Genomic DNA, 144,179 nt, shown 5'->3' on the forward strand with positions numbered 1-144,179 from the left:
TAGCATTATAGAGAGTAATTCTAAGACCCCAAGTGGTTATTGTAAATTTCTGAAATTAATTACTTTTAAACAAAAACCTTAAAATGCAAGGCTCTAAGAACACAATGAAGGCCTGACTTTTTCTTCACAGAATATAAAAATTCCTCCAAGCCTATTCGTATATTTTATGGCATTAACTGCATAAATATTCTGAAATTACCATTTTTCTTACATCTTGATAACGAAAAAAACCAAGATGTCTTAGAGTTTTGATTAAAGCCAGGTCAATATCAAAGTGTTTTTATGAAAATAGATGCTTCACTAAAAGAATCTGAAGGCATGACTTAGTTTGAAGTCTTTCAGAATTTGGAACATTATATGTGTATACACATGCTATGGTACCAGGGAAGGAGAATGGGTAGAAAGTTTTAAAGTTTCATAAACCTTACTAGTGCTTGAAAACATTTATAATTGTACAAAAATGAAAGCATAGTATTCAGTTGCTAATGCTCTCTGAAAAGAAAAATAAGTAAAGGAAATAAAATTAGGTCAATTTACTTTAGTCTCTAAGCACAGAGTAGAAGAAAAAAAAGAAAGCCTCTGTATCTTTTCAAGTACTATAACTCAGAAGATCAAATCTAGAGCTTTCACAGTCCACTCTCTTTGTACTTGAAACATTTGCAAATGAATTTTTTTTCCAACAAAAACGCATTTCATTTTGAAACAAACACATACTCCATGATTAAAATAAAGTAGTTCAAAAGATTCAGTTAAACAAGTTTAGTCCTTAATATCGATTTCCATTAGTCTTCCTGCTACAGTTTGTTTTCTGCAGAGCAGGGGTTAGAGGCAGATGGTAAGGAGTTGTGTTTAGGTATGACTGAAGTTTCCTGAGCAGAATATGAAAATAATTTCTGTAGATTTTCCTTTCCAGTGGGACTCAAGAACAAGATCGAGTTCAGCCTTGATTCAGCAAAGACACTTTTTTTTTTTTTTCCTATGGCAAGTACCTCTGAACTGTAATCAAATCTTGTTCTGATGCATATGTTTAATTTTCTTCCCAGGTAATGTGCTCGAAGACCAGGCATCATTCTGTTTCCAGCCTCTGATCAGACCAGGCCATCTTTTAAACTGGTTTTGTTTCATCCTCTTTCTCAAAAAGCTTTGCAGAATCAGCTTCACTTGTACAGAGTTTATCACAGAGTTCAACTGGTACTTTCAAAGGACATCCTTACATTTTCTTGCCTTACCTTCACATGGCTTGGTCCTGCAGAAAAATGCATAGTCCATCTTAAAAGCCAATAACTGATTCCTGAATCCTATCACTTGAGACTCTTGGGCATATTTTTGCTCTGGTATACATAAGTGTAACTGCACACTTCAATTAAGAGAAACGTGGCTCAGTACATAAGCGTAAGTCTGCGGGTATGTTCTGCCCAAAGAGAGAAGAGGTTTATCCTGGAACCAATCAGGTATCAAAGCAGGATGATACAGTTTTTTACCTAATCTCTACACGCAAGTAACACTTACTATAGAAAATCTCCTTCAAGGCAGGGAAATCCTTCCATTGCCGGGTGAAACAAAACATTGTGTCATTTCCTTACTGAAATGAGAAATGCAAGTCAAATGGGATTTCAACTAGCTGGGCTCACAGCTCCGCACTCCTGTCAAACCAGCCTGCAGATTCTGAGAGGCAGGAAAGCCAGTCAGAGTGCACACTTAGATCCAAATAAATAATGTACCCACAGGACACTCGTGGTGGCCCCAGCTACATTTACACTTAGCAAATGTGCACAGAGCCTCGGTTTGGCAGGCTATTCACTTATTCATGCATGTTTCCCTCTTTCTCAAAGCCTATTTCAATAACATCGTAGGTTACAAGTCAAAGACTACAGATCAGGTGCTTAAGTAGCTGCTAAGAGATGGTAATGAAGAATGGTTGCTTCTCACACTCGAGAGTGGGAAGTCTCATGCCAGAAGCAAGCACAACTGTGAAACCATCAAAGGATCCAAGACTCCTTTGCAAGATTTTTCTTCCTCATTGTTACTAGTATTTTTGACAAAACAACCTTAGACGAACAGAATTTCCTTTCAGTTTCCTCACTAGAAAAGAAAAAATAAAAGAAAACCAAAACAGAACCCCACAAAACACACAATGATCTCCCACAAGTAAGGGGGAGATTTCATTTTTATACAAAAAAATAATGAAGACACTGCTCCTCAGAAAAAGGCATTCTTTTGAATACCATGGCTCAGTAACATATTTTGGTGCTTATCAGAAACAAATCATGTTCCTGAAGTCAAACACATCAAAAGCAGCCCAAGCAATTAGGATACATTTGACTGTCTCAAAACACTTAAAGAACAAAAAGGAACTCTCTCAGAAGTACCTCGTTGCCATCTTTTCCACAGTATTATTGTAGCAATTCGTGAAACTTGATCAAAGAGTTTAGAAACTCTTCTTGGGCTGTTGCAGCCTCCAAGGAAAAGGGAGAAGCTTTGGGCTAATTTCTTCAGTGCAGGCAGGCTGAAGAGACAGTGTTTTCAAAGCAGTTTTGACAAGAGCTCAGCATCTGATGGAAGTGGGCACTTAGAGTACTTGGCACTTCCACATGGCTTTAGAAATCCCATCTGGCTAGAATCGGGGTCTAGCAATGCTTCCTGCCCAGAATAACAAAATAGTTGAACCCAGTGCATCTTAAATCCTATCTCACAAAAAAAGGTGCCATAATGTTACAGTGCCTACTATGATACACCTTCCCTTTGCGAAACTTCCTTCAGTGTCTTACTGGCCAGAAACAGGCACGAGTTACTAAATCATTTCCTCTGAAAGGCTATGAAGGATTTTCCATTCCAACATCTAATTAGCTTTAGAAAAATTCATGGTGCTGTAGCACGTGCAGAAATTTGAGCGAAAGGTAAGAATAACATCCTGTCTCTGATGAAAAAATAAGGTTCACTATTTTCATCTATCATCACCTAATACCACCTCCAAAACAGATTGGTATTCAGTGTTTTCATGATAAACAAATCTTGAGATTGCCCCTAGATCAACCCACAGTGCTGCCCAGTGAATGTTAGAGGAGACTGGAGAGCATAGGAAAGAAAAACCTTTAGTCCATGAGAAATAAGGAAGGTGAGTGAAGACAACTTTTAATCACAATTAGTGAAAATAAAGCAAATGAGAGAAAGGATGGAGTAAGTGAAGTGTGTGAGCAAAGCAAGGCAGTAAATATGTGCATGGGGAATGAAGAAGAGTCTGTTCTGCAAGGCAGACTTTCCGCATGAGCCCGTGGAGGCAATTCTGGCCTTGGGAACCACTTTTTTAGGCATGAGACCAACTACATTCCTCATGCATTTGTCTTGTTTTGGCAGAGGTCAGCTGAGGCATCAATGCAACCCGCCTGGGTATCTCTAAACTACAAAGCCATTTCAGAAGGAAGCGCAAATGTCACCGAAAAAGGGGAATCCCACTGGAAATGTTAGGGTGGTGATAAGCAGTAACAAACATCAGCAGCATGCTTGTCAGGTGTGCCAGCTCCAGATGGAGAGGAAAATCTTTCATCCCAGAAGAGACAGGCCGTCACAGCAGGGGCTTCTGTGGGTCTGTCAGCAGTAACAGTGCTGTACTGGCTAACACCAGCCAAGGGCAGCAGACCAGGACTGCCTGCAGGACAGCAGAGCTGGCCCTTGGGTTGTGTGGGAGGCAGGGCTAAATGGCATCCAGTCCATCTGAGTTCATCTTGCTGGATGGCACAGCCACCAGGAAAATGAACACTTGGATTAGTGCTCCATTGCATAAAGGAACAGGAGCTGCAGCTACAGAAGCTGCAGTGATAAATACCAGTTTCTTCTTTTTCAGCCATGAATGTTTCCTCCTCAGCTGCTCCTCAGGCTATAAGCCATTTTCTGGAGAACTGCTGGTCAGCTGTTAGGACAAGATGGCACCACTGACTGCACAAGTGATAGTGCTGCTCAGTCAGTTGTTTGCAAAAAGCAGCATGCAAACAGATGACTTGGATAACCCTGGCAGTGACAATTTGAATGAGATGGAGGTGCTAGGTAGTATGCTCTTCTACATTCCTTTCTCTCAGATTTAAGAGAGAAAACAGAGACAAAATGGGACAAGCAGAGCACAAATGTACTTTTTCACACACACTCCTTTTTGACAGTTTATAGGGACCTCTTCAAATTGTGCCTTTAAAAGACAGCATTAAGATGACTGCAACAGAAAATGGTAAAATGCCTTTTTTTTTTTATGTTTGCTTCATACATTCGACAACATAAGCTCAGGAGAGCAATCTATAAATAGCTGACAAGAACTTGTGTTCATTGCATTATGGATCAGTATCAATTAATGTCAGTCAGTTACTGATGAAAACAGACTTAGCTTGTCCATACATGTTTTCTCTCCATTCAAACTGTATCACTTGCAATGATCAAAAATTAATAGATACGCTACTGATACCTTACAACTGCTTTGCAATTTACAAATACCATTAAAGCCTTATCCTAAATTAGGAGGTCTCCAACTCTTGAGGGAAATACATAACTTGAACTTGGCCTTCATATAATTAAAAAAAATTGCCTTTGATAGGCAGAAATAACTCTGAAGTCTGCTGGCATTATAATTTATATGTAATTGTAATGTCTTCTGAAGTTACTCTCAAGTTTTTTTAATCTCCTACTGATTATCTTCACACTAAAAAAAACTACAATCCCTGAATTACAGGACCCCTAGCACACATCTGACAATTCTTCAAGAATCTAACACTAAATTTGTTTCATATGGGTATATATAAAATACTTGTTCTATAGAAGTCTAAACAGTTATTAGCATTGCAGTCATATATTCTAAAGCACCAATACTTCTCAGGGCTCCTAAATTGCCAGTTACTTTCCTGGCCTCCACCCAAACAGGAAGTTAAAGCAGAGATTAATCAGTGAATTAGCGCAGCCAACTGAATATGAGGGTCCTCTCAAAGGTTAAAGATCTTCTCTTACGCTTTTATCTCTAGCTCAAAGTCCAAATATAAGCAGCCTCCCCACTAGTTAATTTACAAGGATTAATAACTGGACGATTTTATAATTCCCTTCCGTAAGACTGGGGAAAGAGGTCGATAAATCATGTCTTTCATCGGCCTGCTTGGGCTTGTTGTGAAGTCTGTTCTGTGTTTATGAATTATCTGCAGCAGGTGTGAAATAGCTCCCCAAAGGTTGCTACTGGCAAGTCCCATTCACTCCTGGATCCTCCTGACAACAGCTCATTAATTCCCCAGGATTTCAGACCTGAGTCGTGACATCCAAGTTAAGGGTACGTCACATCTGCTTCCATTAAGAGACCTTAGATGACCTCAGCCAGTAATTCAAATCTTCAGTGGCTTTACCAACTATCCAGGACCTTTTTTCATAAAAGACCACTAAGGAAAGAACCATGTACCATTAGCCTTTTTTTCTCTTTAAAAAGGCAAATTTTATTTTTTTTTTCTTTTTTAATAGCAGTCCTCCTGGAAAAGTATTGAGAATTGAAATATTGCAGCATTTTGAGATCCTGTGGCCCAGGGGACCTAAATTTATATCACTAATGCAAGTTATACTCCGCTTTGCAAACAAGTGACTGTACCTCCTCTGATATTACATTAGAAAAGAATGTAGTTATTAAAATCATCATGTGCATCTCAAACCACTGAAAAATAGAAGTATATTTGATGAACTAGATGAAATGAAGTGGAAGGGAGGAAATTGAGAATGTCATCAACATAATTCAATGTTTGCTCAGTCAGAGCTAGCATCTAGATTCATGTCGTAAAAATAGGCTCGCTTCACTCGGTAAGTGTCCAGTGTCCAAATCCTGTAGCTGTCTCACTTGAATCAGACCTTTGCAACTGCACTGTCTTTAGATACAGCAATTAGGCCCAATTCAACATTGCAACTGAGGCTGATGAGAGTCCAGGAAGAGACATTAGCAAACAGCAGAGGAGTATCTGAGCATCAGTGTGAAATACAGGATCTGAGATTACTCTTACTTAAAGACACAGCTTGATCTTATAGTTGTTTCCAGAATAAGAAAAAAAAACATCTGTAGGCAAGCCTCTGAGAAAATAAGTATTTGTACTTTTTTCCTGTCAGTCAGTTAGTCTTGTACTCAAGGTCTAGTGGGGCATTAAAGACAAATGCTGCACATCTATTAAAAATGCAGATTGCATCCAGGATTCTTTAGGCAACAAGACAATCTTAACCATGTTTGGTAGCAGGAGCACAAAAAGGAGCATTTGCAATGCTGCTGTCTGCTTTCAGTTATCTTGGTCATCTTGATCAGGTATTAACTTTCAGTAACACACAATGGAGTGGGAAGAACAGACATCAGCTGAGGAGCATGTACCTTTGGAAAGGTTATTTTAACAGTAATTATTGCTACAGTATATGAAACGGAGCTCCCTCTTCTTATCATCAGATGCCAGACTAGGTTATTGGTTTAATCATAGCGTCCATCAAGAGGACTGCATAGGAGACCTTAGGCAGTGAGCGAAAGGGTTTATGGACTGCTTCTTCCCTCCCTTCCCCTAATAAATTATATGCCTTTCCAGGCATTCCAGATAGTTAAGCTGCCAGTGACAAAGATTGCCTGAGGCGTCAGAGATGGGCACAAACTAGGAGCACCTCATACTTGCAATATTTATTATAGGTTCTAGACAGCAACATTTCTAAGCAATGAGACCAAGTCTTTTGATGTGACAGTAATGTATGTGATGTAAACAGACCAGAAAAGCTGCAGGAATAGCTATTTCTCATATGCATGGAGATGCAAGCATGAGGACAACTTTTTTGAGCCTCTTTCTTTGTTAGTGAAGTGTAAACCATTTCCTTATTTGGGTAGTAGGATTGCTTTTCATTCATATCTAAATTCATACAGATTGTATCGATCTTCCAGTATCAGTTAGGTAGTTACAACTTACTTATGCTTTTAATTTCTTTTTTACTTTTGAACCAGGAAAACTATGGTACATAAGCACAGATTAAGCTTTACAAGCATTCATTACTGATAATGAGGTAAAATCAGTCCAAAATTTGATGGCCTGTGCATGTGATGGAGCATTAAGTGAAGCTACCACTACAGCCCTGTTGATCATTCATACACCATTAATAGAATCCCTTTTGTGGATCAACAGTGATCAGTAAATATCTTTTGTTAAGCTCTGCCAAGGGAAAACAGCCTCTTTGTCCTACTATACCTAGAACAATGATGTCTCTCCCCATAAGATCTTCCTGGGACACTGCTGATACTACAATTTTAATACCTGCTTATTAGTCTAGGCATCCTTAATTACACTGATCCAGAGCAGATAAAAAGAAGACATAGAACAGCACAGAGCAAAGAAAGAAAATACTTTAGTAGAAAGAATATCACTTACAACTGCTATCTGCTTTTATTCTCAAAACCTGTGATGGCTTCATGCAGTCAGTCACAATCTGATGAACTATCATAATCAGAGAAACTGAAAAATGACCCATCTGGAAAACATGCAACAGAACATCATTATTTGAGTCCTTACTATAAATGATCCTGGTTTTAAGTCTGTCTCAATATTAAGTCCAGAAAAAAAATGGTCCATTTATCCAGTTTAACAGAATACAGACCACACAAACTCATCCCAGAATTTCTTTGACAAATACACAACTGAATATGAAGACAGGAAGGCACAAAAACTTCCTAGCTTCAGTTATGCACTAAGCTGATGATAAAGAGCTGAACCTTCCTCTTCTTTGAAGGAAAATATTGCTTGTGTTGTACAGTATTTTATTTGTGTCCACTTGTGTGGACTCATCTGTAACACTCTGCATACAACATTCTCTCCACTATCTTCACTGTGGATAAGTCTAAAGTACTAAAAAGGAATATGATATGTCAAATCTGTCCTGATATTTTCTGTTACTAAGAGCACAGTATGATATATCCTATAAAAAACAGACTACTTTGGGGTTGAGTGCCATAGCAATAGCAAGGAGTTTGAGTCATTTGACATTCTAAACAAAGCGCCAATTGTGAAATGTAAAGAAAAGACAAAAGGATTTCTCAAGTTGCTAAATATATTCTTGTTCCTACTTCATCTGTAAATGAAGTACTAGGGCAGAACTATGGTTTCCAAATAACTTGACTATTGAGAACAGAGATCTTAGAGATAAGAGCAGTGACTGAGAATTTATCCTTGATGAAAAAGACTCAGTTTTTAAGTAGTAATGATCAACACTGAGTATTTACTGGTATTTAATGTCTAGCACAGGACATCTTTTTGGTGTCAGCTGGTATATTGAGAACTTTTACAGAGGATGAGTGAGTCATTTAAAAACTTGTTCACTTGCTTGGACAATCTCTTGAAGTTGCTTTCCACTTCAGATGGATTGTGCTGCCGTGTCATGGGTAGGATGAGTGACCTCTGTGGTTCCATTTCTGTCCTTACCCACTACACAGATGACTGCACTTCTAAACATGCTTAGTTCTGGTCAAGTTCATCAGTTACATGACTTTATCTGAACCACAGTTTCAGCCTCACTGAGTTTTCCCTTCCACGTAGTTGTCTGTACCTGCATTTTTCAGATTCTTGCTGTTCATAAGTAGCACCTGCCACAACAGCTGCTTTTAAAAACAAAATGGTTAATTTTCTATGTGTAGAAGTCTATTTGTTTGACATAGAGTACTTGTCATACTCTGGGCCCACGACTGATAAACAAGATCAAGCACTTGAAAGAATGTACTTTAATTTGTGTGAAGAAATTGCACAAGGCATTTTAAAACCCTTATATGTAATAAGTATTGAGAGATATTAATACAAATACTTACAAGACAATTGTTCATTGTTCTTGTATTCCCTTTTTGCTCTTGAAGAGCTGTAAGAGCAGCTTGAAAGAAGAGGAATCTGGTGAACCTGGAGTTGAATTAAACTTATAGTTCAGAAATATGAAGGATGAAATGCAGAATATTCCTTGAAGGAACAGTTTTAGCATAAACACAGAGTGGTTGTTTTAAGTTTCATTTTATAAATGCTAGCAGCAAACCTTGCAGAAACTCCCTTTGAACGGCAGGGAAAGATTGTTTCATTTCCTCTGGTGTATTCAGAAGTTAGAGAGCTATACTTCTAGAACTTATGGCTGTATACAACAGAGTTTTATAATATTAGTTAGTATTCTGCTATACCAAATGAAAAGTCAATTGACATTCACTCCCTAGTCAGAAAATAGCTCAGAACAGAATGACCAAGTAACAACAGAGAACAGAAAACATGAAACAGAAACACAGTCTTTAATTGCATGGGAAGACATTTGTTCTCATCTTTAACTTGGAAGACTGTGTGCAAAGAGCAGGTTATTAAGAATAAGCTTCTATTGTTATGTTTTTATATTAAATGAGAAATCCTGAAAAGGAATACTTAAATTTCCATTTGGACAGTGTTGTCCACAAACAGGTAGGATTTCAAACATGCGCAATCAAAAGATTTTCATAAGTTATAAAGTTATTGTGACTTGTATCTCCCTTATTCAAAGGAATTTAGATGAAGGTCAGTATTAGGAACACCTCAGCAATAGTTATTTTAGAAGAGGATCAGCAATGGTGTCAGGTGTGTTTTCTAGCATTAGTTTAGCTGATATGTTGAGAGCTCAAGTATTTCCACCTTCTGAAAAAGCACAGATTTCATAGATTCTGAAGTGCTATAGAGGAATGCAAATTTTCAGTTTCATATTCTATTTCAGAAATTAGAAACATTTAATTTTCATTTCACTTTCAGTGTCCTACATTTCCCCTCATCATCCAAAACTCTGTCATTTTCTCAGCTACATTTCTCCTAGAAAAACAGAGAACAGGATGAGCCAGGTTTTCTAAGCCATGCCCACAGATATATGAAAACTCTTCTAGAACATGAGAAGTACTTCATGCGGCCAAATATCAGCTGGAGGCAACAAACTGGAACAATCTCTTCTCACTAGATACTATACCAAGCCATAGAAGAGACAAGAATGTCTTTGTATTACCAAAAAAACCCCAGCCAACCAGCCAACCAACCAACCAACCAATCTGTGTAAATATGCAGTTCCAGCCAAACCCCATTTAAAGGTAATCGCAGCCTGGCTGACTTCAAGCATTGAGTTGCTTATATCTTCAGTACTGACTGAGCAGAAGCAAACGTTTCTTTCTCAGTTACAAAAGAATATATCTTCACATTTGAAAAAAAGATCACGATGTACAGAGTACCTAAGTGCTCAGAGAATGGATGCACACAACAGCACGTTCCCACCTCCCTGCTGTCACTAGAGCCTTGTGCTCACCAGCCCCAGTGCACCCCTGATACACGGGATGTATCCTGCCTGTGCCAAGAGCCTCATCTCTTCCACACCAGTGCCTGTGGGAGGGATGATTTTAGGCCCACTGGAGCATGGATTATTTCAGGCTCCTACCTGTGTCCCTTTCAAACCCACAGGCATAAAGGTGCTGTCACACACCACATATGTACTTTTAAATGGTGAAATGGAGGAATGGCTTTTTCTTTCACTGCAATTTAGTGTCAAGACCCTGAAAAGTTAGTTACCTCCACATTTTAAGAATGGAAATGTATGTGAGAGCAAGCAGTGTGAAAACTGTGGCTTTGACTGAAACTGAGCTGCAATGATTTGAGATTGTGGGTGTTTGCTATGTAGCATGACCTTTACCTTCATGTTTTCTTGAAAAGTATTTATAGCACATTTCTGCCACACCACATAGCCGAGATCTGTAAGCACTCCAGTGAGTCTCTTAGTATTACTAAGTATCTATGAGTAACTGAAACACTGTATTTCATTCTTACTTTCCAGAATCACTTCAATGGTCTCCCTTTCTTTGACTTTAATGTTTTCAGATTTATATCTTTGACTTGCCTTACTAAGAGCTAAAGTAAAATGCATTATGATCTACAACATCTAGTTTATGTTCCAACCAGTCAGTAGCCTTGGGCAGAACAAGATATCTGGAACAGCTGTTAACACTTAGTGGAAATTCACATTCATCTGCCATGGTTTAACCCCAGCCACCAACTAAGCACAACACAGCCACTCACTCACTCCCCCAGTGGGATGGGGTGGAGAATCAGAAGAGTAAAAGTGAGAAAACTTGTAGGTTGAGACAAAGACAGTTTAATAGGTAAAGCAAAAGCTGTGCACACAAGCAAAGCGAAACAAAGGATTCATTCACCACTCCCCATGGGCAGGCAGGTGTTCAGCCATCTCCAGGACAGCAGGGCTCCATCACACGTAGCGGTTAATTGGGCAGACAAAATGCCATAACTCCAAATGTCCCTTCATTCCTTCTTCTTCCCTCAGCTTTATATATAGAACATGATGCCATATGGTATGGAATATCCCTTTGGTCACTTGGGGTCAGCTGTCGGCGCTGCGTTCCCTCCCAGCCCCTGTGCACCTCCAGCCCACTCACTGGTGGGGTGGTGTGAGCAGCAGAAAAGGCCTTGACTCTGTGAAAATGCTGCTCTGCAGTAACTAAAACGCCCCCGTGTTATCATGGTGTTTTCAACACCAATCCAAAACACAGCCCCATACTAGCTACTGTGAAGAAAATTAACTCTATCCCAGCTAAAACCAGCATATCATCAAAAGATGTGCAGGCGTGTACATGAACTAGTTTTTATAACAACTATTACATCTGCCAGCTTCGTAAGGTGGAAAAAGACATTTAGGGAAAACCTTACATACATCTTCTACACAGTTTCGTCTCCAGCATACCAAGTTGCACACCAGGACTGCAGGGAATTTGAAGTTAATAGTTGTACAAGTACCCAAGGACTCCAGTCAAGATCATGGCCCTGGTCATCTTTGCAGAGCTGTACCGTCGAATGGAAAGGAAAACACAATGTGTTTAGTTACAATTCACATTCCCACCAAACTAGACAGAGGCAGCAACAGGAATCCATTCATGCTGATTTACACAGTGGCCTTTCATGGCTCACCCTACCATGGGTGATTAACAGCAGTTACCAACTATCCACTGCCTCAATATATGTGTTCCAGTACATTATATATTACATATGATTACCAAACCTTGGCAAGCATATTCTCAAACAGCCACTATTAGGTTAGCTCACAATAAATATATTGACGCTTTAAAGTTATGCCTAAGGCCATTGTGCCACTGAATTTGCCTGAAAGTACAAAGCAGATTGCACTGACAAAGCTCTGACAGTAGCAATGGACCTATAATTGTGCAATGTGTGTGTCTATCTAGACAGAAGTAGAACACAAAGCAGTTCAGCTATGCTCATGTAGTGTACTGAGCTGAAAACACTGTCTCAGCATTCCTGCAATGTCTGATTTCAGTCTCAATACAAGACATTTTGGGGAAAGGTTAAAAGCAAGCAGCATCTGACTGAAGATCAAGAACCATCCTTTGTTATCCTCTGTCATTTTTACACAAACAGTTCCCTGTTTTCTTGCCTATTAGAAAGAAAAGTAAAAAGGTTAAGTAAAGATTAGGTGCTTCTGAAATATTGTAATTGCTAAACATTTGACCCGATAATCGAAATGAAATACATACCCGTTCAAGTATTATAAACACGGTGCCAAACAAGTTTGACCCAGCCTGCGCTGATGTTATTAGGCTTGACGCAGATTTTGCATTATTTAAAGCACGATATCAGACTGCCTGTAAGAGCTTTATCTGCTGCTGTTACAAATGAAATCCAAGATGACTGAAAGGGAAAGTGATTAGAGAAAGTATTTCTTTTTTTTTTTCAGCTTGTTTACTTGGTGCACTTGACAATATTTTCTGTACAGTCAGATTCTTCATGCTGAAAAAGATGAGCTTGTACAGATATGCAATCATTATGATAAAGCTTCAGCCAGCACAGCTTAGGCTCTGTATACAACTCCTGCTCTCTCTTTATCTGCCTCCCACCTCACTTAAGGACATGATATGAAGTAGCCTGTATCCACAGTAACTTGCTCATACTCCAGTCCTGCATACTGAACTGTTGGAATCAATGCAGATTACTATATATGGGAAGAGAAAGCGTGATAGCTGTTACTCGCTGGGTGTCCGTAAGGCAATCTCACTACACGTTAAAGCCATGGCTGAACTGGGCTTCTCAAGCCAAAAGCTTGCCTGTAACAGCCTTTGGTCAAGTGCATGTGACCAGCTGGCTGTCAATAACAGGAAAAATTGAATTTGGGGGAAAAAAAAAAAAAAGCAAGCTCAAAAAATAAGCACAACTTCACCTCACCACACAAATGCCTCCAGAAGAACTTACAACAGAAACCATCGCACATGGCTCTGGCCAGAACGCATTCCTTTCACTTCAGGAGTTTTCCTGATGGGAACAGACAGGTCAGTGGCTTTGCACAGGCTGCCCCCGTTCTGGGTGGACAGCAACCTCTCCGTGCTCTGCCATGGGTTTCATTTCCAGCTCCACTCCAATTGCCACAAAGCAACTTGCTCTGACTTCAGACCTGGAGCTCTACTGCTCCGCTCGTGCCTGCCACCTTGCCAACCCACTTTGATTTGCTCTATTTACTCCCCAGATTTAAAATGTAGTTTTCTGGTAGTGAAGCCCTGTAGCCCACATATCCAGCCTAAATTCAGTTCACAAATAATTAAAGTGAAAACTTGGTCACATTTCATATTAATTTCCCTTGAAATCTGTATTATGCCACTTTGTTTCTTGGCAATATACCAGATGTCCGCTACCTGTGGGAGTAAAGGCAAAGTAACAGTTTTTTCAAATCACAAGCCTTTTCTCAGTTACACTAATAAAATCTAATAAAAATCTCATTAACTGTCAGCTCTGATGGTTAAATTATCAATAGGTCTGTGTAGATTTGTCTGAAATAAAGCATTGGGTTCTTTGATAACGGCTGGTTTTATAAGACACCAGTCCGGTCAGTGATATGTGGGAAAGGTTTATCCCACAGGGGTAAAAAGATGCTGGGACAGGAATTAGCAGGGCTCATTTGCAGGGCTTTAAACTAGATTCGAAGGGGGATGGGGTTGTAGCTGGGCTTGCATCAGTGGGGCAGCATGCTGGAATACATAAAGACCAGGAGGCCCCCCAGGCCCCTAGGGTGAAATTGGTGTACTCGGCTCGCTCCCTGAAGTGCCTGTACACCAATGCGCGCAGCATGGGGAATAAGCAGGAGGAGTTAGAAACCTGCATTCGGTCAGGAGATTATGATCTGGTGGCAATTACAGAGACATGGTGGGACAGCTCACATGACTGGAATGTGGTCATGGATGGCTATGCCCTTTTCAGGAAAGACAGGCCAGCCAAGCGTGGTGGTGGAGTTGCTCTTTACGTGAGAGAGCAACTACAATGTATAGAGTACTGTCCAGGTGCGGTTGAGGAGCAAGTTGAGAGTCTGTGGGTGAGAATTAAGGGGCAGGCTGGCAGGGGTGACACTGTTGTGGGAGTCTATTACAGGCCACCAGATCAGGGTGAGGAAGTTGATGAGGCCTTCTACGGGCAGCTGAGCATGGCCTCACAGTCACAGGCTCTGGTTGTTATGGGGGATTTTAACTACCCTGATGTTTGCTGGAAGGACTACTCAGCCAGCCAGCCTCAGTCTAGGAGGTTCCTCCAGTGCATTGACGATAACTTTCTGATGCAAATGGTGGAGGAGCCGACTAGGAGAGGTGCGCTGCTGGATCTCGTCCTCGCTAACAAGGAGGGTCTGGTTGAAGCAGTAAAGGTGGGGGGCTGCCTTGGTTGCAGTGACCATGAGATGGTGGAGTTCAGAATCTCCTGTGGTGGGAGCAGAATACCGAGCAGAATTGCAACCCTGGACTTCAGCAGGGCCAACTTTGGCCTGTTCAAACAGTTGCTGGAGGAAATCCCGTGGGCAAGGCTGCTTGAAGGTAAAGGCGCCCAAGATAGTTGGTTAACATTCAGGGACTGCTTCTACCAAGCTCAAGATCAGTGCATCCTGACGCGCAGGAAGTCAAGGAAGGGAGCCAGGAGACCTGCGTGGTTAAACAGGGAACTGCTGCGTAAGCTCAAGTGGAAGAGGAGGGTTTACAAATCATGGAAGGAGGGGCTGGCCACTTGGGAAGAATATAAGGCTGTTGTCAGAGGATGTAGGGAGGCAACTAGGAAAGCTAAGGCCTCCTTAGAGTTAAACCTGGCGAGAGGGGTCAAGGACAACAGGAAGAGGTTCTTCAAATACATGGCAGATAAAACTAACACCAGAGGCAATGTAGGCCCACTGATGAACGGGGTGGGTGCCCTGGTGACAGAAGATACAGAGAAGGCAGAATTACTGAATGCCTTCTTTGTCTCTGTCTACTCTGCCGGAGGCTGTCCTGAGGAGCCCCGTACCCCTGAGGCCCCAGAGGAAGGCAGGGCAATGGAGGAGTCTGCCTCAGTTGATGAGGACTGGGTTAGGGAGCAATTAAGCAATCTGGACATCCATAAATCCATGGGTCCAGATGGGATGCACCCGCGGGTGCTGAGGGAGCTGGCTGAAGTCATTGCTGGACCGCTCTCCATCATCTTTGCCAAGTCTTGGGAAACGGGAGAGGTACCTGAGGACTGGAGGAAAGCAAATGTCACTCCGGTCTTCAAAAAGGGCAAGAAGGAGGACCCGGGCAACTATAGACCAGTCAGCCTCACCTCCATCCCTGGGAAAGTGATGGAACACCTTATCCTTGGTGCCATCTTAAGACATATCAAGGATAAGAGGGTCATCAGGGACAGTCAACATGGCTTCACCAAGGGGAAGTCGTGTTTGACCAACCTCATAGCCTTTTATGAAGACGTAACAAGGTGGATTGACGATGGCAGAGCAGTGGATGTGGTCTACCTTGACTTCAGCAAAGCATTTGACACCGTCTCCCACAGCATCCTCACGGCTAAACTGAGGAAGTGTGGACTGGATGATCGGGTAGTGAGGTGGACTGCAAACTGGCTGAAGGAGAGAAGCCAGAGAGTTGTGATCAATGGGGCGGAGTCTGGTTGGAGGCCTGTATCTAGTGGAGTGCCTCAAGGGTCAGTTCTGGGACCAATACTGTTCAATATATTCATCAATGACTTGGATGAGGGAATTGAGTGTACTATCAGCAAGTTTGCTGATGACACCAAGCTGGGAGGAGTGGCTGACACGCCAGAGGGCTGTGCTGCCATCCAGTGAGATCTGGACAGGCTAGAGAGTTGGGCGGGGAAAAATTTAATGAAATATAACAAGGGGAAATGTAGAGTCTTGCATCTGGGCAGGAACAACCCCAGGTTCCAGTACAGGTTGGGGAATGACCTATTAGAGAGCAGTGTAGGGGAAAGGGACCTGGGGGTCCTGGTGGACAGCAGGATGACCATGAGCCAGCACTGTGCCCTTGTGGCCAAGAAGGCCAATGGCATCCTGGGGTGTATTAGAAGGGGAGTGGTTAGTAGGTCGAGAGAGGTTCTCCTTCCCCTCTACTCTGCCCTGGTGAGACCTCATCTGGAATATTGTGTCCAGTTCTGGGCCCCTCAGTTCAAGAAGGACAGGGAACTGCTGGAGAGAGTCCAGCGCAGGGCCACAAAGATGATTAAGGGAGTGGAGCATCTCCCTTATGAGGAAAGGCTGAGGGAGCTGGGTCTCTTTAGCTTGGAGAAGAGGAGACTGAGGGGTGACCTCATCAATGTTTATAAATATATAAAGGGTGGGTGTCACGAGGATGGAGCCAGGCTCTTCTCGGTGACAACCAACAGTAAGACAAGGGGTAATGGGTTCAAGCTGGAACACAAGAGGTTCCACTTAAATGTGAGAAGAAACTTCTTCTCAGTGAGGGTGACGGAACACTGGAACAGGCTGCCCAGGGGGATTGTGGATTCTCCTTCTCTGGAGACATTCAAAACCCGCCTGGACGCCTTCCTGTGTAACCTCATCTAGGTGTTCCTGCTCTGGCAGGGGGATTGGACTAGATGATCTTTCGAGGTCCCTTCCAATCCCTAACATTCTGTGATTCTGTGATTCTGTGATTGGAATTCTTTCCATCTTAATCAAAATATTAAGACTTAGAATCATACAAAGGAAAAAATACAGAGTTCGAATCACTATTTTTAAAAACAATGGGCAAGAAGAACCAGTTCTTGAGTTTTTAACTAAAATCTGACAAATGCTACAAGTATTTATAGAATGTGACTTCACAAAGAATAAGGTCCATGACAATCTGCAGTTTTGAATTTCTCAGCCTTTAGTCTGATTTTTTTTAAGACTGAAATGAAATTATTTATATCTCACAGGAGTTACTACTTTTAAAGCAAGAAACTTCTCCAGATAAAATACTTCAGTCCACATGATCTTAGAAATGAAGCATGGAAAAATAACATGATTATGATGGAACACTGACTCAGTAGTCTCATAATCACCAAGACATTTCCCAAAGCAGATTTAAGATTAAAAACATTGAAAACATTGAAAATCATTGAAAACAAACAAACAAGAAATGAAAAACCCCAAACAAACTAGAAGTCTTCATTACAGCACCAGAAAAAGTGTTTAGCTTTTGAAACTGCTCATTGCTGTTGTTAAACTTGGTAGAATAGGGTGGGAGGAAGCCAGCACAATCCCTTTGGCACTTCCCCTTCCAGAAGTTTCAGAGGTAGTAGTAGCGGTTTGGGATTCTGTATTTTACTAATATTAGCAACACTGAGGCACAGGACAACTCATTAGTGCAATCAGGTAGCTAGGAGTTTTTATAGAGACACCTCTATTGGGAAGCAAAAAAAAATTCTGTGGATTTTCAAAGCAAAAATCAATACATTGGCCAACTCTGACTCAGTCCACGAAGATACTTAAATTCAGAGCAGCTACTTATACATTAGTTGTGGCTCTGGGAGATAACATGGTCATCCCACAATAATTTAAACAATAGCACATCTGCCACATTGTCAACAGTAATGTAATCAATAACATTTCCTAAAAAGAGCCTATGGCCAAATTTTCCAGCTTTGGCACCATTAAAAAATGTTTGAAACACCACTAGATACTGAAATTATCTATATATGAGCAAAAGCTTACGATTTGGCACTGGGATTTTCTAGGAAGGCAATCAGGTTTTAAAACTGTGCTCTTCAGTGAAGTCCAGCGTGACATTACACTTATTTACATCAGCGAGTAATCTAACCAGCTTTTGTCAGTGACTATACTTTTAGTTAGAATTGTTATGCCATAAGGATTGGGTCTTCATTATAACTCAAGATTTGGCATTTGCTATACTTAAAAAGGAAAGGAATCCGATGAGCCAGTGCTATTTTTGCAATGAGAATTCTGCTATCACTCACCGTTGACGGTTTCATCAAGAAAGCAAATTCCATAGAAATAGTTTTTCCATTCCATCTACCTTTTTGGTACATTGCTGAAAAGATTTTCATCAGCATTCTTTGTAAAACTTCTCATTTCTATCAGAACTTGCTCATGATAAAACAAAGTTTTGCTTTTTATTCCTTTACACAGGGAATTCAGTACAAACACATGGGAAAGGATGACAAACGGCACTGGGTAGCCAAAACCAACATTCAAAGGGCAGGATCAGACAGACCATATAAACACAGTAAGAATACAAAGAGGGTCAGAAACAACTTGAAATATTAAAGTAGCTGCACATACTTTACTGTGTATACCCTTCAAACTAGGGGTTACCCTTTGATCACCTGGGAACAAGTACGTTGTAGATTGCTGGAAAAGGGATTGCTCCTGATTTTGTTCTATTCATTCATATATGAAAATCTCACATGAAGATGATTGCTTTGCTTTCTAACATAGCATTTTGTTTTGGCTTTTATGGCTCTTGCTTTTTTTTCATCCAAATTCACATGAAACGATTGTCTGTGTGGATAGGTAAGAAAACCAACAGTACACTTAACAAATATATACATCCAAAAGACTTCAAAGTAATGTTTAATCAGATAAATCTGAGCAGAGATGCGTTTCTTTCTCTTCCACACTTTCTGTTAAGGGAAAGGGCAATTTTACCAGTTTGTGACATTTATTGAGATAGTTCAGACTTACAGATAATATTCCTAATATTCTACTTATTGAGTTACTTTATGAACAATCTTCAATACCAGTCAGTTGCCAAATGAACATATACTACCCCACTTGAATGTGTGACCGTATATCTATATTACTGGTGTCACTTTTCACTCAACAGAAATCTTCCTGCAGCTTTGGGCTGTCTCAGGCCTTCCTTGTGCTCCTTAGAAACCTTTGCAGTTCCTCCAAAATTAAAGGCCTAGTATTAGATACAGACAATGATAACTGCAACGACAATGTTAGTAAATCACCAGCTACCTGACCCGCTCTCTCTGAAATAGCACTTTGCTATGTTTTTGAAAAACTACCTGTTTGTTACTAAAAAAGTGGGCTATTATTTCACTACAAAAGACATTGGCCAAAGGGTAGGATGCAAGAATGTGTCCCCTCTGAGTGAGAAGATATTTAGTAAACTAAAGGGATTTCTTCGGTTTTGCAGAATGACCTAGTTTTTCTACAAAAGTAGAGCATAAGAGCATACAGCTTTAGTATTAGTGACGATGGAGCAACACAGATCACCTTAAGCAAAGCGTTTGATCTTGATACAATTTGTGCATATTTTGAAAAAAAATTGCTTAAATATTCAAAAGGATTCATGCATAACTGTTGGAATTTAAGCCTCGAAGTAGACATTGCCTGAGATAAGGTGCTGAAGTGATATGCATTTCCATCACTAACTTGCTTTTTGTATTTGTCTCTTACAACATTTTACCTCCATTTAAGTCCAGCTTTTTCAATCTGCTCCAGGTTTGCTACCATTTTCCTAGGGAACAAATTAGTGGACCTGGCACACAAGTCATTCACATAATTAATTAATATTCCTACACACTTCACCACAGAAAAGGCCCCGTAGAAGAGGAAACTGTAAGAGCAAAAATGGGCGTTGCAATATCAGCTAGCCTACCTTCTGGCCCAGAGAGACAACTGCCATCCCTAATATCTCTTCAGTCTGTTTTTAAACCAGCCTCACAGATGGAAATGCTGTAATCTTATCACTGCCCAGCCAATATCAATGCTAAACTACCTTTTCTTTCTTTTTCTTGCCTAAGTCTGCTCGCTAGCATTTAAGTCCATTAGTACTTGCCCTACCTGCAGCACATGGAGGGGAATTTAATTATGTTTATTGCACCTTTTGATGTAATTGAAGAATTAGATCCCCTCAATTTTCTCATCATTAAATTTGAAGTTACTGTTCCCCCCAACCTGTATTCTGATCTCTGACTGGCCTCACCACTCTGGACCCTGACATTTGACGTACAACCTTCCTGATCTGCAGAATTCAGTGCTGAACAGAGTAGGAGACTCCTATTTCAAGACTGTTTCTGATGATGCATCCACTCTGGTGTGTCTCACTCCAACAGCGTGACACCACTGAGCCATATTTGGTTTGCAGTCCTCTATAATGTTTAAATCCTTTCCTGCAAGTGTGCTGTCCAGGCAGTCTTGTCCCTCTGTCCCTATGAAGTTGGCATTCATCTCAAGTGAATTGTTAAATAATTTCTCAAGAGTCTGAAAACGTGATCTTGTCTTCCAACGTGCTTGCAGCCTTTTGAATGAATATCATCTGCATAGTTAAAACATTATTCCTCCATCCAAATCACTGATGATTATACTAAACAGTACTAGACTCAAGAAAGGTCCTTGAAGAATCATGTTTGATACAGTCTTTTGGTTTGAGGCTAATGCACTGAGTAGATTTTTCTTACCAGTTCTGCAGTTCCTAATAGCCTCACCTACTGCATATTTTCCTAGTTGTTAGACACGGTGAGGGAGCGTAAAAATCTGTAAAAGTCAAATTATTTGACTCCTACTGCTTCTCCCTTATTCACCCTGTCAGAGAAGAAAATTAGATCAGCTTGACATGAGTTGTTAGTAGTACATCCATGCTGGCTGTTACTCATCTCCTTATCATTTTCTAGGTGACTACAAATTGCTTGTTTGAGTATATTCTGGTCTTTTTCCAGGATCTAAGTTGCAATGACAGTTGTATAATTCTTTGGCTGTTCTTCTTTTGCTGTCTTTTCCAAGGTAAGCTCAAAGTTTAGGGGAAGATTTTATGAAACAGTTTTCCAGACTACCAGATCACCACTAGCCATTGCGATGGCAGAAGCAATTTGCCTGTGTAACTGAGCTTATATTTCACCTGGTCCAACCAGAATATCTAGTGTAAATCATCTTTAACCTAATATTTCCCTACAGTAAGCTCAACTTTTATCCTTTTGTGAGTATCAGTGCAATGTCTGCTGTCTTTGGTTAATGAAATATACAGCCTCTCCTTTTTCCTCATGGTGTATACATTATATTAGATGCATGTTATACATATGATAGGAACTGGTCTGGTAGATACATTGAATAATTTCTTTAGTGATAAGTGATGGTCGTTTTTCTTTTCTCATTGATCTTCCCATGTCTGCTAACCTTGACACTTATTTACTTGGACTAAACAGACTAAATCTGTAAAGGAAAGTATTTTGCTCTAGCTTGGGGTAACAGCTGTAGTGCCTTCAGTGCTGACAAGGTTTTGTTTTCTTTTTTCAAAGAAGGATTGTCAGCTCTGACTGTTAGAATTATTTAAACCTAAACAGTTAAATATTTGTTAGCAGCACATATTCCCTTTTGAGAAAGCTGTGAAGCATGGGCAAGCTAAACAAAGTTATTACACACAGGAATACATGTACATCCACATTCATTAATATCTTAATCAGCATTTTTTTAAAGCCAAGGATGAAGGACTACATTTCAGTATAGTGTCCTTGTTAACTATCCTAGAGACTTCCTGCATATAAGCCTGCCTGATGCCTTATTCAGTATTTTCTTAACTTGCAAAATTTGGGAACGTATTCATTTGACAGTATGGTGAGCTGAAAATATAAATAAGGCAGCCATTAGTTCGTCAATATTTATTCCGAAGGGAAGACTTCTGGTTTCTTTATATTAGGGGACAGAATCAATGGAAGCATGAGGCATCACAAGAAGAAAAATTGTAAGCAAATAGGAAACCTCTAAGCTACTGAGATGGAAGTATTAGCAAATGCTTTCATGGGCATGATTCTTCTAACACTGTTCTCCAAAGGCAGTTTATGCCCCTAACCCTTCAAAGTCAGAGCATCTCCTATTTTTTTGACCTTCAGTATTTTCCACCAGTGGCTCACTCATAAAGTGGAGCGGGGGAGGGCATGACAGTGATTTCACCTGGTGCAGTTATTCCTACTCACTGAGCAGCACAGCAGACACAACACCAAGCACAAGTCCCACCTCACCAGCGCTGGCCACCACTGCAGGGGTCTCCCTCCATCAGGAGCTCAGTATCTGGCTCCAGACCAAGTGAGTCAGGTCCAGCTCAACTGTCCAGCTCAGTCATCACTGCTGCACACGGGAAGTGGTGACAACCACGGGGCAGGTTTATGTGCAAGGGGACAGATGCCCCAAAATGGGGCTGAGAGGAGAGGCTCTGGGAATAGCGAAGAGACAGGAACAAGGGACCAGACACCATGAGGCACAACTGATCTCAGGCAAAGCTCAACTGCAAAACAGTTCTGATGGATGTTAGTCCTGGTCTTGAGGACAGAACCTGCTACATTTCTTCCCCCCTCATGAGAGCTAACCAATAGCTTCTTAGAATTAAAGAACTCAGCACTGTGAGAATTAAGATGAGATGAAGCAGTTGGAGGAGCAGACCTGAAGAAAATAATCAATTCTGTATTTCACCTTTCTCCAAGGCAGATAGACTTCTGCAGTAAGAAAATAGTAAGTATGCAGGTAATTATGCTGCAGACTTTACTATTGTCTTCCTAGTGGTCATGTTCACCATATTCATATTTATTAATGCTGTCAACAACTGATTTACCTGCATTTTTCTTTCAGAAGACAGACATAAGAATTTAGCTGAGATGCTGCAGCAGAAGATTCTATCACGGACATACCAGAGAAGCTTTACAGATAACAAACATAAGCTTTCACTGACCCTTCCAACTCTGCTATTTCTAGAGCAAGTCCAAACTACAAAACACTCTGCAGTCTTTCTAAGTCTGCAGAAGAGAAATCAACTTCCCTTTAATACTTATTACAAACATCTCGTTGTTACCCTCTGCCTTGAAGCAACTGGTCTCAAAAACAACCAAATGTCTTACTTTGCACAAAGTTTAACCCTACTTATGGATTGCACAGCTCTTGTCATGCTATTTGCATTTTTATTACTACCTTGTGTACTACAGGGATGAGGCAGGAGTGTATATCAAATCTGACTTTTTTCCAAACTGTGGTTGAGTGTTGGACAATGTATGTGGACTGTTCCAAACATCTGATGGTTATGCTGAGGCTCCATTTGATGGACCAACAGTCACTGTATATGTCTAGCAATCAATGTAAAATTGGAATTTTAAATGCTATTTCATGCATCAAAAGACATTATATTATCTGCTCCATCCAAAGCTTTAAAAGCTCTGTTGGGTAAGTTAAGAAATACATTCTATTTGATTTCATACCTCCTATGATCACACAGCTGTGTGGTATGATACCACCAAAATAACTTTTCAAGAGGTGAAAGCACTCCACATGTTAAAACTCAGAAAGTGGTAATAAATCTTAAGGATTCAATTTGCTGCAGATGTTGGATATTACAGCAACACAGACCACAGCTCTGAATATTGTAAGAAAAACAGGACGTGACAAAAAAGTAATTTGTAGTTTTCTAAAAAGTTCCGATTAGCTTTTTTAAAAAGTGAAAAAGCTACACCTGTTAGCTTTAGACTTGTGTTTTATTTAATCATAACTTTCCTCCCTAGTATCTGAAACCTTTTTTTCAGATCCTGCTTCAGTCTTCAATAAATCTTACTGCTATTATAAATCAAGCAAATAATATGGAGGGTACATTATGTTCCAATTTAGCCAGCATAACCTATCCCCTTATATCTTCCTCTGACACATCAGATACTAGCCACTATTGCAAATGAGATACAGGACTTTGGACTTAATCTACCACTACAGTCCCTAGGTCTTGTTTAAATATTTTAGGGTTATCCCTCAAAACTGTCTGGTTGAGCAACCAGACAGTCCAACTGCACTCTTGCCACAGAACATATACTTACCTTCATAGACTGTCATTATCAACAGCTAGTGATGTATTCCCTGCATTATCCTCTGCATTTAGCAATTGTGGTGCTAAATTTGTGTTTAAGTGAAACAAAGGTGTCAGACAAGTATAACGAATTTGTGTAAACAAATAATGGCTTGATGGTCGAGTGCCAACTCAACCAGCTGAAGGAGAATGTTGTCCTTACATTAAGGTAATTACTTATTTATAAGCAATTAAATATGAAGGCATGAGCAAACTCAGTTTTTCATCTTGAAAGAACATGGTTCTGTCTACTTATGCTAAATAGCGTAACATTTCCTAAAGCCATTTTATACAGTCACTGTTTCAGGAAGGAGAGTTAAAATCAAAGCTGGTTAAATTATGAAAATCCTGGCCAGGTGGTGGACGAAAAAAAGGCAAGGGAAAAAGAAGAGTTTAAGAGGCCAGATATCTAACTCGAGATCTTCCTCAGATAAAACTCTACCCAGGATGGAAGTTTTGCCTAAATACCTAATCTTCACCATGACCTCTGTGTGTACCTGGATAAATGAGAACAGACGTTTCTTGGAACAGATATGAAGTATACACAGATTTAGACACACTGATATGCATGTATCTTCCTGTAAACCTAGGAAGTGCGTTGCTCAACTAGAATTGCTGAAACATCACTCAAATATCTGAGAAAGGAAGCACTCATAAGGTGCAGTTGGAAGCTGCAGTGAGGAAGCCACTAGAGGGGCCAGGATGGAGGATCATGTGCTGCACATCGGCTGTGAAAGAGGAGTTGAGTGCCTGAGCCCACCGTGCCTCTCTCAACAAGTCTGTGGTATTTATTCACACGCGCTCAGCAAGAAACATGGCAGCTGCTATCTGCAAAGCCTACAGAGCTGAGATGTGAGAGGGAGCTCTCCTCTGCTTCGCTTGTCTCTTCTCCTGTCTGGTATCTTTGCCTCACGGTGCACTCTGCTCTCTTTCTGCAAGAAGCAGTGACTAGAAGGCTGGGTGGCCACATACAGATTTAAGAAGATTCAGTTAAGTTTCCAAAACTCTTTTCTATTGGATGAAAGAAGATGTATCTATAATCTGGATATGCAGTTATAATAGATTATTTTAGTATACATTATCAGTATGCGTGTTTTGCTTAGTTACTAAAGGCTGAATATAGAACACTCAGCTAATGGTTTACAGCCAATTAAGCAACAAGTTACTTAACTCTAAACAACGCACATATTTTCAGTCCTAATTTCCTGGGAATCAATGTTACTTTTCCAAATTTCTATTTAAAGCTTTAAATAATTAGATTCTTATCTACCAATGGACAGTTCAATCTTTTTACACTTGGCACACGACAAAATAATTGTTTACATTGTTACAGAGAAGACACGGTAGTATGTATTTGAAACTACTACTCCTGTTCATTCCAGCCTTTATCCCAGAAACAAACACAGCATTAAACTTCCTGTGAACACAGAGTTAAGTAACCTGTGTCCAACAATGATAGTACAGAAGACAATTTATCAGGATGGAAGAAGTTCAGTCTCAGTGCGCAGTCAGGGTCTGAGCCCTTTACCAAAAACACGGCAAAACAATCCAGCCATCACAACAAACGCCCTAATGAGTATCTGGAAATCTCTCTGCAAGACACAAGTCTGAGGAAAACAAAACTCACTTTGCACGTACCACAGAGTGTTGCCCATATGATGAAATATAACCAAAAAGGATCTAGGCATTTAGAAATTAGTCCCTATAATATCTAATGTTCAGGCTCATGATTAATACAGTGGGGCTTGAAACCTGTATCAGACGCCTGGGTTCGGACACAATACCTAATGGTAAACTGATGCCTCACCCAGGGATTCGATATAGGCATCATGCCGAGCAAATTGTCATCTACAGACAAGGAAAACTACAGGTTACAGGAAATACAGTTTTTGTGCCCTCTCTAGCATGTCCTCATCTTCAACAACAGAGTTGCTGGAAGGTTGTGCCCGCTTGTGTAGCATTAAGTAAACACAGCAGGAGTACGAGGTGCTGCTAGGGAAAGCCTGGCCAGTATTCAGCCTGCTCCAGTCATACTCCCAGCACCCAGCGCTGTGGTACGGGTGTTGTCAGAGGGAACACCCCTGCCTGTGGTTTCAGAGAACTGGCAACTTCAGCATCACCTCCTGGAGTAGCAACTGCCAGTTTTGAGCTCAGCATCCCATACGCACAGATTGTTTTTCTCCAGAGGCATTATTTTGCTTTAACAGAGTAATCTATACTGACGACTATCTGCCTTTTTTTTTTTCCCCACTCAGATATGTGAGGTCCTTCTGGAGCTGCCTGCCATTAGTGCAGCATTTAACTACCCAATGGAGCCAAAAGACTTATTAACTAGAAAGAAAGTTTAGGACAGCATACCAGAAAAACGTTGAAGCTTAGTAGTTAGGACACGTACTAGGGTAAGACCTAATCTCTGTCTGGAATTCATTTTAAGTCCTTGAGTATCTGGTTGAATGCAGCCTGTTTCAAAACTTAAACAGAATTTGTAATAAAAATTTAGTCTTGTTATCAGCGCACTGAGCCATTTACTTACTCCCACACACAAGTCAGACACATGGCAAATCAGTTTGCAGAGATTATTTAATTACTCATGAGTGCACCTAGGGCCGTATATCCTAATTCTCAGAAGTGACCTGCAGTTTCAAGTGTTTATTCAGAAGAGAAGGATTTCAGAAGGTCAGAAGGGATCGTTCATCAAACGTTTAGAAATTGCTCCTCTGTCAGTTTTACATACAGTAAAAGGATACACAGTAATTTTCAGACTCGCATCAGGTTTCATTATTTTTCTGATAAAGAGCTTTTTTTTTCCCCCACAGAAAAAATAAATTCTCATTTAAAGGATTTCTTAACTAGTATATTCCTTCATATTGAATCTAGTATTGAACATTATTTTATGCAATCATCCTAGGACTATGAATAAGAATAATTTGTTATTTATCCTGGCTCCCAGAATTTGATTGCTTTTGTATGGCACATTTTATTACAAAGTACGAAAGTTGCCCCTCCCCCCAAACATAAGAAAGAAGACTAAGCTCCAATAAGTTTTGAACACTCATGAAGTATCACACTATTACCCTGAATACAAAGAGAATTTCATTTTCAATGTTTTAGTATAGGAAACTGAGACTCGTTCTATTTACAAGGCTAAAGATGTTTCCACATGAAAGATGAGGCAAATGCCTTTCCTTTGGCTCTTGCAGGCATGTCATGTATGATGGCAAGGCATGTGCTCACAGGACGTGCTGGGGAGCATCATCCAAATCCCCAACTACCTCAGTCCCCTGACACAAGGTGCAGTGACACAGGACATCGAGTCACTCTAGCAAAGGCAGATGAGGGGCAGCACCGCAGCCACAGGAAGACTTTGAGATGCTGCCCCTCTGTGAGCTTCTCCTCTGCCTCTGACTTCCCCGTCATGGCTCTGCAGAGCCCTGGGGAACACATGAAGTTCCCAGCCTGCCACAGAGGGGCTGGAGGCCACTTGATGGAAAAGGAAGAGGAGAGGGAACCACCATGGCTGCCCCACGTTCCAGCACTGTCTGCAGGAGAAAATTCGACTCTGTAACGGCTTAACAGAGGGCAAGTTTTCCCCAAACGTTTCATGTAACTGATGGGCATTGATTTTAATGTCATGCTTCATTTATTGTGGCTCCCTTTGTAACTAAAAGCAGCAATAAGGATGACTGCAGTCTGCTCAGCAGTCAACTTTAGAGATATGGTGTCCTGAAAGGCTGATACAGACGACGACTTCTTGGCTTGGAACACGTTTCAAATCTTCACACTTCTCGAGGAAACATTTATGACCTGCTTAACACACACTAGTGCAAATGCAAGTCTTCATAAAGACAGAATTCCAGATATAGATCAGGTATAACTGACTGTACCTCTACTTTCCTAGAGACAGCTTGAGAAATGACTGGGGTTGGAAATCTTCCTTTCTCAGTTAAAAAAAAAGTATTCTGAAGCCCAAGAAAACATGAATGCAAACATTAACTATTCAGATACCCATCATTTCAGTGGCTGATAACTGAAAAAAATGTGTGAAATATGAACTTCTGACAATAAAATGTATCTGGAAGAGAGATGATGAAGAGGAACAAAAAAATGAAACAGTAGAACCAAAACCGGGACAGAAGCCATTGCGGTTCTTCCCTGAACTCACTGTCACCTTGCATGATATAAATCATGACAAAGTGCTGAAGAATGAGCAGTGATGCAAGGCAAGACTCTATCTCAGTCTCACCTGCAGACATATCACTGCTCTCAGTAAAAATCTGACTTGGAACAGAGAACAGCACACACAGGTAATATTTCTTGGCTGTGAGCCAGAATATAAATTATTTGCAATGCATCATCTCTGCTGAAATACTTTGCATAACTTATGGCTGTGAGAGTGGGACCTCCAAAAACTTAATCAGGGAGTGGATAGGGAACCACAGCATTAACAACTCTGAGTGCAGCCTGAGTATCTGAATAGCTCCCACAACTCTGTGCCAGATGGCCTTTATGTGAAGCCCGTGAAAGCTCTGAGATGCAGCCTGCTCTATGGATTGCTTGTCAGTGCTGATCAGTACTGCTGAGCGCATACCTGCAGGTGCCAGGATATCAAATGACCTCAACCTAAGAGCAATGAGCTCTAATCCACAGATAAATGTAAAGAGCCCAATCCCCTGCTGATTTAAAACAGGATTGAAGAGTCTCTTCAGCTCCAGACATTGACTAGTAAGAAACCGCAGGGCAGAAAAATTAGGGAATATTCCTTCCAGTAAGCACAAGCTCACCAGTACCCTCAATCAGTCTGAAGATCCTGAGTAGCTTTAAACACCATATAGCAATTAGAAAGACAGATTTGTGGTAAAATTGGCATTTGCATTCGCACAAAACATACCTAACCAGCTAGGCTCCAGCATCTCAGATTCTGATTTGTTTTCCTCCTCTTCAAAAAATCCTAATAATGTAGATACTTTTTTCAAGGGTGGAAAATTTAAAGTTGCCCAATAGAAAGAGCTTTCCCATTGGTTTGTTTGTGGGTTTTTTGTTGTCGTGTTTTGTTGGGGGGTTTTTTGTTGTTTTTTGTTTGTTTGTTTTGTATTCTTACTCCCTCCCCTAGACTCAGATTCTTTACTAGTTCTACTACTGCAGTTTGAACAGTTAGTGAAAACAGCTTTCTGTAAAACTAATGACTGCACTCCCCCCCTTTAGTCTTGTTTTGTTTGACTGATTAGAAACAAATAGAGCATGAGCTACAAAGAAAGAACTTTTGCTCTTCATCAGCTGACAGAAGGCAAGATATTCTCAAACTCCCCAACAAAGACCTGCTGGTTTATAAATAACTTCCAGACCATCACATCTAAGCCTCCCTAAAAGAGAACTGAGGGGAAGAGACATGTTTGGACAGAATTCCTGTTCTGGACCATTTAACCATAAAATTGAACCAGGAACTAAATTATTTGGTTACACGGTATAGATATACTTGGGCAGATCTTCTCTATCAGAAAACTGGACACAATTATGCCTCTTGTATTTTTGTAACATGCACATTCTGGCAGGATTTTCTTGTAGGGATGATCACACAAATGAATAAGACACCTGGATACACATGAGTGGTCCAGATTTCTAGATTCTTTTTTTTCCCTAGTCTAGATTCTTGGGTTTCTCCTATTAGGTCATCCAGGTGACAACTGTTGATTATTTTAGCTAGAAATGACTACAGACGTGTTTTGAAGTTCACGTTACACTAAGTGGCATATAGCACCACTGTGTCTTTAAAGACTACAACTAAGAACAAAAAGATGGGAGCTAAATAACATCAAACATCTCATATAGTCTGACTAGTGAAGCTAACCTGAGCATCTATTTGCCTGCACTTTCACATGTGTAGGAACTGCGGTTTTGTAACTGCACGTGTTCCAGTATTTGGTATTTGTTTTAAAAGTACCATTTATATTTGTTTTCCTTTACTAGAGAGTCACAGTCAAACCCCCAGAACGGTGTTGTAAATGATTTGTATTTTATTTAAAAGAATACAACACATGTTGGAACCTAGCTGTTTGAAATTTCCTCCTGATGTCCACATTTCCCTGGAACAGCTTTTTAAAAGTAGCTGTTTTCATAGCTTTGGTGCTATTTTTAGGCATCTTTCTAGAGGTTAACTGGAAGAGAGGAACACGGACAAGTCAGGTGGTATGGCCTCTCCTATGACCTTGTATATTTATTGCTTTCAGTTCACCCAGACTGAAAATACCTTTAGTATTTTACTTGCACATTACCGGTGCCTTTAATTTCAAGAGAACAAGCCGCATAACAAGTAGAAAGGTGCCAGAAACGTATCTTTGTGCCCTTGGACAGCGACATCACGGATTCCCCTGTGCTGCGTTGAGAATTGCTATTTGTATTAATTTAGTTTCTGCTGCTTTAGCATAGATAATGCAAGCATTAAGAAGTGATTGTGCAGCCATATTCAAATAGGTACGTGTTATTTTATGCTGGGCTTCGGGACCAGTGACGGGCATGTAACTGTGTTCAGCTGAAGGCAGTGGGGTGACAGGCAGTGAGGTGATGACAAAGTCGAGAACGACAGGAATTTAGCTGACTTGAAGATGCTGGCAGAGACTGGCAGCTACTTCAACTGCTCTAGATGAAAAATATCCCCTAAATTGACGCCCTTAATGTCACGAAGTGATGCTCTAAGGTGCACTAAGTCTTGCTGGTTTCCACCTGAAACCTGACCTGCTCATTTTTTGCCACTGAATAGCTCCAATAATATGCAGGACGGGAAGGTGAGGGATACCTGGAAAAGTGCAGATTCTCAGTCTGGATCCCGGTGTTAACAAGGCATCATGTACACTGTCACCCCCATACCAAAGCTTCTTTACGTGGCAACACCATGTGCACGAACCACGCAGGGAAAACTGTCCATGCAATTATGACTGACACGATAAAACACTTAAAGCTTAATGTGCAGCTTCCAAGTTGCTTTGAAGAGCTAAAGGACAAAGGAGAGCCCACCAGAGATGCTGGTCTCCCCAGGGCTCTGCTCAGACTTTTCCCTGACGTGGCCCAAACTTCCCCTTTGGTAGCTGGGTCCATTTTGGAACTGAGACCCAGGACACATCTCCAGCAAAAATCCTGAGATTTCTCATTTCCTCACAGGATATTCCTGCTTTGTAAGTTATTCATTGGAGCAAAAAATAATTTCAAATGAGAACACTGTCTCTTGGGCCATGTTTTACCAACTACTTTACACAGATACACACAACTTCCCATGGTTGTGAAGATTTTCTAACCTTTTTGGTTTTAAAGCTCTATATTAAACAACACTTCACCAAGTGGGAATCCTACTTGCAAGTGACAGTGTTTCCAGGGCTCTGTGCTGTAATTTAATAGTGCCAAGTACTCGCTTGAATTTTAAAGCATGCTTTTAGCACTTTGAACTGCATTTTCCACGAGACTATTTCACTACAGATACTCTGAGCTTGCTGTTACACAGTTGAAGAACCACACTTTTGAGAACATTTAAACATCACAATCAAATCAAAAACCACCTGATATCATCACAGTTGCTGTGCCATGTCTAGCAAAAACAGATTATGAAATGTCATACAATTAGCAGAAATAATCTTACAATAATACTATTTTTGGAGAGCAGACATAAACATTCAGAGCCACTATCTATAGCTTCTCTAGCAAGCATAGGCAAGCCAAGTTTTCCCTGAGGCATTTTTTGGTTGAGGGGATAACTCCAACCAATCTTTTCTCAGCTGTGTTTAATCCATTTTCTGTCACCCACCTTTTTAATTATACTAACATTTTTATCTTAATCTTTTCTTCATGCTTTTGTTTGGGTACCAGAATTCAGCCTTCCTCCTACTTTTCCTATATGTTCATTTAATTGAAGCTTCATTTGTTGTTACATCTATTTTTCTTTTTAACTTATGTTATGAGCCTGGGAGGGCTCACCGTGAGATTTACTTCACCATATTTTGTTCCTAGCACTTCCCAGATATTTACCATGGATTGTCTGTCCCCTTCCCATCTATCTGCTTCCTTTTTTAAATACAGGAATCACACTAGAAGTGCAATGACTGAATAACAATGATGATGATGATGGTGTGTATTCAGGGGGAACACCACAGGAATCCTAGACTCATTGCTTTTCTGCAATAGTATATAAACATACATTTCCCATGAGGGAAACTTATGTAGAAATACCAGGCTGTTGCTAATTACAGCAGCCCAATATACAGCCCTAACGCTGGCAGAAGTGTCTAGCACAAAAGAATATAGATGGGAATGAACAGAAAGGACTTGTGACTTCCACTCCATTCTTTTCACTGGCACTGCCTACTCCACTCCTCAACAGCCCCTCCAATTAGCCTCCATTTCTCATCCCCTGTATACAGCACTGGCACCACCCCGGGTCATCACCCATCCAGATTTTCTCCTGTTCCTGGGACTCCCATACCACTCACATCAGGCAGGTCAGGAGCGATTAGGATCCACACCACAAAACCCCCACCAAGAAGAGTGAAACTCACAGTTAGACAAAACCTGAACACACAGCTGAAAAGTTCTCGTTACTTCTCAGTGCGCACAGCTGGGATGCTGCTCTGGGGGCTGCCACAGCTTGTCCTCATCATCCAAATATGCTTTCTAGAAACGACCTCCCCAGGTTCCTGTCCCTCATTTACTCCAGCTACTACTGAATGCAAATGACTTACAAAGCATGTCTCAGTAATCTCCCTTGTCTCTCTCTTTGTGCTGTTGCCAGGATCTAGCACTCTGTCACGGCCAGGTATCTGGCAGAGCACCTTTAAGGTCCCTTGGCCAGAGGGACTCACCAGGGTGATGCTGAGCATCAGCATGCTGACTCTTTCACTGGGCCTTCTCAGCAGTACACTGAATTCAGCTTTAGACTTTCCACATGCTGCTTTGCAAATCGCATATAACCTTGTGCGACGACCCCCCACTCCCCTGCCCAGCCCCTTGAAGAAGCAGTTTCAACCAGCTTTGTGTTTGCTAGCATTTTAGCAAGCAGGCTACCTTAATGCAAGAGATGAGCTATACCATATCACAACCCCATCAGACGCAGGAGTCAACATTTTGGACACACATCTAGAATATCCTCGGTATAGTAATGAAAGTGCAATCTTTAGTTTCCCTACCGTTTTCATCAAGTTTCTCTGCTATAAGAAGACTACAGCGAACCCAGTTTTTCCCATGAATCAATACGAAGCATGCATGAAGAAAAATAAGCGGTGCCTTGTGACCTACCCAAACTCATTAGCAAATACACGTGTTCGACCACATTCAGGGGAGCTTAAGCTTCCAAGTTCTAGCTGTATCAACACTCCTTCAGTAAAACATTGCCACTAACTGCTTTACGTGCCACAGCTGTCAAGCCCAAGTGCTGAACAGGAGTGAGAAGCGGGTCCCTGCGGGATCACGGATCGCGCGGGTGTGAGGAGACCTGCAGGGCAGGGCGATTCTTCACGCCCCAGGTGCAGGCATGGCTGAGTGGGATCCCTCCCGCCTGCTCTCTGGGGGCTGGTAATAGCCCATCCACGGCCTGTCCTTGCTACTACCATTTAACACATCCTCCCTCATTAGCGTGTAAAGCGAACCTCGGCTGAAAGTCGGCTTCCCACAGGCAGCGAAGGGCGCGCCGCAGCATTTAATCCAGGTTGTATGGCAACAAAAATAATTCATAAATACACAATTCCAAGGCTTTCCCTCTTAGAACCAAGCTATTTCAGCAGTTTCAGTCAAAACAGACGTTCCGCATCTATAATCGAATGCAAGAGTTGGGTTTACTGAGGTGCCCAGAGCGCTTTGTTCCTGCTGGGCCGAGCAGCCGGCGGCAGCGCTCAGCCCTGCCCGAGCCGCCGGGGAGAGCTGCCGACCCCGCCTGCCCCGCCAGCCCGGGCCTCTGGTCACGCAAGGTTTTGTGTGGCGGACCACGTGCAACACAAGTGAAATATTTACCATACTCATACTTGCAAAGGGTTCGGGCTCCCAGGAGAGGCTGAAAGCCTGAATACCGTATCGGAAATGAAACAAAGTGTAGTGTAGTTTGCTGGGTTTTGTTCGTTTTTTTTTTTTTTTTTCAGTTGCATTCAAAAAGTTTAGAGCCAGACAAAAAACCTCTTTTGTCGGGGTCAGTGGCCACAAGAAATACTCCAGCATTGCTGGTGCAAGTCAGGAAAGAAAATAACTGAGCAGAAGCAACACTTACCAGCAGAAATGCTCTCAGCTTGCAGCAGGCCCGGCCAGGCTCCGAGCTCTCGCTCCCTGCCACCACCTTGTTTGCTCCATCCCCGTCCCCGCGGTCCTGCCGCACTGGCAGCTGCAGGCTGTTGGCTCAGGGAGACAGCGGGGGGTGGTTATAAATGTATAATGAATGCTTTTACGGCTCCCCAGCAGGCAGGGTACGTGCTATTTGTGAGCTGGTGCCACGATGTTATGTCCGGGGCAAAATGCTGGCAGCCTAATGGAGAGAGGAAGGTGCTGCGGAGGGGTAGGAGTGGCGTGACATGGGGGACAAGGGGCAGGCCGGAGCACGGCTGGCAGCATGGTGGTGGCAGGGCACCCGGCAGCCCGAACCGCGAAAGCAGGAGGCCAAAAGGTTCTACTTCATCTGGAACTTACACCCTATAGAAAATGTGAAAATGGAATGTTTTTGCTAGAGCTCATGATCGGTGTGCAGCTCCGGAGGCAGGTTGGGTGCCAGTCATGGGAGGCACCCTGACAGCCACACCACAACAAGCGTGCTGGGATCATGCCTGTCGGTTTCATGTACCACCATCTTTAAACGCCCTATGTTCTTATGTATTTAGATGAAGGAGAAACTCAGCCTGTGACTCTTGGTCTGTAGCTGGTTACCTGTTTCCCAAAGCCACTTTAATACATACATTAACTCAAACTATTGGATAGCTCAACAGTCTTCTCTGGTTCTGTTCAGGTGCTTCCTATTCCTCGACCTTCCTCTCAAGTGTCAGTACGTCTCTGTCTAGCCAGCCATGCTGGTAACAGCCCATTGAAAGGAACAGCTTTGGGTTTTCTCTGCTTGCCTTGGGTAAGATTTGGCTCCAGCGCTTGCACTGCATGGAAATTCCCATGAACTGATCTTGTGAGCCACTGTAGAGCATGAAAGATACTGTTAGTGTCACCCTGGCTCACCTGGTGAATCTGCAGCACACTAAGTGCTAATGTCCAGGCACTGAATTTTCTCCTAGACATGAGCCACAATGGCTACTGACAACACTTCCAGAATTTGCGGCTTAGAGGATCTTTCAGGTCACGCTGGAGTGGCTGCTGACCTTTCCTCAATGCCTCTATGTAGCTCTTCAAAACCTCACAATATAAATATCTGAAATACAAGTTTCCATTCTCCTCAAGAACCAAAGACTGTGTGTGACGGGCAGGGGGAATGACGCAGTAAATTAGTCTGGCAGAACCTGAAGCCTTTACAATTATCTTTGCACAGTTAAAACTTTGTAAGAAAACCAGCAACATCTGCAGGAGAAAATGCAGGTCTTGGAATTAAGAAGTCGTGTTATCTGAGCTCTGATTTGGTTGTGACCTGAGGCTGAGTAACGTGGGGGATGACAACTCTAACCCGTTCCCACGGGACATTGGGAGGATCTCTTTAGTAATTACCTCGTGCATCAAATGTACCACACTGTCTACGAACAGTAAGTAATTTAGTCCAAGTATGGCTGGACATGAATACAAGTGAAATTGCTGGGAAGTTCAGATGCTTAACACCTACAAATCTTACTTTGTTTTACAGAGCTGGAGTTCAGGATTCATAAGGTGGACTGGATCTGTCCCTGAGCTGCTATGATTTTAACTGTGGCCACGACAACAATCTTTGCTTTTCCCCTTAAGTATTCTTTGGAGTATTCAAGGGCAACCTAGGCCTCACACAGGAGCAACGAAGATGTGTGTGCTAATTCTTGGCCGCATGTTCTGCTAAGGATGAGTAAGACTTATTGAGTGTTTTACTGTGGCAACAGATTAGCCATTTTTTAAGGAATAAATGTTTAAATTGATGAAAATAGAGTCTTGCCAGTCATGATTACAATACATGCTGCCCACAGCAAATCCTGTTCTGGCATGTGTGGGCAGAAGCTTGTTTAGAGGCATTTTCCCAAGCTCTGGCAGGTTGGAAAAAAGACATTCAGCCTGTAAGGAAGAAAGAAACCTGTACAAAAACCCACTGGCCAGTCTTGTCTTTGCTCTGTTTTACCCCATCAGTGGAGAGACAACGTACGAGCTCAGTACATCACCACAGCTCTGTGGCGTGACCCCTTGGGACACCTTTGTACAAACCTGATGGCAAAGGTGTGAAGAAAATCGTAGCTGGAAACTGAGTGCGGTGGCATCCAATGCAGAGGCTCTAAGCCCGAGCTGCAGGCTGGCAGCCTTCATTTCCCTCCCTCATGGCAGTAACTTCAAGTACTACAGCCTTGCCAGTTAATTGTTTTTAGCAACTTATGTTTTGCATCAATGCCCATTTTATAATTTTACTTCTACGTGTAGCTCATAGACTGACAGCAAGGACTGCAGATACAGGTAGAACTCTCCCTGCTCTTTCTCTTTAGACTGCTTTAACCACTGCACGGGATTATTTAAAACAAATATCTGCATGAGAAAAGGTGAAAATGAGTCATAGAATAGTGTAAAGGATATTTGACTTGCAAATCAGTAGACAGGCTTTGTGAAACAATGTGCACTTGCTTTGAGCTCTTAAACCTGTTGTTTCCACCTATCAATGCCCTGGTATTATTTGCTCATAACCTCTCTTTCTAGTGATACTTGGTAAGCCAGCATAGTTTGCCCTTCAAAATCAGGGGTCATTATGATGAGACCTTGCTTTGGATAGGTTACAAATGCGTAGCCATTTGCAAAAGAGTACTTCTCTAATGCAGTGTTCCTATGTTTTATTGATTCACACAAGGAATAGAAACTTCAAGCAGAATGTCATTTTTGCTGCAGTGAAATTTAACAGCTTGATGCACTACCATCTGTTTGAGGGAAAATAAGTATCGAGCTGATGTTAGGGTTTAATGCTGTAATAATACTTTAAATTGTACAGCAATACTGACGGCAGATTCATTCTTTGAGTAGACTGATCTCTTTTGGATGTGATGAATGACAGGAAGAATGGGCAGAATTATTTGGTATCTTAAGCAGGAAGGACAGGAAATTTGGTACATTAGAAAAAAGGAAGCCAGAGGATGCTTGACAACATAGCAGAAAAGTCAAGGGAAAAATGAGCACATTAGCTTTGTCTGCTGAAGGCAAGATAGCAGGCAAGGACAGTTAACTGGTGGACCATGAAATCAAACTGCCAGGAGCTGTTGATACAACAGTACCACAGCTTCAGTTCTGAAACTGCTGCTGCCTTCCCAAGACCATCCTCATTCTCCTTATGCTTTTGACTAAATCTCTCCTAAGCGTTTTCTGGGATGGGGAACCTTCCATGCCAAGTTGTCGTTCCGTTTTGCTTGTGCAGTATCCAGCACCATATTAAAAACCACTAATATTTCTGCAAATGACAGTACTGATTGCTTCTATTTTCTCACTGGTATCCTCTCTTTGAACGTGAGAGCCAAAAAAATGTTTAAATAAAAGTCTGAATGTTTTTGATTTGCTCTCTGAGCTTTTGCAATACAAATCTTTCCTGCTCCCATTTCAATCAAGGACAACGTTCTCCTTCAATGGTAGAAGACCTAAACAATAAAAATCATATCAACAAGGGTCTACTTAGACAAAAGGCATATCTGGGAAGTTCAGAAAGTCATCTGCAGTGGTCAGCTATTAGCAGAGTTAACTGCTGCTCATATTTTGCCTACAGTAGTCAGTGAAGAGATATTTCTGTTCTGGAGAGGGAAGAGTGGATACCAGCCCAGGTGTGTCAGGGAGCAGAACCTGCAGTCCCCAGGTCTCCCAGAAGCCCTCAGGATGGGAGCAGTTGTCCTGCCCACCTCCAGGGTTTCATGACCAACCCATTAGACCAGGTGCTAAATCATCTCTGCACATCCTCAGTACACTCCACTATTAGAAGTGCTAAGAAGTGTATGGGAATTCAGGGCAGCTAAGAAAGTTTTTTTTCCCAAAATGTCATTTATTCTAGATGATTCTGCAGATACTTCAAGAAAGTGAAATAGATTGAGGACAGCTTGAATAATTTCCCTTCCTCTTTTTTTTTTTTCTTAAATTTTTGGAAAGCAGCATATGGGGTTTGGTCCCCGGCGTAGTCCACCAGGTTAAAAGATGCAAAGTAAAATATGCGTCAACCGGGGTAGTATTGTAAATATCTATGCTACACCTGGGTACTGAAACAGTTAAACAGTGGAATGTCCTACTTCACTTGTTGAGAGCTAATGACGCTGAAAACAATGTTATCCTCCTATCATTTGTTATCATCAAGGACTGGACATTCCAGTTTATATTCATGAAAATGAATATATATTCATTTTATATTTCTATTAATGAAAAATGATTAACCTATAATGGAAGTTCTCACTTCTTTAAATGAAGAATTAATGAAAAAACTTTCAACTGTTCTAGTCCAAATCTGCCCAGAAATGAAAGCATCACAGAAAAAAAAGACTATTAATAAATGAAATAGTAGTAAAAAAGAAAAATATCTTCCAAAACCAAGGGTTTTTGTTAGTACATTTCTTCTTTTTTGAGTACAGATGCTAAAATTACATGCTATCTTGAAAATGTAACTGCCTGAATGCCGTCTGCTAATATGAGCAGACTTCTCCATGTGCAGGCTGAAATAACATGGTAAGAGTTTTGTAATCACTTTATTATCCATTATTGGAAAATCTAACCAAAAAATGTTATCACAATTTTAGAAATTGTTCTTTAGAAGCCAACAGTTCTGTAGAAGTCTGAACATGAAAGAAAAAGAAGCTATGACTGAGAACTGCGCACAATCTTTCTTACCCAGAATGAGAGAATTGGAATAGAAAATTATTTATCCTTAATGTAATCCTATCTCCTTGTTTAGTCGATTTATATAAACTTCCCTCTGCAGAGAGACAGTTCTGGGGGTGAGGCATTTTGTCATGTGCCTGCATTGTGGTTGGACAGCACCTGGTGGGTCAGCACTTCAGTTTTTGGCAGGTCTGCACATAGTACACACATTTTTTGAAATTTGTTTAACTGGGTCATCAACCTGTCCCTCTAGTGCACCAATGCAACAACTTAATGCCTGAATATGCCTAAAATACTGTGGATAAAATAAGACATACTTATCACCCTCCAGGTCATTACTTGGAAGCCCCCATGTTCCTTCAGCCTTTACTTACATTGGTGTGGCAGCAAGTATAATGCAGTGTCAGTGAGCTGGAGGAGAGAGCTGTAGTGCCAGAAGCTCTGACTTCAGTGGGACACAGATCCCTGTCTATGTGTCGTACTAACAATGATGAAAGATTAGCTTGTGCTTAGACACCACCTAGTTCATCTAAATGCACAGAAGCTTCAAATAAAGATCTGTATCCTTGGATCTGATGAAAACATTGAGGACATTATACTAAAATATACTTTATTAAATACCAAAATATTTTCCCTCTGTCATCAATAAACATATTAACAGGATTTACAGATACATGTCTATTTTTATAAATTAATGTACATATGTTCATATTTCTCAGCTCTATTTTTTCTACAACGTTTGCATCATGCTGTAAAATGTCCAAGTTTTTACAACGTAAAATCAGACAAAAGTCCCAAAATTCTATTACAGAAGTTAAACACACAGTTGTAGCAACTGTTTTTTCCATGTCCATGGCTCCTCATCATCTTTTTCTAATTGAAAAGTTGTGAATTTATGTGCTGGGTATATCACTCCTCTGGAAGATGTCACCAACATCTTCCCACTTCAGTCATCTGTCAAAAATGTTCTAAGCAATCATCGAAAGGCTTAAAGCGAGTAAGGATGCAGTACCCAGTTTAGGCACATGACGAAACCTTTTCCAGCTCTGCCACTACTTCTACCATCCTTTTCATTTGTATCCCTCAACTATAAGCCTGTTGGTGCAGGGACTTGCCTTAACTGCTCTAGCTGGACACTGCAAAAACAGTGATCCAGACGATTAGTTTCATACAGGCTGTGTGCTTTGCCTCAGACTCTCCTGATCATGACAACCATACAGCAAACTCTGCTGTCTGCTACATATTTCACCTTCCAATGATGTTATAGCTATAGTTTCTTGACACGCTAAACCTGAATTCAAGGCTTCAAGTGCTAGAAGCCTACCAGACAGATGATGCACATCATCGACAGAGCCTAAATGCTTGGATTCCTTCCATTATTTTTCCCCATAAAATTTTGATGGGTTAATTTTGAGTTGGCTGGTCTGTTGCATTCCGCCTGTGCTGTAATTCTGCTGCCTCTCTTCTGCTGGTATCTGCAATATTATCTTACCTCTCAGATTGCCCACTGAGGCAGCTCTTCTCAACTTCATTAAAGTTTCTGCTTTCTCTTTGGATATCAATGCTGTTGTTGTAATACCAGTACTGCTGGAAAAAATGCCTGACTTGCCATGAGGTAACGGCCAGAGCCAGACCCAGAGTTTATGAAAGACCTGTTTTCACTTATCTGCAGTATCTGTGCTAGAGCCTGGCTTAAGCCAGGTAACAATCTGGATTTGCTGGATCGGATCTCTCAAAAAAACCCAACATGCAGGATTCCGTAACAGAGAACTTCAGTGGTAACACAACCCACTGCAACACTGCAGTGCAGGAAGCTCAGCGTGGGCACTACTACAAAGACAGTCTACAAGAAAAACCACTAATGGCCTAGGAACACGGCTCTAGGAACAGAGGCTCTGCAAGAGCAGGCTGCAGCCCTCAAGGTGCTTCTGAAAGCTGCAGCCAGCATGCCACCGCCTCTCTCCCACCCTCTCCCCTTCCTGACCAATGTCTTCCTCCACCCAAATGAAAAACAGTAAGCTCAGCACGAACCTGTATGAATGCTGCCCTGCCCGGAATTTCAGTGTTTGAGTGACGACTATTTTACCACTATTCTGCCCTTGCAGTTTTTATGTAAGACTTTGTGTGAACTACAAAATATGTCTCCAAACCTGGTGTCTCCTGTAGGAAGCAGGAAATTTAGGGAATGTGTACAAAGATCTGAAATAGAATTAACAGCTAGAAACTGACTTAGTCCTGGATCATTTTACATTATATGGATTCCAGCTTAATTCTTTTGCACCATCACATGGCTGACTGGTTTTGGCCCCACGAAATCCTGTTTCTGCTTGATGCAGTTTTAATTCAAAAGCTATTTTTGTATTTCATAATGTAATATAACCTAAAATGATGTCCCTCTACCATTCTGCTCAGCCTTTTGTCTTCTATCACTACAAGATAGTGTTGGTCTCTTCTCCCAAGTAGCAAGTGATAGGACAGGAAGAAATGGCCTCAAGTTGCACCAGGGTAGGTTTAGATTCGATATGAGGAAAAAATTATTCACGGAAAGGGTTGTCAGGCATTGGAAGAGGCTGCCCAGGGAAGTGGTGGAGTCACAATCCCTGTAAGTGTTTAAAAGGTGTTTAGACAAGGTTCTTATGGAGTTAGGTTAGGTTATGGTTGGACTTGATGATCCTGAGGGTCTCTTCCAATCAAAATGATTCTATGATTCTAAGAGAGCCAACACCTGCTTACCCAGCATCCCCCCTTCACAAAGCATTTCTTCCAGACTTAACTCCTCAGCAGTGTGGCCTAGTAACTTCAAAATAACCATTCTGCTACTTACTAGGTGAAAAAAAATGCCAGAATCCAGCCTTCTGTATCTTGAATATACACTTTCACTAAAAAGGGACAAAGTAACACAGGATTTAGCAAAACTAAGTTAAATGTGGAATTATAAAACTTAGTCCATTTTCCTAAGCAATGGAAAGGGACAACTGATCTATTTAAACTCCAGAGAGAAAATAAAACAAAAAGAAAGGATGCAATATATCTCTTATGGATTCAGTGAAAATCAGCTGTTATTGAAATAGTGGTTAGTCATCATCAGAACTTTGTAGATCATCTTTTCTCACAGAAGGCAACAGGCTGCTCATTAATTCTTTGAATACGTGACTTTGCCAGGTGGACTCCAGGGAGAAGGCGCTTCATCCCCATGGACAGCCTGCATCTTCTTTGGCTTCTTATCAAGCTGCTCTCTCCTCTCTTTCTTCTCCTGAGGATAAAATGATGTGTCAAACAAAAAAACAAACACCAAAAAGCAAATAAACAAAAACCCCAAAAAACCAACTCCATCAACAGAAATGTTACAATTATGTTATACCTTTCTTGCGTAAAATGAAAAGTTAACATGCAATGGAGATTTGCCTTTTGGAGCTTAGTGCATCCCTCGAAGGGATTCAGCCACAAACATTGCACAGCACAACACAAGAGGTTGTACATTTGATGTCATTTACGATTAAGGTTCCTGTCTCTAGGATGGGCTGGTTTTGTGCACTAACTAAACAAAAAGATGAACAGAAAGCCAAGTGGATTAGGTACTATGTTTGTCTTGTATATAATTAGTCTCATCTTAATTACTTCTTTTTTTAAGAGGATATCTAAATCTCAATGCTAACTATGTTGTTCTCATTACGTGAGAACATTGATGCATCTTTGTAACTTTCTGTACTTATTAAATCACACTTGCCATATACTAGAACTGTGAATTAAACAATTTAATTATAAACAAATATCTAGCTTATAAATGCTGCAAGGTTCTGGGATTTTCTATTGTTTCAAACAGCAATGGGCAGTTAGGATGATGAAGGATAAGCAAGATACTTGCAATATTCTGTGCATGATTATCTAATGATTTTCAAGAGACTTGTCATTCAAAAATAATTGCAGAACTTACAGTGCCCCACTGGACAGCTGGATAAAAGGTCCTTGAGCAGCTGGCTTTCTGGCACATGAACAGTGACTTAATGCCTAGGACTAACAACTGGCATACACACCATTTGCAGTAAAGATGCAATGTGGATCTGCAGCCTTAAAACCACCATCAATTCTGCCAAATCCAGCCTTGGTCCTTTCCTCTTTTGCAGCCCATCGGCCAGAATTTTGAAGCACCAAAAAAGTTTCCTATTTTCACATGTATGGACTGCACTGCAGTGAAAGTACTGCTCCTTGAAGACAGCTGTCAGATAGCTGGCACTCTCAGACAACCCATGATTCTGTCCCTCTGAGGGACACTCTATATCCTGCAAATTCCCAATATCCTAGCAGTGCTTGCCTGTTATTTATGGGTGACAAGAGAAATATTGAGGTAACAGCAGCTAAGGGAGTAGGCTGGTAAATGGGGGTAGAAGTGTTATTGTAAAAAATGGAGCTCGAGTGGAAGTTTTGTTTTACATGTAGGCAGCAGCCAAACTGTCCTAATGCTAGCTATACCTGTGCTATGCACAAAATTTCAAACAAGCATAATGTGCACTGAAATATCAACCCTTTCAGTATGATTTTAGTCTGTGCCCTTTAGGTCTTTAACATAAATCTGAAGATCCAATTCAGTTCAGAATGTCTGGTCTTGCTAAATAAACACACAATTATTCCATGTTGTTACTAGCAAGGCTGATTAAAAGCAAGACAAGGTTTGCATGGAGAAATAATGCCCTTTATAAAACAAGTGATACGAAAGTTCATCACAGTTAGGATAATAAAAAAATATTATCTCTCTGTACAAACTGTATCTTTCTGGGTTATATGGAGTAATTGAGACAAAGTGGGCTTCTAGGACTGTAAGATTCTGACTCTTCACTGTCATCCTACACTTTTGCCTTCTTTCTCCCTCCATAGAGATCTTCCTCAGATGAACACAGCTAGGGGCTCTGGGTCTTTAGAACAACTTCAAGATTTTTTTTCAGGAATTTTTAAAAGGAACTGGTAAGTACCCTGAGGGGAAACAAGTCCGCATTATCAGTGGTATTTTTCAAAAAAAACAACAAGATACGTGCAAGCAATGCAGATAAGCTCGGGAAGAATGTGCTCTATAATGGAACACATAGATGATTCATGTTCCTGTTATGAAGTATTTGCACATACCCAGCCAACTTATTTTTACAAAAATTTAATCATATTCTACAAATCCTAGAATCTGTATTTGACATCCAAAGACACATCAGGACAAGTAATTGAAAACTCATTAAAAATAGGACTTATTGGACAATTACTTTGCAGTATTGGCAATTACTGGAGAAATCACATTACAAAGAAATGTGCATATTTTATATTTATAAAGCGCTCTTTACTCAATACATGTTGCACAACAGATTCATTTATGAAAAACCCAAACCAAAGCTAAAGCATACATCCACCTAGGAAGGAAATAAAAGTTGCTTTGGATTTTTTAATCACGTCTCAGTTTTGAGTATTTGGGTTTGAAGATCCAACTTTCATGAATGAATCCCAGTGCCAAGAAAAGAAGCTTGAGTTAATTTAACTGGTTTTTAAAAGATTAAATTTGACATGAAGACTTACTGACTTCTTCCCTGCCCTTATGTTCTAGTCCTAACTACAGTTCACATTCTCACAAGTCACAAGTGACATAAATCTTCCCTAAAATAATAGACAAGTTGTTATTTGCTCTAACAGAAGAGTAACAGAAATAGTGAAAGACGAAAACAGTAACTGTAGCTTGTCATACACTAGATCAACTCGACTGAACAGCTTGATTTCTCTGTGGAAGTTTCCTGCTCAACAGCCTAGTAAGATGAATACATTTTTCACTTACAAAATTTTAGGAAGATCACATTCTTTAGCAGTATGACTGCCACATAATAATTGAATTTTAGATAGCACAGAAGCCTTACAATGTTTAACAGGAATAACAAAACCAGCCCTATTTCTAATATATTGCAATGCCAGGAGATTAAAATTCCAATATAGAAAGTATTTTCAGATAGATCTTATTAAACCACATGAAATGAATAACCCATGTCAGCTGTTTCTAACTCACAAACCAACAAATCCATGAGACTCATCCAGTACATCATTTTCTCATGCTTTTAAACAGCTTTAGAATGCCAAAAATAGCTGTTAGGCATGCTCAACCTCAAGGTAAAATTTCAAACTTCTTCTAGGGCATTCAACCTTACTGTGTTGATCTTCAAGAATTATTTGAGAGCAGCCTCACTTCTCATCAACTTGTACTAGTTTAACGCTTAGCACATAAAATGAAGAACGTATCACATCTAGGATACTTGCTTTTCTCTACAGAAAACAGATATCAAGATCATGATCTCAAGAATAATGCAAACTAAACTGATTTGTTGTTATAAACTTTCTATGTGATTCTTTTCCATGTTCTACTCCTCAGAGTAGGTCCATGTTAATGACAAGTGTCAGACACTAGCAGTACGTATTAAGTAAAATATGATCATTTATCAAGCATAACATCTAGATTGGCTTGAAGAGTACCTGGTAAGTAGCAAGAGGCAAATACTATGAAAGAATCAAAAAAATCAGAAGCTTAAATTTCCTCAGCAATACTAAAGTATCTCAGCTCAAGATTATCCTTTTTATGTTAGTATTTTACAAGAGTTAATAGCCTTTTTCAAGGCATTTATTTCGATGATTAAAAAGTAATCTTCTCTATGCACTTATGTTATCAAACATTCACACAATAACCTCTAAAAGCATAAGTAACAGAATTTTTATTAACATAAAACCAGAACGTTTCTTATATTTTAGAAGAACTACAAGGAGATTTTTATGTCTGTTTTATTATGGTCAACACCTGGTTCACGAAAGCTGAGGATGAATTTATAATTTATTTCTGTTGAATGTTAACCAAAACATATTAGAATGCTACCCACTACATTACTCCTGTTGTATTGCCCTTCTAACAAAAATCCTCTTAGTTGAAATAACACACTTAAAAGACTTCCACAATTCTGCCCTTTGAGATTTGATGCCTGTTTATCTACCTGTAGGCAGATATCATCTCAGCTCCCGCGATAATAGATTGACAGCTTTCCGGGTGGTTTTGCCCTGCAGTTCACTGACGGTATTTTCTCTTTTACTAGACAAAGTGAGATAATATGCTGGGCAAATACGATGACAGAGCCACTACCTGATACGCTTTCTCAAACAAAAGGTGTGTTAGCTGCAAAAACCGACACAATTTCAGAAAGTAAAAATGTGAAGACTGGGGATGAGACACACCAGTCAACACTTGCACAGGGATACAGAAAATGAGGTAATGTCAGAGGTGCCTCTGCCAACCAACTCAGTACCTATCACATCCTCCAACACCTGCTTGTTTTTCAAACTGCTCCGCTCATGGAGGCACATGCATACCCATTTAGATCTGGTCATTCATCCAACTACTACAATTTGTTAATAATCCCACTGAAGTGATGACCTCGGGAATTTTTACGCAATTTGAACAGGGGAGCCTGTGCTAGGCAGCAGACTTCATTCCCCTTCGTACAGAGTACAAGACAGCAAGGAAGTCAAAGGTACAATGAGAGGTAACATTTATGCTTTGGTAAACTATGCTAATCGATGATAGTTTCAGTAAGTGGAGCTTACTGGGGCAGAGCATTAGCTGCTACTCAAAGTATAGTACTTCTTTCCTTTGGAACTAGGAACACTGATTATGCAAGAAACAATCTAAGATCAGACATTAATAATTTCACACAACTGAGCTGGACATCACTGGACAAAGGCGACCAGAGAAGACGCTTCTTACCAATGATTACAGAAATCAGAGGTATTCCAACAGCGGGCCAGACCAAATAAGATCTTAAAAGACTTAAACCTAAGACTAAAAAGGTTTGAAAAGAAAGTGAAGGGAAAACATGCAGGCTCTTGCTGTTTTATAGAGCTGCATATTTCTAAGATAGCCAAATAAAGGATGACTGTCCTTTTAAAATCTTTCCCACACCCATACATCTGCCTTCCTCAGTTCTCATCCACGCCCCTGCCCCCCGCCCCCCCCCCAAAAAAAGCCCACTTGAGACTCTGGAAAAGATTTTTTTAAGCTACTGACAGTACAAATGAATCCCTGTAAGGACCTTAACCCAGCTGAGTTGCAAGATCCCATTCTTATAAATGGCAACAGAGACCACATGTTCAGGATGCATGCCAGAAAGGAAGACAGACAACACAAGATACGGTCTCAAACTAAGAAAACCTTGAAAGTCAGTATGATGAATGAATGTATCACAGAGTAAGGATAAAGAGCACAGGTTTTTTCTTAAACTAGTAAGTCACACATCTTTAAGAAAATAATATATGCTAAGAATATTAGTGATCTCTCTTCTCTTTCCATAGCAAGACAAAAATAAAAACTGCCTTAGTATTGGAACTAGAGTACCAGATTAGTTTAATGCTCAATAACTGTGACTAAAGTACACTGTTGTAGGAAGAAATATAATTGTCACCATCAGAGTTCCACCCCTTCTAGTAAATTGAAATAATCTCAAACTCCACTACAAGTGCTTTTATCAATTTTAAGGTATGCAAGTCTCCACTTTAAATGCTTTCTTGAATGTATATGCACTCACAGTTGCAGCTGGAGATGCTCCTCGGCTTTGTACGTTTTGTGCTACGGTGAGTTGGCCCTTCAGAGATGGTTGCTCCTGACATGGAATGTCAAAAAACGAATACTAACTATGAAATTCAAAACTCTACAACATGCAGGTAGGGAGAATATATTTTCCATGATGCTAAATAATAAGTCCATCATATTTTATCATCATTTTGCTCAAGAGTTTTGAGGGAGTAGCAAGGTAATGCTGCCATCATCTGGCCTCTCATAATAGCATGAAAAACCATGAGTATTACAACACACACGATGAGTGTTCACACTCATTACTACATTGATCTTTTTGGTTTTGACAAAGTGTAAAAAAAAATAAAATACCAGCCATCTGTCATATTCTTCCACTGCCTTTTTATCTTTTTCTTCCTTCTCTGCCTGTTGTATTTCTTGCTTTCTTTTCTCTAGGATTTTTTCTACTTTCTTCTGTTTCATATATTCTTCATTTTTTTCATTCCTGTATAGTGAGAGGGAAGAACGGGAAATCATCATGTAAGAGACTAAATGCTGCATCTGTGACTGATGAACTAAATCGAGTCAAGAGATATTTTACGCATTTAATAATATACCTAGAATATATATTCAAGATCTTCAAAGGCCATCTTTATATATTATATCACCAGGATATAGATGAACCTACTACTCTATCTATTACGGCATCACCTTTTCTGTACTTCTTTTGTTCTTAATTGGTATCATTTAAGAAGTCAGATTCAAACCTTCTGTGGGTAATAGTAAGTCGGACACAGTCTGTGAAAACTCTCGGCTTGTAAACCTAACAAATAATTTCTCCAGCAGACACACCTCATTTGCTTCTGAATACATCTATGTTCATACATCGTATTCCACAAAACTTTAAGATAAAGATTTACCTTCCTTCCTATGGTTTAATAGTGAAACATGAGACTAATCACAGAAGACATTACACTACTCAATGAATTTTACTCCTTAGTTGCAGTATCTCTGCCTGGGCTTAGTCAGTAGCCTTTTGGGGAGGAAACATTGAAGTTACTAAGGTGAAAGAAGCTGTACAGCTGTTCCCATTGTCATATCTGCTCTCCTTCAGGACTGAAGAGCCTGATTGCTAGCATGCTATTATGTCTCAATTAGAAGCACATCAAGCACTCACAGACCACCTATTTCATTTATAAGCAAAGATTTGGGAAACTATGACATTCCAAAGCCCAGTGGAGTAGCACCATTTTTCAACTGCTGACACGCTGTCCCTCTTCTTCTCTGCAACCAGCTCCTCTTCTTTCTTCTTCCTGATTCTTTCAGACTGTTTTTCCTTTCTGCTTTGCTCTCTTAAATATTCTGCTTTTCTTTCTTTCCATTTTTCAAATGCCTAAAGAAAATCACAGATTCTTTAGAAATCTTAATCCTCAACTTTTTGTCAATACTTCACTTGCTTATTCTGTATTACTATTTTTTGTGATTTCTTTACATTCTAATTTTGGAATATCTGTTTGTAGCATTGCTCAGAAGTGGGTATCACTATACCTAAAAAGAATAAATTATTTTTGCCAATAAGTAATAGTTCGTTGCCAATGTATTTATATGCAGTTTATTTTACATTCAGTTAATAGAATCCAAATACAGAAAAATGCCTGTTTGTGTACAAATGTAAACATTACATACTTCAACAGAACAGAATCTAGTATGAACTTTCTTCAAAAATTAACCATGTTTAGATTTTAGAATCTAGTTTGTTTCAATCTCTTGCTGGATTATTCAAAATTATTCTCAATAATCTCCTACACCGTATCTAATACACATTTATGTACATATTTCACATCACCTTCTGTGCTGCTTCTGCTTTCTCCTCATTCTGTTCTGTTGCTTTCTTTTTCTTAAGTTCCTCAAGCCTCTTTTTTTCACTTAACTTCTTTGCTTCTATTGCTTTCTTTTTTTTCCAGGCTTCAAAAGCTGCATTTGCTTCCTCTCTTTTAACAGCTTCTTTCTAGATTGAAAATAACAGTGTATATTTAAATACACTTAAATACAAAACTATAATTGAAATAGTATGCTTTAAACTCATTGTCAAATGTAGGATTAGATGGAGCAATAAAGAAATGGAAATTTATTTGCAGACAACATTCCAAGTAACATCCAAAATTAAATTTGAACTATATAGAGTGGTTTTTTCTATGCTCATTTTTAATTTATCAAATGAGACAAACCACTCCTGCAAAATATGTGTAGAAAAATATGAAATACATGCTGAATGCTTAGAAGCAACACGTATTAAATACTTAAAAGCCAAATTTAAGAATTGTGTATGGTACTATTCAAAACACAGTCCTCTGCAGACAGGGATCTCTTGACATCTAACAGATGACAAATTAACACTTAAAATCTGAAGGGCTGAGCATTCCAGGGTCTTTGTGAAAAAACCTGAACATCAATCTAAGCAGCACACTTTTGACATACCTTACATAAATGTGTAGGGAAGCATCAGCCACGAACCCTTTACAGAAACCATAACAAGTGGGACAAGCTATTTATTGTTTCAAATCATCTTGTGCTATTTAGAGAAAACCAGACGCCTTTGAACAGCAGAGTGATGTATTTAGGTAGAAAGCACAGGTAAGCAAACTTCAGAGAATTATAGTTTGTCAATTTCTTTTTAAACAAGAACGTAAACAAACCTTTTCAATGTTGTTCCTTAGATTTTCAGCTTTCTCCTTTTCAATTCTCTTTGATTCCAGCAAAGCAGCCCTTTTCTTTTCCAACCAATTCTGTAAGAACCATTAGAAGACTTTTATACTTTTGAAGTCTTTTTAAGGTATAACAAAAAAAGTTCTGTTAAAACAACTAAATGTTATTAGACCAGCACCAATATAATGGACACCAAAATTACTCTTAATTCTTCCATGTGCTACTTAAATAACTACGCCATGTAGAAAACTAAGGTTCTAAAATCACAGCTACAAAATATGAAAAATCATCATGATCTTTAAAAAAAACACCAAAAAATGTAAGTATTACAGAAAATGGAAAAGAAGAATGGAATAAAGATTCTTATTACTTGGTATATAGCAATATTATTTACTTTTCTTGTCTCTCTTGCAAATACCTAGAATTAAACGGAATAAAATCCAACTGGGAAGAGCAAGACTTCAGGCATCCATAAAGTTTTATGAGCTATTTGCAGAATCAGGCTTAAATTTTCAAGGTTTAATTATATATTTGGTGTGCTGCCTAAAGATACAAGTATCATAAATGAAGTCTATTTTAACTTAAAAATTATGGAGACAATATAAATATTAATTTGAGGTCCTAAATTTTGTTCTAGAACCATAACAAGTATTAAAAACATATACCAATATGAACAGCATCTGTTAATGAAAGTTTTTCTCACAGAGATTAGTAGCAAAAATCTGTTGGAGCCCACAAACTAATCGTTACGAAATTCTACACAGAATCCAGAGATTATGCTTCTGGAGAAAATACTACACTTGCTTTCACTTAATGCCCACTGAATAAAACATACCAGGAAAAGAAACTTTAAACGACACCCTTATGTTAATGAAGAACTAGAAATAAAGGAAAATATTATACGTGTCTGAAAACAGTCTGATACAATAAATTATGAACCATGCTATCTGTCTCTCATCTAGCTTTTTAGTTCGTAATTTGATGAAAAGCCATAGCCAACAGAATAAAAGGATTACCACACCTGTAAGCACATGCAAGGAATATACTCAAAAATATTGACTTCAAGAAAAGAAGAGGTGTTGACTCCTGTAACAGGACTTTTATATGCATAGTTTTGTTTGTTGGTTATTTTGTTCATTTTTTATCTGTTTGTTTTTAAGATCTACCTGGAAAACAGCTGCTCGTAGACTATCTGCTTTGTCAAATTCTGTACTGTTCTTCCGCACACGTTTATTCTCCAACACCTTTAATGTTCCCAGATATTGAGATGAAACACTTGTAGCTGAAGCAACAGCTTTCACCTTTTTCTTTAAGTGCGCTGAAGACAGACACCTATAAAAACACCAAGACACAAACATAGTTATAACCTTTCCATTTATTGTAGCTGGTACCAAGTAGCGCTCCTTTTACTCCAGTGTATACTAAAATTACTGTGATTCTGGTTTTACATGTACTTGGCTGGGGATAAGGGAAAAGGAAAGGCGGAAGAAGCCCTTTTTCTTCTGAGGGCTTTACTATTGCCAAACAAGCCACCACTCAACATATTCAGAACAATAGAGTTTACAAATTCCTTATACTTTCACCTACAAAACAGCTTAAAACCTGTAAAGACATCATGGACTGGCTTCATTGGTGGCTCCAGCAGCACACACTCATAGACATTGGCAAAAGACTTGGAATCTGATCTGATCTAACCTGGAGCAAGGGTTCTAAGAACAGGCCACATCTACTAAACTGTTTTCCACAGATGGGCAGAGGTTGTCAGCAGTGAAGACAATGCTGACAGAAAATGAGAGTGAAACAGCATTGTCAGGGCATTTACACACATCTTACACTCTGCAGACTGTTACACATGGCATCTTTCTCTTACCTCTCAGATACGGAAACTTTCACATTTTGTAGAACTCTCTCCTTTGTTTCACTTGGTTTCTAAGAAACACAGAGGAAAAGTGAAAATACAGAGTCTCTCAAGCAACAGAACTAGATCAGGATGAAACAGATTTTTATAAGCTAACAAGGATGTTGGGAGTTGGACTCGGTGATCATTATGGGTCTCTTCCAACGTGAGATATTCTATGATTCTATGATGTCAGAAAAAAATGCAAGAAAGACACTCTAATATAGAAAGAGTAGAGTACAGGGTCAGAAAGTAAAAAAAACCAAAAACCAAACCACAGACAAAAAAACCCCACAAAAACCCCAAACAAAAACAAAACCAAAATTAAAAAAAACCCCAAAAAAACAAAAAAACCAAACACAAAACAAAACACAGCACACCAACCAACCAAGCTTTCAGAATGCCTCTATCTTTTTGGAATGGCAACTAGAAATGCTTCTTTATATTATGTAAAAATATAGCCTATAGTTTAGAAATACAAAGGAATAAAAATAACTCAGCTGGGCAGTGGGCTTCCCTGTTACTATATCAACACTTTTAAAACTGTTTTTAATATTAAGCTTTAAGAGTTACGTATATCTACATATTTTCTTTCTTATGATGAAGCATAAAGTGCTTTGTATCTTACCCATTATTCAAGTCACATCATGGATTCCATCCTCTGCCAGCATACATTGCCCACTCCAGTTCAGCTAACCTCACAACAGAGATTTGACATTTTCCCTTGGATAAAGGTAATTCCTTAAGATTGGAAAATGCACATTTCAACACCTCTATCTGCTTTAAATTATTTGTGTAAAAGGGATTCCCTACATCTTCTGTAAAACCATACCGAATTTGTAAGAGCCTCAGCTCTAGAAGCCAGAGATAAATTGTCAGCTTTACAAACAAGAGTTCTACACATTTAAGGTAACAACAGTAACTTTACAAAACTTTTCACAGTGCTTCAAGGACATTACTCTAAACAATGGTAAAACTGCACAAAAATAATACCTTGACAGAGTCCTTTGAAGTGTTCTTTGCCTCCCCATGCTCAGACTGATCATTCACTGATGCTTTCTGTGTTGTATCAGTTACTATTTGCCCTTCTACTATTTTCACCATTTCATCTGAACTGCCATCTGTTGACTTCTCTAATTCCTTTGTTTTCTCATATACTGTGGTCTTCATTACTTCTGTCACAGAAGGGGATTTTCCACTATTGTCCTCTACTTTCAAGTCACTGGTGCTGGTCTTCTTCTGATCTGGATCTAATGGGAGAAAAAGGATTGGGAGGACACATTAACAATACTAAGAAATTATGAAATTTTGTTATTTCTGTACTAAAAACATCTGTTTATGAAACATATTATTAAACCTGATAGAATTGTACTGTACTTACATGTAAGACTGGAGACTTACAGTACTTGTACTGTATTTACATGTAAGACTGGAGTATCAACTGGAGTTTTAACAAATGTTACAGAATGTGTGAGCATGGCAAAGGGAAAACTTCCCGTCTGCCTCACCACCCAAAACATGGTTCTAGTGCAGAAACCAAAAGCAAGAGCCATTGCGATGACAGCCAAGAGTCTTCTCTTCTGATATCTAGCAAACTAATGAAGTCTGTATGACAATTTGGGTAACAAAAACTACTTTCATTGTGTGGTGTTTTTCAGGGATGCAGGGCACATGAGGAAATAACGGAAAGATTTAAACAAAGCATCACCTCCATTTAAATGCATGCCTAGGTTGTGAAATTGTCATTTATGAAACACTTTATTAACAATACTTAAAAACATTTTATCAGATCTAACTGCCATTAATGCAGAGACCTAAATTTGCAAAACAATTCAGATACAAACCAAAAAAGGCCATGGTAAATTCCAAATTACAGTTTTCCACAATTTTCTGATACTTAAAAGAAGTATAAATTGTGCACGACAGATTAACTCCGAGTTACTTGAAGAAAGGAATATCATTGGTGACAATCTATGAAACTTAACCTAGATTTACAGTGACGAAGGTAAGTTTGAGGTCACAAGGAGAATTCTGAATGTATATGAACGATTTTCTATCCTCTGTTGATATGTAAACTTTCATATTTTACTTTATGCTTATGAGATAGTACAACTGTATTTAAACTGTAGGTATCAGATACTGCACAACTCTAATTAAGATGCAGCACTTAGTGCACAGGACGATGGAGCAGCAGATTTACTGCTGCTGATGAGCACTTTAGAGTATGAACTTCCCAGAACTTCATTTGCAAACCAGATTGGCTCTGTTTGCAAAATGGATACAAAATACTAACCTTCCCGTGGTGCGCTGAAAAATGTCACATAAAGCCTACGAGTATTATTATTGTGGTTCCTTTCTTGATGGTTCAAGCTATATAAGTTTGATTGGTCTGCTTGAAATTCTTACCCCTGCACACTTCAGGATCATATTTAAACACTATTTTCCAGTCTCTTTTCCTCCACTTTTGTTGCAGACTCCGTATCGTTGTTTCTACATCCTCCTTTGTCCTGACAACATCACCCTGATCATTCTCTTCATCTTATGCTGTCCCTGCACTTGGAGAATCTACCCATTCCAGTGCTCTGATGCTCATATCCTTTTCCCCATACAAACTCTCCTTAGACATTGTTTCATTAATGATGCCTAAACGCATCAAGCTATACCAAACAAGTTTTCTCATCCAAGGTATCAACAAACTATAAGAACTGAAATCAAACACAGATCTAAGCATATTTGTTATTTATTTCTCAGAACATTGCCAGAGTTTTCAACTTCTGTTCACACTTCTGCAAAATATTCAAGCCAAGTCGTATCTTTTATCTCACTAAGCTGCAGTGTAAGGACATTATATATGTCATACAGCATTTTTCTTGCTGCATCTGCCAGTCTATGTTACCTGTTACAGTCCCGCACACAGCAAATTACCCACCAGCATGATTCCCTTAGCAAATTTAAAAAGGTGTCTAACAGCCTATTCCAGTGCTTTTCAAGCTGGGGTCTGTACATTTTTTTGTAACCAGTCTTAGAAAGGGGACTCATAAAATAAAGTTCAATGGATACTGCTGAGAAGCCCATAGATTTGATATTTCATAACAGGTCTGCACATCCCCTAAGAACAGTTAAGGATTCACAAATACAAAAAAATATAGAAAAGTGCTACCTAGTTTGTATTAAACTTTGTGGAAAAGGTACAAGAAGAAGTGAAATCTACCCTAGTCACGTTGACTGTGTAAGAGGAAATGAAATTAAAATTACTTGTTTTAAGTCTCAAAGATGCTTAGACGATGCATTCACTTGACATAAGTCAAAGTACAAAAACCAAATTATCAAATTTTAATCTCTTCCTCTCCATTCCTAGGACGCCTCCAGGGCCAAATTTCTCAATACCTGGGATGATACTGTACTTGGACATAACCGCAAGAATGAGGCTGGGCCATTCTCAAAACCAGAACAGAAGGAGACACAAGGGCATGAGAAAGATACTAAAAGAGAGCAGAAAGGAAATTAAGGATGCCACTGATTTTTAAGAAGACTTGTACTGGACCATTAGATATTACTAAGGTATAAATTATAACATTTATCCGGTTGTGGGTAACTAAGTTCTACCTTTTGCAGGTGGTGCTTCTCCACACATCATTAAATTGGAGTCTCCAGATCTTTCATTGTGGGAAGTAAAATTAGTGGAAAATGGTGGTGAAGTACTTTCTAGCCATGGACCCTTAGATCAGAAAGTGACAAATAAACAAGTGAGCGATTAAGAATGAATCGGAATAATTTAACTTGACTTTATGATACTTCGATAGAATACTTGTTTGAAACTCTCTAGGAGAAATAAAATTCTTGTTTCACATTTGGAGAAATAAAATCCATCAGCACATAAAGCTGCAAACCATCACAAAATCCTGTTTCTACTTATGTTCTGTTATCTGCCTCTCATCATAAGAATGCTACTGGCAAAGACATTTCTTCACACTTTTTCTTCCAGAAAATTTTGTCAGCTAAATAAAAGTTAGTTTCAAAAATGTCTACTGTAGATGGGGGGGAAAAAAAAAAAAAAAAAAAAAAAATCACTCTCTTACTTCAGGACCAGGGCTTTCAGCAATCAATTTTTTCTTGGGCATGGCTTGTGTATTCAGAGTAGTTAGGGATGATGGTGCCGAAAACGAAGACAATCCTTTTCTAGACCTTGTCCTTCCTTCTGACCTTTTAAGCTCATTGTCTTCCACAGGACCACTTTTTCTCAAAATACTTCTTGGTTGAGGTAATGGTTTAGAACATCCATCTAACAAAAGAATGTGGATATTCTCAAATGAAAATAAATATTATAGTTTCAGTTATGCCTAGTTAAAGACATTCCAGTCTGGAATACCATTTTGTCAAGTTGGAGTCAACTAACTAACATCTCAGTTAAATGAGCTATTTAAATAACAGTACAGCTGTCTTCAATACAGAGAGTTATATAAAGAGTTACAGCCACTTTTTCAGGAAGTTCAATGAAAGTTTTAAAGCTTATAATTTAATCTCTAAATAGACAATTTATTATCTCTGTGTATATATTGAAACTACACTCAAGAGCTTATCTACAATTAGAGTTTTCATAAATATAGAAGAGAGCACATATCTAATACAGCACTGTTGTAAGAAAATCTTTTTGCTAATCTGCTTGTCCCTTTATCTACTAGAGAAGACACAGAGTGAAAACTGCTTTTCCCCACATGCTGCAGAATAGAACAGCCTTGGGTAGGAGGAGACACCATGAGAAATGCAGTCAGAGAGGAGGGCTTTCAGTATATTTCTAGCTTTTTCAGTGATGTCTCTGTTCCCTCCCCAGGGCCATCACTGGGCAGCAGAACCACCACACACCAGTTTCTTACAGATTCCTACCCTCTGGCTCCTCATCCTCCTCCTATTTGGTAATCCTGTCTTCTTCATGTTTTCACCCCCCTGCCCTGCCACGAACAAGATCAAGCCATACAACAGCTTTCTACCTGCCTTCATCTTTATGTATGCCAGTCCACACAGAAATATGTATCTAATTCTGCACGTTGCCATGGAAGCATTTCTTATCAAGTCCTAGTTCATACAAATCTGTTGCAGGAAACGGGAGAATGTCCAGGCCCATCCAGCACACTCAGCTGCACAAACTCTAATTATATCATTACTGTGAAGTTTAGAGAGCTACGAGGTCACAACAGTATTCCTAAAGTGCACTGACAGTTCTTCCATGCAGTAAATCACAAGAAAAAAATCAATGGAGCAGAAAAAGCTGATGAAGCTCTGGATAGTCACCTCCTCTGTTGGACAGAGATCAACTTGTCTAAGAAAAGAAAGTTTACAATGGCTGACTACTGAAGGCAATATGTCAGCATCACTGTACTACTTAGAGTCACACGAAGAAAAGGAGTACTTCGACTTTTTTCTGCCAGTTTAAAACTACATAGGCATACTGGCCATGAGAGGGAGGCATCTGCAATGCCCAGCTGCACAGTCACATATCTAGTACTTTGGTGCCATCACGTGGGAAGAAAAAAAGGAGCTGATATCGTTAATCATGCTCTACCAATTTCAAAGTTGTAATCTTCCATCACAGGTAATAACCAGTCATAAATTTATCTCAACATGAAACAGGACAAATCATTGTCCTATTAGGAAGTAGATAAAAAATATGAAGTCTTTTGACATTTTAAATTTGCAAAAGAAAAGTCAATTAGCAGAATTCCAAGTTCTGCTTTGCACATGAAAAATGAATTAGCTATAATTACAATGAAACATTAAAGTTCTTTTTTTACATGTTTTGACTATACATCCAAAACGGCTCAGAATCTTCGAAGCCAAAGATCATTTTAACTTTGTGATGATAAGAAGTCTACTGTTCATAAATGTTTTGGTTACAGCTCATTTTCTGACATTCTATTACACTACAGCATCACGACTCGAACAGGCTATTTGCGAACACTGTGGTCCAACTTCAGTGGTCAAAGAGAAAGGGTGCCTGTTTAAGGACCTTTCCATTACAAGGTACACGGATGTTGTGGACACTGTGTGCATATGGCTTTCTGCACTATACATTTGCAGAGGAGGCAACTCTGTAGCCCTACCACACCTTCCATGGACATGCACTGATAGACAGCTGGACTTTCAGTACCCAAACAGATGTTTTTCATCTCCTGAAAGGAAAAGGCAAATAGGAGCCTCCTGCTACTTGACCCACACTGGTTCAGTTCACCCCCGGCAGCCGGAGGTTATCAAAACGTGTCTTTTTAGAAGAATACTGAATAGGTTCCCTGCAAGCCAAAGCATCCGATACTTAACACAGAAAATAACCCAAATTACAACACTTTAAAATATTGTAATATGGCTGAGCAAGTAGGAGCAACAACATTCAAATGCTTTCTTTTCACCTGATGCTGAAGCATTTCTTGTTTTGCGCTCTCGTGGCTTTGGTATTGGTTTGTTTCTCTCTTGATTTCTTTTTTTCTGTAGTTCACAAATAGGTAAGTCATTACAGTGCTGACTTTCACCATTACCACATGGTGCTTCTTCAGCAGCTGAACACTCTTGATTATTTTTTCTGTTATCACCCTCATTTTGACTTTCCAAACACTCTTCTTCACCATCTTTTCTGTCATCCTGTATGTTTTCACTTTCTAAAAGCATCGTTTGGGGAAGCTTCTTTTCATGAAAGGATAAAGTCGAGTCATCAGCAGCTTCTTTTTCCAAATCTGCTGCTTTTTGCGAAGCATAATCATCTGAGGGAGGACTGTCAACAGCAACCGATTTCTTAGTGCTTTCAGCACCTGAATTCATTTCATTAAGTTCTTTTCCAGTACCTGAAAACAGCACATTATCAACTTCCATTTGAGAGAAGTAGAAAAAAGGGGTCAGAGAAACTACATCTTCTATTATTTAAAAGTATCTTTCGTATAACACTCTCCTGACTTAAAGCTTCTGAGCACTTCTCTTTCCACACCTCTGATCTATGCAAAGCCACCAAACTAGATCTTTATTCTACTTCCTTTCCTGTCATCTGTTTCCATGGACCAGATCCAAAGAAAATATTTCAAATATTCATGGTTAATTCTTATCTGCCATGCAATTTAAAACCCTTTTAAACACCTATGTTTCCAAGGCCATGAGAAGTGGAAGCAAGTCAACAAGAACAAAGCTAGGCACCTTTCCTTACCAGAATCCAACCTCCCCTTCTATTCTATTCATTTCTGTCCTATCTGAAATCTACTAGAAGATACTCAAGGGAGATACCTGCTCCAATGCTAAGGTTCACATGTTTAACAATCATAGTTTTATCTTCCTGTAGCCTGTTATTTCTAATTGATTTTATTTCAGAGTTCAAATGCTTCAGGAAGATGACAAAAGAATGTCATGGCAACTGAGTAGCATATTTAATGCAGGAGGAGCTTTTTTAAAAATCTTTTTGGAAAAGGGAAATTAAAGCATCCCATGAACTTTCAAAAGATGTTTCAGATTTGAATGAAAACCAGGACACAGAAGTCCTTTTAAAAATACATTATGAGATTTAAGATTCTTATTTCCCTTAACATGCAGCACCATATAAAGAGGAAGAAGAGCCATTCGGCCAATCTCGTTAAACTTAACGTAAACATTAGCAAATATCAAATGCATCCTGGCCCAAGAAAAAACAGCCAGATCAGACTTGCTCCTGGTTTGTGTACACTGCCAGGCAAGAACGCTCTGCAGTGTGTCCCGCAGCCCTTATTCGCTGATTGTCCAGACTGGGAAAACAGTAAGACGACAACAGCGCTTCCCTTCTGCCCGTGTCCACTTCCATTCACAGTACTGTGCGCTACTGTCTCAGCCAGGTGTAGAGAAGCAATACGGCCAAGGAGTAAAACTGGGCATCACAACTGTAGGAAACAGCACTGACTGTCTGGTCTGGCAGGTTGGCACCACCACTGATTCCACTGGGACTCTTGCTCCCAACTTGGAAGAGGAGGACCAAGTGATTTAGAAGTTGCTAAAACATGAAATCTTGGAACATTAAATCATATTGACTCACTAAGATTCTCTGTGATCTAGTAATGACTTTAAAAAGGGAAGAACCCTAAGAAAAATACTTAATTCTCTCTTACCGTTTAACGTGCCATCTTTGTCACTCTCAAAGTCATCTGAGTATTCGGCTGTTTGCTCCCTTGCTGCATGAGCAGAGAGTGCCTTTTGTCGCTCACCCTGAAACGGTTTCACAAATAACTTTTACACAGAAGATTCACTTCTTCAAGTCGAGCACCAATTCCTCCCTCCCACACGTACATCAGTAAAACTGAGCAACAGAGATTAATCCGTTTAACTGAAAATTATTGTGAAGGGTAAGTATCACCATGTGACACACTGTGTGACGCCTTCCCCCCCCCCGTTACATGTTCTGATGGGCAAGAGCACAGCAGAGGGGCCTGCGCAGTCACGGTGTCAGCGGGGACCAGGGGCTGCCGCTTCACCCACTGCTGTGGTACAAGAACCTGCAGCAGGTGGCGGGTCCGAAACAATGGAAGAACTCCACAGAAGCCACCACCGGTATTCTGGACTCTCTGCCGCACAGCATCACAGACGCGCCGCCTTTACGCGGGTTCTGAAAGCAACTGGCCTTACTTACAGGTTAAAAACACATTATGAAATGCAGCAGTGTCTCCCGACCCTGAGCCACACACCACTGCGGGCTTGAGGGCAGGTTCTTCCACACGAACACGGGTTTTGTGCTCTGCCGGTGCTCGGCCAGAGCCCCGTTGGCGGCACCGTCAGGACGGGGGAGCCCAGGCCGTTCCCGCCTTAGGGCGACGTTACGCACGGGGAGCAGCTCCTCGTGTCCACGCAGCGGCAAACCTGCTTCCCCGCCTTCATCTGGAGCGCGAATCGGCTTTGTTTTTTCCGTGTGTTGCCTTTGACAGCACGTCACTCGTGGTCGCGGAAACCTGCTCGCACACGAACGCCACCGCTCCCCGAGCCCCGGCGCGGCGCCCCCCGCCCGGGCCCCGCCGCCGCCGCCGCCGCCGCCGCCGCCGCCGCCGCCGCCGCCGCCGCCGCCGCCGCCGCCGCCGCTCACCTGCAACGCGCTGCGCCGCCCCACGGCCCGGCGGCCGCTGCCCTTCCTCGGCATGGCGGCGGCCCCTGCAGCCCGCCTGGCAGCGCCTGCGCCCGCCGGCCGGACCTGCGACTGCCCCGCGCGCCGCCCCGCCCGTCGCCTGGCAACGCCGCCGGATAAAGGGCGGCGGCCCGGGCCTGCCGGCTGGGGGGGGTTGCACGTTCGAGCGGGTGGGAAGGGGCGGTCGTGGCGCCCTGCTCTTGAGCCGAGTCCAGTGAGCTCCAGCCTCTCACCCCAAACCTTGAGTCCCTCTGTTTTCCATCGGCACACGCACAGCTGTTAGGGGACGGCGGTGTGCAGGCGCATCTATGCGTCAAAACTGGGGCCTTCTGCCAGCCCTGAGCAACTTTCTTACCTGGGCCAAAGTGAGGCTTCGCCCATGCCCTCCAGAAGCCAACTGAAGATGACGGGATTTATTATTTACGCTCTTATCCTACATGTAACCCACATAGCTGTTACCACAAGGCAGATACATGGACATGTATGCCACTCAGGGCATACCATCGCAATAGGAGACAAGAGTGACAACAGGTTCATCAACCCCACTCTTATGGTCAGTTAATTGCCCCAAACTTCCCACTCGGGGATTTAAGTGCTGACGTGTACAACGCTTTCCATAAGGAACAACCTCATTTCAAGTGCTCTCCAAAGTCTCATAGCACCTGCGCATTAATCTGAATGAATTTTTAGAGATGAAGGAATGGCGGTGGTGTCAAAGTAAATCACCTGGTGCTTCCACCTCCTCACACTCCTTGTTCCGCCCAGAGGTGGCTGTGCAGCACACCTGGCGAGCAGCACGCACCTCGCGCCTCGCCCAGCAGCGCCGGTCCCTGCAGAGCTGGCTGTCCTGGAGACCAGCTGCCCGCTGTGTGAGCAGTGATGGAGGCCACCAAACCCCGGGACGCTCTGGGAATGTTGATCTCGTGCATCAAAAGAAAACTGTTGACTTCAGGACCATGTACAGATACAGACAACTCTGTTCTTCCTCCGGTTTAACTGCTTGTGATCACCCATTTTCTAAAATAAGATTAAGTGCTTCAGTTGTCATAGTGATAATAAAGAACTTCTGACATGCTCTCTGTACTGGTGTTATATTTGCATATATTAACCTTCCCCAAACACCTTACATTTTTACATGTTGTGCACAAGGAAATCTCTCTGACAGAAACAGGGAGACACTACGTAGGACAGAGCCCATAGCCTTAGGACTTGCTTGCCTCTTGTTTATTTATGTGGGGTTACATTTTAAAAGCAATGCAGTTACATAAAGGCCACAACGCACCTGAGGGAAAGAGGCCCTGAGTTCTAACGAGTAACCTTGGGTTTAAACTAACAATTAATTGTGAAACATTGTTGATATTTAGGTATCATCTGTGAGCAGCTCCTTGCTTTGTTTACCTATATTTCTTTATGACCAGTTAATGCTTGATCTCCTGATTATTCATGCCTATTTGTTGAGAGTTATGCTTGATGCACATTTTTTCTACTGTATTCACATACAAAAGTCTTAAATTTGAATCTATGCTATTCCATCTCTCTGTGAAACATGAAATTGGACATACTTGTTTAGAATTTTTAAATAAAGTCAAAATATATGTATTCTTTCTGTGTAATTAGCAATTCCTGTTAAAAGCTAAATTATGTCCATGTTACAAACACTTGAGCTGCCCATTTTATTAAATTCCAGAAGGTGGCAGCAAAATATTTAAAAATTTAATTTTTTTTTTTAATGTCCACTTTATTCTAGCTTCTTTTACATTACCGCTGATGTATATGGGATTTTTTTAAAAGACATTGTGTTCATTTAGATCAATGTTCCAGCCTTGCATACACTATATAGAAGGACAAAGTTTTGTTTTCAACTATTATGTTGTCTACATGAGTCAGATAATCAGACCTAACATCACCTGTATTATTAAATATTCAATGGACTGGGTTGGTGGAATGTGAAAAAGAAAAAATCAATACTGTTAGCACTGAAGAACTCAAAATGTGTGAAGATGTTTTTGTCAAAACAAATGAACATCAGGTTTGCATCTTCTAGTCTTACCTCAGGCAAAATTCTCATCGAGACCTCCTGATGTGAATGGGATTTATGCCTAAATATGAATGTAGGGCTCTGAGTATAAATAGAAAGGCTTTTAAAAGTCTTGCTTAAAAAATTAAATATGAAGGCTTATTGAGAACAAAAAGCAGAAGATTTCATGGCATGAAAATGAGGATTAAAATCTGTTTTTTAATCAATAACTGGTGAATGTATCACAAGTATGAACTGGGCAATGAAATGTATGTTTGAAGGTGAAGTTGCTCTTTTTCTCTCAAGTATACATGGAGCATTGAGAAAAATACTCTAAATAATCCCAGCAATTATATTAATTTGGCTAAAATAAATTTAGAGGTAATATTTAATTCTGCTGCCCAAATGCATGTTAATCTCTGCCATGCCCAGAAGCTTTTTAAAACAAGCATCAAAAATGCAGTCTGCAATTGGATGTTACATTCAGAAATCAGTCAGGTATGATGAGTTTTTCGGATGGCTGGCTCATATGCATATAAACAATTTCCAGAAGTGATTTATTTTATTCATGCGGCTACAGTTTGTAAGATTGAGTTCAAGGTTTCCTTTGAACAAATGACACATAGATTAAAGATTCTAAAATTATATACCTCAAGTGTATAAAAGCCCTTACTCGAGAGAAATGGTGTTCTGCTTACTTTGGTATTCCTTCCCAAAGTCAAAAGTTATACTTGAAAGGAGACTTAACGGCATGACAAAATGCCCGAGTTAGTGTACATTCCTGTAGAAAATTATTTTTGGTGTTGGTTGTAAGGGTCTCCACTCATAAATGAATGACTCTTCCTGTTCTTGACATCACTGGGAATTAGATATTTGGCTACAAGTGCATCTGGCTCTTGGATTTTGCATATGCATTGGTTTAGCAGAGTAACATAGTCAAGGGGTCAAGTAGCTTTTTCAATTTTAAACAACACTGAGATCTTTTACCTGTGGGTCACTCTCCCAGACATTTTCAAGCACAAACATTAAAAATTTATCTTCTCACATTTTCCTCCCAGTTCATATGAAATCATCTATTACAGTGTATTCTACAATATTTTGCAGGGCTATGCCTGTTCTGCCAAAATATGCTGTTCGGTTTTTTTGCTTGTCTGGAAGTAAAACCAGAAATATAATCAACTTTATACCTTTTGGGTTATATGGGCTGGGGAAGTCACATGCCTACACTGCAAGTCATCCACTACAGACACCTCTGAGCTGCGCTTGACCTTTGTTATCTCAGCTAGTGATATCTATAAATGTGCTGTCATGGAAATCAGGTAGAAACCCATGTTGTCGTCAGATTCATCCTCTCACTTTTATATCTTGATCCTGACTTGTAAGTAGTTGAAGAAGACACTGTCAGGATAAGGAGGTATGCAAGCTTCTCTTAGCAGATTCTTGCTCTCAGGCATATTACCAGGGAACTTGGATTTAATGGATTTAATATATACAGAAGTAAACATAGATGTTGAAGGAACAGACTGCAAAACTAGGCCAACAGAAGGGGCTGATTAAGATTAATAAATTTAAGACAACTTAATTTATATAGCGGTTTATGAAAAATGCATATATTCCTGACTGGTTAATTTATTCCTGAGCATTAGAATGAGAAGCAGCAGATGGAGGTAGATATTCAAAAAGGAAAAAAGGTGTGTGTGTGGGGGAAGGCTCCTGTCTTTTTAAAGTTATTTTAAGCTTTATTTTTTAAGCTGCCTTTTTTTGTTAGTAGTACTCGATGTGATTTTAAGGAAATGCATTGGAACACAGAAGAATGAGACACAGCTGTCTCAGTGTTGTGTTTGGTCTTAATAACAGCCAATGAACTTTTCAAACAGGCAACGCTTGTATGTGTTGGTGACAGCAGATTAGACTTCCTGTAAGGGGAGTCAGAAAATGCAAACCTTCTCACATCAAGTGGAGTCATTTTGTGTGCAAATGATTCAAGCTCCTGCTATCTTTTGTATATAGAAACGTTTTTCTTTAAAGTCCTGCAGATGTGAGCTCTGGTTGAATAAACACCTTTGATAGAAACCTTGCAGACCTGCAATTTCATTAAACATCTCTCCCTGTCGAGACATCTGTGCCTAATTCTTTAGCTGTGTCTAATTCTGTAGCTGTGTCTAATTCTGTCAGGAAAAGCCAACAGCTGTTAAGTGCTGAGCAGTAAATCAGGCCTTTAATGTTATGGCACATTTCATGGGGAGAGGAAGAACGCTTGTCAGGTTTTCACCTGCGTGTTTGAGAAGTGTCAGGACTCCAGCTGCTTCCACCTGCAGGATCAGCAGCGAGGCGGACGCAGGGCCTTGGGTGGAAGACTTGGACAATGTCCCGCAGCCTTCCAGCCCCAAGGGACAAGAAGTCTGACATCATTAAAATTAATCAGAGAAAATGGATGCAGTAAAAGGCCAAATTAAATTGCTTTGTGGTCAGAAAGATTGACTGACTAATTCTCACCGACAATAACAATGTCTGCTCCTGCTCTTTGCGTCTATATTCCTCCCTTGTCTCCTTTTAATTTTCAGTGCTATTCTAGTTACGCAAGGGCAAGAAGATTTAAAGGATAACAGAGGTGCCAGGTCTGATCTTGCTGTTGTTATCCTAATGAAAATAGAACTTTATGATGCAAGTAGCTTCAGCAAGTAAAGATGTATGATTACTTGAGTAAGTGTAGCAAAACTAAGGCCCATTGAGAGCACACTGACTGTATTGCTTAATCTTTTAAAATTTATAATTGACGGAATTATTACCCTCATTTTGTGTATGTAGGAGCAGGAGCTGTGCTAGTGACACAAAGACATGTAAAAATTCTATTTTGGTGTAACTTCAGAGGATTTCTATAGTCTAGTTTTCACTAGCTTATGCTCCTACCCAGTAAAAAAAATTCAGACATCCTAAGTGAGAGCTGGTACCCATCAGAGGCAGTGTTGCACAGGAAGCAGAAGGATCTGAAGAACATCCATGGTGTTTCACTGGTCTATAAAAGGTTTAAGCATTTGCTAACGGCTGCCCTTTGTGGTTCTTTTTTTAGTAAAGGATCCATTCCATGGCATTTTTTCTCCATACACTACAGGCAACAAGTGTATTTATGATAACACAGTAGAGATAACTACAACAGACCCACTTCCAAAGAAATATGTAGGTGACTGTAACATCTAGTTGGGCGTTTCCTGTTTCCTGTTTAGTATATAAAGGGGTAGATCACTGAAGAACTTGTAGATTGGTCCCCTGGTTTTCTTAGCTTCAGATGCACTGTACTTAGCTGCTCCTGTAAAAGAGAGCCATTTTAAGGGAGGACACTTTTGTACCCTTTTCCCCTTTCTAGGCCAGCCAACATGTGTCCACTGGGCATGGCAGGGGCTGCAGGCTCAGCTCTACAGTGGCGACACCAGAGAGACCTGCAGAATACAAGCTCCAGACTTTGTGTAGTTCCTATGGAGACCGTGCTACGCTATATTTTTCTTGTGGATTAAGGATTATATTGACTTGCCCTACTATTAATATTGTTGTGTACTTTTATGTCATCTCTACAAGGGCTATGGAAAGAACATTTCATTCAGACTTGTTAAAAAGTGTTGATTAACCCCAGCACTTGGAATCAAATAATCCAACTTAGTAATCTGGAACATTAAATCAAACTCCGTATTTGCAAAAGAAGCTTAACAGTTCATCTTTTCTTGTTCTCCATGTTTCCTTCCTTCCTTCCGTCTTGTGACTTAGTTTATAGCCCCTGTAACTGATTTGAAATTTTGCAGCTGTTAAGATTACTGAGCTTTGGTTTAACAGCAAATGTCATCAACCCAAATCTGTGCTTCCAGTGATCTTTCCATTTACTATTTCTTTTTCAAATTGATTAGTCATCGGTTTAGGGGATTATCTAAAGCTACCCTAAGCCTGGTTCTCTGTGCCAGGGCTCTTCAGCCTCTTTTGTCAGAGGAAAATCCCAAACGGAAACTAATGGGCAGTCCAGAGACCCATAGAGGGTGGGAGAGGATCCAAGTGCCCAACCTCTGTCACAGGAGGGAATAAGGGAGAGAATAGCAGCATCTCAGTGCAGAAGGATCTGGGCTGGACGTGGTGGGAAGGAAACAGCACAACGGGGTGGGAGAGGATAACTGAGCTCTTTATCTGAGAGTATTTTTGACTCTGTACTCTTCAGGAAGGAGATGGTGCCTCCTCTGAGTAAGTTTTCATGCATGTGTAGTTCTATATTATGTGATGGAAATTGCATTTTCTGTTACATAGGACCACCCAGGCTGTTTGGGGAAGTGGGAAGGAGAGCTATTTAGCTTTGGTACTGTGGGGTCATGCTAACAGCTGCACTGTTCCATTCCTGAAGAAAATTCAGTCAGCAGTAACACTGGTATCTCTTGCCAGCAATGCCTTATGCCACAAGTATATGTTCTAAATGTCTGAGGTGCATGCAAACATTTCTAGGTACAAACCCAACACACTGAAGCATTACAAACAAAGATTAATACTTGAAAATGGTATTTTAAAAACATATCTGTAGGACCATTTGTAACATGAACTTTCATCACCAATTTTAATTTCTTCATTTCAATACATGTACCTTTAAGAGGACAGTGGCTGATGCTGAACCTACTCTTTCCTGATGTTGAAACAAGTGGTTTAAAAACTACTTGCAACCTGACAGTAAACCCATATATGCATACACATAAATTCATACCACAACATCTATCTAAGCACCTGACTGCTTACCTGTCTACTTAATCATTGGGCTCCCTGTGTTGAAAACAGATCCTGGAATACTTCATGAGAGGAACCAGCATGATCCTTTTCATCTGTTGCTTATGAATTATCCATAGTATAGCAACTGCACTTCCCACCAATGGTATTTTCTGAAGCTTTATAGTTCTATAATGTTGCAAGCTTTAGATGCAAAATTAACAGGCAGTATCAACAAAGCAGAGTGCATTCACCCAGCCACTAAAACTCTTTTCCTGATAGTAGAGCTGTGAGTTATGAAAGCCATTTCATGAAAAAATACAGCTGGGAATTGCATGTAGCTTTGTATCAAAACATTATTTTTTCCTGTAGAGGAAGAATAACGGAAGGCAGATCAAGATGAGGTAATGATCACACACTGATCTTTTTCTGCAATTTTTCGAAGTTGAAATGTTTCAAAAGAACTCTTTTTGCTAATGATGTGAGAGACACATTTGCATTGCAGTAAATTGCTAAATGGATTGTGCAGTGTTTTTCTTAGGCAAGACTGTTGCCTCTTTCTTTTAGGCTTCTTCTGGTTTTGTTTTTGGTTTTGTTTTTTCCAAATACACAGTTACCTAATTCAAATAAAATATGCCAACTGTATTTCTAAATCATCTAGGGAAACACCATGCAACTCAGACACTGCTAATAATAAGCAGCACAGTTCACTTCACGGTATCTCTTGAATAGTGGTGGCACTGACAGATGCTGATGGCTTACTACACAGGAGTACCTACTACAGATCTAATAGGATTATGTCTAGCACCGTCTACTTAGGTTTTTTTTCTCATTTTCTCTTCAAAATCACCAAGACATCCTTGGAAATCAGTGGGGATCTACCAAAACCAATCTCTTTCCTTCTAACTTCTTGTTCTAATTTGTGTGGCCAGCTGCTGAAAGAAGGCCCTTGTAAAAGTCCTGGGCTTTTTCCCTCTTTTTCGTACATTCCAGGCAGCATCTAGCTCATTCAAAAAAAGAGGAAAATCTCCAGTAATGCGATGTCCATGATATATGCTTAAGCAAACTGGATTTGGTGCAATAAAAGGCAGTGGCTTTCATATATGCTAATCCGTACATTCGAGATATTTAAAGTGTTCAGTGGTGGCCTAATTCTGCACTGCTGGTTTTAGCAGCAGGTCTGTAATGATCTGTGAAGGGTCCAGAGCTTGGGCAATGCTGAGGGGTTCTCTAATTCTTTACCGCTGTAGTAATCTCAGTGAGAACACTGTCTTTGGGTGTTGAGTTCCTGTCTTCTATCTGTGGCTTAGCACAGTGTAATGAACGGCTTTAGCCAGGCCTGGATTTAGTGTGGCAAGTTGTTAAGTGAGCGCAGAAAGGCCGCCCTTACACAATTCCCTGCTAGCTATCTCATCTGGCTTTAATTTTGCCCAATATGGATAAAAAGACTATGAAGTCAGGACTGCAAAAACTTCTCTACATGTTGTACAAATCCTGTTGATAACTCTGCATATGTATTTAGCAGCTGACCTCTGCTATACTAGAAGTTACAATGCCTAGAGAAAGCTATCCTGTGTTGCAAATACAACATATAGAAAAAAAAATCCAGCTCCAGAAAGGTATTTAGGTATCTATCTGTTTCACATTTAAATCAATGGAGTAAAGCACCCAAGTATGATTTTGAGTGGCTGAGGGATGGTGTGGTTGGTTTTTTGTTCTTTTGGCTTGAGGCTAAATGCATTAGTTTGAGAAAAGCTGGAGTAATCTTGAAACATCTTGTAATGAGAATCATCCCTCAGGGTTATGATGCCACCCTACTTACTCTTGAGAGATAATAGCCAAGTAGGCAGAAACAAAGCTAAAGAACAAAATAGGGAGAGTTAAAATTGTATGTGAGCTCCATTTCTTCAAAGTGGGGAGACAAAAAGTAACCGTCCCAGTTTTATGTTCATGTGGTGCCCTTCCCTCCCCATAATAACAGTGCTGGTGACATTACAGAGGATCTCAAGTGTACAGAGTGTGATGTTGCTGTTAATGAATGATTCTTGCAAACAACCAAGCGAATTAGCAGCAAGTAAATATTACACGCCTTTTAAATTAGGGAAAATGAGCCTTACAGCAAAGTCCTGCAATGAACATTAAATTATATACTGCATAGTACAGTACTCAGCCTCAAAACCAGTCTCCACACAGATGGATGTTTTTTGCTGTTATAGTGTTTTTCCATTTCTACCTGAAAATGCTTACTACTGGCAAACAGACAAATATTTAGCAATTTTTCTGAGTGGAAGAACCATGCAAGCCAGTGGCCAATGTGATTGCTTAAACTAATCCTTCAGTGCGAATGTTCAAAGAGTTTGCTGATCAAGCTGGCTTGCGTGAATGGAGCTGACTGCACCATTTCTGTGCTATGGGTTCTTGGATGTGCAAAGAGTATATAGGCTTTTTTCACAGTTTCAGTTACATGGAAATTTTAGTGTTATCTTCTGGGGAAGTTTCTGTTTGGTTTTCTCTCTGTCTTTGTTTCTCTCTGTCTCTCTTATACACACATATACACACATGATCGTCTGTATACTTACATATTATTTTTTGTATGATCCCTATTTATGCAAGTTACTGAATGCACATTATACTACATGTAGAATATAGAGGATATAATAATATGTCAACCTCAGTATTTGAGATTATATTTCCACTGCTGAAATCATATGCTGTATACACAGGTTTTACACAGATACTGTGAGCAGGGTTTTGCGAAGTGTTATACACTGAGCTAATGGTCTACTCTTAATGCACTCTTCTGTGTGTGGTGATTTAGCCCACGGCTATGAATTCTTGTGAAGTAGACGTTTCCTTTGGGATTACATCTTCTTATCCTAAGATAAGCAACTATACTTACATTTGGTATTGTTTTGTTGTAACAAGACTCTACATTAACAGACTCATAGTTGTTAATTTGCAGATGCGAGAATTCAGCAGTGCAAAGCTTGATTTATTTGCTTGCCCAGTGCTATGTTCTATAATTAGCTTTAGCTTCCTTTCACATGGGACAAAAAACATATCATGTTCCATGGGGAATCATCCAAGTGTTTTGAACTCGGATGTAGTACTTAAATCCCTTTTAATTTAATTTTTTTTCCTATACCATTTATTACTTTGTAACTCTCACTTACTTAAAAAGATTTGCAATGATTGAAGATATTTTTGAAGGGTAGAGATTTGTACTTAGAAACCAGGTTTCAGATATCCAGATTATTTTTCTTTTCTTCTAATGGAGTGAGAAGAGATATAAGAATGTGCTAAAAATTCTTGTGATGCCTGCAGTCTCTCAAGTTATAGTGAGGCGATGATGAAATGTACGGCTTATTAAGGAGGACTGACAGAACATACACTGTTCTAAGATTCAGGGTTTGGCAGACATAAATACGATCATAGGCTAAGGAGAACTGAGTTTGAGTTACGTGGATTCTGCTATCCTTAATTTTGTGGCACATGCCTAGGTAAACATTCTGCTAGCATCTGGGATGAAGTCTTTGAATAGGTATAATACTTTTGTTTTCTAGGTTAGAGATGATAATCAGATTAAGAAAGGAACTAACCTTGGTCCTGCACATGAAAAGGACCACTTAGTGTCATACGACTTCTATAAAAACATACCCAGGGTCTAAGCAAACATTAATTGATTCATTAACCATGACAACAGAGTGTTTCCAAGGTTATTCCCAGAAAGCAGAGATCCCAGTTACTGGAAGAAACCTCTAAGCACTGAACAGTATTTTGTCATCTCTCTGTGAGATTTAGCAAAGGCTTTCTTAAGAAAATGAAGCTTTGGAAGTGGTGAGCACTTAAAACTGAGTGATCTTATTATCAATTTTTCAAATAATCTGTAATAAAGGAAGACACTGACAGGTACATCCTCTCTGCTGAGTATCACATTACTGGTAATTGGCTGTGGTCCACAGAGAAACCACATTTATGTAAGTCATAATTGCTCCAATGTTATCTGTTTTAAATAGGTAATGTGGATCAGAACTGCAGTTCCATCTGGAAGAGAAGGTGCAGCTGATGCCCCGGAACTCTACCTGTATTAAATAATCAGACTGTTCTTACTCATCAGCAAAGTCCGGAAAAGTGTTGTCTCACTCCCTTTTGGCAAGTTTAGGTGTCTGCTCCTACAGCACAGGATGTCAGAGCGTATTCCTGAGATCACGTGAACCTAACAACAGAGCATTTGCCTTTACAAACAACTCTTTCCACCGCTGCCTTGTTCTTCCACACAGGATTTTAGGTCTATCAGCCAGCCATATTCTTCCCAAGATTTTTTTTTGTATGAAGACTTTGCCATGAGGCTTTGATTTTCTTCTGAGAACTGAACTTCAGAGAGAGGTTAAAGAAGCCATGCCTTCATAGAATTAATCAGAGACATTTGACTAGATGCTGCTGCCTTTCCAAATACATGAGATTTTAACTTGTATTTTGTTTTAAAAGTCAAATCCCTCAGCACTCTTTACAGCTCTGCCATTGATGAAATACACATAAAACCCCAATTCTCAAATCATAAAGGTAAACATTTTTGGTAATTGACCTTCTGTCCACCTGTCACAAAAGATAATAACCACGTAGTATATTTATAAACTCTATTTCTCTCCAGAATGTCCCGCTCAAGAAATATGTGCTGGGCTTGGAAGGAGTAAACACATCAGTCTTTTAAAAACATTCTTACAGGCCAAACAACTATTTCTCTGAATTTGAACCACTTGTTCTATGCCTTTAATAATATGAGTTTTGTTTAATTCCAGTCTGTTTACACTGGCAAAACTGAATATTGGATCTTGTACTGATTTTCAGTTTGGTTCTTTACAGTGGACTCGTGTGTGGTAAGGAACGACAGACTTCAGTTGTGATCCAGGTACTCCTGTAAATTCTAGTATTTCATTAGTTGCACACTCTTCAACACCATTCATTTAGTGCAGTCGAGGTAATAAAATTGTATGAATATCAGATTATATCAAAGGTCTATCTACCTCAACATCCTGTCTCAGTCACTGGTAGCACCAAAAGCATATAGCCGTTTTTCGTCAGAAAGTTTTCTCACCCTACAACTGTGTGTAGTACAGAATGTTCCTGAGTTATGGGTGATGGCTTTCTATTTATATTTAATAGCCCTCAGTGGATTCTTCTTCTCATGATCTGTGGAGCAACTCTTGCCCTACACCTCCTCACCAGTCTTTTGAATTTTGCTATTTACACAGAGTCTGTTTGTACCAAGAGTGGAGGAAGGCAGGATGCAAGGTTTAGGAGAGGAGGAACACTTCTTGCTGACCACCCACAGAAAACGAGGTGAAGTTTAGTCCTTAAAATTATTATTAATACTACTGTGATTTAGGCACATTTCCCATTAATTTTCTGCTATCTCAGGAAGCTAATTTTACTATTTCAACATCAAAAATGCATAGCTGAACTTCAACAGCTCTCCAGCAAACTGGTCGCAAACAGAAGGTAGAGACCCCAGACAGGACTGAAAACTCAGGACACAAAAATAAGCGCCTTTCTTTTTCAAAGCTATTTGGAACTTTTCCTATAAAGGGTTTTTAATGTGACCAAAACCAGATCTGCAATGTAAGATTGTGTATGAACATGAAAAAGAAATTTTTTCTCTTTCCAGATATAAATTCCTTTATTTACTTTACATATAGGAAATTGCATATTTCTCTTCCTCAGTTGTGATCTGTCCTTACGTATTTTGCTTTAATCCAAGAATAATAACATCTAAACCATCTCAGACAGAATGCAGGGAGCTGAAGCTCTAATGACTGTGAGATCCTTACTGAGCATTTCTAATCCCTGATCAGAAGCAAATCACTAAACCACAGTAATGACAAATGCTGATATTTTATTTTCACCCACTGGAAGCTCTTCTACCATTATCATATATTTTTTGCATGCTGTAAACACGCAAACATTTTGTGTACTCTGAACACCAAAGATTTATAGATGCACAACTAAGCTTTACTCTCTCATCCGTTCTGGTGAAATAACCAGCGAAACTTCACGTGAACAAGAAGCTTGTCATCTGACCCCAAGTTCTTGTCTAAGAGCTAAATTGCTATCACAAACACAGTCATCCAGACTGTTATTCATAAATTTGTAATTAAGCAATAGCAATCAGTAATGTGTGGCTGTACCACCGCCAGAGCAGCCTGGGAAGACTATTCCTGCCTTCATCTGCTCCAGGGAAGCCCACCTGCTGGACTGGACCTCTCCCGGGAGCTCTCACCCTTCCTCTGAAGGGCCATGGGAGGAAAACGCTCCCTCGCACTCAGCCTCAAACCCTCTCACCTCCTCCTGGCCGTCTGTGTGGGGATCTGCACCAACCCCGCAGAGCCCATTTCCCCGGTCTGCAGCGATCGCATAAGTGGCTGCTAAAGCAATAATCCCTTTGTGGCCTAATCTGTTAATTAGAATCATTAATTGTAGGGCTACTGATTCATTATTCGGAACGATCTAGCTCAGCAGAATTCAGTCTCCAGCTTAGATTTTATGGCAGAGATTCTGATTCGTGAAATTAAAATAGTTTAACTTATAATTCACAAAGACTCGACTCTTTCAGTTAATAAAACACATATAAACTGAGACTATCAATGCAAATATAAAGCATCTAGTGTTTTTATTGCCATCTTAAGAATATTATATTAGGAAGTTTTTCATGTTAGCTGTTTCACCAACATTCTGGGTCATTCATATTAATGCTGTGATGACTTCTTTATTAGCTTGTGTATTTTACTGTAGCTTTCTAATTTCTGGAGCTCCATCTTTCATGTAAGTTATACACCAAATATAGCTCTAATCAGCACCAGTGTCAGGCTGCTACTACTATTACGATGCTACATTTGCACAGCGAAGATCTCTGTTTATTTTTATTTTCATCCCACTCCTTCATTTCAGTTTTGTTTTACTCCTGAAATACTTATAAGACTCTAGAATTTTTAAAGATTTTAAACACGGAGCCTGAAAGCTCAGTGTTAACAGTCCAAGACATTACCCCAGGAATGCTTTTAGCCCTTCTCTTGTATTAGGCAACGCTCTTGTTAAACTGCTTGGCTTTGTCCATACTGAAGCCCTCTTGAACACATTCAGCAGTCAAAATTTGGGTTTTTTTAGGTGTTAAGTTCACAGACAAGATTAACTATGATCTCTCCTCCGTGAGAAGGGCCAATGATTAATCACTTTTGATAAAGGTGGTAAAAGCAAGCTGCAAAACAAAATCCTTAAAATGAACAGTTATGTGGTTTAAATGGTATTGTGTATAATAATTGGTATAACTTTAAAGTATCAGATAACAATCATGATTTTTGTCACCAAGTGAATTTCTTTTTTGACATGATGTAACATCAACCTGGCTTTGCTTTGAAGTTGAATCTTGTTTTGATCAAGTGATTGGACTATATAACCTCCAGAGGTCCCTTCTAAAATTATTGTATTATACTGCCTGTTTTGATTTTGCATTAATATGATTACATTGATTGCATTAAGGCTTTGTGTGATGCAGAGTAGTGTGAGCTCAGAGTCAGAAGCAAGTATTATTACTACAAAAAAAGATGTCTCATTTTTCTCCACTAAGTATTTTGTTCCCCTGAAGATTAAAGCCATTTCTGTTATGTGTTTGCTTTGAAGGTGATCTCACAGATGTGAGCAGAAAACCTGTGGAAGAAATGAACACTTGACGTAAGCAAGAATGATGGGGGAATCTGGCCCAACAGCTTTTTGAAATTGTAGTTCTTTGTCATCTATAGGTATGTGCAAACTAATGCTGCTTTCTACATGTGTAATCATTATTCATAAGTATTTGTGGAATACTTTTTTTCAGAAAAAATCAGATTGTAGGTGGTTAGCAACTATTCATATTGGCTGCTCACTATTTGTAGCATGTGAGTGGTCATTCAAATAAGAGGAGACAGATTCTGTTTGCATTCCCAAAAGAATGCATCTATATTTTCTCTGGTACTGTAGCTAATGGTGGACGTTAGGTATTAACAAGTAACTAAGTACTTCCAGAATTACCATTATCCTGATAATACATATAAAATCTGAATGCTTGCATAACATTTTTATAAACATTTCAGAGACAACAAACAATAGTGTCTTCCCAAATAATGGCCAACTGATCTGTTTGTTTGCATTTACAGAGTATTTCCTGATTACTTTTTGATTTATATAGCCAGCTCTTTAAAAATTCCTAACAGCATTTCACAGAAAATAAGATCCACACTTCTTTGTGCATTTAGACTCAGCCCCATGAGCTCAATATCTGGAATTCTTTATAGCTCCTGCTCTGTGACAGGTGGCATTAGTGTACAGGTGCTTGGGCTTTTTATTTATATCAGTTTTTTTCCTGAAAGGTTATTACAGACATGTTGGGGAAAAATAGAGAATAGAAGAAAAGAAAATCTATTTATTTCCAATAAAATAATTGAGAGCACAGGTGTGTAATGGCTGGTTTCATTGCAAAAGTATCAATTTCACTGCATTTGTATCAGTGTAAGTGAAAATGTACCAGCTGGAAAAAATTAAATCCGCATGAATCATACATGCAAAAGGTCATTGATCTAAAAATATACATCCCAAGAAAAAGATAAAAATGCTATATGCAAACTAAAATTGCCAAGTAAAAATTAAAATCCTTCTAAACATTCTAAACTTAGGACATTAATTAATCTGTAAGCAATGTGGACAGAGGCAAAAAGCCACCCTGTGATGTCACTGTCATTATATGGAACATAGCTAAGGAGATAAAAGACGATCATGCAGAGCCCAGGAGAAGATTAAGGCTCTTTATCTCACAGTGGGAGAGGGAGAGCATACATATAGGTAGCATTTTCTGTATGGAGAGGAGCGAGGAACTCCAAATGACAGAGTTTTGATGTGCATTTGTATACCTTAAGTGTACTGATGTACAACAGCAGATGTTCATGTGGATGCTGAGGATCATAAAGTCACCCCAGTTGTCAGTCAAAATTACAAACCTAACAAGACAAACCAAGTCCTTCTTCTAAAAAAGTTCCAAATATAAATTTTGAAAGGAAACAAAAAGCAGCTCTGTTGGGTGCTGTACCTTCTTGTCACAGCCTAATGCTTAACAAGAATGAAAAAATAAAGCATAAGTATGTGGTAGGAATAAAATCAGAGTGCAGGTACTCTTGAAGTCAGAGCCTTATTAGTAAAGCCTAGAGATATTTTGATCCAAAAGCAGATCGTACAAGGTTTTGTCAATATTGGTTTGTATGTGTGTGCGTGCCAGAAATTTCAAAAGGATACTAATTAGCCTTTCTTTTTCCTATGGTAAAATCTCATTACAACACCACACACTGGCAGAAGCACCTTTGCAAAGACTGACAGGTGGCAACCTGCTATCCAAAGAAAGGTTTGACATACAGCCACACTGGGAAACAGCACATGTATCATCCCATATGACTTTTCCTAAAGAATATGGCTCATGTTTAATTTTATCACTAAACAGCCCCCTTATTCTTTTCTTACCCATCCAATTAAAGCAAAAGGGGCAGATGGCCTCACACTAAGCTGTTGTAAATAATACAGTTCCACTGCATTCAAGGGAATAAGACTAATTTGCCCAGAATATTTACAGAAAGCTTTGGTATTTGTTCTTCTGTCTGCCAGCTGTCTTGATTCTGCTTTCAAATCTTATGTCAATACATCTCCTTCTCTCTACCTATCCTATCTTTGGATCTTGTAATGTCACACTGTGGGAACACCTTCCGTGTAAAATCACTTCTTAATTGCAAAGTTCCTAATCGGTTTAATGAGCTTCTCTTCTTTCTTAGAGTGTCAATTTCTGCTTGAAGTCGGGTGGCGTCCTTCTTTTTCTGGTAAGTTTACAGATTTCAATATTTTGCTTGTGTTTAATTTTACAGCTTTTAAAGAGAGGTTGGAGGGCACATAGAAACAGGAGCTATTACCATAAAAACTCTTTGGGTTGATAGAGCTGAAGAGACTTCGCACCGTTTTCTAAAGATGCATAAATTCTTAGTTTGTTTAACTTCCCCTGGCAGTGCTTTTCACTGCCTCATCTCCTTGACTGTGGGCAGTCTAACACATTTGTAGATCAGAGATCGGGCCGGGTGGTGAATCACCGCATCAACAAGCAGGAAGCAAATAGAAGCAGAAGGTCAAGCAGGGGATCGTCACGTTAGAGAGCGGCAGGAGGGCAAAGGAGTACACCACAAAAGAGGATGGAGGAGCTATAGGAGAGCAGAAGCTGAAAAGAATGTTACTTCAACATTATCAAAGGCTCAGTTTAATAGCTACTTCAGGGAGGTTGTGGTAGACATTTACGTATTTGGTGAAGACTGAGAAGATACATTCAGATTAACAAGGGTTGAGTAATTTAAGGTAACATGAATGTTTACCCTGTTGATTAATCCATAAAAACAAAACTGTGCTTTGAGAAATAAAGCAAATTATCCTAATTATATAAAAGCATATGTGTTATTGTTGCTGTTTGTTGATACAGCTATCATTGGCAGGATTCCTCCCTCGAGTATTATTCTGAACAACATTCCCAAACTGGCACTTTTTATTGTGGGCATTATAATGTAAAACAAATTAAAATGTTGATTTTTCTAGTTGTTTCCAGTATTTACTCCACAGTTTCTAAACCATGAGACATCAGTGTTGATGTGATTGTTTTTCTATCTAGTTTTCACCAAAAAATATTCATGTCTTCATGAACAGCCCTGAGGTCAAATCTAACCCTTTTCAAATTTTCACCAAGGTGGTTTTATTTTCCCTCACTTGACATTTTATTCAATGTGCATATTTGCCTTTTTCAAACTCAGAGCCCCCTACTAATTAAAACAGAACAATAGAATCATTTCATTTGGAAGAAACCCTCAGGATCATTGAGTCCAACCATAACCTAACCTAACTCTAGCACTAAACCATGTCCCTAAGAACCTTGTCTAAACACCTTTTAAACACCTTCAGGGATGGTGACTCCACCACTTCCCTGGGCAGCCTGTTCCAATGCCTGACAACGTTTTCTGTAAAGAATTTTTTTCTAATATCCAGTCTAAACCTCCCCTAGTGAAACTTGAGGCCATTTCCTCTTGTCCTATGTCTTGTTACTTGGGAGAAGAGGCCAACACCCTCCATGCTACAACCTCCTTCTAGGTAGTTGCAGACAGCGATAAGGTCTCCCCTCAGCCTCCTTTTCTCAAGGCTAAACAGCCACAGCTCCCTCAACTGCTCCTCATAAGACTTGTGCTCCAGACCCCTCACCAGCTTTGTCACCCTCCTCTGCACTCTCTCTAGTACCTCAATGTCTTTCTTATGATGAGGGGCCCAAAACCAAACACAAGATTTGAGGTGCAGCCTCACCAGTGCCATGGACAGTGGCACAATCACTTCCCTAGTCCTGCTGGCCACACTATTCCTGATACAAGCCAGGATGCTGTTGGCCTTTTGGGCCACCTGGGCACACTGCTGGCTCATGTTCAGCTGGCTGTCGACCAACATTCCCACATCCTTTCCTGCCAGGCAGCTTTCCAGCCACTCTTCCCTGAGCCTGTAGCACTGCCTGGGGTTGTTGTGGCCCAAGTGCAGGAGGTGGCACTTGGCCTTGTTAAACCTCATACAATTGACCTCAGCCCAAGGATCCAGCCGGTCCAGATCCCTCCGTATGGCCACCCTACCCTCCAGCAGATCAACACTCCCACCCAGCTTGGTGTCATCTGCAAACTTTCTGAGGGTGCACTCGATCCCCTCCTCCAGATCATTGATAAAGAGATTAAACAGAACTGGCCCCAATACTCAGCCCTGGGGAACACCACTCGTGACCGGCCGCCAACAGGATTTGGCTCCGTTTACTACAACTCTTTGGGCCCAGCCATCCAGCCAGTTCTTTACCCAGTGAAGAGTATGCCTGTCCAAGCCATGAGCAGCCAGCTTATCCAGGAGAAAACCGTGGGAAACAGTGTCAAAGGCTTTACTGAAGTCTAAGTACACAAGGTAGACAACATCCACAGCCTTTCTCCTCATCCACTAAACAGGTTGTCTTGTCATAGAAAGAGATCAGGTTGGTCAAGCAGGACCTGCCTTTCATAAACTCCCGCTGACTGGGCCTGGTCGCTTGGTTGTCCTCTACGTGCCACGTGATGGCACTCAGGATGATCTGTCCATGACCTTCCCCGGCACAGAGCTCAGACTGACAGGCCTGTAATTCCCTGGATCCTCCTTCCGGCCCTTCTTGTAGATGAGTGTCACGTTTGCCAACTTCCAGTCAACTGGGACCTCCCCAGTTAGCAAGGATTGTGGACACATAATGGAAAGTAGCCTGGGGGGCACCTTCCTCTAGCTCCCTCAGCACCCTTGGGTGGATCCCATCTGGCCACGTAGACCTGCGTGTGACCTTGCTTGAGGAGAAGAGTTGGACCAGGTGACCTGCACATGTCTCTCCCAACCTCAGCTCTTCTGTGTGATTCTGTGCTTTGGCTCGACTCCTAAAGCACCTCACCTCAGCCCTGATGCCGGCTGGAAAGGATGCTGGGATGAGGGGTGACCCCAAACTCCTCCCTGAGGATTCACCATCAAACAATATCTACTGAGTCCAGAATGTTGTATGGCAGATACAAACAGAAGAAAGAAACGATTGCTTTATTGTCTACAACAAACAAAAGAGCCCAGCCGTCACAGGGGTTCAGCCAGTGACAGGAAACCGGCACCTGCAACGACAGAGACAGAAAGCTCTGACAAACCCACAAAGGCAGGAACAGGTATGACTTGGTTTCCCTTCCTTTGGGGAACACCATTTATGAGGAATCGTTCATGGCCCGGGAGAGAGATCTATTGCTAGTATTGACTACAGGCTGGCTCTGCTGGCTTCTCCCCATGGGTAACGCCCGCAGAGACCTGTGCATGTGCGACGATGCCCCGTGCCCCTGTCCCACACAGCAGGGCTCCATCGGGAGCCCCTGCGGAGCTGCCGTGGAGTTATTTCAAACCCTGCAGGGCACCATCCCTCGCCGTCCCTTGCCAGCCACTTGGACTCACTTAGAGCAGTGCTGAGAGCTGGAAAGATGGCCAGCAGAGCCTGGTACACACCTGGGCTTCCTGGCCTTCTGGACCTTCCTGCATCTTTTCATCAGTCTGTCCTCCAAAACATTTTCTCTCTTCCTTCTCTTCTTATCTGTGTGGCTTCCACTCTCCTCTCCCCAGGCCTGTTTCCTCTTGCGGCTTCTCTTGTTCTCCTTCTCCTGGGGAGAGCCTGCAAACCTTTGCAAGCCACAGTGGCATTAGAGAGGGAAAGCCACGATCCACTGGAGTCAGTTCTCGAGTTAAACAAAGATGACACATTCATTTTACCTTCTGTCTTCGGAAACGCTCTTTAGTTCTCCTGGGCGTCCCAGGGAGTCTGCGGTGCACTCGGCAGTGGTTGAAGGCAAAGCTGGAGGTGCCTACAACAGAAATGGTGGAGTTGGCAGGTGGCAAGAGACAACCTGGAGCAGTAAACGACTGTTTGCCAAATTGCTACCTGAGCTCTCCGGAAGACATCCCTTTGGCTGCATTGCATCAGCCACTTTTCACACAGTCCCATCCCCACCCCCCGACACAGACTTGATGATGTTCTGATGAAGTAGGACCTGAGCGAAACCCTTCTGAAGTTGATGGCTTCTCCCCTCTGTCTTTCTGTAGGTATTTTGAAGACATATTAATCACATGCCTGGTGTGTTTAAGAAACAAACTCGTCAGTTTTCTTTACCATTTGTCGTCATGGCGGGTGGAGGAATAGCCCAGGCACGCACCAGCTCTACTGTCAGGCAGAGGCCACGTAGAGACTTGGCCTCATTGGAAACTGCTCCCCTACATCACACACGCTGTCACAGTGTTTGGGGACCTGCCATACCTCTCCCGCTCCAGACTCCACCAGCGTATCTCCCCCAGCTTCTTTGAGGACGCCAAGCAGGGAGGGAGATGCATACAGCGAGGCTTCTGCCTGATGCTCGGTGTCTGCCGGGACTACAGGGACACGTTGCTCTTCCAAACGCAGTTCTGCAAAGCAAAAGCGTGTGGAGCAAAGTGACTTCCTGGAAGTAAAAAACGGCTCAAGCAAAACCCACCCAAAGCCCTGCACTGCTTCTCTTTGCAGCCCTGTCTGCAGGCTTCAGCTCGTCTTGCAGAGCAAAGCATTCGCGCCTCAAGAGGCAGCGGCCAAACAGAGGCCACGGGCCAAGCGGGACTGAGAGGACAACCCTGAATGCCCAGCCCCACCAGAAGCGATGCTGAGGTTTCTAGCGTCCCAAGCCCCAGCCTGTGACAACTCTCAGTCCCACCTCTTACCTCTGCATCTCTCCGCGGGAGCTGGTGACTCCTTGTCTGCTGGACATGGAAGGTCACTTGTCTCCTCCCCAAAGAGTTCGCTGCAGTTGTCAATCAGGAACTCCACCAGCACCTTCACCTGCACACAGCAAAGCCTTGCTCTCAGCAAGCTGCCTGAAACAAGACCAAGCCGCCTCTCCCCATCCCGAGCCTTGCCTCTGCGCAGACGGCTGTGGGGCTGCTCTTGCAGGCAGACACCCCACCAGCATTTGCGCAAGAGAGGAGGCAGACAGGGACCTCTGGACAGCCAAGCTCCGATGGGCCAGGAAGGCTGGGGCGCCTGCTCAATGCAGCGTACCTTCTCAGCCACCTCCAGCATGGCCTGCAGTGGGAGCAGCTCCTCGTTGGCTGGGCTCAGCAGGTTTGGCCCAAGGCAGATGGCCAGGTTGCTGTAGCTCATCCTGCTGGTGGACACGTTGGAGCCAACGTGCTGCAGCAGGGCCAGCAGCCGCTTCAGAAGGAGGAGGTTGGCTGCAGGCAACTTCTGGGCCACCCTGAGGAGACAGGAACACAAGGTTCGTAAAGCAGCTGTTGCCCACAGCCAGCCCCAAGCTTGCCCAAGGGAGGTGGGAGCCCATGGCCGTGTTGTGCAGCTTTCCAGGTGCTCTGGGCCAGCGGTCAGGGCTCCTGCTCAACAGGCAGGCTGCTGCCCACACTTACGCTTTCAGCTCCTCCATCTTCTCCTCCTTGCTGCTCTTGTGCATCGCTGCCATCCAGTCTTCATAGAGGTCTGCCACGAGCAGCTTGCCAGGGATGCTTCGGAGGAAGTCCTGCAATGCCGTGGGCTCCAGGTGAGCCTCTGAACACTCCAGGCCAGCCAGGAGCTCTTCCAGCTGCAGGTCAGAAGCGCTCACCTTCAAGATGACGGCCAGCAGCAGCGCAGACTGGCTTCCCAGGTCGACATCCGCGCCGTGGTCCAGGGCCTCCCTGAGCTCCCGAAACTCTGTCCCGCTGGCAGCTTTTCGGAATATCCCCTCCGTTGTGGGTCCTTCCTGCTGCAGGACGGCCAGCAGCTCCTGAGGAGAGGCAGGAGGACAGTGACTTGGCTGAGGAGCTGCCTTCCGAGAGCTGTGGCCAGAGCTCTGCCCCACATCTGGCTCCTTGCCCCCAAAAGAAGCGTGTTTCTGGGAGTAAAGAGGCCAATCCCCCATCCTTGACTTCAGTAAAGCATTTGGCATGGTCTCCCACAGCATCCTTGCCGCTAAACTGAGGAAGTGTGGTCTGGACCATCAGATAGTGAGGTGGACTGTGAAGTGGCTGAAGGAAAGAAGGCAGAGAGTCGTGGTCAGCGGGGCAGAGACTAGTTGGAGGCCTGTATCTAGAGGAGTGCCTCAATGGTTGGTACTGGCACCAGTGTTATTCAAGATATTAATCAATGACTTGGATGAGGGAATTGAGTGTACTATCAGCGGGTTTGCTGATGACACCAAACTGGGAGGAATGGCTGACACGCCAGAGGGCTGTGCTGCCATCCAGCGAGATCTGGACAGGCTGGAGAGTTGGGCGGGGAGAAATGTAACGAAATATAACAAGGGCAAGTGTAGAGTCTTGCATCTGGGTAAGAACAACCCCAGGTTCCAGTATAGGTTGGGGAATGACCTTTTAGAGAGCAGTGTAGGGGAAAGGGACCTGGGGGTCGTGGTGGACAGCAGGATGACCATGAGCCAGCACTGGGCCCTTGTGGCCAGGAAGGCCAATGGCATCCTGGGGTGTATTAGAAGGGGAGTGGTTAGTAGGTCGAGAGAGGTTCTCCTTCCCCTCTACTCTGCCCTGGTGAGACCGCATCTGGAATATTGTGTCCAGTTCTGGGCTCCTCAGTTCAAGAAGGAGAGGGAACTGCTGGAGAGAGTCCAGTGCAGGGCAACAAAGATGATGAAGGGAGTGGAGCATCTCCCTTATGAGGAAAGGCTGAGGGAGCTGGGTCTCTTTATCTTGGAGGAGACTGAGGGCTGACCTCATTAATGTTTATAAATATGTAAAGGGTGAGTGTCACGAGGATGGAGCCAGGCTCTTCTCGGTGACAACCAATGGTTAGACAAGGGATAACGGGTTCAAACTGGAACACGAGAGGTTCCACTTAAATTTGAGAAGAAACTTCTTCTCAGTGAGGGTGACGGAGCACTGGAACAGGCTGCCCAGGGGGGTTGTGGCATCTCCTTCTGTGGAGACATTCAAAACCCGCCTGGACACATTCCTGTGTAGCCTCATCTAGGTGTTCCTTCTCTGGCGGGGGGATTGGACTAGGTGATCTTTTGAGGTCCCTTCCAATCCCTAACATTCTGTGATTCTGTGTGATCCCTGGAGCTCTTGGGGTCACTGCCTCTGGAGCAGGTGGAGGGAGGGCTGGGGACCCCCTGTCCAGGCTGGTTACCTGGATGGGCTGGGGCAGCGTGATGTCCTCCCCGCAGAGGGCTGCCAGGGGCTGGCCAAAGAGCGCCCTCCTGCAGCCGGAGCCCGCCTGCCCTGGTGCCTGGGCAGCGTCTGGGCTCCGCCGCAGAGCAAAGGGCCAGGGCAGCCCCCTCCTCCTGCTTCTGCTGCTGCTGCTCCCTCCTGCTGCAAAGGAAAACAGAGCAAGAGCCTGTCAATGGAGACCGCCAGGCCAGCACTCCCGGAGCCTGCCCTGCCCTGCCTGCCCTGCCTGCCCTGCCTGCAGGGTGGTGTGGAACGCTGCGGCAGGACGGGCAGGGAGCAGCAGCTGGAGCCACGGCTCTGGCTCAGCAGCTCCAGTTCGGAGGCTCCTGAGAGGCGATGTGCCACTGGCACGGCCTGGGACAGCCTCGCCCTGCCCTTCTCCAAGCTGTGGGCAGCAGCAGAGGCTCCATGTCCCTGCAGAACCACAGCCAGCGGCCGGTGCCCAGCAGATGTCCTTGCTCCTCCAGCTGACGTCCTCCTTTGGGCTGCCCAACCTGCACGGGGACACTCAAGAGACAGGTGAGCACAGCTCCTCCCAACTCCGGCCCAGCAGCGGTGACCCATCTGCTCAGCGCTTGGGACAGAGCTGAGGCAGCAGCACCTTGAGGACTCGGATGAGTCCCGAGGGCTCAGCTCTCCCCTGCTGCAGCTTGATGGGCAGCGACGTCCTCTGGCCAAAGGGCAGCAGCAGAGGCAGCATCCTCAGTTCCGCAGACATGCAGGTCCAGGAGAAAAGAAGGCTCTCCCTGCCTTTCTTTCCAAAACTCACCAGGTGAGCGGAAAAGTCCCCTTGTGTTTCCATATGGGGCCGGCGCAGGCCCTTGCTTGGCAGCAGCCTGCAAGAACCAGGCTGTGCTCAGAGAGCAGCCCCGCAGCAGAAAGGGCCACCAGTGAGCTGCCACCCGCACCAGCAGCCTGAGCCCGGCAGAGCAGGGACCCTCTGCCCTCCCGGGCTCTCTGCCCCCCACGGCCAGTTTCCTCCCCGCGCCGCCAGCAAGGATGTGCCAGCACTCCTGGTGGCTCCCCAACCCTCTCCGCTGCCTGTGTGGCACCGCGGGAGCCTCCCTCCCTCCTGCACAAGCTCAGCCCACCCGCCGCACATTCAGGCACAGCCAGAGGCGGGTGAAAGGCAGCCATTCTCACCTCTGCCTGGCCTTCCATCAGCCTCTCCAGGCTCCTGGCGCTGAATGTCCTCCACTGGGCAAGAGAGAAGGCGGGGAAGAGGGTGAGCAGTGGTGCCTCTGCTGCTCGGCTGGAGGAGCAGTGCTTGGGGACGGAGCCCCAACCAGAGAGACACTCACGGCATGGCGACGGCTCAGCTCCTTCTCCAGGTGTTTGATTGATGGGAGACGGGTCACTCGGGCTCTCCTTGCTGCTTCTGGTGTCCTGTGCACCAGGGAGGGACAGGGAGAGAGCTGGGTGAGCTCCAAGCTGCCTCTTCTCTCTTGTCAGCAGCTCTGCCCGGGAGCTGCCTGCAGCTGTGGGGGCACCTCTCCCCATCTGGGGAGCTGTGTTCCCCCGTCAGGCTGTGCCTGGAGCATCCCCCCGGCTTACCCCAGCAGTGTGCCCACCCACAGCTCCTTCAGTGCCCAGGAGCTGCAGAAAGAGAGGAGAAGCAGCGTCAGGCCCCGCTGCTCCCCAGCCTGTGGGCAGAGGCGGGCTCCTGCACAGCCCTGCCCTGTGGGGAAGGACACAGGGGCAGGACAAAGCCCCGTGGGGCAGGACAGAGTTGCTGCCCAAGCCCTGGCTCCCTGTGTCCTGCCAGAACAGCTGGTTGTGCCGTTCCCTTCTGGGGACCCGAAGGTGAGCAGGGGATGCAGGACGTGCCAATGCCCCCATCCCTCCCTGCCGCCGTGCTGCCCGCTCCCTGCCCAGGCTCTGCACGGAGGGCAGAGGCCATTCCCTGGCTGGCGTGGCCTCAGTAGAACCTCCCCTGCCCTGCCATGAGCTGTGGCACCACAGCTCACCCAAAAGTGGCCACACAGGAGCCGCTGGGCCAGATGAGGATGACGGAGGTGCTGTCCTCATTGCTGCCTTCCTCCTTCTCTTCTTCTTCTTTCTCCTCCGCTGCCTCCTTCCCTTCACTCAGCACCCACAGCTGGTCCAGGGCCAGGTGGAGCTGTGGGCGCAGGGTGGTGCCACGTCTGCAGAGAGGAGATGCAGGCAGTGATCTGGAGGTGGCCTGCTTTGGGTCCCCCTGGGCAGAGCCCTGTCCCCCGCCTGTCCTTGGCATGGGTATTGGTGCATCCAACACTAAGGTCCCGGGGCCTGGGGCTGGTACCAGGGTGTCCCTACCCGGGTCCCAGGGCCGGGGATGGGGAAAGGCAGGTGGGCTCTGAGGTTCTTACTGCAACTTGGCGATGACCAGTTCCTCCTGGAGGAGGAGAAGGCGGCTCTTGCTCCTCTTGCGGCCCCGGGTCAGCCGCACGTCCGTGCTCAGCACCGGCTCGGCATCGGTGAGAGCCTCCCTGCAGAGCAGAGAGTGAAGGGCATGAGAAATGCCGCTGCTGCGGGGCCCGGCCGTGCCCGCGTGTCCCCGAGCCGCGGGGGACGCCCACCTGGAGCCACAGCAGCAGTTGGCCTGGCCCATCCTGCCCGGGGCAGGAGGACCCTCGCCGTGCACCAAGGATGCGTCCCAGACGGTCACAGCGAGGATGGGAAGCAGGTGCCGATGCCGCGGCAGCGACGCTTGGCCAGATCCTGCCTCCTCCCGGCGCTGCTGAGTGCCAGCACAGCTCCGTGCTGCTCTCCCTGGTGGCTGGTGGCTCCAACTGCCCAACGGTCCCGGCCCAACGGAAAGTGGGAGGGGCCTGGGGGGCACCTGCCTGGGGCTTCTCTCCAGAATGGCCATGGCTGCCTTGCACTGGGGAGCCCAGAGCGGGACACAGCCCAGGGGAAGGACCATCTCCCTCCACCGGCTGCCCATGCTTTGCCTGCTGCAGCCCAGGAGCCGCCTTTGCCGGCTCTCAAGTGCTCAAGTGGGGGTCCACCATGACCCCAGGTGTCTGCACAGCTGCTTTCCAGCTGGGCATCCTCCAGCACGTGCTGGTGCAAGGGCTTGCTCCTCCCCAGGTGCAGGGCTTCGCTCTTGCCCTTGTTGCACTGCAGGACATTCCCGCCAGCCCCTTTCTCCAGCCTGTCCAGCTCCTCCTGGTTGGCAGCACGACCCTCTCCCCCGACTTGTGTGCCACCTGCCAGCTGCCTGAGGGGACACTCTGCCCCAGCATCCAGCTCACTGAATGGGAACAGGACCCGCAGGGTGCAGCACGGGGCATTGCAGACGTGCGCTCTGGGATGACAAATTGTCATGGAAGGTTCAGAAATTTAGAGGCAAATTCCATATTATTTTTTTGTATTCTATATACAGTGCCTCTCCTTTTTATTCCTGCAAGCTGTTCAAAGCCGTTCAAACCCTCTCGTTTTTCATTTCAAAATCGCATCTCTTCATAGTGCCGATGTTCTGTGTAACATGGGATTGGGTTGTACTCCCGCGTGGATCATGAGATAGTAGGCAGCCTAGACTATTAGATTGTAGAGAGCAGATTATCTGCAGTAATTGTGCTACCGCCAGTGACAGGAGGTTGCACCTAGCTCTTGAGCCAAAGGAGAAAATTCAAGGTGTCTATGGAACTCCATGGGCTGTCGATCAGCAGATTGAATTCAGCATGTTCACAAATGAAAAGGTACATGAGAAAGGCATACGCTATCTTGACTGTTACAATACATGTCTTAGGAACTACGGAGAGAAATCATCTGTGTCCCTCTTCCTGACCACTTTCTTCATAAACAAACAAATAAATAAATAGTTTAAAAAGATGGGAGAAAAAAGATTTGACTTGTACAGCAACTTGGCTTTGAAATTTCAAGTAGATTTCCCTTTATCATTCCATTCTACGAGCCACTTTGTCTGGCATTCTGCCTCTACTCGGTACCAACGTAAGACTCTTCCAGCAAAAATTGAACAAAAAAACTTGCTGTACAGCCATTTACCTGTGCTAAGCATGTGTGGAGGAGTAGTACTCTTTGATTTCTATGGTATTTCTGATTAGAAGATGTGTTCACGTGTAACAGTTTGGAGGATTAGGAGGTTCAGAGAGGAGAGAAGTATCGAACAAGCTAAAGGCTGCATAAGAGTACCCGAATTTTTTATCCCTTTTTAGTTAATATGTAACTGCAGTTATTGAGTGGAAACTCTTGAGTTTCCACTAGTGTAATTGGAACTGGTGAAACTAGTGCCATTGAGTTGCCACGGAGTGGAAAGAAGCCACACACCATTTCTAACTCTATTCTGAAAGCCTTTTACTTTCCTGTTGCTCTAAAAACCAGTCTCACATCTAGTAGATTATTACAAATAATTGCTTTTGTTAATTAAAACCAAACCTAGCATTCAAAAATTCAAGACTTAAATCTATTTGATTTAGTTGATATAGACCTTTCAAAAGAGGACTGTATAAATGTAATTTTGGGACTGTATAAGTAGGCCTAAAAGTACCTTGGGCCCTTTGAAGGCCACCACGAGGCTGATGTGGCCCCTGGTGAAAATGAGTTTGACAGCCCTGCACTAGGACAACTCTCCAGGAAGCTGGGCTGGGGTCTATACTGTCCAACAGAGTCATAAATGCTCTGGGAAAGGAGCAGAGGAAGGAGATGTGGTGGGGGTGGGAAGCAAAGAAAAGCAATGGATTGGCAAAGTCTTCTGAAGAAACTCAGTGCTAAGTTATGACAGAAATGAAGTATTCCGGGTAGTAAGGGTGAATCACCTACGAAGAGTCTTTTCTGCAGACCTCACCAGACTGAGTGACTGAGCAAAAAAAAGATAAATGAAATGTCGTGTAGATACATATACAGCGAAATATATGACTGAAAAAAATTCACAATCATAGCTTCACTCATAAAATGAACTGAGCTTACCTTCCATTACTATGGGGAGTAAGATCTTGAGCTCTAAATAGACCATAGAATAGTTTGGGTTGGAAGGCAACTGTAAAGGTCATTGAGTCCAATCCCCCTGCAATGAGCTTGGACATCTTCAACCAGATGGAGTTGCGCAGAGCCCCATCCAGCCTGGCCTTGAATGTTTCCAGGGATGGGGCATCTACCAGCTCTCTGGGCAACCTGGGCCAGTGTTTCACCATCTTCACCACATGAAGGTCTTAAATCTGATCTGAATCTTCCCTCTTTTACTTTAAAACTATTACCCCTTGTCCTATCACTACAGCTCCTACTAAAAAGTCAGTCCCCCATCTTTCTTCTACGCCACTTTTAAGTATTGAAAGGCCCCAACAAGATCTCCCTGAAGCCTTCTCTTCTCCAGAATAGTCCTTCTTGTAGTGAGGGGCCCAAAACTGAACACAGGATTCGAGCTGCGGCCTCACCAGTGCCAAGGACAGTGGCACAATCACTTCCCTAGTCCTGCTGGCCACACTATTCCTGATACAAGCCAGGATGCTGTTGGCCTTTTGGGCCACCTGGGCACACTGCTGGCTCATGTTCAGCTGGCTGTCGACCAACATTCCCACATCCTTTCCTGCCAGGCAGCTTTCCAGCCACTCTTCCCTGAGCCTGTAGCACTGCCTGGGGTTGTTGTGGCCCAAGTGCGGGAGGTGGCACTTGGCCTTGTTAAACCTCATACAATTGGCCTCAGCCCAAGAATCCAGCCAGTCCAGATCCCTCCGTATGGCCACCCTACCCTCCAGCAGATCAACACTTCCACCCAGCTTGGTGTCATCTGCAAACTTACTGAGGGTGCACTCGATCCCCTCCTCCAGATCATTGATAAAGAGATTAAACAGAACTGGCCCCAATACTCAGCCCTGGGGAACACCACTCGTGACTGGCCACCAACAGGATTTGGCTCCATTTACCACAACTCTTTAGGCCCGGCCATCCAGCCAGTTCTTTACCCAGTGGAGAGTACGCCTGTCCAAGCCATGAGCAGCCAGCTTATCCAGGAGAAAACCGTGGGAAACAGTGTCAAAGGCTTTACTGAAGTCTAAGTACACAAGGTAGACAACATCCACAGCCTTTCTCCTCATCCACTAAGCAGGTTGTCTTGTCATAGAAAGAGATCAGCTTGGTCAAGCAGGACCTGCCTTTCATAAACTCCCGCTGACTGGGCCTGGTAGCTTGGTTGTCCTCTGCGTGCCACGTCATGGCACTCAGGGTGATCTGTCCATGACCTTCCCTGGCACAGAGCTCAGACTGACAGGCCTGTAATTCCCTGGATCCTCCTTCCGGCCCTTCTTGTAGATGGGCGGCACGTTTGCCAACTTCCAGTCAACTGGGACCTCCCCAGTTAGCAAGGATTGTGGACACATAATGGAAAGTAGCTTGGGGGGCACCTTCCTCTAGCTCCCTCAGCACCCTTGGGTGGATCCCATCAGGCCACATAGACCTGTGTGTGCTAGCTGGTGTAGCAGGTCACTAACCATTTCCCCTTGGATTATTGGGGCTCCATTTTGCTCCTGGTCCCTGTCTTCCAGACCAGGGGGCTGCATACCTGGAGCACAACTGGTTTGACTCTTAATGACCGACTGGAATAAATATAAAACTAGAAAATACACTCAGGTCTTATTCACTCGATTCTTTGTTTGGTAGGAGGCGAACAAATACTTTCTAAAACCTGATACAGGGCTGAGTCAATGCTTCGGAGGAGCTAAGGGAAGAAAGACAGGAACACCCACATGAGAGAGCAGCAGTACAAATAAAGAAGAACAACTAATGCAAGCTGGCTACCATGCTTTCTTGTCTTTTTATCCCCCAGCCCTGGCAGCTCTAGGATCCTGGACAGTAAAGATTCCTGGCGATGAGCCCAAGCTTGCATTGCTGGCACTCTGCTCTCTTCCATACTGCGCTGGAATGATGAGATCAACTATTGCACTGCAGACCAGGAAAAGGAGAAAGCACAGCAGACACAAACCACCCTTGATGGCAAAATTGCAGCACCTGTGTAGAAAGACACACGTTAATTAAAAGATACTGAAGGAACTGAAGTTGATACTTCTGGTTGTTGCGGATGCGGCAAAGCAGCGCATCCTCTCCCTTACGGTCCACCTTCATGGTAGGTGACACATGGCAGCACCTTCCTCCCTTGGTTGCTGCACTAGCGATAAGCAGTGTCCCCCATTACGCAGCTCTCACCGCCAACACCTTCCCACTAAGACAAGGACTGTGGCGCATTCCTCCAACAGTCACGCCTTGTGCCACCTTCACACCTCTGTCCAAAACTTTGTGTCCACCCGACCTGAGAGACTCAAAAGCTCAGGACAGGAGGACACTCAGTGCAAGGTGTCAGTGCACGCACACCTCGAGCGGTGGCTGTGGTCCTGCTGTGCCACTGCTGTGCAGAACACTGAGCATCCAGCCTGGCTGACACACAGGGGCCATCTCCAGGTGTCCAGCTCAGCGCTCCTGTGAACAGAACGGCCAAATTCACACCCTGGTAGCGATGCGCTCTGGCACTTCTACACCAAACTGCAGTCACACGGCTCATGAGGTAACCTGGGTGCAGATTCATGTCTCCAGTTTCTTATTTGAGACAGAGGCCTTCCAGAAGTTCACATTAGAGGAGCAGTGGAAGTTCTCCTTCTTCTTGCCATGTGAGGAGAGGCTGAGAGAGCTGGCACTCTGCAGCTGGCAGAAGAGTGAGAGCAGGGGTTTGTGTGTCTTATCAATGTGTCTAAAAACCTGCAGGGAAGGAAATAAGATGAGGAAGCCAGGCTCTTCTCCAGAGTGCGCACTGAGAGGACCAGGGGAAAAGAGCACAACCTAAAACACATGATATAGCAGCTGCACATGAGAAACCAATATTTTGCTGTTGGGGTGATATATTTCACTGGCTCCAGGCTTGGTAAGCAGCTTCCGCCAGCTCCCTCAGCACCCTTGGGTGGATCCCATTTGGCTACATAGACCTGTGTGTACTAGGTGTGCTGGCTCCAGGTGACCTTGCTTGAGGAGAAGAGTTGGACCAGGTGACCTGCACATGCCTCTCCCAACCTCAGCTCTTCTGTGTGATTCTGTGCCTTGGCTCGACTCCTAAAGCACCTCACCTCAGCCCTGATGCCAGCTGGAAAGGATGCTGGGATGAGGGGTGACCCCAAACTCCTCCCTGAGGATTCACCATCAAACAATTCCTACTGAGTCCAGAATGTTGTGTGGCAGACACAAACAGAAGAAAGAAACGATTGCTTTATTGTCTACAACAAACAAAAGAGCCCAGCCGTCACAGGGGTTCAGCCAGTGACAGGAAACCGGCACCTGCAACGACAGAGACAGAAAGCTCTGACAAACCCACAAAGGCAGGAACAGGTATGACTTGGTTTCCCTTCCTTTGGGGAACACCATTTATGAGGAATCGTTCATGGCCCGGGAGAGAGATCTATTGCTAGTATTGAATACGGGCTGGCTCTGCTGGCTTCTCCCCATGGGTAACGCCCGCAGAGACCTGTGCATGTGCGACGATGCCCCGTGCCCCTGTCCCACACAGCAGGGCTCCATCGGGAGCCCCTGCGGAGCTGCCGTGGAGTTATTTCAAACCCTGCAGGGCACCATCCCTCGCCGTCCCTTGCCAGCCACTTGGACTCACTTAGAGCAGTGCTGAGAGCTGGAAAGATGGCCAGCAGAGCCTGGTACACACCTGGGCTTCCTGGCCTTCTGGACCTTCCTGCATCTTTTCATCAGTCTGTCCTCCAAAACATTTTCTCTCTTCCTTCTCTTCTTATCTGCGTGGCTTCCACTCTCCTCTCCCCAGGCCTGTTTCCTCTTGCGGTTTCTCTTGTTCTCCTTCTCCTGGGGAGAGCGTGCAAACCTTTGCAAGCCACAGTGGCATTAGAGAGGGAAAGCCACGATCCACTGGAGTCAGTTCTCGAGTTAAACAAAGATGACACATTCATTTTACCTTCTGTCTTCGGAAACGCTCTTTAGTTCTCCTGGGCGTCCCAGGGAGTCTGCGGCGCACTCGGCAGTGGTTGAAGGCAAAGCTGGAGGTGCCTACAACAGAAATGGTGGAGTTGGCAGGTGGCAAGAGACAACCTGGAGCAGTAAACGACTGTTTGCCAAATTGCTACCTGAGCTCTCCGGAAGACATCCCTTTGGCTGCTTTGCATCAGCCACTTTTCACACAGTCCCATCCCCACCCCCCGACACAGACTTGATGATGTTCTGATGAAGTAGGACCTGAGCGAAACCCTTCTAAGTTGATGGCTTCTCCCCTCTGTCTTTCTGTAGGTATTTTGAAGACATATTAATCACATGCCTGGTGTGTTTGAGAAACAACCTCGTCAGTTTTCTTTACCATTTGTCGTCATGGCGGGTGGAGGAATAGCCCAGGCATGCACCAGCTCTACTGTCAGGCAGAGGCCACGCAGAGACTTGGCCTCATTGGAAACTGCTCCCCTACATCACACACGCTGTCACAGTGTTTGGGGACCTGCCATACCTCTCCCGCTCCAGACTCCACCAGCGTATCTCCCCCAGCTTCTTTGAGGACGCCGAGCAGGGAGGGAGGTGCGTGCAGCGAGGCTTCTGCCTGATGCTCGGTGTCTGCCGGGACTACAGGGACATGTTGCTCTTCCAAACGCAGTTCTGCAAAGCAAAAGCGTGTGGAGCAAAGTGACTTCCTGGAAGTAAAAAACGGCTCAAGCAAAACCCACCCAAAGCCCTGCACTGCTTCTCTTTGCAGCCCTGTCTGCAGGCTTCAGCTCGTCTTGCAGAGCAAAGCATTCGCGCCTCAAGAGGCAGCGGCCAAACAGAGGCCACGGGCCAAGCGGGACTGAGAGGACAACCCTGAATGCCCAGCCCCACCAGAAGCGACGCTGAGGTTTCTAGCGTCCCAAGCCCCAGCCTGTGACAACTCTCAGTCCCACCTCTTACCTCTGCATCTCTCCGCGGGAGCTGGTGACTCCTTGTCTGCTGGACATGGAAGGTCACTTGTCTCCTCCCCAAAGAGTTCCCTGCAGTTGTCAATCAGGAACTCCACCAGCACCTTCACCTGCACACAGCAAAGCCTTGCTCTCAAGACAGCTGCCTGAAACAAGACCAAGCCGCCTCTCCCCATCCCGAGCCTTGCCTCTGCGCAGACGGCTGTGGGGCTGCTCTTGCAGGCAGACACCCCACCAGCATTTGCGCAAGAGAGGAGGCAGACAGGGACCTCTGGACAGCCAAGCTCCGATGGGCCAGGAAGGCTGGGGTGCCTGCTCAATGCAGCGTACCTTCTCAGCCACCTCCAGCATGGCCTGCAGTGGGAGCAGCTCCTCGTTGGCTGGGCTCAGCAGGTTTGGCCCAAGGCAGATGGCCAGGTTGCTGTAGCTCATCCTGCTGGTGGACACGTTGGAGCCAACGTGCTGCAGCAGGGCCAGCAGCCGCTTCAGAAGGAGGAGGTTGGCTGCAGGCAACTTCTGGGCCACCCTGAGGAAACAGGAACACAAGGTTCGTAAAGCAGCTGTTGCCCACAGCCGGCCCCAAGCTTGCCCAAGGGAGGTGGGAGCCCATGGCCGTGTTGTGCAGCTTTCCAGGTGCTCTGGGCCAGCGGTCAGGGCTCCTGCTCAACAGGCAGGCTGCTGCCCACACTTACGCTTTCAGCTCCTCCATCTTCTCCTCCTTGCTGCTCTTGTGCATCGCTGCCATCCAGTCTTCATAGAGGTCTGCTACGAGCAGCTTGCCAGGGATGCTTCGGAGGAAGTCCTGCAATGCCGTGGGCTCCAGGTGAGCCTCTGAACACTCCAGGCCAGCCAGGAGCTCTTCCAGCTGCAGGTCAGAAGCGCTCACCTTCAAGATGACGGCCAGCAGCAGCGCAGACTGGCTTCCCAGGTCGACATCCGCGCCGTGGTCCAGGGCCTCCCTGAGCTCCCGAAACTCTGTCCCGCTGGCAGCTTTTCGGAATATCCCCTCCGTTGTGGGTCCTTCCTGCTGCAGGACGGCCAGCAGCTCCTGAGGAGAGGCAGGAGGACAGTGACTTGGCTGAGGAGCTGCCGTCCGAGAGCCGTGGCCAGAGCTCTGCCCCACATCTGGCTCCTTGCCCCCAAAAGAAGCGTGTTGCTGGGAGTAAAGAGGCCAATCCCCCATCCTTGACTTCAGTAAAGCATTTGGCATGGTCTCCCACAGCATCCTTGCCGCTAAACTGAGGAAGTGTGGTCTGGACCATCAGATAGTGAGGTGGACTGTGAAGTGGCTGAAGGGAAGAAGGCAGAGAGTTGTGGTCAGCGGGGCAGAGACTAGTTGGAGGCCTGTATCTAGAGGAGTGCCTCAATGGTTGGTACTGGCACCAGTGTTATTCAAGATATTAATCAATGACTTGGATGAGGGAATTGAGTGTACTATCAGCGAGTTTGCTGATGACACCAAACTGGGAGGAATGGCTGACACGCCAGAGGGCTGTGCTGCCATCCAGCGAGATCTGGACAGGCTGGAGAGTTGGGCGGGGAGAAATGTAACGAAATATAACAAGGGCAAGTGTAGAGTCTTGCATCTGGGTAAGAACAACCCCAGGTTCCAGTATAGGTTGGGGAATGACCTTTTAGAGAGCGGTGTAGGGGAAAGGGACCTGGGGGTCCTGGTGGACAGCAGGATGACCATGAGCCAGCACTGTGCCCTTGTGGCCAGGAAGGCCAATGGCATCCTGGGGTGTATTAGAAGGGGAGTGGTTAGTAGGTTGAGAGAGGTTCTCCTTCCCCTCTACTCTGCCCTGGTGAGACCGCATCTGGAATATTGTGTCCAGTTCTGGGCTCCTCAGTTCAAGAAGGAGAGGGAACTGCTGGAGAGAGTCCAGTGTAGGGCAACAAAGATGATGAAGGGAGTGGAGCATCTCCCTTATGAGGAAAGGCTGAGGGAGCTGGGTCTCTTTATCTTGGAGGAGACTGAGGGCTGACCTCATTAATGTTTATAAATATGTAAAGGGTGAGTGTCACGAGGATGGAGCCAGGCTCTTCTCGGTGACAACCAATGGTTAGACAAGGGATAACGGGTTCAAACTGGAACACGAGAGGTTCCACTTAAATTTGAGAAGAAACTTCTTCTCAGTGAGGGTGACGGAGCACTGGAACAGGCTGCCCAGGGGGGTTGTGGCATCTCCTTCCGTGGAGACATTCAAAACCCGCCTGGACACATTCCTGTGTAGCCTCATCTAGGTGTTCCTTCTCTGGCGGGGGGATTGGACTAGGTGATCTTTTGAGGTCCCTTCCAATCCCTAACATTCTGTGATTCTGTGTGATCCCTGGAGCTCCTGGGGTCACTGCCTCTGGAGCAGGTGGAGGGAGGGCTGGGGACCCTCTGTCCAGGCTGGTTACCTGGATGGGCTGGGGCAGCGTGATGTCCTCCCCGCAGAGGGCTGCCAGGGGCTGGCCAAAGAGCGCCCTCCTGCAGCCGGAGCCCGCCTGCCCTGGTGCCTGGGCAGCGTCCGGGCTCCGCTGCAGAGCAAAGGGCCAGGGCAGCCCCCTCCTCCTGCTTCTGCTGCTGCTGCTCCCTCCTGCTGCAAAGGAAAACAGAGCAAGAGCCTGTCAATGGAGACCGCCAGGCCAGCACTCCCAGAGCCTGCCCTGCCCTGCCTGCCCTGCCTGCCTGCCTGCAGGGCGGTGTGGAACGCTGCGGCAGGACGGGCAGGGAGCAGCAGCTGGAGCCACGGCTCTGGCTCAGCAGCTGCAGTTCGGAGGCTCCTGAGAGGCGATGTGCCACTGGCACGGCCTGGGACAGCCTCGCCCTGCCCTTCTCCAAGCTGTGGGCAGCAGCAGAGGCTCCATGTCCCTGCAGAACCACAGCCAGCGGCCGGTGCCCAGCAGATGTCCTTGCTCCTCCAGCTGACGTCCTCCTTTGGGCTGCCCAACCTGCACGGGGACACTCAAGAGACAGGTGAGCACAGCTCCTCCCAACTCTGGCCCAGCAGCGGTGACCCATCTGCTCAGCGCTTGGGACAGAGCTGAGGCAGCAGCACCTTGAGGACTCGGATGAGTCCCGAGGGCTCAGCTCTCCCCTGCTGCAGCTTGATGGGCAGCGACGTCCTCTGGCCAAAGGGCAGCAGCAGAGGCAGCATCCTCAGTTCCGCAGACATGCAGGTCCAGGAGAAAAGAAGGCTCTCCCTGCCTTTCTTTCCAAAACTCACCAGGTGAGCAGAAAAGTCCCCTTGTGTTTCCATATGGGGCCGGCGCAGGCCCTTGCTTGGCAGCAGCCTGCAAGAACCAGGCTGTGCTCAGAGAGCAGCCCCGCAGCAGAAAGGGCCACCAGTGAGCTGCCACCCGCACCAGCAGCCTGAGCCCGGCAGAGCAGGGACCCTCTGCCCTCCCGGGCTCTCTGCCCCCCACGGCCAGTTTCCTCCCCGCGCCGCCAGCAAGGATGTGCCAGCACTCCTGGTGGCTCCCCAACCCTCTCCGCTGCCTGTGTGGCACCGCGGGAGCCTCCCTCCCTGCTGCACAAGCTCAGCCCACCCGCCGCACATTCAGGCACAGCCAGAGGCGGGTGAAAGGCAGCCATTCTCACCTCTGCCTGGCCTTCCATCAGCCTCTCCAGGCTCCTGGCGCTGAATGTCCTCCACTGGGCAAGAGAGAAGGCGGGGAAGAGGGTGAGCAGTGGTGCCTCTGCTGCTTGGCTGGAGGAGCAGTGCTTGGGGACGGAGCCCCAACCAGAGAGACACTCACGGCATGGCGACGGCTCAGCTCCTTCTCCAGGTGTTTGATTGATGGGAGACGGGTCACTCGGGCTCTCCTTGCTGCTTCTGGTGTCCTGTGCACCAGGGAGGGACAGGGAGAGAGCTGGGTGAGCTCCAAGCTGCCTCTTCTCTCTTGTCAGCAGCTCTGCCCGGGAGCTGCCTGCAGCTGTGGGGGCACCTCTCCCCATCTGGGGAGCTGTGTTCCCCCGTCAGGCTGTGCCTGGAGCATCCCCCCGGCTTACCCCAGCAGTGTGCCCACCCACAGCTCCTTCAGTGCCCAGGAGCTGCAGAAAGAGAGGAGAAGCAGCGTCAGGCCCCGCTGCTCCCCAGCCTGTGGGCAGAGGCGGGCTCCTGCACAGCCCTGCCCTGTGGGGAAGGACACAGGGGCAGGACAAAGCCCCGTGGGGCAGGACAGAGTTGCTGCCCAAGCCCTGGCTCCCTGTGTCCTGCCAGAGCAGCTGGTTGTGCCGTTCCCTTCTGGGGACCCGAAGGTGAGCAGGGGATGCAGGACGTGCCAAAGCCCCCATCCCTCCCTGCCGCCGTGCTGCCCGCTCCCTGCCCAGGCTCTGCACGGAGGGCAGAGGCCGTTCCCTGGCTGGCGTGGCCTCAGTAGAACCTCCCCTGCCCTGCCATGAGCTGTGGCACCACAGCTCACCCAAAAGTGGCCACACAGGAGCCGCTGGGCCAGGTGAGGATGACGGAGGTGCTGTCCTCATTGCTGCCTTCCTCCTTCTCTTCTTCTTCTTTCTCCCCCGCTGCCTCCTTCCCTTCACTCAGCACCCACAGCTGGTCCAGGGCCAGGTGGAGCTGTGGGCGCAGGGTGGTGCCACGTCTGCAGAGAGGAGATGCAGGCAGTGATCTGGAGGTGGCCTGCTTTGGGTCCCCCTGGGCAGAGCCCTGTCCCCCGCCTGTCCTTGGCATGGGTATTGGTGCATCCAACACTAAGGTCCCGGGGCCTGGGGCTGGTACCAGGGTGTCCCTACCCGGGTCCCAGGGCCGGGGATGGGGAAAGGCAGGTGGGCTCTGAGGTTCTTACTGCAACTTGGCGATGACCAGTTCCTCCTGGAGGAGGAGAAGGCGGCTCTCGCTCCTCTTGCGGCCCCGGGTCAGCCGCACGTCCGTGCTCAGCACCGGCTCGGCATCGGTGAGAGCCTCCCTGCAGAGCAGAGAGTGAAGGGCATGAGAAATGCCGCTGCTGCGGGGCCCGGCCGTGCCCGCGTGTCCCCGAGCCGCGGGGGACGCCCACCTGGAGCCACAGCAGCAGTTGGCCTGGCCCATCCTGCCCGGGGCAGGAGGACCCTCGCCGTGCACCAAGGATGCGTCCCAGATGGTCACAGCGAGGATGGGAAGCAGGTGCCGATGCCGCGGCAGCGACGCTTGGCCAGATCCTGCCTCCTCCCGGCGCTGCTGAGTGCCAGCACAGCTCCGTGCTGCTCTCCCTGGTGGCTGGTGGCTCCAACTGCCCAACGGTCCCGGCCCAACGGAAAGTGGGAGGGGCCTGGGGGGCACCTGCCTGGGGCTTCTCTCCAGAATGGCCATGGCTGCCTTGCACTGGGGAGCCCAGAGCGGGACACAGCCCAGGGGAAGGACCATCTCCCTCCACCGGCTGCCCATGCTTTGCCTGCTGCAGCCCAGGAGCTGCCTTTGCCGGCTCTCAAGTGCTCAAGTGGGGGTCCACCATGACCCCAGGTGTCTGCACAGCTGCTTTCCAGCTGGGCATCCTCCAGCACGTGCTGGTGCAAGGGCTTGCTCCTCCCCAGGTGCAGGGCTTCGCTCTTGCCCTTGTTGCACTGCAGGACATTCCCGCCAGCCCCTTTCTCCAGCCTGTCCAGCTCCTCCTGGTTGGCAGCACGACCCTCTCCCCCGACTTGTGTGCCACCTGCCAGCTGCCTGAGGGGACACTCTGCCCCAGCATCCAGCTCACTGAATGGGAACAGGACCCGCAGGGTGCAGCACGGGGCATTGCAGACGTGCGCTCTGGGATGACAAATTGTCATGGAAGGTTCAGAAATTTAGAGGCAAATTCCATATTATTTTTTTGTATTCTATATACAGTGCCTCTCCCTTTTATTCCTGCAAGCTGTTCAAAGCCATTCAAACCCTCTCGTTTTTCATTTCAAAATCGCATCTCTTCATAGTGCTGATGTTCTGTGTAACATGGGATTGGGTTGTACTCTCGCATAGTTCTTTACCCAGCGAAGGGTACACCTGTACAGGCCATGAGCTGCCAGAGTCTCCAGGAGAATGCTGTGGGATATGGTGTCAAAGCCTACTGAAGTCTAAGTACACAACATCCACAGCCTTTCCCTCATCTACTAGGTGCGTCACCTTGTCATAGGAGATCAAGTTGGCCAAACAGGACCTGCCTGTCATAAACCCATGTTGACTGGGCCTGATGACATGGTTCTCTTGTATGTGCCATCTGATGTTACTCAAGGTGATCTGCAATTGCCCTTGATTAGGAAAAGAAAATCAGGAAAAGCAGGGCAGCTGCTTGTCAAGTGTAATAGTAGGGATCAGTGGGACTTCACGGTACAAGGGTGAGCATGCTTGAGCCCAAGGAGATGCACAAAGCACAACACAGCTGAAGAAAAGCAGAAAGTACAAGATAAATATTACAGGAATGATGGAAGCTGCAGGAGGCCTAGGAAGTGGGTAGTGATACTTCCATGAATAAGACAAATAGCTAGAAGGAATCATACATTGACCTATGGGAAAAAAATACAGGATGTTGCAGAAAACACTTCAGATGCATCTTAGTGTGACTGAGTTTAAAAAAAATGTATTCATGTTCAAATTCATATGCTCTGAAATGTGTTTCTGTTTCCACATTGTTCATCATAATTTGGTATAACTTTGTTTTCAAATCATGAACTAGCTAATAAGTATGACATTCCTATTTATGCATCATTACAGGCTCTAGCATCCCCTCTACCCTATTCATAACAGGCATTTACAAGTTATGAAAAATCTAAATGCAAGCCAACTATGCAAACAACTAGACACAAGCAGCTTGCTGTGCAGTTCTGACTGTTAAAGGGCTGTTACAGCCTTGTTAAACTCTTCTAATTGTGCCAGGTTATTCAAAATCAGTGGTCCTTACACTTCACTCCTCTATCCAGCTAGTTTTTGGTCCACGAATATTATGAAAAACATAACATACAGTAGCAACAATAAAGATACTTACTCATTACAGTTCAGGCTAGCCATGAGTCACTGCCAGGATTTCTCAGTCTGTTTGGTACACATTCAGCAGCCTTGTTGTCCCTCTTCAGAAAAAAGGGAAATGGTTCTCTGTTGCTAGTCAGTCCATCTTTTAATAAACTAAGGAACCAAACAGCCATCTAAGACCAGCACTGCTTCTCTAAATCCATAAATGTAGGCCCCAGAATTGTGTTCCTATTTGTTTTGTTGGAAAAGACTGTATATTTACAAGGTTGCAGCATCACACACCTTCCCCACCTAGTGAATGCTATTCATGAAACATCTACGTTGTGTAAGTATGGGTGCTGTTGTAGAAGACTATGAGATCCCACATGGCCATGAAAAAGTAAATAGCTAGCAATTTCTTGCTGCCTCCTTCAGTATAAAATATAACGAGCATCAGATTAAATTAGTTACGTGTTCAAAGCAAACTCATTAATGTAGTTCTATGGGCAACTTTAAAAAAACCTGTAGAAAGTCTTACCGCAGCTTGTTGTGGATACGAAAATTTTAGAGGGTTTCAAAAAGCAACAGCACAAATTACTGGAAAGGAATTAATCAAAAGCAATGAAATACAATGTGAAAACCTCTGACCTAGGAAGTCCTGAAGCTGAGAGGGTGTTCTGGAGAAGTGCCACCACTTCCCTGGTCTCCTCTTTTCTCTCAGCATCTGTTGCTGGCCACCGTCAGAGAAGTACGAAGCTGTTCCTCTGTTCTAATGTACTCAGAAGAACAATGTGGTGAGTCAAACTGAGTTATGCACCACACTTCTGGCTCTTCCATAACTCAGATGTGCCATTATTTCAAATCTGCCTGTCGTTCCTGTTGCCACAGTCCTGGCACACCTGACTGACAATCTGTTCTCACAGGGACTTTCCAGCCCCTCCCTCATTAACCTTTAGTAACGATCTTGGACAGACAGAGCCAAATTTTGCATATGAAAAAGAGAGGAAGGCTGTGCATCCCTCCAGCCGTGAGGATATTGTGCTATGCCAGAGCTGATTGAGCCCATGTAACAGTACTATAACAGCAATGTAAACTCCCTGGTCCTTCTTGCCCCTGGTGAATCAGCATCTGGGCTGAGGGCTGGCAAATAATCTCCATCTGCTGCCACCAGTGTCTCTGTGCCAGAGGACATTTCAACCTTTGTGAAATTTGGGGTCACTGGTGATTTTCCTGGATTTGTACCACAGTCTAACATGGCACATTCTTTAACACTTGCTTCCTGCTGCTCTGTTGCGCAGTGCTGATCAGCAAATGTCTAGGACATCTTGCCCTTTTCATGCACTGCCATCATCAGCTGCTCCACCTGGTATCTACCACAGATCCACTGGCTACCCTAGGAGTAGAGTCTGCAGAGAGCTTTTGCCTGTGGGCAGGCTGTGGTGTGCTACTTATCTCTCTGGGGCCCTATTTCTGACTGAGAGATTGAACAGAAAGGTGAAAAAGCATTACGAAAAGTCTAAAACAGAAATGTGAATGTCAAAAAATGGGAAAAACATAGTGGGCGGGAAGGAAGGCAGTTACAAGAATTTGAACCTGAGCTCCTTGTTGGTATCCCACAACACACTTCAAGGTGTCCCTGAGGCACAGTGCTCGGCAGAGTTGCCAGGGTCAATAGAAAGTTTGTACACCATATCTTTTGCCAAATGGTCTTTCAAGGGGAGGACACTTGGCACTAGTGAAGGCAGTTCAGCAATTACATCTCTGTCCTTCCAGTGCAATGTGTACAAGCTGTAATCAGCCCAAAGTCCTGCCAGAAGAACTGTCTGGTGTAGACATGACCTCAGTCCTCTACAGGAAGAAACCCAGGCTAATATTTCTGTAACAAAACTATGTGTGCAAAAATATAACATCTCTCCTGTAATAGTGCTGTGAGGCTGAATAATTGGTTAGGTGGTGAGCTGACTGTTCATACAATCCTGAAAACTGTGCATACACATAAACTATAATCAAGTTATACAAGTTATAATCATGCCTTCTTGCACATAATATTCTGAAATTTTGGAGGAAAGTACCTTTACCTTTTTATTTCTATCTTAATTTGTCTCCTCAAGAAAGGGATAGTTTTTGTCTGTCTTCAGTAACACTCTGGTCATTTAATAAAAAGGTATCACATATTCATACTACTTTTATTATGTATGATAAAAAGCTATAATACTGTTTCATTACGTAGTTGATTATGAACCTTGCTGTTCTTCAAGGAATGGTGTAGTTACAAACATAATTTCCTCCTTTTTGTGTGAGAACAACTGTATTTTGCATTCATTCTGTTAAGCAGCAGTTTCCCATGAGTCATAGATACTGCCTCATATATGTGGTACCAAGTCTTTTTATCTGATTAAGCAAGATTAAAGTAGAAAACCTTTTAATCAACATGAGTACTAAATTTAAATGGAGCAAGTACTTGTGATCAGCAGAGATATCACGTCCCCCCCTCTTGTGATTAGAGGGAGTGACATGTCTTTGCCACGAGCTGACTTGTGTGTCACTTGTGTTGCCAGCAGCAATAGTTCCATGTACTGATCCTAATGAGTTGCAACATGTATTGTTAATTATTCTTACAGGAATTTTTCTTTTGGAAAGATGTTGTGTGTGCCATTAGTGAAGTACTAGCCCAATAGATTGCTGAATTATGGTTTTCAAAGATAGTTGTTCAACCGAATATAAATTGAAAAGCAGCTTCAGGTTAGGAATGTAGTTTTTGCTCTATATTAGGATGAGCATCTCATCATAATTATTTGGGGGTAGCTTTGGAATGTGCAATAGGGTAACATACATGGAAATGACACACTGAAAATCAATTTGTGAAAACACAGGACTGGTATCACAGTGATGTAAATACATACCAGACAAATGACTTCATTTTTATTACACAAAGATACAGATGAAGTCAAAATAGTAAAGAAGTGCATTTGAGAAAGTGAGGGAGCAGTTAGAGCAGGCAGTGGGAGGTCTTCAGTCTGCTGGTGTGTGATCAAACTAGTTTGATCAGCAACCCATCTTCTTTGGCATGTAGAACTGAAGTTCCACTAAAAAAAAATACAGAAATATACCATGAGCAAGGCTATTTAGAGAGTCTCATGTAAGATGATGGCCTTCCATTTTCCCACTGAAAGGAACATATTGGGTCTTAAGAAAACATTAGGTCTAACTTTCCACTACAGCTCTTTCAGAGTGGTGCTGGGAGATGGTTTTCCTAATTGGAAAAAATGTCTATTGAAATTCAGTAGCCACTGCCTCCATCACACTTTCAGTATCCCTGCCTGATACTCATAAAATATGTGACTGTCCTGGCTAGCTAAAAGAGGAATGGAAAGAGGGAACATTTTCCTTTGATGTAAGCTATAATAACAGACAATACCCTCTCAAGCATATACTATTGCCTTGTGGCTAGGCAGTGTGCATCTCTGAAGAAAAATAAAACAATTGAAAGTATTACAGCAGAAAACAAACTGTAGTCTTTTTTCAAACACAGTCTCTCTACTTTTTTTCTGTAAACCTAGAAATAATTGAACTGGATTTCAGTCTTGGGTTATGTGTGACTGCACAAAAGAATAGTCTGGCTTTATTGAACTGCTGCTTTTGCTACAATTGATGCTATTTTTCACAGTTGCTCTACATTGATTTCTGTACTTTAAAGGTTTTCTCTTGCTGTCCTGTGCAATAACATATGGATTTGCAGCCTCACAGAAAGTATTTAGTAAGGAAAGGTGCTATGACAATAAATCCCAATAATCAGATTTCTGCACAGATGGATATCCAGCTTTGTATGTCTTCTTTAGAGCCAGGAACAGCTCTTCCCTTAGATGCTATTCATGACATGGACAGCTAATACATTAATAATAGATTCAGAATGATTGTATAAATAACCCTCCTCCCTAAGCAGACATAAAAACAAACCCAAAACCTAGCTGGAATGTGTCTGATTAAAATTAGTTTTCTAAATCCTTTTAGAAATCCTTTAAATATACCAACTATTTGCAAGACATGCTTTTCTGAAAGAGCTGCATGAGTTTATAAGTCAGCCATTGCAATCAGATGGAAACAAAGAGATACTTCTTATTTATTGTCACTTGTGTACTGTACTGTGGTTCATAATCTTTTAGAGAAACACAGAGAATACTGTCAGTAAGGAAATTAACATTAGACACCACTGATCCCAACAATGCAGGAACATCCTATTGTTCCCTGCTGTAGTTATCGGTTTTCAGTCTTTCTTAAATATCTTTACATAAAAGTAGTAGAAACACCAGTGAAACATTTAACCTAGCAGATTACTTAGGGTACCCGGGCCTAGGACTTACAGCAGCAGTGGGGTTGCTCAGAAAATAACAGTTCAATCATGGAACAGTTCTGAGGTTTTGAAATTTTGGGAGAGACTCCATGTGGAGGTTATGGAGGAAGATGGGAGAGCTCCAGCTCAGTGTAACCAAGAGGTGGATGGGCCAGTCAGATGAGAAATGAGACAGTCTATAACTACTCCTCTGCCTGACACAGAGAAATTTGAAACTCATATAAACGTTCCTGGTTAGTCTAAGGACCGGCACATGCTCTGGGCAACATTTGAACCTGGATGTGAGGAAATGTACAAGTGAAATTTTCATCAGACCAATAGACTTTCATAAAATGCTTTGATATTGGTGGAACAGCAATTTTGACACAGATTTTTTGCTGTGGGTTTTGTTTGTTTGTTTTTCTCAAACTAGCAATACTATTGAAAATGTGAACTGCCTGATGTAGACTGTGGGAGTGTCTGATACTCTCCTGAAAAGAGAGCATTTTTAGCAAAGGAAAGCCTTTGGCTTATTGAAAATGTAACTAATACCTCTTGGTTTGACTTTTCTCTTGGATGCTTTTAGGTTTATAGCATTAGCCAAAATGAATCGGATTATTTCTCACAGCTCTGTACCTCTTTATAAAGGTCAGTGTTTAGTTATTGAAAATGTTGGAAAGAAGATACATGTGACATTTTATGCTATTGATCTGTTTTTAATGTATCATAGTGGCCTCCAGTGCTTTAATTTCCTTACTAGCCCACTTTCAGTGCTGCTGTCAAGGTGGGTTTTTATGATTTTTATCTTTTCCCTGAGTTTCTCTGTCCTTACCTTCTGCCTGCATTTCACCACAAAGTATTTTTATCTTTGGACTTGTGCTTTCTGTATTCAGGACAGTAGTTAGTTGGTCTGTAGCCCTTTTTACTTCATCTCTCATGCCTCAAAGAATTTATCACCATATGAGCTATGTTATTATCCAGTACACACTTACTGTGGAGAGACGAGATGCTGAAAATAATGTAAAAATTAAATATTCATTGACTTGAAAGTTAATTTGACTAGGAGTGCATGTGTGTAGGAGTAGTATGCTTGCAAGCTCTATAGTAAGGAGCTTTTCAAATTATATAAGTGACAGGCTGATTTCAGAGTTATAACATATCATCTTGATGACCGACAATGGAAATGAATATGTATAAAAAAAGGTCTTGTGAATATACTGTGCTAATGGAGCAAATCCATAACAATGGAGCTAATCTAACATAATATGCCTGGGCTCAGGGTGAGGCTTTTATTGATTTGGTCCTTAGCACCTACAGCTTGTGTTTCTAAGTACCTGGGATAAAACTTTTGGTGAAGTTGAAAGCCCTGGCAGTAAGAAAACAGGATGGTACATTGAAAAGTTTTTCATATTGTTTCCCATTCAGAATTTGCACTGTCAGGTAGAAAGCTGCTTCTATGGGAAATGTAGAACAATATTCTGAATGTGAATTAAAAATTAAAAACTTCTTGGAGTTTTACAGTACATGGAGACTCCAGATACAGAAATAGGAATGAAAAGCAAAAAAAATGTCAAAACACAGTACCATGAGTTTCTGGGTGAATAAAAAGAGGAGTGGCTTCCATGGAGAAAAAGCTGAAAGCCCAGAGAACCAAAAGGACTAAGTAAGTATCTCAATTTTGGTCTCAGCCTCTCTGGAAACCCTAGTGAGTTAGAGATTAGGATACAGTTAGTAGTTTTCCCAGCCTGCTCTTGGGCTTGGGGGCCATTCAGAATCCTTTTTAATTAGATCACTACTGTTGGAATTTTTTTTTTTATTCCTCTGCACTATCTTTTAGCATATTTACAAAATGTGGTCAGAAGGAAGATTAAAAATAGGTCTGAAATATATTGGTTAGCTTCAGCTTGGAGCTCTCCCTTTTGTTTATTGGTCTGCCTAGGACAGAATTTGTTTTAAAAGGCCGTTTAATTTTATAGGCTATGTGATCGGGTGTTCCTCTCACAGGTTTGTATTTTCACCACTGACATATCTGACACACAGCGCACCCATCATTAGGAGTCACTGCTTACTTTAAATTATTGCTTTTACTGGTATGTAACGTGTTGGCTCCAATTCTCCCTCGAGATTACCTGAGGCTGTGGAATGCCTGCCCTGTACATTGCCCAGTTGTGTGGTGTTTGGGTCCATTAACAGTTAATGTTCTTTCACTAGATAGTTCTCTCATATTTTTCATGCCCTGTGTTCCCATACATGCTTCTGAGGTGTCCTTTCAAGACCCACATACATTCTGAGCAAAATTTCAGCCTTTTAAAAACTATTTCTCACTCATCCTGTAAGTTCAGCCTTTGTCGTATTTGCCCTCTAAAATAAACATTTGAGCTCAGTAACATCTTATCTTAAGTTTCTGCCAAAATATCAACAGTGAAGACTGCGTCTGTGTTCCTCTTAGTGTCTGAATCTGTTTTGTTGCACGTGGATACATGCGTGAACCTTTATCTCTCTGTATTAATTAAACAGGCAGGGCATCCTTTCTTTTTTAAGAGTGACTCTGACAAGAATTCAAGAATTAGAAAGGAATTAAAGTTGCAATTAACTTAAAGGTATAAATTAGAAAGAAAAGTCACATAAAGAGCAAACCAGCTTCACTCGAGCTTACACTGGAGAGCTCTGGTTGCTTCTACTAACCTCAGTTGTATTGCTCTCAGGATAAAGGATGATAATATGACTTTTTCCCATTATTCTTAACTCTGGTTTTACTATTCAGTGCAGGATCAGGCCCAGCATTAGTTCCTAGTCTGGAAGAAAAAATTAACGAAGCTGAGGATATGAAAGAAATTAAGACTATTCTGAAGAGCAGAAGTCAAGAAAGTCATCAATGTTTTAAGAAACTGAGAGCTGCTGCCGGCAGTTGTGCCGAGCTCCATGGCCAGAATTGCACGGGCACCATTTACCTTAGCGCCAACAGCACAGCTGGGAGAAGGCAGCTTTCACGCCACGGGAGGTCCACATTATGTCCAAAATTAATACACAGAGGTAGAATACTCACATAATTACCACTTGCACTTTGAATTCATCCTCAACCTAAGTGCAGAATAACAGGTGAAACTCTTCTGGAAGAGCAAAGGTAATGGAGGAAACACATCAGTTCCTGCTGCTTTTGGGCAAAAGTACAGCTGTAGACTGTGAAGAAAGGTTAAAACTGACACAAATATGAGCAACATAAATAGGAGCTTCTGTATAGTCCATAGCCGGCTTTGCTTGGAAGGAGTATGAATAAACAAAATGCAGAGATTAAATGGTGCCCAAGCGAATAAGAGGACAACAGATCATGCTTTAGTGTTGGGTGGCAGTGGAGGGAAAATGAGAGATCATTATATTTTTACCATGTGGTTCTTCTGGGGTTTATTTGCATACTTCTCTTCTAATATAACTTGCTCCAGCATAATTTGAAAACACAATGTATTTGTCTCTCTGCTGCTTGCTTTGCATCTCTGGGCCACACTGTTTGAAAAGGTAAATTAGTTTCCTTCTGGTATTGTGGTTTACTCTGAGAGAACCAGCCCACGATAAATCCTCTTGCATTGTCGCAGTATCTGAAGACACAACGGTCTATTGTCTATGTTCCACTGAATGAGGAGATAAAAAATATTGTTAGCTCTGTCTCTTCTACTGCCAGTTTCCTCAATATTGATTTAAAACAGATTCCTTGTCTCCACTATAAAACATTATTTTAGAGAACATTGGTATTGCATTGAAAGCTTACACTTTTTATTCTTTTTTTTTCCCAAGTGGTGGAATATTTTATCCCTTCGATGGAGATTAGAGACTTAATAGTTCTGGCTACAGTAAACAATGGTCCTACACGTGATATGCATAAATGGACATACCCCCCCAAGTTCCTTGTCAGAAGGTAACAAATCCACCCCAAAACTGGACTTTTAATGGGCATTTTCTCTCATTACAGTATTACTAATAGAAATAGAAACTTGTTAGCCTCTGATGAACATACATTTCATATCTGCAAGTTTCAAAAATTCTTTTCCATACCTGCAGTGAACACTCTTTAGAAATAACACTAAAGGACAGTTTTAGATTAAGATTTCAAGGTAACATACAGAAAACTTTGTGATGTGAAGCTAAATAATCCTAAAAAAATCACAACTTCTCCTCCACAGCCCCCAATAGGAAAGAAGATACCAGATCGCAAACTTCATCAAGTGTTTTGTATTTATATTTGGCTTTTCAAAACTCATCCAGTCATGCTTTCCCAGACCTACTGACAAACAGACAACTAAATCTGAAGAGATTTTCTTCCTAAGTGGTGAACTATTCATGCTGTGTAAAGCCTTTGACATGCATTCAGCACTTTTACTCATTATTTTTTTATTGCATGCCCTTTTTCTATTAAAATTTTAGTTTAAATTGCCTGGTTGATCAGCAGGGTATCATATATGAAACTGAAAAAGAAAGGATTTCCTTTCTTGTAAAAAGAAAAATAGCATAGGATATTGCCTGTATTCTCCATTTGCTTTGATTAGACACCAGAGATCTTCATGTACATTTTCAAAGCTAGGAAGATGACTATTCAAAGTACAGGTAACCTAAATGGCATTAAAGAACATGATGGCGCCAGTGGTCAGTGAGGATACAGAAGAAATAGATGGAAAGGTTTTCAAGGAGAAGGAGAAAAAAGGGCTTTTTTGTATGAGTTTGAGTGAGAGAAATTCTGTGCTTGTCAGAGGAGAGAGAACTAAAGCAGTTTGTTCTTTTCTGGCAAACCTCTTTTTATATTTGCAGTCTGGATAAAGAAATATGCCTTCTAAGAAGTAATTAATATCTTTTATTAACATCATGTCTCAGAACGAGACAGTAATTTTGTTTGAAATTCTCTGCCAGAGATAAATTAGCATGATTGAACTGGGAAATGTGAAAGCCATAATTCATGTGCTTTATTCAGATAATTATTTAAATTATAGAAAAGCAAAAGAGGAGGGACTTACATTTTAATATATCACAGAATAATCATGTGTCATAAAATTATGCAAAACTTGAAAAGAAATGTCTGCAAATTAACAATTTGGAGTTCTTCTTTCTCTGAAGATAAAAAGCACTATATATAATCTGTAGGCTACTAGTGATGCAGACTAGTAAATCCTGGCAGAAGATGGTAAAAAATTTAAATCCTTTTTATCTTTTAAAAATTATTATTTTCTTAAAAAAATCAAGGTAATTTTTAATAGAGATGAATGAAAGTCATGATTAAAATTAATTTTAAAACCTCTCTGTATCAGAGTGCAAAGAGGAACTTTCAAAGTATCTAAACAAGGGGAAATCTACAAACCCCACACTTCTTTAAAAATTATGAACTTCTATTTTAAAAAATTGGAAATGGAATTGAGTGTGGAATTCCGAAGTTTATGGCTTGCCATATCCCATGAGACAGACTTATTTTTTACTTTTGGTTTGCTGAAATGCTCTTTTTAACATGTTTTTGAAGTGCTTGGAAAAAGAAAATTCCAATGAAAAATAAAATGGCAAGTAAAACCAGGAATATGTAGGGGCAGAAAACTCAGAAAATTATATTACTGGGATTCTACAGAATTGAATAAGTCTGGTTTAGATATAGATTTTTTCTGTACAGCTTTGTATCACACATGAAATAAGCAAGACTTCACCTAAAGCTTTTCTTTCCTGAAGAATTTTCTACAACTATTATGTCTTGTTGATTGTTTTAGACATTGCGGCTTCCTTGCCTCTTGACATAAACGAACAAATAAATAAACTAATTTAAAACAAATGAACAAACACCTGCAAGAATCAACGCAGGTGAGTTTCCTGATGGTTAAACTACTTGCTTCTGGTAGTGTCAAAAATTCATCTTTAAAGTAAATTGAACAGTACGGTGAACTTGTCCAAATTTAATTTGCTCCACGTGGTCAGTGCTACAATTCTACCCCTGCTGCTGTACATGGGAAACCAATTTCAGTACAAAGTAAGAGCACAGGACTGTCAGGAAATCTTTCCGAAGCCCTACAAGCGTATGGCATAACATGGGATCACCACTGTGCCCATCTTGTTTTACACAGATAATCATTTCACAGTTGTCAGAGCAGTATTCAGTTGATTTAAAAATCCAATGTAAATAAGCAATAATAATAGCAATTTTATATAATAATAGCAACCTCTGTTAAGGTTTGGCTAATATGATATTAATTTAGTGGCTTTGAAAATATTGTAAATGCTTAATGGAGTTCAGACTTTGTCCCCAGCTAAGGTTTCCAGACAAAAGACAGGAACACAGAGCATGAGGGTGAGAAATCATTCCTGCTCATTCCCTCTGAAGCGGGATTATGGTCAAAGAGAGATCTGTGGGACGTGAGCCCCAGGCAGCTCCTGGAGCCTCATCCATCCCCAAGGCTGGGCCTTCCTGGGCAAGGTACCAGAGATAGACAAGCATCTCTTTATCCCTCCTGGTCTCCAAAAGGACTCTTGTTGGGTGGCATTTTTCCCCTTGGGTACCCTTTTGGTACCCAAAATCCAGCTAATAGGTGCAACCGAATGACCAGTCCTAAAATTACATTTGGCCCTTTGAAGGCAACCCCGAGGCTGATGTGGGCCCCAGTGAAAATGAGTTTGACAGCCCTGGTCTAAAGGATGCTGTTGAATTGCCCTCACTTGTCAGGCTCAATAGCAGGCTCTCAACAAATCCATTTATGCCATGCGTCTGATGCACTTCTTTTTGGCAGGCATCTCAAGCATATGCATAAGGTTAGCCGCAGTAATTTTTTTATAAGCTTAGTAGCTTCGGAAGCTATTTGGTCTTTGAATGCATAAATGAGCACAATGAATGCAGCCATCATAAGAATATTATGGAAACAGTGTCCATAAAGTTGATAAACAAGCACATCCAGAGATGAGGTTGTTTGCAGCCAGAGCCCTCTACTTGCTACAACAGTCTCCTGTGCTGAAATACTATTATTTAACTGTCTCTTCTGAGATGCAGAGGTTTGCACTCTGTTATGTGTACGAGGTTGTATAATGGCAGTTGGTCTGCTCACAGGATTTCAAGAAGCCTCTCTGCTCCAAAAAGTCTTGTAGTCTAGGTTAAAGCAAACTTACAAAACAATGTTATAGAATATAAAATCTTTCACATTCTCAGTGATGTCTAGAAAATGTTTGTGACTTTGCTAGCTAAAGGCAAAACTAACAATGTATGTCACAGTAAAAATGAAGAGACTGTTGGATCACGTGTAGGTGTGTCTTTATCTTCATATGCTTCTGTACTGAGTAAAACATTGTTTTTATATATTATTATCATCATTATTATTATTACCATCATGTTTTTGCCAGGAGTAATGTTAGTTCTGAATACTGAAAACTTCCTCTGAGATACAGGTACTAATTGAATGCTGTAGGTGATAGTAAGAACTAAAAGTCATCCCTTTACCGACATAGTGGGAGTGGAGAGAGAAAGGACCATGAGAATAAGTTCTGTGGTGATGGAGGTTAATCACTTTACATTCTGAGAAGACCGTCCTTTTTCTGGAAAGAATAGGCTTGCAGTAGAAGCTACACCAAAACCCAATTAATGAGTCTTTCGTAGAGAAAATAAGTAGCAGACAGAAGATACAGCCACAATAAAAAGCGAACAGTTTTGAGGGCACCTGAGAGCAGTCTGCTTTTTTCACAGCCCTGCCTCACTGAGGAACACAATTCCATGCACTAGCAGTCTGACAAGCATACATAAAATGATACTGCTAGCAAGAAACGGACTAGGGACTCTGAACCATTTTAATGTCATATGCCATTACACAGAACTGGAAAAAATGATGTAATCAAAGCAGTGACAGACTGAGAAGGAAGAGCAGGCATTTCTAATACTTCTGATTCTGGGATTTATTAATGCTGAAATAAGGCAAAAGTACTGGATGTCACAGGTAGAATGTTTTGATAAAATCCTTTTTTTTCTTCAAGTTGTGAATTTTTCAAAACCGATTTTTTTTCTGTTAAAAGCATACAGATTGATTTTCTACTCACATTAGTACCTAACACAATTACTAGGGAATTCCAGGGTCCAGTGCATAATCTACTGTCCATTACATGCCTATCGTTTAGTTTGCAGTGGCATTTTTGCATTTTCATTGCTCATAAAACTGTTGGCAGTTCTCAGTTTCATGTTTATACAGATCAACAAAGAGCTTTGAATCCCCACAGGCCTCAAACTTCAAATATATTTTCAAAAGCTTCTCTACTATTTCCTAGGTACTGTCCCAGGGAACACCATGGATGTTTTCACAACTGCTGCTTGGTCCTAGATTAAAACGAGGGAAAGCATGTCAAAAAACCAGTTCAAACATGTAATTCTATACACTGAGTGTAGCACCCAGATTTCATGTTTTTAGTGCATTCAGCCTTCTCTATAGCAAAAAGTCGTGCTGATTCAATAAATAAATAACCTAAGAACTCTCTCTAAATGCTACAAGAAAAGAAAACCTCCTTTTCTTCCATTGAAAATTTGGCAATACATTTAAGAACCCAAACCATGGACCTGGCAAAGTTTGCAGTTCAGGAACGGAGAGAATTCACTGGGTGCTTATGTTTCATTCTCAAATTCAGATATGTCTCCTAATTACAAAACATGATTCAAATCGTTAGGTGATGTGAAGTGGAATAAGTCTGGCCTTTGCTCATTTATACAAGGCTGAAGATTTATCCTAGGGGTCTGTCTACATTGTGCCAGGTACTGCCTTGTGGAACTGCTTATGTTGGGAAGCAGCACAGTCACATCACTGAGACTTTTTGTTCCAGCCAACACACCTTGTGTTTGAGCAGAGCTGGTTAGCTCAGCCTCCTGGCTGATGATGTCCTGAGCTTCCAGGGCTGGATCTCTTTGGATGGCACCGCAGGATGTCCCATAGGCATAATCAGTATTTTCATAATGTTCTGTCATGTGCAGCAAAAAAGTGTTAGGGTTGTATAACAAGAGTTATGCAAGTCCTTTGCATTACCTGGGAGGACTTGGTTAAATGTAGGTATCTTAAGCTACGCTAGAATGTTATTTTTGTGCTGGTCAGTCAGAAAATGTGGAGTAACTCTTTCACTTAAGAATTTCACTCACTTGTCTGGACTGCATGTAACCTGCCAGAGGGATAGCAGAGATGATATTTTTTATTTGAATGACTGTTGGCTTCCCTTTATATTTTAACTTTCCATCCCATCTGCCAGAGATGCCTTTCAAGTTAAGTTAACTAGAATCGCATTAAATCAATTCACTGCATACAGACACAGATTTTTTCGTTAGGTAAACACACCATTTTTTAGCATGTCAAAAAATCAGGTTTAATTTTTTTTCCAAAAATTCAAAGTCAAACCAAGAGAGAAGGGAGCTAATAGGCAACTACCCTCATGGGTGACATTTCTTAAAATAGATTAATAAATCAGCAAGGGGGAATGTTATCTAACACAGAACAGAAAGGGAACAAGAAGGTCTGAGGAGTAATCAATAAATTTTCATATAGATATATATACATATATGTATATACGTGTGTGTGTACATATTGAATGTATTTTCTTGAAAGAGTTTTTGCATTTCACTGACAAGTGCCACCAAGATGATCCACAGTAGCTTTGGCAGACTGAGACAACTTAGAGATTAGCACTGCCAAATATATATAGAGTACATCGGTCGCACTGCCTATTGAAAACAAAGATGCCAGTTCAAATGCAAGGCAAAGAATGTTGTAGCACCTTTCCCCTTTTAACCGTCTCAGAACAGAGCTCCCAGCACTGCCAGCAGCCTCATCAGCGAGGTCCTTGTTTCTTGTTCTGCTGCTGTAGGCTGTGCTGTGATGAACTGGACGGGCCACACCACACAGCCTCACCTGAACGGAGCTTGCTGTAATTTGGCTACCAGAGCAGGGGGCACAGCAAGGGTGGGAGTTGAAGGGAGCCCACCAGAGACCCTGTGGAGTTGCTCCTGTAGCTAAAACTGGGTTTTGTGGGCTACACCTGCCCTAGTAATGAGAATAAGCCGTGCCTGTGTGCTGGCCCCGAGGGCAAGTGTCACAGCACAGCTCACGTCTGCACAGCCACATTCTCCTCATTTCCCAAAATAGAGAGGCCTGGGCCTCAGTACCAATTGGGAGCCATCGCTGGCCTTTGCTGTCCCCAGCCTGTTCCCCACGGGAGTGCTAAGTGGCACTGGCCAGAGCTGGGCTAGGGAACGTGGCTGCAACAGGGGCACACTGGGCAACCACACGCCCGTGCCTGGGCCCATGGACTCCTCTCCATCAAGTAACATCTACAGACGTGGACACATCTGAACAACCTAAGCTATAGCTGTCCTATACGTGCTTCACCCAACCTGTCCTCATAGGTTGAAGATAGGTACAGCCTAGCGTAAGCAAGAAACCAGCTGAGATTAAAACAGCATTCACATAATTGGATACCAGCTGTAAACACCATAATATCAGTTTTTGCACTTCTCTGTCCTGCTGTGTTTGTTATACAGGAAGGGAAGTCTAAATCATTTCTCTGTGTTTATGAATTCCCAATGTGCATTAACATTCAGTGCAATAAACTGGAAAATGCCAAGTGCTATTTTAAAGCTGCTTTTTCCAGAAACACTGCACTTCATATTTGGTTCTTTTTCTTGCAGGCTCTATAGCCACAGAAGGAATGGTGAAGACAACAGGATGAATAATATACTTAATTTGGAATGATTTTGCAAGCTTTTGCAAGTAGATTTCTAAAACCCTATTATGTTAAAGAGAGCTATTTTGGTTTGGTGTTTTTTTTTTTTTTTTTTCTTTAGGGCAAAAGAAAGTGTGTTCATATTAAGGGAATGTTTTCTCTACTCTTTTTTTTTTCTATAAACTAATGGTAACATGTAATGGTTTTAGATTCTTGGAGCTGGAGAACAGCAAAACTTTTTATTTATAGAGGTTTATAAAAGGATCTGATTCATTCTCCAGAAATCAATGATTTGGTATTAATAATAGCATGTTCTTTACCTGCATCACTAAGAACTGTTGCACTGCTTACATGGGAACAGATTAGAGTCTATACTAAAAATCTCCCAGAACCCAGGGATAAACAGAGATATGGATGCAGTGACCGTGACAACAGTGGGTGGACATTGAGTGGGAAGAATGTAGAAGGAGGGGAGTTGAATGCCACCAATTCTTTGGAGCTGGGAAAGGAAAGAAGTAAAAACAACCTGGCATTTATCCTTAGGATGTCTTTGGATGCAGGCACTCACCACTCCCAGTGGCAAATTCCCAGAGAAGCGGAACGAATTCGCACACTCTCATGTTTGCTATGATTAGGGGTGGACATAGCATCTTTGAGAAGATAGAAGTTACTAATACTGCAGCTTTCCAGGTAGAGGTAGGGACAATGCTCCAGCTGAACAGAAATCATGTTGCAGCATGGCATCAAGGTACCAATGGACCTTCTTTTTCTATATATAGTATCAAAACTCCAGTTGGAGGGAATGAACTAGTGGTCAAAGCGTCAGGCTGGAGCAGATTTGCACATCTCTCCTCATTCCCTGTTACCCAAGTATATGCAATCCTGTTTGCTAGTTCCTTTTCACAGCCATGCTGCCAAATTCTCCCGCTATGGTTACACCCACCCAAGCACATTTATAAAGTGCAGTCAGTGCAGTTTCTCAGTCTTGACAGCCGGGTAACTGAGTCAGTCTGAATTATCTCAAAAATAACATCACAGAGTCAAGGAAAAGCAAAACCTCAGAAACCCCACTGCTGTTTTCTAGGAGAAGCTTATGGAAGTTGAGGAGAACAGGCAGAAATAATTTGTTGTTCTTTTATAACATAGGACAACTTACTTCACCAGTCCTCTGCTGTCTTTACTTCTGCATCATTCAAATGGCGAAGATTTGGGATAGAGACAGATAGCAATCTTGGATACTCTTACCCACTGTAGGTTTTGTCTCATCAGTATGGCTTAATAAAGCACTGACAAGTTTTCATTTCTGTAAATTATCAAGTAGTTTGCAGAATCCGAAGCTTCACAGACAAAGGCATATGTTTGTATGAACTACTACTCAAGACACAAGTGAATTGGTAGGTTTTTTCTCTTTTGAGTTATTTCGAAAGATTATATCCCAAAGACACAAATAGATAGGACAACTGCAAAGTGCTTCTAAGGCATTAAAGCAATTTTGTGTGTTTTCCGCTAATGGCAAACCTAATGTACACTGAAATGAAAGGGAGAAGCATGAGAAGCAGAGATACTCAGGACCAAGCCACAGATATGCATATATCATAGTCTGATTTATTGTGCTTAGCAAAAACATTCATTTTCTACATTAGCAGCACTGACTAACTAGTAGGCAAGTTACAGAGAGCTATTTACACTACAGCAACCTCAATTGCTAAAAACCTTTGAAAATGTACTGCAGTACTTTTCCCTAATGTAAGTAAATCCGTAAGAACAGCTGACCCAGGTTTCTAAGATAAATGAGTATCTAAGATAATATGAGTCACCCACATACTAGTCCATACAGGTGCGCCAGGAGCCAAACACCCTTGCAGGTTTTCAGTTTACAGTGATTTAAATGTATCCAATGCAAACACTCTCTAAACTACACTGAAATTGCAAACCAACAATAGTGCTTGGAAAAAAAAAATAGCTTCTTATAAATAAAGTATAGAATTACCTAAAGGACCCAGGTCAATCTAAACTTTAAGTTATAGTTAAATGCTGATTGTTTGCCATAACAGAGCAGCTGTGCCAAAGAAACAAGTGACTACAGGAACAAATCCGATATGTGTTATAGCCACTTGTAAGTGGATTATGGGTGTATGTGTAATATGAAGGGCTGAGAATTTATGTTTAATAACAAAATTATCCTTGTCAAATTTTCAGGCTGTCCAAACACACTGTGCTCCAAAAACACAGACAGCGAATAGTTTAAAGGACAAAAAAATATGTTATCAATAGTCTGAGGCAGAAAAGTATTCCTTCTTTCTCCTTTTCTCATGGACAGAGACACAGCTATTGAAAATGCTCTCCCATTAAATGAAAAAAAAAAGGTAAAATAGCTGAGACATGTAAACATATCTCAGCCTTTGCAAGGCTTATCGAGAAAACCACCTGCACATACGATTGCTAAAGACTGAGGCATATATCCCTACTGCAGGAAATGACCATAAAAATGGTTATGAGGGTATTAAGCATGCACAGGATATGTATAGCTGGGTCAAACAATTTAGCTACCCACTTCACTATGAATCCTGTTTCTGGGACTTCCACACTGCTGTTTGAATGAACCAGCTAGCTTTTTTGAAATCAAAACAAATCCATCTAGCATCACCGCAGAAGGTTCTGAGTAGTCACACTACTACAGACACAACTGAAAAAAGTAACTCTGCAAAAAGTAATAATTATGCCCGAGAGCATAAGGAGCACCACGTGGAGTGTCAGGAGACCCAGGGCTTAGTGCTGTGAGACAGGGACATGACCAAGCCATGCGACAGACTCCACATGCTCCCAGTTCCCAAATTCTCACCTTTTCCTAAATACCGTTACAGCTACTGAGTCCCGATACTATAATTTGAAATGGGTTTATTCCCACTTTCATTGACGACACAGTAAGATTGACTTGAAAAGAGATGTGCTTTGATCTGTTTCTTGAATCGGTGAATGTCTGTGGGCATGATTTCTAACAGGAGATGTTTTAGTGAAAGCCCTAACTAGATCAGCAATACTTTCTGAATTCTGGGAGAACTTGGAATTCTATCCAACCATCTGAATTGGGTGCCTGCTATGAAGTTGTATATTTCTGCTCAAGGAATGATGTTTATTTTACATTGTTACATTCAGCAAAACCACTAAGTATGGTTTGTAGATTTTCAAAGAGTGCCACAAATTTTTAGTACCATACCATAAATACCAAAAGTACCAAAAGTACAACAGAATACACGTAACAAGAGGAGACAAAACAGAAAGGAGTGTTGAGAAGTCAAATGTTCATTCCTTACAGGAAAAGATGCTCCTTCTCACTTTTCTCTTAAGAAAATATTTCAGAGACAAAAAAGCTTACAGTGAAGAGTTTCATGCTTTGCTGAGTATCCTTCTGGGGAGTTGGGAAGGAAAGAAAAATTACATCATCTGTGAATTAATTCCCTGTTGATTTTGATTAAAGTTCCAGGCTTTTAATGAAGTTGATGAATGAAGTTGGATGCATAGGAATGCTGGACAAAATACTATGAGAAAAATATGACTAAAGGGCTTCTTAAAAAGGTATAAGAGGCTCGCTTTTCCTTTGCTAATATGTAAATGTGTCTGGAATATACTCTCTTGCCCCAACAACTGCAGATTCTCTAAGCGTTTCACTGATGGCCTGAAAATTCTTTGGATTCTGCCTTTAATCAAAATCTTTCCCAAAGCATTTTGAGCAGGTGCATCCCACTGTAGCAGACTGTCCCCAGACAGTTCCTAGCACTGTTTTCAGTATGTAGACCAGAGAGAACCATTCTCATCAAGACTGTACCTCATGTTCTCTGCAAGGAAGCGAACAATGGGATTTCAGGTGTGCTCAAGGGACTTTGAAGCATGAGTCCCATTAATATTATTTTGTTGCGGTGCAAATGTGACCCCACACTTAGAAGGTTTATCTTTACTCCTTCACCTTCTACAGAGCAGGCACCATCCAGGCCTGTGAGGAACCTGAGGCACGTGTAAGAGTCACGATACAAGTCCTGATGCCCCTGTGGTGGACCTTAGAAACCATTTCACAGCACACTGCAACACTGTGCAATAGTACTGGACCAGATCAAGTGCAGAACGCTACATCCACCACTCATCACTTGACTGCAGCAGTTGTTGAAAATGTTGACAAACTGGTGAAAAGAATATGATTTAAAGATTACACTAGAGCAGCTTCTAATTCTGTACTCCGTCTGGATTGTAATAGGTAGAATTCAGTGGGCCTCCATTACAAGAATACACTTGAATCCTAAATTAACTGTCAATATACTTTTCTTATCCTTGATAAAGTGAACAGGAAGCTTTAATGAGTAGTAAAAACCAAAAACATTGCTAGGAAATCATCAGACACTAAGTGAGGGGATTTTTTACAGATGGAGTTTAAATTATTATCAGTGCACAGAACATGGAGCTGTTCTGTGAAACACTTAAAAGGTTAAACCACTGTCAAACAATTACACAGTATTCTCAGCACTGAGAAACATAAATGGTATATGCAGGTAGTGTAGGAGAGCAAATGAGCAATAAAACATAGAAGACAACCAGTTCATCTGCAAGAATACAAGAAGATAAATGGCCTTTACAGCACAAGATAAATGTTCATGAGTCTTTATAGCCTAGCATGTTAAGCACCCTTTGCTGTCGTCAGTATAAAACTCCATTCTAAAGCAGTGATAACTATTGTAAGCTGTTCTCATTCTCAGGTGAAACAAAGAATTCACGGCATTTCAGGTTATTTTCTCCTCCTTTCTTATCCTACCCCTTCTAAAATCAGTTTGTCTCACCATATTTTCTCCAAGACATCTCAGATACTATTTATTTAGGTTTGGTTTTGGTGTTTGTTTGTGGTGTGTTTGGGTTTTTTTCTTGTTTGTTTGTTTTTATAGTCTGAAGGTGGTTTTAAAGCTAGGAGTGCTGAAGGCCACCAGAAGGAAGTTATAAAAATAACTACAGATTTTGGGATATGAAATACTTCAAAACCATCGACCTTTTCACTCTGGCTTTTGGAGCTTTCCTAAGGTCTCCACTACAAAGAAACCATGTTTTTGAAACCCATCTCAAGACCCAGGGTCAATGTGCATTAGGTCTCTGTTGGTGTGGTGGGTTGGCCCCAGGTAGCAGTCGAGCACCCATCCAGCTGTTTGCTCATCCCCCCCTGCCCAGCAGGACAAGGCAGAAAATAGGGAGAACAGGGGTGAGAAAACTCATGGGTCAAAACAGAGACAGACAACTCACTCACCAAGTACTGTTAAGTGAAAACCAGATTGGATTTGAATAATTTAACTTGATTTATTGCCAGCTCTGTGGCACACAAGGGATACTAGCCAAATTTTTCCAGGTAGCTTAAGGGAGGTTGATTTTCTTCAGGTAAGGGTCTGAAATTCTTTGACCCATTTTAAAAATCTTTGCTTCTGGTCTTAGTTGTCACTCCTTTCCTTTAGAAAGTCTGACACTGTAATTCCTCACATACCTCTCAGGGAAAGCTAACTCAATAAAGCACTTTCCACATGGATGGAGAAATGAGGAGACAGGGGAATTATTCCCTTTCTCTCACACTACCTATTTATCACTGACTGATTTGAAAAGGCCTCACCTCTGTTTTAGGTAAACACTAAATTAATTTATGATCACGGAATAGGCTTCTACAAATATTTTTCAAATTATCAATATTCTTGAAAAAGAGATATTGGCTTAAGAGGATGAAAAGATTCAGGCAACAGAAATCTCAGCAGTCTTGCCATGTTCAGCCATTGCTGAAAGTTACATATCTATTGTGTTATGAGAAGCTATGGCTGCCGTTTTGCATGTCAACCATTTGCAGTGCTGAACTAAAGGGATGGCAATTTTAATAATAATAATGTAATTGCACTTTGAGCAATTGTGCATATTGTGTTGAATTCAAAAGCTCTGACTTACAGCAGCATCAGAAAATGTTTTGATTCTACAAAGCAAAGTACGAAGACTTTCATCAGCCTACAGCCTTCAGGCACATAGGTCTCTTTCCAAAAATAGGTTAACTCCTTCTACCAAATGGAGAACACCTAAATCAAAACCCTTCAGTGTAGTTGTCTGCTATGTATATCGTCTAGCATAGGGAGTACTGTAATTAGTCATCCCTTCCCGGTGGTAATTACTGGAAAAGGTTTAGACTTCAGGAACAGTGTGTCTCTTTTCAAAACCTATCAATCATTTTTAAAATTCACAGATTATATAAAACAGTTTGCATGCTTACAGTCTGTTAAATTTTATCGCCACATTGAGCCTGAGGAACAGAGTTCACTGGCATTTTAGTAATGCAGGGGGGTTTTAAATTTATATGTGAAGTTGTCAACTTTATTAATAGTAATATTATTCTTACTACATTTTTGCTGTTTGCTTCATTTAAGGAGTTGAACATCATAGTTAAGTGAGCCATTAGCATCCCTATTAAATAATATTCGATAAGGCAGACTGTCCAGGCAAACATTTTGATTTTAAGTTCATTATTTTATACGGTTTTAAAGCTTTATATAAGTAACTTGTATAAAAGAGATACTACGTGGAAACCTAAATCAATCAACAAGCTTGCAAAGTTATATTTCTGAAGGTATAAAACCACTTTTGCTACTGTTCCGCCAGTGTTGGCTAATAATGTATTAATGTTTGCTTTTGAACAGCACAAAATACTGCTTGTCCTATCAAAGCATAGAAACCATAAATAATATTGTGGAGCAGTCATGGTCATAAAAGTAGCATTAGCTTCTGGTGAAGGCAGTGAACTGGAAAGGATGTGGTGGCAAAAAACAAAGATTGTGTTAACCTTGATGGTAGAAGTGGGGGAAAGTTGAAGGTGTAGTTCCTCTTGTGAGGGTATGGGTGGAAGCAGCAGGCTAACAAGTTGTTTCATATGAAATTTTCAACCTCTATCAACACATCCATTTACTATAAGAATAGAAGAAAAAGGTGCCTGGAATGAAACAGCTTGAAAACCTCTTTGTTTCTATTTATCTGGGAACCTGAAAAGGCTAGTTAATCAACAATGAACAGACTCGTTACTTACTGAATCACAATAGTAGCCATTTGTGTGCATGATGGCAAAAACAATATGCACCACAGTGCAAGATTAAAAAGGGAATATTTTTTAGAAAGTAATATTTAACTTTATCAGAGACAGTTGACAATTTATTTGTTTTAGGATAAGCCCTCACACATAGTGAGGAAAGATTGTGCATAACATTGTAAAACCAAAAATCTATGCCACATGAATAATTCGTACCAAATGATGTCAAGACCACTGAGATTAGCTAGTAGAGGTAACAGGGTATTTTTCAATTGCTCTCTGTCATGGGAGTCTTAACCTAGGCAGCACCAGGCTCAGGACATTCCTGTATCAGGACATCACCTGAATACCCTTCCATTTTCACAACCATAGCCTGTGTTCTGCAGCTGCATCAGGTGCACATTGTGTGACCTTTGTGGATGTATGTAAGGAAGGGAAGGGAAGGGAAGGGAAGGGAAGGGAAGGGAAGGGAAGGGAAGGGAAGGGAAGGGAAGGGAAGGGAAGGGAAGGGAAGGGAAGGGAAGGGAAGGGAAGAGAAGAGAAGAGAAAAGAAGAACTGTGCTGCACATTTCGTGCCACTGTAGGACAGGTATATAAAAGAAAATGCAGTGTGTCACGTAGTTGTAATGAGATCTCATTAAATAAGCCATGGGAAGCTGGGGAGCTGGTCTAGCATGCTGCTCTTTCTGGGTTAGCAGAACTTGCTAGTCATCTTTTTCCTGCCCTTTCCAGGCATCTTTCCAGACATTGCCTTATTGTCAGGAAGATCTACACAGGAAATTATACCATACCCTAGCAAGGAAAAGTCCTAAATAGTCATAAAACCAGGTCTTTGCAGTGAAGTCTTTCTAATTGCATTCAAAATAAAATCCAACAATATGACTGTACAGAGGCAGCCATACAAGATATATGCACTCTTCTATCAGGAGACAGATCTCAAATAGGGCAATGACATTTTCAGTATTTTACTATAAGAAGCAATGAGCCAGAGTGGAGCTCTCTTGAACCTGGAATTCAGAAACTTGAAATAGTCTCTGAATATTGTTATTTCACATCTTAGAGAAATATTTTCAGTCTTACTGTAGCTATTGTTGCTATGGTTCCCTATGTTGGAATATATGTTTATTTGCACATTCCCTATTGCTGGGGAGATGCACATTTGAAATCTTCATCCTCCAGAATGGGGAACTCTAGGGTCTGCTGATGTAGACCACTTCAGAACAATGGCCTCAAATACACTACCAGGTAGTCTGAAAGAGTGATTTAGGACATATCTCAGTTTTGCAATGGAATGTCTTCTAAGTGCATAAGCTTAGCTCTGAACAATCTGGTTCATTTTTATAGCACAAAAGTACATCTCTGTAATAAAATGTGGTACTACACGGAGACTTTTCAGCTCAGTCCATGCCAGTTAGCACAGATTCCAGAAACAGTATTGTCTGCTGTTCTGCTTGGGCAGTCTCTTTGTCCTAATTCAAAGCAGCTTTCAGTGCTCTAATGCATTCTGAGATACTGGCATCTGTCCTGAACGTAGCAGAATTGTGTCAGTATGACTCTGAACCACCACCAGTGAACTCATTCCCATGCTACTATTGCTTTACTGCTTCAGCAGACAAACCAGTTTATGTGGAGTCCCTTGAGTAGCCTCACAGTAGTCCTTGGAGAAGTATTGAATGTGTCTACTCACTATAAAGCACAAGAACAAAACAGAGCCTTCATTGGGACTGTCCTTTGCTTACAAGGAGAGTTGCAGCGAACAAAACATTAGTCAAGGTTCAGTATTCACTGTTCAGTGTCATTCCCCCCAAAATACAAGGTTGCTTCTCTCCTCTGTGTTCCACATCTACATGCTGCAAGAAGAGAGGAATTATACTTGATATCGAGATACAAAGGCTCATGGGCCTCAAAGACACTATCCTCAGACAAGCAGCTCTCCTGAAAGAGGCTGGAATGGCTGTGAATACACTTTGGCTGTGTCAGTGTGTCAGGTTCACTTGCAAACACAGTTCAGGTAAAAAAAGAAAAAAAAAGGGAGGGAACGGTAAAAAGAGCAAACAACATGTTTATTTAGTTCCCAGTGACTCTCCTACTCACTGCCTCTGTTATCCCGCTCACTGCTGAGAACAACTCAGAAGGCAGGTCTGCCTCACAGAGCTCCACAAGGCCACAAGGACTGAACCTTGGCACTTACTGTTATCCCCATGGTGAACACTGCGTAACAGCCCAGCCCAGCACAAAAAGTGCAAAAAACCCAACTCAGCTAGACCCTTGCGGGAGGAGAGCTCATTGTACTCTTCCTGCCCCCTATAGTCAAATAGAAGCCAGTCAAAAACTCCCTCTCCCGGGCTTTTGCAATGTGAGAGAGTTTCCAATTCAATCTCTTCCTCTTTCTTTGCCATGCAGCACTGACCCAAGCATGCTCTGTGCAGCAGAGTCACACAGAGCAAACAGTATTTCGTTGGGGAGAATTCAGCCATGTTTATTTACATAGCCAGACTAATCACTGCAACCTTCTGATGGTCACCATGTGTCTGGCAAGCTTCAGCTGCGGTGTTCTGGGAAGCTACAGCCTTGCTTTCTCCCATGCATTCCCCTGTGCAGCCCCGAATGAGAGGGAGCACTGTGAGACAATGAAAATCCAGCTTCTATACCTACATATTAGAACTGCTGAGCTTCTGCTCCCTCCTTATTCTTCCTGTCCACACCTTGCAAATCCAGCAAGTGCTTGAGACTGTTCCTCATACAGAGTAGAATCCAAAGTGAAACATTTGTAAAAACTAGTGCTGCATGCATTTTCACATGAACTATCGCACTTAGAAACAAATGCTATTTAAAGTGGGTTGTCCCAGGAGTCTCTCTCAGTTCGCACAATGCACTTTCCCAGAAGGGGTTCAATTTCAGGTCTTGAACTTGTCCCACGCTCCCAGACCTTCTAGGCCAAAGAGTGTGGCAGAGTCATTAAACCCAAACCCTAGCTGGGAGCTGGTACTCTGATAGTTTTGAGCCATTAAAAAAAAAAAAAAAAAAAGTTATGTTTGTGTATCCAAAGGGGGAACCACACTTGGCCTTCCTCAATTAGAAGCCGACCCCCTGCCGCTCCAAGGAGGGGAAGTGGTGCTATAACCACTCCTGGGAAAGAAAACAACTGTCCTTCCCACTTTTTCCTTTCCCAAAGAAAACCCCCATGGAGAGCCATAATTACAAAAAGGGGGAAATTATAAAGAGCAAAATGAAAAGTATGAGGAATTTTGCTATCCTTATTAAGTTTTGCTATAAAGCTATCTAGAACCTGGGTTCAACAGATGCCTGATTTATTTTTTTGTGGTGCTAAAAATCTGCCTTTCGTGGAGAGTGTCCAGTTTTGAAAGATATAGGAGTTGAAGCTGATAGGGAATGTGAGGGATGTAAGAGGTTAATCAGTGCTTTGCAAGAGAAGGCCCTTAGTTTTGAGTATTCTCCTGTTTTTCTAAAATTATCTTGCAAACAATGCAGATGGCTGACGGCAGTCTGTCCCCTTTCAAATCAGTGATGCTGAGCTGATTTACACCTCTGGGGAAACTCATGAAGGTAGTGACAGTCTAATACCTGTAATCATCTGCTGCAGTCTCAAGAAAATTTCTTATCAAAGGTTTTCAGTCTGGCTTTTAAAATATTGTTACGATTTTTCTATGTTCAGGAATGCCATGCATCAGCCACTTTATGAGGGCTAAGAAGATGGGACAGTTGAGAAACCAGAGCTTAGTTTTGGTATTATTGTTTTCAACACATAAGATAGAAGTCGTGGGCTCTCAGGAAACACTTTTGCTAACGTTCTGTGGGAAGAGGACAGAATTAACCTCGACCTCAACTTTCCCAGTTTATCTCCATGATACATGTTGCTGAGTTTCCTAAACATCCACTAAAAAGAACAGAAGCTGGAGGTTTAATCACTGTCTGGCAATCTCAGGACATGAACCAGGATATAGTTTGATATCATAGGGTATCTATGCATCCAAAGATAAAATAATTGATACAGAAATGGCATGGTATACCTTTCTAAATACTCTTGATGGTCAAGAATAAGTAAAGCCAGAAAAAGTAAATTGGAACATGCTTTGGTACTCACCAGTGACACTTTAGGGACTTACTGAAAACCTATACAGTGGCCATTATTGGTCGGGGAATGAAGCGTTAAACTGAGAAGGAAGACAGGAGGGAGGAAAGAACAGTGAGGGTGGCAGAGACAGGCAGCACAATAAGAATTTTGTTCAGAAATTCAATATGCAATGGGCCCTTCGTCTCTTAGGCTGCAAAGACGTGCAGAGATGTTAACAGAGAGACTTTGCTCAAGCTGGAAGGACAGCAGTAAAGTGGACTATAGTGCGGATCTCAATATGAATCGGCAGCTGTAGCACAGAAATCACTGGACCTGGCTGATTATAAGCATCAGAAGATAACCAGTGAGTGCTCATCCATGGGCTGCAGAAAGGCTCAGTGATGTTCACCCCAGCCACCAATCTGTCGGTATGGTATGCATGTGGGGAAAGCTTCTGTATTGAGAGAGACATATGCGCTATGATAGGACAGCATTGAGTGAAAGACTACTGCCAAATAATATCAGGGTGTGGATATTTCATTAACTACTTATTTATACTGTTACTATCTTTAATTAAGCTGGCATCATGGTGTCTTTCCCTAAAAAGTCCTTCCTGGTTTTATATGCACAGTGAAAGACTTTGGGTAAGGACTGTACTGCTTTGTGAAAGTACCCAGAAAAGAGTTATTACCATGCACCCCTGGCAGAATTTCCATTTAATTCATTTCATTGTTCATGTATGTTATGAGTACATGACTGCAGAAAGAAAAGACTTAATTTTAAGCTCAGACACAGACAGGCTCCTGAAAAATCAATTTTAAGACTAGAAGGAACCTTAATAATCTCAAAGACTCATCTTCCGCATACAAGCAATAGGGTTGGCAGACAGTAGACCTGTGCATTTTCTGCTTCCAGTGGATGTTCAAGGTTAATACAAGTGCTTCAAGAAAATGAGAATCATTAACAGACATCTTCTAGCAGATAAATGGAATGGCCACATTACCATCTCTTTAACAGCTGCTCTATATTTTTTGGCTCTCTGTTGCAGCAGACAATGACTAGCTGCAATCAGTTCGTGTATTGGTACATATAGGCTGGCAATTTAATTTTTATACAGTGCTAGAGTTTGCAATGTCTGTGTTAGCAATTTTGAAGCTAAAGTCAAGTATCTGTTCCCAGATGGAAGGCCTCATGTATCTCCTCTGGTAATGAAGATTGGCAAAAAGACCCTGGTAATAGTCATGATAGTGAGAGCAGCAGAACTGACCCAGGGTGGTTGCCCAGCTAGGATGTTTAGCTTTACTGATATAGAGGGTATAACTACTGTGCTTCAGACTCTAGGATTACATTGTTTCAGGGCAGTGCGTTTCTTTGTGAAGGAACAGTCATGAGCAAGCACATTTAATGCTTAGGCAATAACCTCTTCGTCCTGACATGTCCCCAGAAGTTTATGTTCTCCTAAGGGAGACAACCCTCAGGGCACAGGCAGGATTGTAAAATGAAATGGGGTGACAGAACAATGGTTCAAAATCTTTCAGCCGGTTGAAAATAGTTTTCACAATACTATTTTGAACAACTCATTTCATCTCTACCTACAGAGGCTTTCTGGGCTAGTACTCAGACAAAACTTCTATTGGTATGAGAAGACAGGTGAGCATATGAGAAAGGTTGTGCCTGTTCAGACTTTTGAAAGGTTACTAGTAATCAACAGTGATTTATGCTGCTTGCAAATTCCATTTGCAGCCTTTAGTTTAATCTCTTCAAATCTTTTGTATCTTCTACACTGAAGGTGCTTATAAACCTGATAGAGTGGATTTTTAGGATGTGGAGATAGATAGGTGTTAAACTGGGCTCTAGGGATAAGGAATCCATTCTTTTTTATTTTTATTTCAGTGGGACTTAAAGTTCAGGAGATATATTTCAGAATCTATAGATTCCAGGATTTAATTCATCCCTTGGGTCCCAATTAGGCCCTAATTTACACTCCACGTAATTCCACTGAATCAGTGCTCCTACTCCACTCCCTGTCTCTAACTACCAGCTAACGCTGTGCTTGTTCTTATATCACGTCTCTCCCACACGGCTGTGCAAACCCTCTTACTAATCAGAAGAGGGACGGTGTATGTTCCTGTTGGGCCGGGAAATGAAGCAATGAACAGAAATCCTGACACCACCACCATACAGTGCATGGCCCCATGGTTGCACATGGCTGCTGACAGCACGTAGATATGCCGAAGGGCACAACACAATTCTCACTACATAAAAGCAAGCAGGAGAGCTTGGTGTGCAGTAACTATGTTTACCAAAACCATCTCCCTTGTGGTCCATTTCTTTTGAAAACATCCATATAAGAGATTCAGTTGAAGTGTTTTCAATTGGGGTGTTTAAAACTAAGTGGTTTTTCACCTTCCCTCAGACAAGTGACAAATAACAGAACTTTGCTGTCTGCAAGATGACGCCTGACCTTTTACTGAAGCAGAAGGATTAGAATAGTGAACAAACCCGTTCTCCTGCTGAAGTAATTTTGCTTTTCCTTTACCGCTAAGAGGCACAGCAGAGAGTGAATGTTTTTTCTTCTGTTTCAGAGGAACCTTGATTTTTGTCCACATATTTAAATAAAAATAAAGCTGCTTGGCATCTGTGCCAGCATGTGACACTATTTCTTGCTGCAGAGTCATGAAAAATTCATGCATTATGTATTGGTTAAGAATGTCATCCTTTCCTAAGACCCAAGAGGCAATACTTCACTTAAACATTGATTCAAAATAAAAATATCACAGAGACTTGTCCTCAGCATGGTACATTACACAAGCACGTAAAATGAAGAAAGGAAGAAAGGTCACATTAAAGAGAATGCAAGATGTGTTTAATCTGGATAAACAGAAAAACTCTCCAGGGCAGGAACTGTCTACTTACATGTCGGTGTAGTGCCTGACACAGCAAAGCTCTTACCCAGTGGAGCTTTCAGACCCTTGAACAGCAACAACACTCAGACTATGGGAGGTAAGGGAAAGACCAAACCTGATATTTGATTTTCATTGACATAGCTGATTTCCTCTGCCCTTTGGAGTCTTTGCATTTCACTGTACTTAAAACACAAGCAAACTCTAGTGCAAGTTACATTACTGACAGTATGCTATTAAGGAATACCATCTTCTAGTATTTGTTGTATCACATGGGCCTTTCCATTACATGTATGGAGAAATGTTAGACAGAGCTAGGGAAATGGCAAAATAATTGCATATGGTATTTTAACGAAAAATCCTCAAAGAGGCCCAGTTTGTAATATAATTCAAACTAAAGAATTGCAGAATAGAAAGTTATCTGCCTAATAAAAACATTGTTTTCAGCCCTGATGTGAGTTCCAGATTATTACCTTTTATTCTATTATATTAACAGCATCTATCCCAGAAGATGTGTATCTCTGTAGGAACAGCTAAAAAAATAATTTCTCAGTTATAACAACGATGGTCTCTAACCAATGACTTTTGCAAAACTGAAAACAAGCCTACTGAAGAATTCATGCAGTTGTCTACGTCGTCCAGCAAAGTGCGAGTCTCACTGCACACACACTTACTCCGATACTGTCTAGGGGTGGGGTGGCTTTGATATGTGTAAGCAGTAAAGGGGGAAGCAGAATGAGCCCAAGACCAGGGCACCAAATTCCTATGTGCAACCTTAACTACTGTTTCCTCTGCCAGCAGTTTAGCCGGACCTAAGCCCCAAATTATTCTTGTACTATAGTATTTTTCTAGTCCAGCTGGTGTAAGGGCACTGGCAAGCTTTATGGATAGACTGAACATCACTAGATCAGCTAACATAGCTGAAAGGTAGTAAAAACGTTTTTTGGTAGAAATCTCCTTCTTTAGGTTTTATAGTTTGTGAGACAAAGAGTCTGTCTAATTTTTCTAAGCACACTGGCTGAGTCTAGTGAGCAACTGACCTGTGAGCCTACCATCCAAACCTTGCTCCCTTTTGCATTCCATTTTTTCTTACACGCTATTCTAACCAGCAAGTCAAAAACATGCAATAATAACCCTGCTTCCCCATTTTGACTATTGCTTCCCTCCTGTGGTTACTTAGGCTTTGGAACAGATGAATAATAAAATGTATCATTTCTTACAGTAAATTTTCTGAAATTGCTTTCTTTCCCCTCTCCCAAAAGGTGAACAATTGGAATGGCGAACAAACCATTTTCTGAAATTGCTTTCTTTCCCCTCTCCCAAAAGGTGAACAATTGGAATGGTGAACAAACCATTTTCTGAAATTGCTTTCTTTCCGCTCTCCCAAAGGCGAACAATGCGTATTTAAATAAGTCTTGACTATCATCTTCTGCATGTTTATACTCTGTATTTTAATGAGAGACAAGCTGTGCACTAAGTAGCAGTATTTTAACGAGGGACAAACTGTGCACTAAGTAGCAGAGGGTTAATCTCAGAACCTTTTTATGGCTCAAGTGATCTCATCTTAAAAGTACATGCGCTATAAAAGACACTAATTAGACATTAAACAGATATGAATGCAGATGACGGTTCTCATGTATAAAAAGAGTACAGAATTAGTTTGATAGCTCTTATCTTGTGCATTTGTGATATTTTCTCTGAGATTAGGATAGCCCACCCAATGAAAGAGTTTATCCATATTCTAATAATTTGTTTCTCATTGTCTTGCAATTTAAAGAGTCACTTGATAAACCCTAACTTGTGCACTTACATGGTCATGTTCTCTTTTTATTGTTCTGCTAAATTTGCATTCCAAACAGTAAGTATCTTTCAGGACTGCCTAGTTTAGCCTCAGACAAGTGATTTTTCTACCAGGAATGGCAGCTTTACATTTAAGAGTTGGCACTGACATTTTTTTCGTTACAGGATCAAACCTAATTTAAATCACATAGATTCCATCTGTCAGTTTATTTTTAGAATTTAGTATCTTACTATTTGTCATCCATGTTTAGTAGTTAGGCAGACCATGGGGCTCTCTTCAATATGAAGAAATAACTTACTATATATAGCTCCCACAAACACAGTGTCCTTCTTGTACTTTTCTGAAAAAAACCTCACCTCAATCATTTGGGAATACTACTTTTCTGCATTTGATGTATAAACACTTGCCTGATTACAAAAACCTTAGTTAATCTCCAGTAAAGAAAACAGACATGAAATATTTCAAATAGAAACTTTGCTAAAAGCTACAAAGAAAGCTTTCCAGCTGATGGTGATATCCTATGTTGGTCAGGTGGGTGGTATCACATTACATTACATTACATTACATTACAGGCATTACACATGAAACTTTTTATACCATTCTTCACAGGGAGAGGACATCTTTGCCTTTTTCCTTTGACTGGAAGTGAGGAAATCATTAAATCCATCCTGCAACATACCTGTTTTGAAGTTTCTCTTTTGGGGAATGAACTACCAAAAAAGGTACAGATTTACACTTCCTATCATTTAAACTTGGTGATGCATATAACAGCCTGTCCTTTCCATCAAAACTTCTGTCCCATGCTACCCAGAAATAGCAGTCCCTCTTTCCCCACATCTCAGGCAGGTCTAAAATCTCAATAATTAGACCTGGTGATGCAAGGCCATTTCACTACATAAGATCAGAACCAGACATGCTCTCCTTTCAGACTCTGTGTGAGATGCTTTTATTTACATGGATGTACGTGATCTATCATTACCTGATCAATCAGGTTTTTCTGTTGGGTTGACTGTTATTTTGGGCAAGTAATTTAATATTACTGAGCAAAGCTTTTTCTAAGTTCAAAGTTCATATCCATCACCCCCCTTCCTTAAGTTGTGGGAAGGTACATGTTTAGATCACTGGCAATTGAAGATCTGTAGACATCCACTTACATGAGGTAATAGACATGAAGCTACATTTAGGACTAAGATGAGAGTCCAAAGACAGTGGCCTGACAATGTTTATATTGAGTGGTGTTGCTGGTGTCTGTCAGACTGTTGAAATGCTCAGCTCCTAATTGTTGGCAATTCCAAGCAAGACAGCTGGTGGTGTTTGTTTGGTTTAACAGGGAAAAAAAACCAACCAAACAACAACAACAACAAAACACCTCCCCAAAAAAAACCAAAAACCCCAAACAAACAAAAAACACCAACCAAATTCTAATGAAAATCTTAACTCAGCTTTCTTCACCTGCCTTTCACATCTTACTGTTACATTCAAAGACAAAGAACTCCTCTGGAAATACTGTATATTGCCTTGTCCAAATTGCATATGGCAGAGTGGCTTTATATTTGATCCTTAAAGACAATTTGCCTACTCTTTTGTTATTCAGCATGAATGTGTTTTAGAAAGAAATACACAGAGAATATTAGCCTGTTAATATTAACTTCTCTCACAGAGCAGTAATTCAAGAATAAATTGACTGATATGGGTCTCGCCATTAAAGAATTTGTGTTAGTAAGATAAGAAAATGACCGCAATGCCAGATCTATCCAAATTATCCTCCTTGCCTTTAATAGGTTGTGCAAGGTATGCCATGCACAATTCCACCCAGAATCCTTATGTGATTATCTGTATAGAGCCACTGACACATTAGAGGTTTTATCCTAATCTAAGCATGATTTCAAATACATTTCTTTCTGACAAACTTTGAACAGATTTAATTATAACAGTGAGAAATGTACAAGAGTTGTAAGGAGACAGTGTCAGTAAAGGTTTCAGTCACCAAACACGCTAGATATTTTTCTGTGCTTTCTGCCAGAATAGCTCAATGCTTTGTAACATAATTTGGCTTCCAGTTTAAAACCAAACAAAAAGATTGCTTGTCATGCTCTTCAAAACCCATGTAAATACTGCTTTGCCCTTCTGCTGTTCCTCTCAGATCAAAAGCATCTGCAAATATTTTACAAGTATTGTTCCAGCCCCCTTGGAGGCTAGCTAATTAAATTGCACAGCTCTGGAGACATATGTGGAAACAGACTCTGAGGTTAAATAATGTGCCAGAGAAAAGGGCAGAAGTCTACATCTTAATTACGAACAGAAGCCAAACCATGCAGCTACTAGCCATCCATTTGGAGTTATGTGACTGCTTCTCATCTTTTGATTAAAGCTATTTCTTTGACCACACACGCATGACAGTACAGTGAAACCTGATGAGTATTTATTTTCCTCACTGTGCATCATTTAGAAATGTTGTTTCCTGTGTCCCTAGTTTAACACACGTTTCTGGTATGACCCCTTGATAGAATAATTTTAACACTGTCCTGACTGCTCCATGGATGCAGTCCCTAATGGTGACTTTAGAGGAAAAAAACCAGCCTCGTTCTTTTAGAAAACACAATCTCCAAACTGAGTTCCTGCAACTGGATTTGTATAGTTGAGGCAATTCCAATTTTACAGCAGCTTTACAAGTTTGCCATCTCACAGGAAGGTGCCTCACATTTACAAATGAATGAATTTACTGCAGCCAACCCCTTTATCCAAGAAGCACCCAGGAGCAGCGGTGTCCAGCCAGCGGGTTTCTGTGCCCTGGCACCGTGCTGGGGACCTCAAGCCAAAGTCCCGCACCACTGGTGACACCGAATGGAGGAGATCCCTCACACTTCCCATCGCAGCAAGGCTTAGATGGCTTTCAGCTTGTACTCCATCACTCCTAGCCCCTGACAGAGCAACTGCCACAACTTTCATTGCTGGATCTGGCAGGACTTCTGCTAGCAGCGATGAAGCCAGGACACCAGTAACAACGTTTTCTTTGCCAGTTTTGCTCCACAAGGACAGAAGCAGATTCATCCTCCTCAGAGACAGCAACCTAGTATTTTTTGTGGCAACCAGAACTATTCTAAGCACAGAAGCTGTCAGATGGCAAATATTTAGATGAGGCATCACAAGAAATATGATGTGAAAGAATCCTACTGCTTTGGGATTAACGCAATATTCATCACCATCCAAACTCTAGCATGAGGTTGGGCACCACTTTGTCATTGTATTAATCATTTTTATGTCTCAGCTCGAGTCACAGAGAAAAAGGAGTTAAATAACTGAGTTTACAACTACTAAAAATAAACTTGCAGACTTGCTGGATTCCTCCACATTAAAATGTAAACAACTGTCAGCTCTTCTGGAAAAGCTAGTTTTGCCCTGCCTGTGACTTCCCCAGGAGAATTTCTGTATTTTTTAAAAAGTTTTATGCTGAAGATTTGTTTCCATAAATGGGACTGGCCAGTTTTCTCTCAGAAAAAAATGAAAACTAAATTCTTTCCAATTAAAACAATTGCTACTAGAACCATGGCACACAGACCATGTAGAGCATGGTGTGAGCTGCTTGAGCAGGGATTGCAGCCAATCATTTTCAAATTTGGGTGCCTCAAGCGAGGCAGCTAAATCCATATTTAGACACCTAGATTAGAAGTGCCTGGTCTGGCTTCACTGCCAGCACCCACACATCCTACGGTTGTCTTCCAATGTCTCTCAGATTCAGGATATTTGAAAGTAAACTTATTTGTTTAGGGACCTAAATTAAGAAACATTTTTGGCATTAAAAAAAAAAAAAAGAAAAAATCTCAGGCCAAAATTTAAAATTTTAAATCCTTTGTTCAAGACGTTGTTCTTCTGTTGTTACCTGCTTTCTAAAACTCCATCAGACTGAGTGTATTAAACATGCTTATTCCTTTAGAGCACCACAAGGCACCACCTGAGATTGCTTGGTGCAGAAATAGAAGTCCTAGGGTAAGAAAACAGATAAAATATAAATGATATACTGCAAACTGATTGACATACTGCACTTTGCCTTGAGTGGGGGACTTTTTGCATGGAAATACTTGGGCTATTTTATCAAAGCATGCCCAAATCATTGTGTAATAATACAACAGTTTGCCAGTCAAACCATTCATCTGACTAGCATATACTTCCCTATTATTTAAATTGCTTCAGAGGATCTGGTTTTAGTGCTCCTTTTCTGCATGGTTTACATGGCAGAAATCGCACCTGTCTGTTATAGGTAAAAGCAATCTTACAGGATGTTCATAGATCACACATACTTCTTCAGATCTGGGAAGTAATGGGTTACAACGTACTACACCAACATAGATAAATGGATAGGAAGCATGAAAGAGTAGCCATTAAAAGCCAAAGTAAAAGGAGAAATGATACTTCTTCTCTTACTTTAAGGAAAGGAAAATAGAACAGATATAAGATTAGACTATCCCTTAATAAACAATGTAAACCTTTTCATATCAGAGTATCATCACCCAAGATTACTGTCAGTTCTGTGAAAGCCTTCCAAGAGTAGAGGCCCTGCTGGGTCTCCATGAAATCTCTTCAAGTGCTTCCCTACCATTAGAAATTTATTCCTGCTATTACCTAGTTTGCAGACTGAAGCCATTTCCTTTTTGTCCTAGGAGGATATGGAGCACAATACCTTACATCCATGCAACAGTCTTTCAGGTACTTGAAAACCTACATCCTCCCTCGGTGATCTCCTTTTTATTTATAACAACACGACTTCAATATTTTTCTGTAAATCATTGTCTCCTAACCTCTGATCTTTCTCTTTGATCTCGCCTGAATGAAAATCTCTATCAAATCTGGACACAAAACGGCCCAACCCTGTGACAAGAGGCTTTGTAACTTAAGTAAACATTGTTTGAAGAATCACTCTTCTTTTGAGTCTGCCACTAGCTAGTGTAATTTGATGTCTCCTCATTCAAGCATTAGAAAAGATGGTGAACAACTTCTGATGCTTTCTATGACATGCTCCCTTCTGCACAGTGGGACAGCAGTTGCCTCTTTCCCAGCCAGGGTAGCCCTGATCCAGTTAATTATTCATCATGCTGAGGCTGTTCTAAAACTTAGACCTTCCTCTGTACTTTTGTATTGTTCCCTCAATCCCTTTTTAAAAAGTCATCTTGCCCTTCCCATTGCCACCTTATACTGAGGTGGCTTTAAGTAAGAATTTACATACCCTGGCTAGTACTTCAGCCATTTCATGTTTGCATTCCTCTAGAACTTGGGCAGGTGCCATCCAGCTTTGGTGGTTTGAGTATTCTGTCAATTTGTTCTATAATCTGTTGCACTGACACTTCAGTTTGTGACAGATGCTCTAACACCTCCTCCGAAAAGGGTTTCAGCATGGAAACTTCCCTCAGTTTGTCTATGGCAAATGCTTTTATGCCTTGCTTATCTACTGGCTCTCATGCTTCTCTGGCAAGCTTTCCGCTCCTGATGTGTTTGAAAAGGAATTTATTATTACTTTTTATGTCTTTGCAAGTTTTCTCTCAAAATCTACTTTAGCATACTTTCACATTTAACCTGCAAGTGCTTGTGGCCTTGTCTGATAGCCTCAGTTGGACAGGACTTCAACTTTATGGAGGCAGCTTTCTTGTTCTTAATGACGTCCCTTTGCCTTCAGTTTAGCTATCCTTTTAGGATATGTGGCGTGCATCTGATGAGTGCTTCTGATATGGTGTCTTCAGTCAGTGAAAATCTCTATACATCTGGACACAAAATGTCACCTACAAAAATTTCATATTTTGGACCATCCCTTTTAGTAAAAGTTAGAAGAATGCTTTTGATTTAATCCCACGCGAGTCCATCATCTCAAATGGTGGTTTCTTTCATGTCTGACATTTTTCTTCCTTTTTTTTTTTTTTTTTTTTTAATTCTCTTCCCTAAGAAAAAGCCTCTTGTAACAATTTTTATCTTAAGTATTAGCAGCTGGTTTCCACTTTGCTTTCTATGAAGTCTTTATTCCCTTCCTGTACAGGCTCCCTTTGTTTCTAAAGTGGGTTTTTTGTTGTTGTTGTTTGTTTGCTCCCTTCCCCACTTCCAGTTCCCAGTAAATCTGACCCTACTTCATTTTCTCAACCATGCATTGCAGCTTTTCTTTTCTGCTTCCATCTGGCCCTCAGCATGACAGGAAGATTTCAGAGACTGTGACTTCGAACATTCTGGTTTCGTAATTCAATTTAACAACATTAACTTTTGCTGCAGAACCTCTCTCCAACCCCACTGCTGGTTTGAAAGTGCAAAAAGGTTAAATCTTCCACTTTACACACAGTTTTACTCACCTGCATGCTATTTCAGGATATATGTGGTAAGGGGGTTGCAGAAATGTACTTGCAGGCTCCTTCAATTCTTTTTGTTTGCTGAACAGATTTTTATTAAAAAAATTTGCATCTGCCCAAAAGAATTAGCTAGGGAATCCATCTCTACTCTTTAACTATGAGAGTGCATTTTATGGATTACATTATTTCTGTACATTTGTGCTGGAATCAGGTTTTAAATCTAAGATAACTAGATTAAGAAATAATAGCGCAGTAGCAGTCATATAGGGGATTAATCAATGCAAACAGTCTATTGAAGCAAAAATTGTTCTTACAGAATGAGACTTAATTATATCTCATATTGCGCAATATTAGTTGGGCTTCCAGTGCCCTTAGTAAACATTTCCATTTAAATTATTTTGCAGTGATTACATTTATTTTTATTTTAGTTTGGAATTAGAAGCAAAGTCAGTGCAAATTATTTTTGTGTTCTATTTGCAATAAGCGCTTATTATGTGGATATAGTTCAAATTATTGCTTGAGAAGCAATACAGCTTCTCTTTTTTAAAAGTTTTAATTTATTTTTCTTCTGTTACTACTCACTCCTTTAGAGTCATAGAATCATTTAGGTTGAAAAATACTTTTGAGATCATCAAGTCCAACTGTAAACCAAACACTGCCAAGTCCACCACTAAACTGTGTCGCTAAGCACCACTTCTACACATCTTTTAAACACCTCCAGGGATGGTGACTCCACCACTTCCCTGGGCGGCCTGTTCCAATGCCTGACAACCCTTTCTGTGAAGATATTTTTCCCAATATCCAAACTAAACCTCCCCTGGCGCAATTTGAGGCCATTTCCTCTTGTCCTATCACTTGTTACTTACGAAAAGAGACCAACACCCTCCAATGCTACACCCTCCTTTCAGGCAGTTGCAGACAGCGATCAGGTCTCCCCTCGGCCTCCTTTTCTCCAGGCCGAACAGCCCCAGTTCCCTCAGCTGCTCCTCACCAGGCTTGTGCTCCAGGCCCCTCACCAGCTTCGTTGCCCTTCTCTGAACTCTCTCCAGCACTTCAATGTCTTCCTTGTAGTGAGGGGCCCAAAACTGAACACAGGCTTCAAAATGCAGCTTCAGCAGTGCCGAGTACACAGGGACAGACACTTCCCTAGTCCTGCTGTCTTCAAGGTGCGACCTTGAAATATTTGTGTTGGAAATACCCTTTGATTGTTTTGTTAATATGCAGCTCTATATTTGTCTCCAAAATAAACAGTCGAATCAACTCCTCTGTTCTAGAAAGTGTGAACAGGAGCGGAGGGAAGGGAAAATTCCTTGAAGCTTTCTTTGTTGTGTTTCTTCTGAGTTCTCCAAGGAGTGGGACAAAGCTTTGATCCAGGGAAACCAGGCACTGCATGTGCATCCCCAAACTCACAGATTGTGGTAAACTTGAAAAGATAGCATCATATTCACACCGGTCATACAGCATCGCACTATCTCGGTGCTGTTTCGTAGTGTCACAGCTGTGACAGAATTATGGCCAGAAGTACCTCCCAATTCCTGTTGTTTGTGGGAAGTCATTAAAAGGAGGGATCAATGGCAAAGAAAATACAGTCATTTTTCCCTGTCTAGAAGACATTTCACATTCTGCTTCTTCGCCCGTTACAAAAGGTTATGCTATTACACACTGAATGCCAATAAAAAGTTCAGCATTAAATTGAACATATATATGTGTACTTTTCAAAAGAAGCATCTTCCAAGTAGCCAAGGTAATGCTATGATAATAGATCAGTGTGTCAGCTCTGGTGAAAATCAGCATCAGTTATCTTGAGCAGCAGTTTCACCTAAACATAATTTAATCAAGAGTTGGGAAACTCTTTCTGGCAGCAAAAAACAATCATTAAGGTGCACCAGCCTTCTCTTGTCAATTAGAGTTGATTCAGTATAGTACGCTGGGTGCAGACAGGAACCATAAACAACCATCTGTGCTTTTAAATGAGGTTTTCCAGATTCATATCCTCTTCAACACAAATAATTGTACTCACCCCAGAAATCGGCTTGAAAGTCAGCTGAATACACTTGAGACAATATGTTTATATCTGGCACAAACTTTGGGACTCCAGCTCCACCTGCTCATACTTTTCATCAGTTCAGATTCTGTCCCTTCGCAAAAAAAAAAGAGTTGACCCCAATACTTTGTAGGTATTTTTTGTGAGCAGTAGTTTTCTTAAAATGTTCGTGAAAAAGTATTTCCAGATGCTCCATTGCCTTGATATACTGCATATACTATGATTTCTCTGTTTCCTGCAAAATTGGATTGTTCAATAGAGGAGAATCACCAAGGGTTTTTTTTTTTCTTGAAAAATAATGATTTTGTGAACCAGTTTTTCAATTTGTGATTTCTTTTGTGCAATTGTCACAGATGTCATTTTTTAAAAATTCAAAATGAAATTCAAAACTCTAGCATGTCAAGCTTTTGAAAGTCAGAAAAAAAATCAAGACAATCTTGCCAGAATCCATTGAGACTATTTGAGAGCAACCCAGAGGGCACAAGACATGTCTAGCTGGCTGGACGTATCTGCAAAGAGAAAAAGGAAAGGTAATTTGTCTCTCTGAAATTTACTGCCAGAACAGACCTACTAAACATTAGAATAGAAGTTGGCAGGTTCCTCTGAACCACTTTACTATGCTGCTATAGTTGAGTACAGTCTATAATTTCTGCCGAGCAGGCTGCTTCTGCCACTCTACTTGAGATTTTCCACCCAAACATGACAAAGATAATAGGAGTAAAGTAGGGTAATTATTCATGTAGGTAACTTAGTAATACAGCAGTAGAGGCCACAGAAAACAAGAAAAAGTATATAACGTTGGAACTAATCAGGTCAAAAGTTCATAATGAAAAGCCATTACTGGACAAAGAATGGCTGGCTCCTTTAGGATAATGCAGTATTAACAAGGAACACACTGACCAGGCTCCAGTGAAAATTAACTCTGAAGAAGATAAAAATACTCTCAAACCATCAGCCTACCCAGCTTGTCAGCGATACTACAGTTTCCCCCTCAGGTCTTGGAATGCAGCTGCTTCTGGCGTTAGAAGCAAGAATACAGTGAAATGGCTCCCACCTGAACCACAAATGCACAGCTTGTATGAAGCCAGTAAACCAACAACGCAGAGACAGATGCATTTATTTTTTTTTCATTTCAAACCTACTTGAACACTATCAGTTTGATATGATGTGGCCACTATGCTTCTTAAAGCTTCCATAACTTGCAAACTATAGTTGCAAACCATTAGTAAGAACAGAACCAAGGGTATTTAGTCCAAACGGCTGAGGCATCCAGTTGGTGCAGAAAGTTTTCCTTGGTTGTGAAACAGTTGTCGAATACAGGACCCCCTGAAAGAGCCCCAGTCATGTCACAGTCTGTGTGTGACTCTCTCCCCAGAAAGGCTCTGAACATGGGAACTTAAAAAGAAATTTAATTGCAACGAGATAGAGAAGAATTGTATTCCTACTTCAAAATAGCCTTCAATTACTTTAAACAATCCATTTATCTCTGCTTGCTTGTCTTTTATTTATTCCCAAATGTGGAGATTGGGTAACAGATCACATTGCCATGAGAAACTGAAAATGCAAGTAGTCTGCATTTTTTAGCACTTTTGTACGAAAGTTCCACAAAATAAGTGTGAATTGTGGTTTATGTTCATATTGAAGCTAAGTGGGATCCTCCTTTGGGAAAAGTGAAAAATATTGCCTCTAAAACCTGCAAAATTTACATAAATGTTAAACTAACGTGCTAATATAATTAGGTTATATTTTAAACTGTTCTGAATAAATACATATTTGTACCTAGATATAAGGTGTGTTTATTTTGGCTTATGAGGTTGCAGCTCAAATATTAGCAAGATTTCAAGGTACCTAACTTGAGTAAGACAATAACTGCAGTTAATGAAGCTATATATGTCTGCTAAATAATCAGACAGAAAAATGTCTATATGCAAGCCAAACCACATAAAATTTCACAATTATCTGAGCGGATAAATGAGGCACACTTAAATTTAAAACAGAATGTAACTTCACGATCTTCTCCAATTCCAGCAGAAATTTGTGGGATAAATATTTTTTAAAAAATACTCAAGTGTGACATCCACTTAGTAGTCTTCATTATGTGTTCGGAAAACATGCAAATATAAGCTATTATTAAGTTTTTAGCTGTTTGAAATCAATCCTGTGAAGGACAATGAGAAATTGAAAAAAATCAAGATAAGATACTTTTATCTTAATCATCAACTAGTCTGAATCACTGTGGATATCTCTATGTGTTCAAGATTTTGACAGATGTGTTGGTATTATTTTTGCTGGATGCATAATGAAAGCATGTGTCGTCTGCAAGGCACAGTCATTTCTGGATATATGCCAAAAGAATACTGTCCATGGAAAAAAGAGAGAAAATCCTGGCTTCCTTTTTCTTGGAGGACAAGGAAAGCTTGCACCTTTTTTTTTGTTTTGTTTTTTTGACAAATCTTTACTTCAGGGGAATGAACAGTCACCCTCACTGGCAATCCAACCTGTTGTACAGTTATTAGCAGACTCAAGTCAAGCTGACGAGCAGGGCAAGTGTGAGGCAATTGTTCTCCCTTAATACAGCAAATGTAAAAGCCTTACACGCAGTTCAAAGATGGGCTTGTTTTCAGAGCAAATTATCTTCTGTGAGAAGCTGGAAAGCAAGTTATCTCTTGGTTTATGACCTTGAATAACCTCAATCCCTTAAATGAAAGCAAAATACATATTCTGAAATGCCACTCCATTTTCCTTCTTACAGTTACTTTCACCTGGAAAGTCTCTATGTGTTTAACCTTCCTAATAACACTATATGTAGGAGTTTATACTTGACTTCAAAAATTCTCCTCCTCTACCACCCACACAAAATGAATTACTGATGATCGTTTTAGTCTTTGGATACTGTTTAGAAAAGTAAGCGGAAAAAAGTTTCATAATGGATTAACCTTCTCATCTTGTCTGAAGTAGAAGTCCTGGGGAAATAAATAATTGGCAGTTCTTGGCTCTTTCAGATTCACAAAACCTTCCCCCATTTCAGAGCTTAAAAAATCTGTTTGTTTGATATAAACTAATACATTTCTTCCAACAAAGTCCATTTGCCAGTAAGGTATGGAAGTAAAATCAAAATGTATTTGATGATTTAATATCAAAATCAAAAGTTACTTGCATCTGTATGCCAGGAAGACTAATACATCTAAAATAGGACATTGTTGTGAGAACCATACAAAACC

At 42.2% G+C, this 144,179-nt stretch overlaps 1 protein-coding gene across 1 annotated transcript; it reads right to left on the reverse strand.

Moving 5' to 3' along the window:
* Window positions 1-42,193: 42,193 nt before the first annotated feature.
* On the reverse strand, window positions 42,194-86,426 carry MAP9 (microtubule associated protein 9). Its single transcript, XM_065634885.1, is given in 19 exon segments — window positions 42,194-42,341; window positions 47,674-47,748; window positions 48,033-48,165; window positions 48,908-49,053; window positions 49,507-49,668; window positions 50,357-50,446; window positions 51,533-51,698; window positions 52,237-52,295; window positions 53,257-53,513; window positions 58,665-59,093; window positions 60,372-60,468; window positions 61,337-61,503; window positions 61,506-61,681; window positions 81,501-81,592; window positions 82,042-82,187; window positions 82,476-83,008; window positions 83,175-83,638; window positions 84,886-85,067; window positions 86,228-86,426. Coding segments are annotated over 19 exon segments (3,693 nt in total). The 3' UTR covers window positions 42,194-42,221.
* Window positions 86,427-144,179: the final 57,753 nt, after the last annotated feature.

The sequence above is a fragment of the Caloenas nicobarica genome, chromosome 4, assembly GCF_036013445.1.
Source record: "Caloenas nicobarica isolate bCalNic1 chromosome 4, bCalNic1.hap1, whole genome shotgun sequence".
Taxonomy (NCBI): domain Eukaryota; kingdom Metazoa; phylum Chordata; class Aves; order Columbiformes; family Columbidae; genus Caloenas; species Caloenas nicobarica.